Consider the following 144,179-nt stretch of genomic DNA (forward strand, 5'->3'; position numbering starts at 1 on the left):
TTTCTCTGGAGGCAAGAAAGGTCTTTCTTTTCCCTTCTAGGGTTAGTTAGTTCTCCGGCTGGCCGCGAGACGTCTAGAACCAACGTAGGCACGTTCCCCGGCTGCTGCTATTTGTGGTGCTAGGATTAGATATATGGTCAGCTCAGTTACCACTGCCCTATGAGCTGGTTTTTTGTGTTTGCAGACTTAGTAATTATTTCTGAGACCCTCTGCCATTGGGGTCATAACAAGAACCCCCACACCGACTGACGGTGTGGAGGGAGAATATCAGCCCCCTAGAGCTTCCAGCGAGTCAAAAATCAAATGGAAAGCAAGCTGGACAAAAACACTGAATAATGCAAACGATCCAAATTGTACAAAACAGACTTAGCTTTTCTTGCATGAGGCAGACTGAAAGGAATCCGGAGGAGACCAAATAGGTCTGGATACAACGATGCCAGGCAAGAGACTGAGTCCAGAGGAGACTCAAATAGGAAACACCCGCTGCTTAACGACACAGCTGGAGCTCAGGCCTGCAACAAGACATACCTAACACAATACCGTTAGTGACCACCAGAGGGAGCCCAGAAACACAGTTCACAACAGTACCCCCCCCTTGAGGAGGGGTCACCGAACCCTCACCAAGACCCCCAGGGCGATCAGGATGAGCAGCGTGAAAGGCATGAACCAAATCAGCCGCATGAACATCAGAGGCGACAACCCAGGAATTATCCTCCTGACCATAGCCTTTCCACTTAACTAAATACTGGAGTTTCCGTCTAGAGATACGAGAATCCAGAATCTTCTCCACCACGTACTCCAACTCGCCCTCAACCAAAACCGGGGCAGGAGGCTCAACAGCAGGAACCATAGGCACCACGTACCGCCGCAACAAGGACCTATGGAACACATTATGAATAGCAAAAGACGCTGGAAGGTCCAAGCGAAAAGACACCGGGTTAAGGATTTCCAAAATCTTATAAGGACCGATAAAGCGAGGCTTGAACTTAGGAGAGGAGACTTTCAAAGGAACATGCCGAGAAGACAACCAAACCAAATCCCCAACACGAAGTCGGGGACCCACACCGCGGTGGCGGTTGGCAAACCGCTGGGCCTTGTCTTGTGACAATTTCAAATGGTCCACCACATGGTTCCAAATCCGCTGCAACCTATCCACCACAGAATCAACCCCAGGACAGTCAGAAGATTCAACCTGACCCGAGGAGAAACGAGGATGAAAACCAGAGTTGCAGAAAAAGGGTGAAACCAAGGTGGCAGAACTAGCCCGATTATTAAGGGCAAACTCGGCCAGTGGCAAAAAGGTAACCCAGTCGTCCTGATCAGCAGAAACAAAACATCTCAAATAAGTCTCTAACGTCTGATTAGTTCGCTCGGTCTGGCCATTAGTCTGAGGATGAAAAGCCGACGAAAAAGACAAATCAATACCCATCTTAGCACAAAAGGATCGCCAGAATCTGGACACAAACTGGGATCCTCTGTCAGATACAATATTCTCAGGGATGCCATGCAAACAAACCACATTCTGAAAGAACAAAGGAACCAAATCAGAGGAGGAAGGCAACTTAGGCAAGGGCACCAAATGGACCATTTTAGAAAAACGATCGCACACCACCCAGATGACAGACATCTTCCGAGACACCGGAAGATCCGAAATGAAATCCATGGAAATGTGCGTCCAAGGCCTCTTTGGGATAGGCAAGGGCAAAAGCAACCCGCTGGCACGAGAACAGCAAGGCTTAGCCCGAGCACAAATCCCACAGGACTGCACAAAAGAACGCACATCCCGCGACAAGGAAGGCCACCAAAAGGACCTGGCCACCAAATCTCTGGTACCAAAAATCCCAGGATGTCCCGCCAACACCGAAGAATGAACCTCAGAAATAACTCTGTTGGTCCATCCATCAGGGACAAACAATCTCTCTGGTGGACAACGATCAGGCCTATCAGCCTGAAATTTTTGCAGCCCTCGTCGCAAATCTGGGGAAATGGCAGACAAAATTACTCCCTCTCTGAGAATACCAGCCGGCTCAGAGACTCCCGGAGAATCAGGCACAAAACTCCTAGAAAGTGCATCAGCCTTCACGTTCTTCGAACCAGGCAGGTACGAGACCACAAAGTCAAAACGGGAGAAAAACAATGACCAACGGGCCTGTCTAGGATACAGGCGCTTGGCAGACTCGAGGTAAATCAGATTTTTATGATCAGTCAAGACCACCACACGATGTCTAGCTCCCTCGAGCCAATGTCGCCACTCCTCAAATGCCCACTTCATGGCCAACAACTCCCGATTACCAACATCGTAGTTCCGCTCAGCAGGCGAAAATTTCCTTGAAAAGAAGGCGCATGGCTTCATCACGGAGCCATCAGAACTTTTTTGCGACAAAACAGCCCCTGCACCAATTTCAGAAGCATCAACTTCAACCTGGAAGGGAAGAGAGACATCCGGCTGGCACAAGACTGGCGCTGAAGTAAACCGACGCTTCAGCTCCCGAAAGGCCTCCACGGCCGCAGGAGACCAATTCGCAACATCAGAACCCTTCTTGGTCATATCCGTCAAAGGTTTAACCATGCTGGAGAAATTAGCGATAAAACGACGGTAAAAATTAGCAAAGCCCAAGAACTTCTGCAGGCTCTTAACAGACGTGGGCTGAGTCCAGTCATGAATGGCACGGACCTTAACTGGGTCCATCTCCACAGTAGAAGGGGAAAAAATAAAACCCAAAAAAGAAACCTTCTGTACCCCAAAGATACATTTTGAACCCTTCACAAATAGAGCATTCTCCCGCAAAACCTGAAACACCATCCTGACCTGGTTCACATGGGACTCCCAATCATCAGAAAAAAACAAAATATCATCCAGATAAATAATCATAAATATATCCAGATATTTCCGGAAGATGTCATGCATGAAGGACTGAAACACAGAAGGAGCATTAGATAATCCGAAAGGCATCACCAGGTACTCAAAATGACCCTCAGGCGTATTAAATGCCGTGTTCCATTCATCTCCCTGCTTTATGCGCACAAGGTTATACGCACCACGAAGATCTATCTTGGTGAACCAACTGGATCCCTTAATCCGAGCAAACAAATCAGACAACAATGGTAAAGGATACTGAAATTTAACAGTGATCTTATTCAGAAGACGATAATCAATACAAGGTCTCAGAGACCCGTCTTTCTTGCCCACAAAAAAGAATCCTGCACCAAGAGGGGACGAGGATGGGTGAATATGTCCCTTCTCCAAAGACTCCTTTATATAACTCCGCATCGCGGCATGCTCTGGCACAGATAAATTAAAGAGTCGTCCCTTAGGAAACTTACTACCAGGAATCAAATCTATAGCACAATCACAGTCCCTATGAGGAGGAAGGGCACTGGACCTGGCCTCATTAAATACATCCTGAAAGTCTGACAAAAACTCAGGGATCTCAGAAGGAGTAGAAGAAGCAATAGACACCAATGGAGAATGGCCATGAATCCCCTGACACCCCCAACTAGACACAGTCATAGCTTTCCAATCTAAAACTGGATTATGGGCCTGTAACCATGGCAGACCCAAAACGACAACATCATGCATTTTATGCAGTACCAAAAAACGAATCACCTCCTGATGTACAGGAGTCATGCACATGGTCACCTGCGTCCAATACTGAGGTTTATTCTCTGCCAATGGCGTAGAATCAATTCCTCTAAGAGGAATAGGATTTTCCAAAGGCTCCAGGACAAAACCGCAGCGCTTGGCAAACGACAAATCCATCAGACTTAAAGCAGCACCAGAATCCACAAAAGCCATAACTGAGTAAGAAGATAATGAACAAATTAAAGTCACAGACAAAATAAACTTAGGCTGAAAAGTACCAATGGTGACAGGATTAACTTTTTTCTTTAAACGTTTAGAGCATGCTGAGATAACATGTGTTGAATCACCACAGTAGAAACACAACCCATTTTGACGTCTATGATTTTGTCGCTCGGCTCTGGTCAGAATTCTGTCACATTGCATAGAATCAGGTGACCGTTCAGACAGCACCGCCAAAGGATTATCAGATTTGCGCTCCCGCAAACGTCGATCAATTTGAATGGCTAGAGCCATTGAATCATTTAGACCTGTAGGGATAGGAAACCCCACCATCACATCTTTAATGGCTTCAGAAAGACCATTTCTGAAATTTGCGGCCAGTGCACACTCATTCCATTGAGTAAGCACGGACCATTTCCGAAATTTTTGGCAATATACCTCAGCTTCGTCCTGACCCTGAGAGCTAACCAGCAACATTTTTTCAGCCTGATTTTCAAGATTAGGCTCCTCATAAAGCAAACCAAGGGCCAGAAAAAACGCATCAACATTCACCAATGCAGGATCTCCTGGCGCCAGAGAGAAGGCCCAATCCTGAGGGTCGCCGCGCAAGAAGGAAATAACAATCTTAACTTGCTGAGCGGAATCACCAGAGGAACGAGGTTTCAGAGACAGAAACAATTTACAATTATTCCTAAAATTCAGGAATTTAGATCTATCTCCAAAAAACGGCTCAGGAATAGGTATTTTTGGTTCAGACATAGGGCTATGGATAACAAAATCCTGAATGCACAAGGGGGCATTCTTTGCGTCTGGAGGAGAGAAGGTTTTTCCACCAACATAGAAGAGGATTCTTTACTGTTAGGGCAGTGAGAATCTGGAATTGCTTGCCTGAGGAGGTGGTGATGGTGAACTCAGTCGAGGGGTTCAAGAGAGGCCTGGATGTCTTCCTGGAGCAGAACAATATTGTATCATACAATTATTAGGTTCTGTAGAAGGACGTAGATCTGGGGATTTATTATGATGGAATATAGGCTGAACTGGATGGACAAATGTCTTTTTTCGGCCTTACTAACTATGTTACTATGTTACTAATGCTTTGCACCCTAGCAGCAAGCTGATCCACACTAGAAGTCAGAGTCTGGACATTCATATCTGCAGCAGAGTTTCAGCCACTGAGAGAAAAAGGGGATGGAAGAAGCTAGGCAAACTGCAGCAAAAAAAAAAAACAAAAAAAAACCTCAGAACTTCTTTTTAATCCCGCTTCTGCGATGCATTAAACATTTTCTTTTGGCCTGGCATTCTGTTATGATCCCAATGGCAGAGGATCTCTGATATTCCGGCAAGATAGCAAAAATATAAATACTGCTCTACGGAGGTGGAAACTGGACTAACCGCATACCTGATCCTGACACAAACAACTAAAAGTAGCCGGTGAACGTGCCTACGTTGGTTCTAGACGTCTCGAGCCAGCCGGAGAACTGACTACCCCTAGAGGGAAAAACTAAGACCTCGCTTGCCTCCAGAGAAATTGAACCCCAAAGATATAGAAAGCCCCCAACAAATAATAACGGTGAGGCAAGAGGAAAACACAAACGTAGAGATGAACTAGATTCAGCAAAGTGAGGCCCAATAGTCTAGATAGCAGAAAATAGATAGTGGACTATGCGGTTAGCAGAAAACCCTACAAAACATCCACGCTGAACATTCAAGAACCCCCACACCGACTGACGGTGTGGAGGGAGAATATCAGCCCCCTAGAGCTTCCAGCGAGTCAAAAATCAAATGTAAAGCAAGCTGGACAAAAACACTGAATAATGCAAACGATCCAAATTGTACAAAACAGACTTAGCTTTTCTTGCATGAGGCAGACTGAAAGGAATCCGGAGGAGACCAAATAGGTCTGGATACAACGATGCCAGGCAAGAGACTGAGTCCAGAGGAGACTCAAATAGGAAACACCCGCTGCTTAACGACACAGCTGGAGCTCAGGCCTGCAACAAGACATACCTAACACAATACCGTTAGTGACCACCAGAGGGAGCCCAGAAACACAGTTAACAACACTTAATTAACTTTATAATAATAGTTGGGCATTGGAACTTGGGGGTCATTTTGCAAAAGTTGTGGAGGGTAGGGCTGGTTCAAGCTTTTAGTGGGCCCAGGAAACGTGGACTACGTCACGGCGGTGGAGCAGTGAGAGGTAAGTATGTCAAGTTTGCAAGTGCTGTGATCCTAAGCAAGCAGGGAGGCCCCCTCGTTGGCACTGGCACTGGCACAGGGCCCCTCAAAGTACAGCGGTGTGTTTGCATGGCGGGGGCGCCTCCCACCAGCAGCGACACTTTTGCGTACTCTGAGGGGCCCTGTGCCAGTGACGTCGCCAACGAGTATGCCCCCCCACCTGATGAAGGAACCTGCACTTTCATCTGCACCTTCCTCTTTGTCCCTGTGTAAGGTGGTATAACATGCGGGAAGGGGAACCTTACTTTCAGCAGGGTCAGATTCTGGCTGTGTAGAGTGCAAGGGGAATGTAGTGGTCTAGGTCAATGTACCAGCAGACTCATCTAGCAGTGGCTGGGGAATGGGCAGGATGAGGAGGAAACAGATATAGGGCCAAAGAATAAAGTAGGCTAAATGCAGTTCAAACAGGACTAAACAGGCGGCATTGCTTTGTTGAGTGGAGTAGCAAACCCAGGAGCAGCAGACACTGTTTTAAGGGCCCAAACACACTAATAGGCCAAATGCAGTTTAATATTTGCTACTGTAGGCCAAAAGCCAGAAGGTAGAAGCTCAGCTTTATTCAGTTGAGGACAACACCAGGCAGGGGCAGACACCGTTAGTAGGCCGGAACCACCAATCTTTTAAAAAACAGCACTTAATGAGAGCCAGAAGGTAGAAGCTCAGCTTTATTCAGTTGAGGACAACAACAGGCAGGGGCAGACACCGTTAGTAGGCCGGAACCACCAATCTTTTAAAAAACAGCACTTAATGAGAGCCAGAAGGTAGAAGCTCAGCTTTATTCAGTTGAGGACAACACCAGGCAGGGGCAGACACCGTTAGTAGGCCGGAACCACCAATTTTTTAAAAAACAGCACTTAATGAGAGCCAGAAGGTAGAAGCTCAGCTTTATTCAGTTGAGGACAACACCAGGCAGGGGCAGACACCGTTAGTAGGCCGGAACCACCAATCTTTTAAAAAACAGCACTTAATGAGAGCCAGAAGGTAGAAGCTCAGCTTTGTTCAGTTGAGGACAACACCAGGGAGGGGCAGACACCGTTAGTAGGCCGGAACCACCAATTTTTTAAAAAACAGCACTTAATGAGAGCCAGAAGGTAGAAGCTCAGCTTTATTCAGTTGAGGACAAACACCAGGGAGCAGCAAACAGAGGTATTAGGCCCCATCCAGCAATAAAAAAAAAAAAAAAAAAGCTTAATCAGAGCCAGAAGGTAGAAGCTCAGCTTTATTCAGTTGAGGACAACACCAGGCAGGGGCAGACACCGTTAGTAGGCCCATAACCACCTATTTTTAAAAACACAGCACTTAAAGAGAGCCAGAAGGTGGAAGCTCAGCTTTGTTCAGTTGAGGACAACACCAGGGAGGGGCAGACACCGTTAGTAGGCCGGAACCACCAATCTTTTAAAAAACAGCACTTAATGAGAGCCAGAAGGTAGAAGCTCAGCTTTGTTCAGTTGAGGACAACACCAGGCAGGGGCAGACACCGTTAGTATGCCGGAACCACCAATTTTTAAAAAAACAGCACTTAATGAGAGCCAGAAGGTAGAAGCTCAGCTTTATTCAGTTGAGGACAACACCAGGCAGGGGCAGACACCGTTAGTAGGCCGGAACCACCAATCTTTTAAAAAACAGCACTTAATGAGAGCCAGAAGGTAGAAGCTCAGCTTTATTCAGTTGAGGACAACACCAGGCAGGGGCAGACACCGTTAGTAGGCCGGAACCACCAATCTTTTAAAAAACAGCACTTAATGAGAGCCAGAAGGTAGAAGCTCAGCTTTGTTCAGTTGAGGACAACACCAGGGAGGGGCAGACACCGTTAGTAGGCCGAAACCACCAATTTTTTAAAAAACAGCACTTAATGAGAGCCAGAAGGTAGAAGCTCAGCTTTATTCAGTTGAGGACAACACCAGGCAGGGGCAGACACCGTTAGTAGGCCGGAACCACCAATTTTTTAAAAAACAGCACTTAATGAGAGCCAGAAGGTAGAAGCTCAGCTTTATTCAGTTGAGGACAACACCAGGCAGGGGCAGACACCGTTAGTAGGCCGGAACCACCAATTTTTTAAAAAACAGCACTTAATGAGAGCCAGAAGGTAGAAGCTCAGCTTTATTCAGTTGAGGACAACACCAGGCAGGGGCAGACACCGTTAGTAGGCCGGAACCACCAACCTTTTAAAAAACAGCACTTAATGAGAGCCAGAAGGTAGAAGCTCAGCTTTATTCAGTTGAGGACAACACCAGGCAGGGGCAGACACCGTTAGTAGGCCGGAACCACCAATCTTTTAAAAAACAGCACTTAATGAGAGCCAGAAGGTGGAAGCTCAGATTTATTCATTTGAGGACAACTTGAATTGGGGACTGCAGACAGACTTACCAGGCTGTCCCCTGTGTGGACCATGCATCCAATACATTAACCCATTGCGCCACAAAGGACACGTAACATTCCGTGGCCATGCCTACTGCTCCATGTGTCTGTTGTCAGGTGTACCTTTGGACTCACAGATTGACAGAATGAAAGGACAATGTGGTCTTTAACATGCTGGTGGAGGGGTGGGATGGCTTTTCTCGCAAAAGAATTGTCAACTGGGTAGCTCATAGCGTGGTACAGCGTAGTCCATCATGGCTTTATTAATATTAAATAAAATAAAAAAATAGGCTCTATGCACTGTAAAATAGGTTCCAGGGGTACACGGGCAGCAGTGGTCAGGTCAGTGGAGGCCTAGTGGAAGGAGGGACCGCAGACAGGCTTCCAAGGCCTAACATAATAAAATGGGCTGGCTGTAGGCACTTTATAATTGGTTCCAGGGGTACACGGGCAGCAGTGGTCAGGTCAGTGGAGGCCTAGTGGAAGGAGGGACCGCAGACAGGCTTCCAAGGCCTAACATAATAAAATGGGCTGGCTGTAGGCACTTTATAATTGGTTCCAGGGGGAGTCGGGCAGCAGTGGTCTGGTCATTGGAGGCCTAGTGGAAGGAGGGACCGCAGACAGGCTTCCAAGGCCTAACATAATAAAATGGTATGGCTGTAGGCACTTTATAATTGGTTCCAGGGGTACACGGGCAGCAGTGGTCTGGTCAGTGGAGGCCTAGTGGAAGGAGGGACCGCAGACAGGCTTCGAAGGCCTAACATAATAAAATGGGCTGGCTGTAGGCACTGTAAAATAGGTTCCAGGGGTACACGGGCAGCAGTGGTCTGGTCAGTGGAGGCCTAGTGGAAGGAAGGACCGCAGACAGGCTTCGAAGGCCTAACATAATAAAATGGGCTGGCTGTAGGCACTGTAAAATAGGTTCCAGGGGTACACGGGCAGCAGTGGTCTGGTCAACGGAGGCCGATTGTAATGAGTGTCTGCCAGTTAGTAGTCCAAAATAACAAATAAATGTGAATGTCTCGCATTAAAACAAAACAAAAACACTAAAGGGTGCAATCATTAGGTTCAGGGGTGGGATCCTCTGCGTTGTTTCAGACCTACTAATTTAGCGCAAAGTATTTACTGTGGTAAATAGAGGACACTGCCCCTGACTATGTTAAGTACCATCATACATGTCAACACAATGGTATTGTCAGTGGCAGGTATGGCAGGATGTCAGCGCATAGACTAAACATTGGTGGAAGTGTGAGAGATAACTGTGGAAGTGGTAGAGCAATGTTTGACCTGGGGGTGGGTGAACTCTCTTGTGGCCGGCGGTACAGGCCCAGGGCCCCTCATGTTACAACAGTGTGTCTGACGTTGGGTGCGCACCACCACCGCCAGAGACACTTTATTGTACTATGAGGGACCCAGTAGCAATGCCATCGACCAAAAGCGAGCACACCCACCTCTTCAGACAAACAGCAGTCTCACGGGTGCTTGCACCAAGTCGCGATACCACGGCCCCGTGTGGGGAGTTTGGCCATTTAGGGAGGTGTAAACATGTCGTATGCTGGACAATCAGCTGCAGCAAATTAGACATTAGAAAAGTAATTCACAGTAGTCCACAGGCAAGAGCTTTTCATAGGAAAGCTACGTGTCGGCCGGGCAAGGTGGGGCAAAAGATTTCGAAATCCAGTTGTGGTTCATTTTAATGAATGTTAGATCATCAACATTTTGGGTAGCCAGACGAGTCCTTTTTTCGGTTAATATTGAACCTGCAGCACTGAATACTCTTTCTGATAGGACACTAGCTGCCGGGCAAGCAAGCTCCTGCAATGCATATTCTGCCAATTCTGGCCAGGTGTCTAATTTTGATGCCCAGTAATCAAATGGGAATGACGGTTGAGGGAGAACATCGATAAGGGATGAAAAATAGTTAGTAACCATACTGGACAAATGTTGTCTCCTGTCACTTTCAATTGATGCAGCAGTACCTGTCCTGTCTGCGGTCATAGCAAAATCAGTCCACAACCTGGTCAGAAAACCCCTCTGTCCAACGCCACTTCTGATGTGTGCACCCCTAACACTCCTAGTCTGCTGGCCCCTGGAGCTCGTGTGAGAACGATCACGTGCGCTGTGTGCTGGGAATGCCTGAAGCAAACGGTCAACAAGAGTTGATTGGTTGCTAATATTAGTTCCAAGTTCTCATGTGGCATAATATTTTGCAATTTGCCTTTATAGCGTGTATCAAGGAGGCAGGCCAACCAGTAATCGTCATCGTTCATCATTTTCGTAATGCGTGTGTCCCTTTTTAGGATACGTAAGGCATAATCTGCCATGTGGGCCAAAGTTCCAGTTGACAAATCTCCGGTTGTGATTGGTTGAGGGGCAGTTTCAGGCAAATCTACGTCCCTTGTGTCCCTCAAAAAACCAGAACCCGGCCTTGCCACACAACCAATTTCCAGTGCCCCCGGGAAAGCTTCCTCATTAAAAATAAACTCATCCCCATCATCCTCCTCGTCCTCCACCTCCTCTTCGCCCGCTACCTTGTCCTGTACACTGCCCTGACCAGACAATGGCTGACTGTCATCAAGGCTTTCCTCTTCCTCTGGTGCAGACGCCTGATCCTTTATGTGCGTCAAACTTTGCATCAGCAGACACATTAGGGGGATGCTCATGCTTATTATGGCATTGTCTGCACTAACCAGCCGTGTGCATTCCTCAAAACACTGAAGGACTTGACACATGTCTTGTATCTTCGACCACTGCACACCAGACAACTCCATGTCTGCCATCCTACTGCCTGCCCGTGTATGTGTATCCTCCCACAAAAACATAACAGCCCGCCTCTGTTGGCACAGTCTCTGAAGCATGTGCAGTGTTGAGTTCCACCTTGTTGCAACGTCTATGATTAGGGCGATGCTGGGGAAGGTTCAAAGACCGCTGATAGGTCTGCATACGGCTGGAGTGTACAGGCGAACGTCGGATATGTGAGCAAAGTCCACGCACTTTGAGGAGCAGGTCGGAGAACCCAGGATAAGTTTTCAATAAGCACTGCACCACCAGGTTTAAGGTGTGAGCCAGGCAAGGAATGTGTTTCAGTTGGGAAAGGGAGATGGCAGCCATGAAATTCCTTCCGTTATCACTCACTACCTTGCCTGCCTCAAGATCTACTGTGCCCAGCCACGACTGCGTTTCTTGTTGCAAGAACTCGGACAGAACTTCCGCGGTGTGTCTGTTGTCGCCCAAACACTTCATAGCCAATACAGCCTGCTGACGCTTGCCAGTAGCTGGCCCATAATGGGACAACTGGTGTGCAACAGTGTCATCTGCCGATGGAGTGGTTGGCCGACTGCGGTCTGTGGAAGAGCTGTCGCTTCTGCAGGAGGACGAGGAGGGGGGGGTGCGAACGCCTACAGCCAACTGTTTCCTAGACCGTGGGCTAGGCACAACTGTCCCGAAATTGATGTCCCCTGTGGACCCTGCATCCACCACATTCACCCAGTGTGCCGTGATGGACACATAACGTCCCTGGCCATGCCTACTGGTCCATGTATCTGTAGTCAGGTGCACCTTTGTACTCACAGATTGCCTGAGTGCATGGACGATGCGCTGTTTAACATGCTGGTGCAGGGCTGGGATGGCTTTTCTGGAAAAAAAGTGTCGACTGGGTAGCTCGTATCGTGGTTCAGCGTACTCCATCAGGGCTTTGAAAGCTTCGCTTTCAACTAAACGGTAGGGCATCATCTCTAACGAGATTAGTCTAGCTATGTGGGCGTTAAAACCCTGTGTACGCGGATGCGAGGATAAGTACTTCCTTTTTCTAACCAGAGTCTCATGTAGGGTGAGCTGGACTGGAGAGCTGGAGATCTTGGAACTTTCGGGTGTGCCGGTGGACATGGCAGACTGAGAGACGGTTGGAGACGGTATTGTTTCCGCCGGTGCCCTAGATGCAATATTTCCTCCTACAAAACTGGTGATTCCCTGACCCTGACTGCTTTTGGCTGGCAAAGAAACCTGCACAGATACTGCCGGTGGTGCGGAAAATGGTGGCCTTACAGTGACGGAAGGGATGTTGCGTTGCTGACTAGCTTCATTGGCCGAGGGTGCTACAACCTTAAGGGACGTTTGGTAGTTAGTCCAGGCTTGAAAATGCATGGTGGTTAAGTGTCTATGCATGCAACTAGTATTGAGACTTTTCAGATTCTGACCTCTGCTTAAGCTAGTTGAACATTTTTGACAGATGACTTTGCGCTGATCAATTGGATGTTGTTTAAAAAAATGCCAGACTGCACTCTTCCTAGCATCGGATCCCTTTTCAGGGATTGCAGACTGAGCTTTAACCGGATGGCCACGCTGTCCTCCAACAGGTTTTGGCTTTGACACGCGTTTTGGCCCAGATACGGGACCAGCAGATGGAACCTGTTGCGATGTTGATGCCTGCTGCGGCCCCTCCTCCACCTCCGCTTCTGAACTACTGCCGCCTGCACTCTGTTCCCCCAATGGCTGCCAATCGGGGTCAACAACTGGGTCATCTATTACCTCCTCTTCGAGCTCGTGTGCAACTTCGTCTGTGTCACCGTGTCGGTCGGTGGTATAGCGTTCGTGGCGGGGCAACATAGTCTCATCAGGGTCTGATTGTGGATCAGTACCCTGAGAGGGCAATGTTGTGGTCTGAGTCAAAGGAGCAGCATAGTACTCTGGCTGTGGCTGTGCATCAGTGCACTCCATGTCAGAATCTACTTGTAATGGGCATGGCCTGTTAAGTGTTTCACTTTGTAAGCCAGGGACGGTATGTGTAAAGAGCTCCATGGAGTAACCCGTTGTGTCGCCTGCTGCATCCTTCTCTCTTGTTGTTGTTTTTACTGAAGAGGACAAGGAAGCGACTTGTCCCTGACCGTGAACATCCACAAGCGAAGCGCTGTTTTTACAATTACCAGTTTCAGAAGAGGAGGCAAAAGAGCTAGAGGCTGAGTCTGCAAGGTAAGCCAAAACTTGCTGTTGCTGCTCCGGCTTTAAAAGCGGTTTTCCTACTCCCAGAAAAGAGAGTGTTCGAGGCCTTGTGTAGCCAGACAACGAACCTGGCTCCACAGCTCCAGACTTAGGTGGAATATTTTTATCCCCACGACCACCTGATGCTCCACTACCACTACCATCATTACCAGCTGACAATGAACGCCCACGGCCACGACCTCTTGCACAAGACTTCCTCATTGTTTTAAAAACTTAACCAAAGTAACTTTATTTGTTGCTGTCAAACAACTTACACGGTGAGCTATAACTTCAGTCTGATTTCAATATCCCTTTACAGGTTGGTGAGACCACAAGGAAAATCAGGCCCAATGTTACACACTCTGTTTTCTGTGGCACCAAATCACAGAGATGCCACACACGCAGGACTGTCACTCAAGCACAAATGTCAATATTAATCTCCCACCTATTTTATTATTTTTTTTTTTCAGGGAGACTTTAGAAACCAAATAAGATAAAATGATTGTTTCAGGGACAATTTAGAAACCAAATAATAATAATAAAAAAAGGCTTTCTATGGCCCACTGAGTGAGAGATGGCACACACAGGAGTCAGGAGTGGCACACAAGCCCTGAGGCCAATATTTTTCTCCCACTGATTGATGTAGTGATTTTTTTTTCAGGTAGATTTTAGAACCCAAATCAAGCAAAAAAATTTATAGGCTTTCTATGGCCCACAATTTGAGAGAGAGAGATGGCACACCCAGGAGTCAAGACTGGCACACAAGCAGAAAGGGCAATATTAATCTCCCACTGTTTTAATTTTTTTTTTTTTTTTCAGGGAGACTTTAGAAACCAAATAAGATAAAATGATTTTTTCAGGGACAATTTAGAAACCAAATAATAAAAAAAAGGCTTTCTATGGCCCACTGAGTGAGAGATGGCACACACAGGAGTCAGGAGTGGCACACAAGCCCTGAGGCCAATATTTTTCTCCCACTGATTGATGTAGTGATTTTTTTTCAGGTAGATTTTAGAACCCAAATCAAGCAAAAAATTAATAGGCTTTCTATGGCCCACTGAGTGAGAGATGGCACACACAGGAGTCAGGAGTGGCACACAAGCCCTGAGGCCAATATTTTTCTCCCACTGATTGATGTAGTGATTTTTTTTCAGGTAGATTTTAGAACCCAAATCAAGCAAAAAAATTAATAGGCTTTCTATGGCCCACAATTTGAGAGAGAGAGATGGCACACCCAGGAGTCAAGACTGGCACACAAGCAGAAAGGGCAATATTAATCTCCCACTGTTTTAATTTTTTTTTTTCAGGGAGACTTTAGAAACCAAATAAGATAAAATGATTTTTTCAGGGACAATTTAGAAACCAAATAATAATAATAAAAAAGGCTTTCTATAGCCCACTGAGTGAGAGATGGCACACACAGGAGTCAGGAGTGGCACACAAGCCCTGAGGCCAATATTTTTCTCCCACTGATTGATGTAGTGATTTTTTTTCAGGTAGATTTTAGAACCCAAATCAAGCAAAAAAATTTATAGGCTTTCTATGGCCCACAATTTGAGAGAGAGAGATGGCACACCCAGGAGTCAAGACTGGCACACAAGCAGAAAGGGCAATATTAATCTCCCACTGTTTTAATTTTTTTTTTTTTTTCAGGGAGACTTTAGAAACCAAATAAGATAAAATGATTTTTTCAGGGACAATTTAGAAACCAAATAATAAAAAAAAAAAGGCTTTCTATGGCCCACTGAGTGAGAGATGGCACACACAGGAGTCAGGAGTGGCACACAAGCCCTGAGGCCAATATTTTTCTGCCAGTGATTGATGTAGTGATTTTTTTTTCAGGTAGCTTTTAGAACCCAAATCAAGCAAAAAAATTAATAGGCTTTCTATGGCCCACTGAGTGAGAGATGGCACACACAGGGATGGCACTCTAGCAGAAATGCCAATCTTAATCTCCCACAAAAAAAAAACAAAAACAGGGACTGTCCTACAATTACTATCTCCCTGCAGTAATCTCAGCCAGGTATGGCAGGCAGCAATAAGGAGTGGACTGGTGCACAAATTAAATAAAAAGTGTGGACAAACAAAAAAGATAGCTGTGCAGAAAGGAAGGAACAAGAGGATTTGTGCTTTGAAAAAAGCAGTTGGTTTGCATAGTGGCGTACACACAGCAATGCAGCTATCAGGGAGCCTTCTAGGGCAGCCCAATGAGCTACAGCGCTGAGGAAAAAAAAAAAAAAATGTAGCTTCCACTGTCCCTGCACACCGAAGGTGGTGTTGGACAGTGGAAATCGCTACAGCACAAGCGGTTTGGTGGTTAATGGACCCTGCCTAACGCTATCCCTGCTTCTGACGAAGCGGCAGCAACCTCTCCCTAAGCTCAGATCAGCAGCAGTGAGATGGCGGTCGGCGGGAACGCCCCTTTATAGCCCCTGTGACGCCGCAGAAAGCAAGCCAATCACTGCCATGCCCTTCTCTAAGATGGTGGGGACCAGGACCTATGTCATCACGCTGCCCACACTCTGCGTTCACCTTCATTGGCTGAGAAATGGTGCTTTTCGCGTCATTGAAACGCGACTTTGGCGCGAAAGTCGCGTACCGCATGGCCGACCCCGCACAGGGGTCGGATCGGGTTTCATGAAACCCGACTTTGCCAAAAGTCGGCGACTTTTGAAAATGAACGACCCGTTTTGCTCAACCCTATACAGCACTATTTGGCAGACCCCCAAAAAGAACAAGCCACATATTTGGCAGTGTGGTATTTCTGTGACAGGCCTCACATATCTGCGTGCTCCACGTTTGTGCATTTTAGGCCGGTTTTCCACTGTTTTTGCTGTCTGTTATGTTAGAATTTGTTGGGGACATGGTGGGGACCACAGTCTATGGTGGGGACTGTGTTATACCTGAGGGGGTCTCATTATATTTTGAGGGGTGCTGAATTATATTCTATGAGAAGGGACTGCATTATATTTTATGCGGGGCTACATTATATTCTGTGACGGGGCTACCCCAACCCTTGCTACATAATTAAGACTTGAACTACCTTATATCATACACTGATATTAGCGCTTTTTACCACACAATTGGTGGTCTTGTATCTAGTGGGCCCCAAGAATGATTTTCTCTGGTGGGCCCAAGGTGCTCCAGTCCGACGCTGGTAGTGGTTGAAAGCAATGTTAAAGTTGAAAAACACTTAAAAAATGCTGTGTCTGAACTAAGCCCAAGTGGTGGAGGAAATTTTCGGTCTGGGGTTAATTATTTGGCCTTACAGGCAAGTCATTAACCTGCAAAGGATGGGCCTTAACATATTTCCCAGCAAAATCCGTTTTGGTTTCGTTTTAGTGTGTTTTTTTTAGTGGCACCGGGAAAAATGGCATGAATCTTGGAAAAAATTGTTTACAGCTGTGAACTAGGAGTCAGGAATGCTTCCAGGGGCAATACCCATGATGTTCCCATGCCATTTGAGCAGTGTTTCCATCATTTTCAGATGTTTTTAGACCTTAAAAGGACCCCTGGGGGGAATAGCGGTAGACTTGCATTGGGCTCGTTGCTCGGGTTGAGTACCCGAGTATTCCAATCTGCTCAACCTGAGCAACGAGCACCCGAGCATTTTAGTGCTCGCTCATCACTAGTCTTTATATATTTGTCTCAAGTAGGAGAAATGAAAAACTGTGGTATAGGACTGATGGGAGTGATTACATTCTGTGTACAGTGGTAGAGATTATGGTGGTGCCATATTAGCAAATATAAATGCACACAGTACATTAAAAAATGGAATTTTAACTGACACATAGAACCATATAGTGAGCGGCCAGTAAATGTCAGAATGTATAAGACGACGTCTGTGATCTTCACAATGATGTCTCTTAAGGTAAAAAAAAAAATTATATGGTCTTTTACGGCTATGAGAAGTCAGTAAGTCATACAATATTTTACAGGTCCTGCATTCCTAGAAAATGATGATGATATATAACAATTTAGGTACAGTCATTTAAAAGAAATGACAACATGTATTCTAAGTATATATTTACGAGATGTTTCTAAAAATGAGATGGCAATATTCCTTTAGGGTATGTTCCCTTTGAGCATATTGCGGATTTACTGTGGACCTCCAGGAGTGGACCTCCAGTGATATCCGCAGAGTTATCTATGGTGCATACTAAAACCCTATGTGCCAAATTAACCTATACCTATGCCTATGGTAGATATTTTAGTCGTATTCATCTATACCTATGCCTATTTTAGATTTTTTTTACCGTTTCGTTTTCTTAATTTAGTTTTCCTTTCCACTTCACTCTATTTGAAGCAGAGTAACCAATTTATTTACTTATGTATTTATTTTGACATAAAGTTGCTATACATGAATGTAGGGGTTCACTTTTTTGGAAACTGAAAAACGGTTTTAAGCTCCGTTTTTTTTATTGGAATAAGTTCATATTAGTCCAACAAGGTTATCTTCAAAGTTTCGTTAAGATCTTTTTAGGGATTCAGTCTTTATACGCCATATTCTGCCATACCTATGCCTAGTGTGTTATCATGGTTGGAAACGGAATAACGGTTTTAAGCTCCGTTTTTTTTATTGGAATAAGTTCATATTAGTCCAACAAGGTAATCTTCCAAGTTTCATTAAGATCTTTTTAGGGATTCAGTCTTTATGCGCCGCCATATTCTGCCATACCTATGCCTATGGTATTTTTTTTTCTAAAGTTGTATTTTTTTAATGTATTTTTCCTTTCCACTTCACTCTATTTAAAAATAAATTAGCGGAGGTTAAACTTTAATTGTGTTTTCAACAAGGCAAACCCATACATTTCTATATAGTAACTTTAAATTTTAAATCAACACTGAATCCCTAAGAAGATCTTGATGCAACTTTGAAAATAAGTTTGTCATTATTATGAACTTTTTCCAGCAAGAAAAACAGAGCTTAAAAATGGAATTCTGTTTTCAACAATGTTAATTCATACATTCCTATATAATAACTTTACATTTCAAATAAACAGTGAATCCCTAAGTAGATCTTTATCGAAAAATTTTGCCTTAGGCCGGCCTCACACTAGCGTGTTTTACGGACGTATGAGAGGTGCTGAAAATACGGATTGCATATGGTACAATGCTTGTCTATGCCCCAGCTCCTATCAGCCATATTTTACTGATCCGTATATTATACGGTCTTCTACGGCCGTAGAAAATCACAGCATGCTGCGTTTGTCACCGTATTGCGCAAAAAAATACGCCAATGAAAGTCTATGGGGGTGAGAAAAATACGGATTACACACGGACCAGCAGTGTGACTTGCGAGAAATACGCACCGGTGTTCTATAGAAAAGCCGGCAATTCAGTGCGGTGTACAGTAAAATCACACTGACAGGTTACATTAGAATAGCTAAAATAAATGTCTACACATAGTATAGGGGTGTATATATATATATATATATATATATATATATATATATATATATTTATATATACTAGATGGTGGCCCGATTCTAACGCATCGGGTATTCTAGTATATGCATGTCCACGTAGTATATTGCCCAGCCACGTAGTATGCTGCCCAGCCACGCAGTATGCTGCCCAGCCACGTAGTATATTGCCCAGCCACGCAGTATGCTGCCCAGCCACGCAGTATATTGCCCAGCCACGCAGTATGCTGCCCAGCCACGCAGTATATTGCCCAGCCACGCAGTATGCTGCCCAGCCACGCAGTATATTGCCCAGCCACGCAGTATATTGCCCAGCCATGCAGTATATTGCCCAGCCACGTAGTACATTGCCCAGCCACGCAGTATATTGCCCAGCCACGTAGTATATTGCCCAGCCACGTAGTATATTGCCCAGTGACGTAGTATGTTGCCCAGTTACGTAGTATATTGCCCAGTGACGTAGTATATTGCCCAGCCACGTAGTATATTGCCCAGTGACGTAGTATGTTGCCCAGTTACGTAGTATATTGCCTAGTGACGTAGTATATTGCCCAGCCACGCAGTATGCTGCCCAGCCACGCAGTATATTGCCCAGCCACGCAGTATATTGCCCAGCCATGCAGTATATTGCCCAGCCACGTAGTATATTGCCCAGCCACGTAGTATATTGCCCAGCCACGTAGTATATTGCCCAGTGACGTAGTATGTTGCCCAGTTACGTAGTATATTGCCTAGTGACGTAGTATATTGCCCAGTAACGTAGTATATTGCCCAGTGACGTAGTATATTGCCCAGTGACGTAGTATATTGCCCAGTGATATAGTATACAGCACAGAGCCACGTAGTATATTGCCCAGTTACGTAGTATATTGCACAGCGACGTAGTATACAGCACAGAGCCATGTAGTATATTGCCCAGCCACGCAGTATATTGCCCAGCCACGTAGTATATTGCCCAGCCACGCAGTATATTGCCCAGCCACGTAGTATATTGCCCAGCCACGTAGTATATTGCCCAGCCACGTAGTATATTGCCCAGCCACGTAGTATATTGCCCAGCCACGTAGTATATTGCCCAGTGACGTAGTATATTGCCCAGCCATGTAGTATGTTGCCCAGTTACGTAGTATATTGCCTAGTGACGTAGTATATTGCCCAGTGACGTAGTATATTGCCCAGTGACGTAGTATATTGCCCAGTGATGTAGTATACAGCACAGAGCCACGTAGTATATTGCCCAGTTACGTAGTATATTGCACAGCGACGTAGTATACAGCACAGAGCCATGTAGTATATTGGACAGTCACGTAGTATATTGCCCAGCTACGTAGTTTATTGCCCAGCCAGGTTTGTCACAGTTTAAAAAATAAAAAATAAACATATACTCACCTTTCCGAGGGCACCTTGTAGTCCACGGCAGCTTCCGGTCCCAGGGTCACGAAGCTGCTGCGGCAGCGATACGCGTGGGGCCTGCTTCCACCACACTCCTCCATTTCTGGGCTATTCTGCCCGTCTCCCCGGTTCATTCATAGGGAGTTTATTTACTTGCTATTTTTGGACTTCTGCCTCATATTTTTCTGCAGCACATTTCAGGATCCATCTTATCCATGCACAGGTTGTATCCACAGGGTTGATGTATTTCATTGTCACCTTTACTTCAGGGGACTATATATATGGGTCACCCTCTTGGGCTATTTGCTCTTCATACCTGGGATAGTGGATATATACATAGTGCTGTTGTTGTCATATATATGGATTGCCATTCATTTTCAATGCATATGCAGGACAATATTTATAGGTGGTATGAGGAGTTTCTATCGTTTGGAGTGTGGTTTTTTCGTACTAATTCATGTACCATGTTTTAAATGTTTTTATGTGTATATCTTTTGAGGTGCAATAAAGGTGTTATATATATTTTCTATATTGATTGTGGTTGTGCATACTATACTAGTCTACCTTTTTCTCTTTGGTTTCATACGGAAATCCCAACTTGCTGATTGGTCGAGGCCAGCCGGCCTCGACCAATCAGCGACGGGCACAGTCTGCCGCGAATTCTGGAATCATCATTGTCCTCCACTGCTGTCAAGTGCCGCCATTGTGTAGGGTGTGTGCCTGCGTCTCCCTGTATGGGCGGCATCTCCTTGTGTTTCTATCTTAGAATGGGTCATAAACGAAAATACGCCAATGAGGATGACAGAAAAGCAGCAGCATGAAAACGACAACATCGGGAACAGGAGACACCACAACAAACTGCCGCCCGACAAGCCGAGGGTGTGGAATCTCACAGACAACATCGCCAACAGGAGACACCACAACAAACTGCTGCTAGACAAGCCCAGGATGCGGCATCTCACAGACACCTTCGCCAACTGGAGACACCACAACAAACTGTTGTACGACAGGAACAACATGATCGCCAAATTCATAAAAAACGAATGCTCTACCAACTAAGGCACGACCAGGACAATATTCAACAACTTGCACATTACGTAACAGACAATGAATGTACAATTCATGAACACTACTGCGGGAATATGAATGCAGTTTGCTCTAAATGCGACTCTCTGAATTTCATTGATGAAAAACCATCTGACAATCAGTTTACTCAATGCTGCCAAAAAGGAAAAGTTATGCTACCGAGACCTCACTACTCAGATCTGTTTGAGCAGGTCATGTGACCGCGACGTCATCACAGGTCCTGCGCGACAAAGACCTGTCGTGACGTCACGGTCATGTGACCGCGACGTCGTCACGTGACCGCAACGTCATCACACCCTGGGACCGGAAGCTGCCGCCTGCACCCCACACAGGCGACAGAGCTACAACGCGCCTGCGGAAGGTGAGTATATGTTTATTTTTTATTTTTTTAACCTGTGTCATACATGGCTGGGCAATATACTACGTCGCTGGGCAATATACTACATCACTGGGCAATATACTACGTCACTGGGCAATATACTACGTCACAGGGCAATATACTACGTGGGCTGTGCAATATACTACGTGGCTCTGTGCTGTATACTACGTCACTGGACAATATACTACGTAACTGGGCAATATACTATGTAACTGGCCTATATACTATGTAAGTGGCCAATATACTACGTAACTGGGTAATATACTATGTGGCTCTGTGCTGTATACTACATCACTGGGCAATATACTACGTGGCTGGGCAATATACTATGTGGGCTGTGCAATATACTACGTGGACATAAATATTCTAGAATACCCGATGCGTTAGAATCGGCCACCATCTAGTATACTATATAATTGTCTAAGGGTCACTTCCGTCTGTCCTTCTGTCTGTCTGTCTGTCTGTCACGGTTATTCATTTGCTGATTGGTCTCGCAAGCTGCCTGTCATGGCTGCCGCGGGCCTAATCAGCGACGGGCACAGTCCGGAAGAAAATGGCCGCTCCTTACTCCCCGCAATCAGTGCCTGTCGCCCGCATACTCCCCTCCGGTCACCGCTAACACAGAGTTAATGGCGGCGGTAACGGACCGCGTTATGCCGCGGGTAACGCACTCCATTACCGCTGCTATTAACCCTGTGTGTCCCCAACTTTTTACTATTGACGCCGCCTATGCGGCATCAATAGTACAACATGTAATGTTAAAAACAATAATAAAAAAAAAAAATACTATACTCACCCTCCATAGTCGCTCGCGCCGGCCGTCATCTTCCGTTGCAGGTTCCGGTGGCAAAGATGGTATGGGAGGAAGGACCTGGCATGACGTCACGGTCATGTGACTGCGACGTCCTCACAGGCCCTGCGCGCCTGCGCTAGAAAGACCTGCCATGACATCACAGTCATGTGACCGCGACGTCATCACAGGTCCTGCGCTCATACCATCCCTGGGACCGGAAGCTGCCGTGGACTACAAGGGGCCCTCGGAAAGGTGAGTATATGACAGACAAACCTGGCTGGGCAATAAACTACGTAGCTGGGCAATATACTACGTGACTGGCCAATATACTACATGGCTCTGTGCTGTATACTACGTTGCTGAGCAATATACTACGTAACTGGGCAATATACTACGTGGCTCTGTGCTGTATACTACGTCACTGGGCAATATACTACGTGGCTGGGCAATATACTACGTGGCTGGGCAATATACTACGTGGCTGGGCAATATACTATGCGGCTGGGCAGCATACTGCGTGGCTGGGCAGCATACTGCGTGGCTGGGCAATATATTACGTGGCTGGGCAGCATACTGCGTGGCTGGGCAGCATACTACGTGGCTGGGCAATATACTACGTGGCTGGGCAATATACTACGTGGCTGGGCAGCATACTGCGTGGCTGGGCAATATACTACGTGGCTGGGCAGCATACTGCGTGGCTGGGCAATATACTACGTGGACATGCATATTCTAGAATACCCGATGCGTTAGAATCGGGCCACCATCTAGTATATATAAATATATATATATATATATATATATATATATATATATATATATATATATATACACCCCTATACTATGTGTAGACATTTATTTTAGCTATTCTAATGTAACCTGTCAGTGTGATTTTACTGTACACCGCACTGAATTGCCGGCTTTTCTATAGAACACCGGTGCGTATTTCTCGCAAGTCACACTGCTGGTCCGTGTGTAATCCGTATTTTTCTCACCCCCATAGACTTTCATTGGCGTATTTTTTTGAGTAATACGGTGACAAACGCAGCATGCTGTGATTTTCTACGGCCGTAGAAGACCGTATAATGTACGGATCAGTAAAATATGGCTGATAGGAGCTGGGGCATAGACAAGCATTGTACCATATGCAATCCGTATTTTCAGCACCTCTCATACGTCCGTAAAACACGCTAGTGTGAGGCCGGCCTAAGGCAAAATTTTTCGATAAAGATCTACTTAGGGATTCACTGTTTATTTGAAATGTAAAGTTATTATATAGGAATGTATGAATTAACATTGTTGAAAACAGAATTACATTTTTAAGCTCTGTTTTTCTTGCTGGAAAAAGTTCATATTAATGACAAACTTATTTTCAAAGTTGCATCAAGATCTTCTTAGGGATTCAATGTTGATTTAAAATTTAAAGTTACTATATAGAAATGTATGGGTTTGCCTTGTTGAAAACGCAATTAAAGTTTAACCTCCGCTAATTTATTTTTAAATAGAGTGAAGTGGAAAGGAAAAATACATTAAAAAAATACAACTTTAGAAAAAAAAATACCATAGGCATAGGTATGGCAGAATATGGCGGCGCATAAAGACTGAATCCCTAAAAAGATCTTAACGAAACTTGGAAGATAACCTTGTTGGACTAATATGAACTTATTCCAATAAAAAAAACGGAGCTTAAAACCGTTATTCTGTTTCCAACCATGATAACACACTAGGCATAGGTATGGAAGACTATGGCGCATAAAGACTGAATCCCTAAAAAGATCTTAACGAAACTTGGAAGATAACCGTGTTGGACTAATATGAACATATTCCAATAAAAAAAACGGAGCTTAAAACCGTTATTCCGTTTCCAACCATGATAACACACTAGGCATAGGTATGGAAGACTATGGCGGCGCAAAAAGACTGAATCCCTAAAAAGATCTTAACGAAACTTGGAAGATAACCTTGTTGGACTAATATGAACATATTCCAATAAAGAAAACGGAGCTTAAAGCCGTTATTCCGTTTCCAACCATGATAACACACTAGGCATAGGTATGGAAGAATATGGCGGCGCATAAAGACTGAATCCCTAAAAAGATCTTACCGAAACTTGGAAGATAACCTTGTTTTACTAATATGAACTTATTCCAATAAAAAAAACGGAGCTTAAAACCGTTATTCCGTTTCCAACCATGATAACACACTAGGCATAGGTATGGCAGACTATGGCGCATAAAGACTGAATCCCTAAAAAGATCTTAATGAAACTTGGAAGATAACCTTGATGGACTAATATGAACTTATTCCAATAAAAAAAACGGAGCTTAAAACCGTTATTCATTTTCCAACCATGATAACACACTAGGTATAGGTATGGCAGAATATGGAGCATAAAGACTGAATCTCTAAAAAGATCTTAATGAAACTTGGAAGATAACCTTGTTTTACTAATATGAACTTATTCCAATAAAAAAAACGGAGCTTAAAACCGTTATTCCGTTTCCAACCATGATAACACACTAGGCATAGGTATGGCAGAATATGGCGCATAAAGACTGAATCCCTAAAAAGATCTTACCGAAACTTGGAAGATAACCTTGTTTTACTAATATGAACTTATTCCAATAAAAAAAACGGAGCTTAAAACCGTTATTCCGTTTCCAACCATGATAACACACTAGGCATAGGTATGGAAGACTATGGCGGCGCAAAAAGACTGAATCCCTAAAAAGATCTTAACGAAACTTGGAAGATAACCTTGTTGGACTAATATGAACATATTCCAATAAAGAAAACGGAGCTTAAAGCCGTTATTCCGTTTCCAACCATGATAACACACTAGGCATAGGTATGGAAGAATATGGCGGCGCATAAAGACTGAATCCCTAAAAAGATCTTACCGAAACTTGGAAGATAACCTTGTTTTACTAATATGAACTTATTCCAATAAAAAAAACGGAGCTTAAAACCGTTATTCCGTTTCCAACCATGATAACACACTAGGCATAGGTATGGCAGACTATGGCGCATAAAGACTGAATCCCTAAAAAGATCTTAATGAAACTTGGAAGATAACCTTGATGGACTAATATGAACTTATTCCAATAAAAAAAACGGAGCTTAAAACCGTTATTCATTTTCCAACCATGATAACACACTAGGTATAGGTATGGCAGAATATGGAGCATAAAGACTGAATCTCTAAAAAGATCTTAATGAAACTTGGAAGATAACCTTGTTTTACTAATATGAACTTATTCCAATAAAAAAAACGGAGCTTAAAACCGTTATTCCGTTTCCAACCATGATAACACACTAGGCATAGGTATGGCAGAATATGGCGCATAAAGACTGAATCCCTAAAAAGATCTTACCGAAACTTGGAAGATAACCTTGTTTTACTAATATGAACTTATTCCAATAAAAAAAACGGAGCTTAAAACCGTTATTCCGTTTCCAACCATGATAACACACTAGGCATAGGTATGGAAGACTATGGCGGCGCAAAAAGACTGAATCCCTAAAAAGATCTTAACGAAACTTGGAAGATAACCTTGTTGGACTAATATGAACATATTCCAATAAAAAAAACGGAGCTTAAAACCGTTATTCCGTTTCCAACCATGATAACACACTAGGCATAGGTATGGAAGACTATGGCGGCGCATAAAGACTGAATCCCTAAAAAGATCTCAACGAAACTTGGAAGATAACCGTGTTGGACTAATATGAACATATTCCAATAAAAAAAACGGAGCTTAAAACCGTTATTCCGTTTCCAACCATGATAACACACTAGGCATAGGTATGGAAGACTATGGTGGCGCAAAAAGACTGAATCCCTAAAAAGATCTTAACGAAACTTGGAAGATAACCTTGTTGGACTAATATGAACATATTCCAATAAAGAAAACGGAGCTTAAAGCCGTTATTCCGTTTCCAACCATGATAACACACTAGGCATAGGTATGGAAGAATATGGCGGCGCATAAAGACTGAATCCCTAAAAAGATCTTACCGAAACTTGGAAGATAACCTTGTTTTACTAATATGAACTTATTCCAATAAAAAAAAACGGAGCTTAAAACCGTTATTCCGTTTCCAACCATGATAACACACTAGGCATAGGTATGGCAGACTATGGCGCATAAAGACTGAATCCCTAAAAAGATCTTAATGAAACTTGGAAGATAACCTTGATGGACTAATATGAACTTATTCCAATAAAAAAAACGGAGCTTAAAACCGTTATTCATTTTCCAACCATGATAACACACTAGGTATAGGTATGGCAGAATATGGAGCATAAAGACTGAATCTCTAAAAAGATCTTAATGAAACTTGGAAGATAACCTTGTTTTACTAATATGAACTTATTCCAATAAAAAAAACGGAGCTTAAAACCGTTATTCCGTTTCCAACCATGATAACACACTAGGCATAGGTATGGCAGAATATGGCGCATAAAGACTGAATCCCTAAAAAGATCTTACCGAAACTTGGAAGATAACCTTGTTTTACTAATATGAACTTATTCCAATAAAAAAAACGGAGCTTAAAACCGTTATTCCGTTTCCAACCATGATAACACACTAGGCATAGGTACGGCAGAATATGGCGCATAAAGACTGAATCCCTAAAAAGATCTTAATGAAACTTGGAAGATAACCTTGATGGACTAATATGAACATATTCCAATAAAAAAAACGGAGCTTAAAACCGTTATTCATTTTCCAACCATGATAACACACTAGGTATAGGTATGGCAGAATATGGAGCATAAAGACTGAATCTCTAAAAAGATCTTAATGAAACTTGGAAGATAACCTTGTTTTACTAATATGAACTTATTCCAATAAAAAAAACGGAGCTTAAAACCGTTATTCCGTTTCCAACCATGATAACATACTAGGCATAGGTATGGAAGAATATGGCGCATAAAGACTGAATCCCTAAAAAGATCTTAACGAAACTTGGAAGATAACCTTGTTTGACTAATATGAACATATTCCAATAAAAAAAACGGAGCTTCAAATCATTATTCCGTTTCCAACCATGATAACACAGTAGGCATAGGTATGGAAGAATATGGCGCATAAAGACTGAATTCCTAAAAAGATCTTAGCGAAACTTGGAAGATAACCTTGTTTTACTAATATGAACTTATTCCAATAAAAAAAACGGAGCTTAAAACCGTTATTCCGTTTCCAACCATGATAACACACTAGGCATAGGTATGGCAGAATATGGCGCATAAAGACTGAATCCCTAAAAAGATCTTAACGAAACTTGGAAGATAACCGTGTTGGACTAATATGAACATATTCCAATAAAAAAAACGGAGCTTAAAACCGTTATTCCGTTTCCAACCATGATAACATACTAGGCATAGGTATGGAAGAATATGGCGCATAAAGACTGAATCCCTAAAAAGATCTTAACGAAACTTGGAAGATAACCTTGTTGGACTAATATGAACATATTCCAATAAAGAAAACGGAGCTTAAAACCGTTATTCCGTTTCCAACCATGATAACACACTAGGCATAGGTATGGAAGAATATGGCGGCGCATAAAGACTGAATCCCTAAAAAGATCTTACCGAAACTTGGAAGATAACCTTGTTTTACTAATATGAACTTATTCCAATAAAAAAAACGGAGCTTAAAACCGTTATTCCGTTTCCAACCATGATAACACACTAGGCATAGGTATGGCAGAATATGGCGCATAAAGACTGAATCCCTAAAAAGATCTTAATGAAACTTGGAAGATAACCTTGTTGGACTAATATGAACTTATTCCAATAAAAAAAACGGAGCTTAAAACCGTTATTCAGTTTCCAACCATGATAACACACTAGGTATAGGTATGGCAGAATATGGAGCATAAAGACTGAATCCCTAAAAAGATCTTAATGAAACTTGGAAGATAACCTTGTTTTACTAATATGAACTTATTCCAATAAAAAAAACGGAGCTTAAAACCGTTATTCCGTTTCCAACCATGATAACATACTAGGCATAGGTATGGAAGAATATGGCGCATAAAGACTGAATCCCTAAAAAGATCTTAACGAAACTTGGAAGATAACCTTGTTGGACTAATATGAACATATTCCAATAAAAAAAACGGAGCTTAAAATCGTTATTCCGTTTCCAACCATGATAACACAGTAGGCATAGGTATGGAAGAATATGGCGCATAAAGACTGAATCCCTAAAAAGATCTTAACGAAACTTGGAAGATTACCTTGTTGGACTAATATGAACATATTCCAATAAAAAAAACGGAGCTTAAAACTGTTATTCCGTTTCCAACCATGATAACACACTAGGCATAGGTATGGAAGACTATGGCGCATAAAGACTGAATCCCTAAAAAGATCTTCATGAAACTTGGAAGATAACCTTGTTGGACTAATATGAACTTATTCCAATAAAAAAAACGGAGCTTAAAACCGTTATTCAGTTTCCAACCATGATAACACACTAGGCATAGGTATGGAAGAATATGGCGGCGCATAAAGACTGAATCCCTAAAAAGATCTTAATGAAACTGGGAAGATAACCTTGTTTTACTAATATGAACTTATTCCAATAAAAAAAACGGAGCTTAAAACCGTTATTCCGTTTCCAACCATGATAACATACTAGGCATAGGTATGGAAGAATATGGCGCATAAAGACTGAATCCCTAAAAAGATCTTAACGAAACTTGGAAGATAACCTTGTTGGACTAATATGAACATATTCCAATAAAAAAAACGGAGCTTAAAACCGTTATTCCGTTTCCAACCATGATAACACAGTAGGCATAGGTATGGAAGAATATGGCGGCGCATAAAGACTGAATCCCTAAAAAGATCTTAATGAAACTTGGAAGATAACCTTGTTGGACTAATATGAACATATTCCAATAAAAAAAGGGAGCTTAAAACCGTTATTCCGTTTCCAACCATGATAACACACTAGGCATAGGTATGGAAGACTATGGCGCATAAAGACTGAATCCCTAAAAAGATCTTAATGAAACTTGGAAGATAACCTTGTTTTACTAACATGAACTTATTCCAATAAAAAAAACGGAGCTTAAAACCGTTATTTTGTTTCCAACCATGATAACACACTAGGCATAGGTATGGCAGAATACAGCGGTGCATAAAGACTGAATCCCTAAAAAGATCTTAATGAAACTTGGAAGATAACCTTGTTGGACTAATATGAACATATTCCAATAAAAAAAACGGAGCTTAAAACCGTTATTCCGTTTCCAACCATGATAACACAGTAGGCATAGGTATGGCAGAATATGGCGCATAAAGACTGAATCCCTAAAAAGATCTTAACGAATCTTGGAAGATAACCTTGTTTTACTAATATGAACTTATTCCAATAAAAAAAACGGAGCTTAAAATCGTTATTCCGTTTCCAACCATGATAACACACTAGGCATAGGTATGGAAGAATATGGCGCATAAAGACTGAATCCCTAAAAAGATCTTAATGAAATTTGGAAGATAACCTTGTTTTACTAATATGAACTTATTCCAATAAAAAAAACGGAGCTTAAAACCGTTATTCCTTTTCCAACCATGATAACACACTAGGCATAGGTATGGCAGAATATGGCGCATAAAGACTGAATCCCTAAAAAGATCTTAATGAAACTTGGAAGATAACCTTGTTGGACTAATATGAACATATTCCAATAAAAAAAACGGAGCTTAAAACCGTTATTCCGTTTCCAACCATGATATCACACTAGGCATAGGTATGGCAGAATATGGCGGTGCATAAAGACTGAATCCCTAAAAAGATCTTAATGAAACTTGGAAGATAACCTTGTTGGACTAATATGAACTTATTCCAATAAAAAAAACGGAGCTTAAAACCGTTATTCCGTTTCCAACCATGATAACACACTAGGCATAGGTATGGCAGACTATGGCGGCGCATAAAGACTGAATCCCTAAAAAGATCTTAATGAAACTGGGAAAGTAACTTTCTGTCACTAATATGAACTTATTTCAATAAAAAAAACGGAGCTTAAAACGGTTATTCGTAATACTTACCAAAGTGATGATGGGAGAGCCTGGTGTTGCAGCTTGACTTCTGTAAGATATGCCCCAGCTAGCATGTCCACTTACTCTGCATTCTCTGGTTGCTAGGGTACTGGATGTGTGAGAGGAGGGTTTATATACTATCTCAAGGTAGACAATATTAACATTAGCTTCTAGCCTATAGGTACCGTCACATTAAGCGACGCTGCAGCGATATAGACAACAATGCCGATCGCTGCAGCGTCGCTGTTTCGTCGTTGTGTGGTGGCTGGAGAGCTGTCACACAGACAGCTCTCCAGCGACCAACGATGCCGAAGTCCCCAGGTAACCAGGGTAAACATCGGGTTACTAAGCGCAGGGCCGCGCTTAGTAACCCGATGTTTACCCTGGTTACCAGTGTAAATGTAAAAAAACCCAAAACATTACATACTTACATTCTGGTGTCTGTCGCGTCCCCCGGCGTCCGCTTCCCTGCACTGTGTAAGCGCCGGCCCTAAAGCAGAGCGGTGACGTCACCGCTGTGCTCTGCTTTACGGCCGGCGCTGACACAGTGCAGGGAAGCGGACGCCGGGGGACCCGACAGACACCGGAATGTAAGTATGTAGTGTTTGTTTTTTTTTACATTTACATTGTTAACCAGGGTAAATGGCCCTGCTCTTAGTAACCCGATGTTTACCCTGGTTACCAGTGAAGACATCGCTGAATCCGCGTCACACACACCGATCCAGCGATGTCAGCGGGTGATCCAGCGACGAAATAAGGTGATGGCCTTCTAGCTCCGACCAACGATGTCACAGCAGGATCCTGATCGCTGCTGCATGTCAAACACAACGATATCGCTATCTAGGACGCTGCAACATCACGGATCGCTATCGTTGTTGTTCAGTGTGAAGGTGCCTTTATCTCACTCAAAACATCACCCTCCCTCTCTCAGTTCAGGTACACAGAGAAGGGAGTTGTAAGGCTATGTGCACACGTTCAGTATTTATCGCGTTTTTTCGCTATAAAAACGCGATAAAAACGTGAAAAAAACGCTTACATATGGTTCCCAATCGATTCTATGTAATCCGCAAAACTTGTGCAAATGTTGCGATTTTTTCCGCGAAAAAACGAATCGCGGAAAAAAAAGCAACATGTTCATTAATTTTGCGGAATCGCTGATTTCCCGCACACTGTACAAAATCTACCATAGGCATAAGTACAGACAAAAATGACTAAAAAATCTACCATAGGCATAGGTAAAATCTACCATAGGCATAGGTAAAATCTACCATAGGCACAGGTAAAATCTACCATAGGCATAAGTAAAATCTACCATAGGCATAGGTAAAATCTACCATAGGCATAGGTATAGACAAATATGACACATAGGGTTTTAGTATTTTCCGTTATCTACAAAGAGTGAAATTCGCACTGACATCAGCAGCATATATTGACATACAAATCTCAAACCCACAGCTCTTGTCTATATACGCTGTGGTAAAGCAGTGCTATGCCGAGGTGGGAATGTATAGGTAACAGCTTACACACCTTTATAGATAGAACTGCAAACTCCACTACTCCACTTAGAAACATGCTTTAAGGTATAGGAAACTTGAGATAGTTGGATCTTTGAACTCAACTGAAATATTCTGAGCACTATTTTCTCAAGATTATTTCATGTCATGGAAAAACCTCACTGAAATTTTTTAGCTTTAGGTTCAGAAACCTAAGTTGCTCAGAATGTGAGAAATGACTAAATATGATTGCTATGAAAGGTCATAAACCTTTCATTTAGGGCCATGTTCCAACGTGAGAAAACATTGCTTTTTTCTGCATTTTTCCACACCAAAAATGAATGAATCGGTTTTATTAGGAAGAAGCACCACAGCGAACGTTGGCATGAGTTTTCATGAAATCACATCCAATTTGCTTGACCTGTTAGGCCTCATGCAAACGTCCAATTCTTTCATGTACGAGAAGATCGGGACGATTATTCTGATTAGACTTTGATAAGAGTTTGACCAGACTGTGGTACGAGTGTCATCCGATTTTCTCAGACGAGGAAAAAAATTCTCCACCTTCTTCATTTTGAATGTCCGTGAAAATCTGACCCATTGAATTGCATTGGCGATTTTGACCCAACCATTGGATCAAAATTGGACATATGTCCAATATTTTTAGCAGACCACTCAGTCCGAGGAAAATAAATTGAACATGTGACTGGCCCTATTGACTATCACAGGTAAGTGTGTTATCCGTGGAAAACAGGGATAGCACTCGTACGCAAAATCGGATGTCTGCATGAGGCCTTAAACACAGCAGATTTTCCTCACCCCAAAAAAACAAACACAACAAACAAAAAAAATCAGCATTTACTCTACAAGGCAACATGGCCTAAATGTTTTACTGACGTGGCCTGACAGTGACAACAGAGTTTTCAAGCTGGAATATTTTACATTTATATTGATATTGGCAGGAATTTTTCTTTTGGGGATTTTTACATTCTGACTTTATATTTTGATTACCCGATATAGCAAATGCTTTCAATATTTTAAAAAATCAGATTGCACTCGCTCCAATATCTCTCTATGGTGCAGATTACATTTGCGATTATTTTCTCATGCCGATTCGGCATGCAAAAACAATCTCAGCACTCTGCGATAGCACCCGAGAATCGGATCATATGCACCCATATAAGTCTATGGGTGCGTATGAAACATCGCACTGCACTCGGATATCGCCTGATTGAAGTGCAATTCCCACTTACGCTGGCAGCAGAGGAGATGATGGACAAGAGGACCTGACTATGAAAACCCCTGTAAAACCACCCTAAGCATTATCCTTCCTGCCCCAAAACTTTACAGATAGCACAATGGCAAGAGCTCAGTGGCAGCCATCCGAAGCTTGGCGTTTTGCTTGGTTATGAAAATATTGCATTCCACTTTTTGGAAACGAAAACCTATGCCATGAAGCTTCCATGACACAGTTTTTGTGCTGAGGTTAATGCCAAAGGTGGTTTGGCCTCCGCAGTTATTGAGCGAGTAGCATGCTAATTACTTTTATGCACTGTGCACCTCAGTACTAGGTGACCCCACTCTGTACCTTTATGTGGTCTCCACTTTGTGGCTGAGTTGCTGTGTCTCTTCAAAAACTGATTGAATAACATTAACAGTGGAATATTTAGAAAGGAAAAAACTTCACAAACTCATTTTTTACATTATTGACATCTTATTATGGTACCAAACTCGAATTCGGTGAGCTCTATGGAACGAGCCATTCTTTTGCAAATATTTGCAATGGCAAACTGCATGGTGAGAGGTTGGCTTTTATACATCAACGGTCAAAAGTTTGGACATTCCTGTTCATGCAATGGTTTTCTTTGTCCTTGCAGCAAAACTATGAATAGAAACACAATACAGGTTGCACAAGCTTCGTTGCGTATCAGGAGAATAGGGGTCACCTTCTTCTTCATTCAGCACTGTAAAGATGAACAATTAAGGCATAAAGCTTTCTCCAACGTAGAATATGGAAATTGCACAAATAGCCTAGCACATAAACCACAATGTTCTACCTGCTCTGTTAATTTCTGAGGTGTTTTACACAGGTCAAATGATCTCCATCTCTCAACATTGCCACACAGTGGACCATTGGTACTTGCATGTCCCTGTTCCCACGCTGTGTGCCACTCCTCTGACGTGATAGTGTGAGAGCTGCCATCAGGCACAAACAGGCAGGTTGTGGATCCCCTACTCTAATGTCATGTGAAAAGAGCCTGAAGCATACTAAAGACTGTTTCTTACCCTCACTACTTTCAACATGAAGTTGAAGGCCATTACCTTCTAAAAAATACTAAAATAAGTAAAGTAATCTCCTGTGATATTATGTATATTATAAACCATTTCTTAGTTATATCTAATTCTGAGAATAATGGATGTTATCTCCATAAGGGCATTACCCAGACTGACCCCTAATGTCAGATCTGTCATAATTCTGCTCATCTAGGAATTTAATCGTGTTTTTTCATTTTATACAAACAAAATATCAGAAAATGCAATCTCCCCATCCCCCTCTCTCTGCCACCCTAACAAAGCACAATACAACATAACAAAATACAAAAATGTATAGCAAATACTCTGTTCAGCAACAAAGAGGTTGACGTGTTTGATGACTTTCATACAGAATTCTGGAATATATAAAGTACACCAACAACTGCCTATGCAATACAAAAAGAGAGGGAAGAGCATTATGGAAGAGACCACAACCAGTGGAACCAGTAATTGGCGTTTAAAAGGGACCCAGTCATTGTCACTGTAGTTTACATGATGCAAAACCGTAGATGTCAATCCAGAAGGCCCAGAGTTTTTTAAATTTAGTTTTTGTATTTTTTTCAGATAAATGTCTCTTTCTAGGTTGAGCAACCAGTTAATCCCTTAATGACCACGGATAGACATAAATATAGCGGTTGTTAAGATTCCTTATTCCTCATCGCCAAAATGGCATTTGGGAATAAGTCTATAGCACAGCCTGGCAGACAAAATTCCTGCGCGTGACAGCAGTACATGACAACTGGCACTCTGCGGTATCGGCCCTGACCAGTTTTGTAACAGACAGCTTTATTTAAGGGGTTAACTGGCTGCTATCAATCGAGACAGCATTATTTAATTGTTAAGAGGGGGTCAAAAGACCCCCTTTGTAATCATTGGACCCCCACAACGAGAATTGCGGGTGCTGAGAGTTAACATTGTACCCTGAGGCCACGTGATGACTCTAGGGTACAGTGGCCTGTAAGATTCTGCCATAAGCAGGTTCTTAAAAGCACAGTCACTGAGTCATTGGCAGGTCTCATGCAATGCAGTACACAAGTACTGCAGTGTATGAGACCAGAGATCCAAAGTAAAAAAAAAAAGTTACATAAAATATGTAAAAAAGTAAACAAAAATAAGCGCACATGACTCACAGCCGTTTCACCACTCAAAATGCAGAGTTTGTGATAAAACAAAAATTAACAAAAAAAAAGTACACAAATTATATCACTGTGATTGGAATGAACAGATCTATAAAACTGTCACGTTATTTATTCCACATTGCGACCGCCATAAAAAATAGATAAAAAACATGCCAAAAATGTAACTTTTGTATTATACTGACTCACAAAAAGTGAATAAAAACAATCAAAAAGTCATTTGTAAAAAAATGGTATAAATGAAAGCACCAAACCGTCCCACAAAAAAAGCCCTAATATGGCTCAATTGGCAAAAAATTAAAATGTTGCAGTTCTCAAAATATGGAAATGCAAAAACAAATTCATTTTTATAAATTAATGTTTTTAGTGTGTAAAAATACTATATAAAACTATATAAATCTGGTATCGCGGCAATCGAACTGACCCGAAGAAGCAAACTGTCTTATCATTGTTACTGCATGATGAGCGGTGCAAAAAATAAAAAATAAAAACACTAACTGAACAGCTGTTTTTTGTTCATTCTGTGTCTGAAAAATCTGAATAAGAAGCGATAAAAAAACATTATGTTCCCCCAAAGTGGTACCAAAAAATTCTGCAACTCGTCCCACAAAAAATAGGCTTTCATATAGCACTGTTTGCCAAAAATTATAAACGTTACAGCTCTCAGAATATGGCGACGAAAAAACTACTTTTTATAAAAAAAGCATTTTTACGGAGTGATAGCAGCAAAACCTAAAAAATATATACTGCATATAAATCTGGTATTGCTGTAATCACATCGACCCAAAGAATGAATCCGCCTTATCACTTATACTGCACTGTGAACCGTGCAAAAATAAAAATAAGAACTATTCTTATACTGCTGTCTATTTGTTCATTCTACCTCCCAAAAATAGGAATATGGTTCACATTCATCTTGCGCTCTCCGCTGAGCGCATACATCGAGGTTTCTGTGGAACCATTCACTTATCAGGCTGATGGAGCCACTTTTGACTCCGTCTGGTCTCTGTTCATGGCCTTGTCCCATAACTTTAGGTGACTTTTTAGCACACAAGTGTGGTCGACCAAATCGGTTTTTAAAATGGTTTCACTTTTGGATAATTTCCAATATATAGGCCCCTCAAAGTCCATTGAAATCTGAATAGGTCCCTAAAGAAACAGGTTTTGTGAATTTCTTGAGAAAATTAGAAATTCATGCTAAACTTGTAACCCTTCTAACTAAATAAAATTACATTTGATAAATGATGCAGATGTAAAGTAGACATATGGGAAATGTTATTTATTAATTATTTTGTACAGCATGACTAACGGGTTTAAGGATGTAAGGATTAAAAGTTTGAAAATTCAGAAATTTTCAGAAATAAATGCAAAAAATATGGATCTAATTTTACCATTAACATAAAGTACATCATGAGTCGTTCCAAGGCTTCTCCATACTTTCTTCTTCCCATCATTGTAGTACAGTTTAATCTTCATTTCATCTGTCCAAAAAATGCTTTTCCAGAACTGGGCTGACTTCTTATAGATTTTTTTGGTAAAGTCTAATCTGGTCTTTGCATTTTTAAGGCTGATTAATGGTTTACACCTTGTGATGAACGCTCTGCATTTGCTCTCATAAAGTCTTCTCTTTATGGTAGACTTAGGTACTGAACATCCACCATTGTTGTCTTCCATGGACATCCAGGTCTTTTTGAGTTACCAACTTTACCCGTGTGCACTTTTTTTGCAGAATGTACCAAACTGTTGATTTGGCCACTCCTAACATTTCTGCTATCTATCTGATGGATTTCTCCTTTTTTTCAGCCTAATGACAGTCTGTGTCTCTTCCATGAAGAGCTCCTTTGACTGCATGTTGTGGATTAACAGCAACAGCTTCCAAATGCAAATGCCACATCTGGCATCAGCTCCAGACCTTTTACCTGCTTAATTGATGGATTAATGAGGGAATATTCCATGCAGCCCATTAAGGAGCTTGTCAGATAATTTTCCAATTACTTTTAGTCATTTTAAAAAGAGGCAGCTCAATATTAAAGAGTTATAATTCCTAAATCCTTACTACAGGTAGGATGTGAATACCCTCAAATTAAAGCTGAGAGTCTGCACTTTGAGCCCATATTGAATATCTGTATCTTAACCTCTTTCTGACCTCGGACGGGATAGTACATCCAAGGTCAGATACCGCGCTTTGATGCAGGGCTCCGGCGGTGAGCTCGCATCAAAGCCGGGACATGTCAGCTGTATTGAACAGCTGACATGTGCCTGCAATAGCGACGGGTGGAATCGCAATCCACCCGCCGCTGTTAACTAGTTAAATGCCACTGTCAAACGCTGACAGCGGCATTTAACCAGCGCTTCCGGCCGAGCCGGAAATGAGCGTGTCGCCGACCCCGTCACATGATCGGGGGCCAGCGATGCTTCTGCATTGTAACCATAGAGGTCCTTGAGACCTCTATGGTTACTGATGCCGGCCTGCTGTGAGCGCCCCCCTGTGGTCGGCACTCATAGCACACCTGCATTTCTGCTGCATAGCAGCGATCTGATGATTGCTGCTATGTAGCAGAGGCGATCGAGTTGTGCCAGCTTCTAGCCTCCCATGGAGGCTATTGAAGCATGGCAAAAGTAAAAAAAAAGTAAAAAAAAGTGAAAAAAATAAAAAAATATTAAAGTTTAAATCACCCCCCTTTCGCCCCATTCAAAATAAATCAATAAAAAAAATCAAACCTACACATATTTGATATCGCCGCGTTCAGAATCGCCTGATCTATCAATGAAAAAAAGGATTAACCTGATTGCTAAACGGCGTAGCGAGAAAAAAATTTGAAACGCCAGAATTACGATTTTTTTGGTCGCCGCGATATTGCATTAAAATGCAATAACGGGCGATTAAAAGAACGTATCTGCTCCAAAATGCTATCATTAAAAATGACAGCTCAGCACGCAAAAAATTAGCACTCACCCGACCCCAGATCATGAAAAATGGAGACGCTACGGGTATTGGAAAATGGCGCAATTTTTTTATTTTTCGCAAAGTTTGGAATTTTTTTTCACCACTTAGATAAAAGAGAACCTAGACATGTTAGGTGTCTATGAAATCGTACTGACCCGGAGAATCATAATATCGGTCAGTTTTAGCATTTAGTGAACCTAGTAAGAAAAGCCAATCAAAAAACAAGTGTGGGATTGCACTTTTTTGCAATTTCACCGCACTTGGAATTTTTTTCCTGTTTTCTAGTACACGACATGCTAAAATCAATGATGTTGTTCAAGTACAACTTGTTCCGCAAAAAATAAGCCCTCACATGGCCATATTGACGGAAAAGTAAAAAAGTTATGGCTCTGGGAAGAAGGGGAGCAAAAAACGAACACGGAAAAAATGGAAAATCCCAAGGTCATGAAGGGGTTAAATATGTATTGGTAAACAGCTAAAATGTCAAAACTTGTGTCACTGTCCAAATATTTATGGACCTAACTGTATATTGAAAATGGTATGAGCAAGGAAAAACAACCAGCAAAAACAAGTCATGTGGATGTATACAGCTTTTCAACAAAAGTAGCCAGAGGAGGATGTCAAGAATTGTTTTGACCAACAGGGGGTGAAAGGTCAATCAAATTACATTCAGGTTCAATGCTGGTGTCCAACTAACATGGTAAAGTGCATACCACATTGCTCCTTAGCATGCATCTGTAGTAACAGCAAATGAGCATTTAAAGGCGCCATTGGTGTTTAAGGAGAAAAGAAAAAAGCAAAACTCTAGTGAACAAAAATGAGCCGAGCCCACATTTTGGTCAGCAGATGATGGATGCAGTAATCATATGTCATTTTTACTGTTACATGAACACTGTAAATGAAAAACTCAAACCACAATTGAAAAATTGTGTTTTCTTTGCGATTTTGACACCCTCAGATATTTTTTCTTGCTTTCCAATACAACACATGATAAAATGGATGGTGTCATTCAAAAGTACAACTTGTATTGCAAACATCAAGCTATGACTATGGAAAAATAAAAAAGTTATGGCTCTTAGAATAAGGGGAAGAAAAAATGAACAAAAACAAAAAGTGGCCTGGTCCTTAAGAGGATAAGTATCCTTTATGGTAGCTATTTATACTAATACTGAATTAAACTTGCATCAGGGAAATGCACCATCCCAGGAGAATTTATGAAGTCACAGGGTATGTGCACACGATGCAGATTTAGTGCAGAATTGGTGCAGAACTGCACTGTGATTTACAGTACAATGTAAATCAATGTGAAAAAAAAAGCTGTGCACATGGTGCAGAAAAATCTGCGCAGAAACGCTGCAGATTTCAAAGAAGTGCATGTCACTTCTTTTGTGCGTTTCTGCAACGTTTCTGCACCCCTCCATTAATAGAAATCTGCAGTGGTAAAATCTGCACAAAAACTGCACAAAAAACGCACAAAAAACGCACCTGTGGATTCTGCCAGGAGATGCAGATTTAGTGCAGAAAATTCTGCACCACATTTCCTACGTGTGCACATAGACTCAGACTGGTTTCAAGATCATGACAGCAAGTTTTTCTTGCCTTCCCCAGATCTTAGTCCTATAAAGAATGGCAGGGAGGAGGTTGAAGGAGTTGATCAAAGGACATCAGTACCTCCACTTAACCATTTCAAGCCCCAAGCCTGTTTTCACCTTCATGACCAGGCAAATTTTACAATTCTGAGCAGTGTTACTTTATGAGGTAATAACTTTGGAAAGCTTGAACCAGGGCCGGACTGGGACTAAAATTCAGCCCTGGCATTTGAAGTTACACAGGCCCACTTGTCACATGGTGACTGCATAATATCTTTGTACACTTGTAGGTTACAAGAAGTGAGGGGAGTGTAACACGACTATATGGCCGGCGTCACACTGGCGAGTTTTCCGGACGTATGAGCGCAGAAAATACATCCGTAAAATACGCATAACACACGGCCCAATGACTCCCTATGTCCCAGCTCATATCAGCCGTATTTTACTGATCCGTATTATACGGTCCTCTACGGCCGTACAAAATCGCAGCATGCTGCGTTTGTCACCGTATTGCAAATAAATCGCCAATGAAAGTCTATGGGTGCGAGAAAAATACGGATTCCACACGGACCAGCAGTGTGACTTGCGAGAAATACGCCAGACATCTCCAGACATCGCCAGGTGCAAGGAATTGTGACAAACACTCAATCTTGAATCTCAGACATGCTAATTAGCTGAAAACGCCCCACACACATCCCGGAAGTCTGGTTCTCGCCTCCACGGAGTTGCAAGCAGCATGTCCACCATCATAAACGTCGATATGCTCCTCATCCTGGTCCAAGAAAGGCCCGAAATCTGGGACCAGCGGGATGCAAATTATTCCAACAGGGCCAGGAAAGAGGCAGCATGGCGTGCGATATGTGGGATCTTATTCCCTGATTATGCCCAAAGGCCACATGCGGAGCAGACCCAACTTTGTAAGTACAATAATGTCTTAACATTATGTCTCCTTCAAAAATGCTTGACCGGCCTTTTTTAGTTCCAAATTTGACTTTTTAAATTTTTATTCTGATATTATGGCAACTTTTGGGAACAAACCAAAGATGATTAACATGATATAGTGTTAACGGACATAGCTAATATTGATGTTGCGTTGTGTCCTATTTTTGTAAGCACAAAACTCGTACAGAGGGTTGTGGGCCATGTTCTTTGATTCTGTCCTAATTGAGGTCTTACTTTATGAAAATAATTTCATAATGCTTTTGAAGTATTGTCTTTAAAATATCCAGAAATGTAACTCCGCAAGGACAGGGCACGCTCCCCTCAGTACCAGTCTGTCACTGTAAACTTGTTTACTGTAAAGGATATCTAGAACCCTGTATGTAACCCCTTTCACATGTACAGCACCATGGAATTAATGTTGCTATCTAAACAACTAATAATAAGATTATTTATCTATCAATGACAACTGTTTTAAGCAATGTGCAGAATGAGGGCTTGGTAATAACAAAATGTTGGACCATGTCATTGCAGTGGATGATGTTATGAGAAGATGGCGCAGCATCCGGGACCAGTACCGGCGGGAACGTCAGATGCGTGCAAGAAGTGGGTCAGCAGCACCACCAAAAAAAAGAAAATATATCTATTATGACCGTCTTTCGTTTTTGGATAGCAGTATGGATTTAAGGCAGTAAGTCATAACCACACAACACTTTTTTCTATTTTTTTTTTATGGATATTCCATGCCACTTTGGATGTAAGGAGTGGTAAACATATGCCAAATCAAAATGGCTTTAAAAAATTGGAAAAATATGGGCCAGGATGAGAGAGGACCCTGGCCGCCAAGCCTCACAAGCTCCAACAAGGGATGGGTGACAATACAGTAGGCGTGGGTCCAGCTGGTCATTCTGTTTTTTGTTTCATATGTGTTTACTGCAGGTTATGTGATTGTTGTAAGAGGTGGGTCTTCACTCTGTTTGTGTATACTTTTCAATGTTAGGCGACAGTATGATGTGTTGTGGTAGTCTTTTCCTCAGTTTGGGTGACTCACGGGTTAAATCTTGGATCCCATTGTGTGAATAGCATATAACATGGGTTTTTGGAATGAGATCTATTGAGGATCTGATGTTTTGTGGACATATTTTTAATGATATGAGGTCACAGATGTGTGAGCAAATAATGTCTACTAAATATTCACCTATTTCCTGGTTTCTTTTTGTATTTATTGTTTACTAACAGAACACAGTCCAACCTCACAGAGAGGGAGACCGGGTCGGATTCGGAAGCAGTAATAGATCCGGTTGGTGTGGATGAAGAGGTGGCAGGCCCATCTCCTTCATCTGCTCACTCCATCATTCCGAGACCAACTGCTCCAGCATCACAAGACACAGCACCAAGTGTCCAAGATCCTGAACCACCACCCTCAGCAGCACATGAACCTGCAAGCCAGGAGGAGCAAAGCCAGAGCAGCAGTCCTACTGGCCCACCGGTGTCATCCCCACACGCAGCTGTGCCTTTACCCAGAGGGTGCCGAAGGAGAGAGGTGCAAGCGACAAGGAGGGATGTGGACGCAGGTGTCCTCAATTATTTGTCCAGGGTAGCTACGGATGATGGAGAGGAGGCCTTTTCTCGCAGCCTTGCCCGCTACCTTCGCCCCCTTCCCCGTGAGGTGAGGCTACGTGTGAGAGGGTGCATGCAAATCCTGATTGATTTAAGCACCCCTCCAAATAACCCCTATGAGGTATTTGAATTCCTTGAGAGAAGGCAGCTTTCACAAACAAACCTCTTGCGCCTTCAATTTCCTCAACAGGTGCAGGATCAATCAGGATTTGCACCACCTACTCCACGTATGCCTCCACCTCAGCCCATCCCACCCCAAAATATGCAAAGGCCTGCACTGCAACAAATGGCAGCCTATAACCCCCATTCCCAATATGGCCACTTTTCCAGACCCAGTGATGTAGGTGCACCCGCATTCACCACTAGGGACTATGGTTACAGGATATCTAGCCTGTACAGGAACCAGCAGGCTCAGTTGGGATTAACAGGTTAAGCACCAAAAAAACCTGAGAGAGTTGTTACACAGGCATAACGTAAACACTGCCTCTTGCTAATACGAACCATATCAGATGGTGGTGCTGGATGTTGTGACGTGCTAAATAAGGTTTTACACATTTCTGCCATGCTAGAAATCCCTTCCGCGGTGGTGATGGTGCCCCATCTCTGTTGGTGACTTCCTCCTTTGCCTTGTGCTTCCACTGAGCCTCCCCGTCAAGTGAGGACACCTTCAGTAGTGCATCTACTGTATCAGTATGCGCTTGTAGTCCTGCATTTTCCAATCTCGCTCTAGTGACTGAAGAAAGGCTTGTAATGGGGATCCAGCAGGGTGGCCACACAGTAATCAGCATCTGTAACAATCTCGCCAACTCGGTGGTAATTGCGCAGGTACAACAGCATATATTGCCTCATGTGTGCCAGGCTACCCAGAAGCAAGGACAAGCTACACTACTGAAGAGGAATGGATACTCACCACGATCTCTGATGAACACCCGGTGAGTATTCTGGCAGCTGTGCTCTCCTTGTGAGCAGCACATGATGTCCCTGCCATGCGCTGCTTACAAGCAGCTGCTGGCACCAGACCAGGACGCTGCGACTGCGAGGGAGCGGAGGAAGGTAAGAGTAAAGGGGTTTTTTTTAAATCTTTTCTGATGGGGCCATGGATACCAGGACTGGGATGGGGCCAATCATACCAACAAGGGGATGGCAGGAAGAAATGAATATTCATTGCCCTTCATGCCCATGGGCGTGGAATGGAGTGCATATTGATTTCACTTTAGCAGTGGGCACCGGAGTAAGGTAGAGCTGCCGGCTCCTGCCTCTGTGACCCACTGCTCCTCCGATACCGCTCCCCCACCTCAGCCAGAGCCAATATATCCGGACTATAAGACGCACCAATTTTCCTCCAGATTTTGGGAGGAAAAAAGTGCGTCTTATAGTCCGAAGGAAAAAAACTGGATTACTTACTGGTAATACTCTTTTATAGAGCCACGACAGCACCCACTTGAGAGAGGGGATCCGCCCCTAGGAACAGGAAACCCTATGGAGAGATAAAAGGGGCAGTCCCCCTCGCTCCCACAGTTGGGTTACAGAGAATGAGAGAAACCGCCCACCAGTTTTTTGATGATGAAGACAACCTTTTTTGCCCCTGACTTTCCTATTCCTTCATTCCTTTTTGACCAAGTTTTTGATTGCTGTAATTACTGGAAAGGTTGGTCTTTTTTTCTCTAAGCCTGCGAACATGATGTCCTGTGGGGTTTTGGGGTCTTTGGTACCTGTAACACCCATGGTGTCTCGGACAGATTTAATGAGATTATCAATGCTTTCTGTTGGAAAGCATGTGTCTTGTTCACCTTCTGAGTTAAGGTACTCCTGGGAAATATCCATATCCCTATCCTCATTATCAGTGGAATGGTCGGATTTTGGTGAATCATATTTTTTCTTGGGTTTTAATTTCTGGAATACTATCCGAACCTCTTAAAGCTCGTAATTCCTCTCTGATCATTAGTCTAATATCTTCTGACCTTACTGAGGATTCTTCATGTAAGGTGGTCTCAATACATGTATGACACATCCTTTTTGTATAACTATCCGGGAGGGGCTGGAAGCATAAAGCACATTGTTTGTGCTTAGATTTTTCAGCTCTTTTTGCCTAGGGTGCATAGAAGAAAGAGGGAACAACAATCAGCTTAATAGGATGGGAAACACACTCACCCCAGTGAAGCCTTCTGTCAAGGTACCGGTTGAAGTGGAGGAGACAGAGGCACAGGCTGAGAGGTAGATCGATCAGATATCTTTTCTTTAGTATTCCTTGTGGAGGATCTGCTCTGCTTGGAGCCTCCGCTGCTGCTTGTACGGATGCGTGCTGTTACCGCTGTGTCTTCTTAAGAAGGCACCGCTGAGTCCTTAGGAAATTCCATGCTGGACACCGGAGAATCACAGCCGGTGTCTTTTTATAATCGAGGCCGCCATCTTTTTCCTGTTGCAGCCATGTTGTACGCGCCTGCGCAGTACCGCTGTCCCCAGCGCAGGCGCCGTCTCTCTTAATTCACCTCGGAAGCTTTCTCATCACTTCCAGGGGAAAGCACATCGGGCCACACGACCGAGCCTGCGCCCGCTGAGCACGGCGTGGCGACACGCTTACTTGCGTGTTTTTCGCCCTCCGCAGGCCACGAGCATACCCATCCTCCGTGAGCCAGGCGACTCCCCGAACCTGGCCTCACGGTGCCTTGCCAGCAGAGGCGGGAGCTGAAGACAGGACCCCCAATGCTGCTTCCAGCTCTGGAGCCCTTGCCGTCCTCAAGGTAACCGCACAAGCGGCATCCAGGCTAGGCATCCTCTTCTCTCCATGAGTTCCCTTAGGAACAGGAAACCAACTGTGGGAGCAAGGGGGACCGCCCCTTTTATCTCTCCATAGGGTTTCCTGCTCCTAGGGGCGGATCCCCTCTCTCAAGTGGGTACTGTCGTGGTGAGAAGAAAATATGGTATATGATATTGAGCAGTCTTCATTATGAATACCTAATTAGATCACCACGTGAAGACCCCCACAAGCATATCATTAACTCAAAACTTAAAATAAAGATTAAACAATAACCACAAGATGGATTTCATCAACTTAGGTATCCTTGTAATAAATATAACAGCGCCAACCTGACACTGTGTGTAGATTACTGAGAACAATCCTGCTGACAGGTTCCCTTTAAGCATCTTGAATTGGTCTTCATGTTTGCAAGAAAAAAGGCACAAACGGTAACATGACTAAACATTTTATTATTAACAACTCTTCTCAACAATCAGGCAACATACCCCAAAAGTTTTGAAACTTGCAACACTTATTATGCCTATATACATACATACAAAAATACTTTGAGTAGAGGGTGGGGGTAAAAAAAGAACGTATTGCTACATTTCCATATTTACAGAAACAAAATAACACAAAATAAAACATAAGAACGAAATGTTAACATCCAGTCACATTGAAAGTAACAGTTGCCGTAAAAATGTACAAAAATATAACATCTTAAACCATTAAAATAAAAGTGTCAGACTAAGTGCCCCCAAAAGTACCTTTCGTATTAATGGTTTGGTTAACAAGCATATTTTAAGTGATTTGTCCAAAATCATACAGTGGAATTTCTACTTAACCCCTCCCTGAACAGCCACTAGCAAAAGTTCAAAGCACTTAATTTTTTTTTCTTTTAGAAAATATTTAACATTTTAAAAGGTGCAAAAACAGACAAATGCAGTGCAAATACGGGGTGATGTCTCACTCCTTTCTGTATAGAACCAGTATGGAAAGGATATTATTAAAACAGGGAGATGCTATTGACCCAACCAGTTTCTTATGTACAGTGGCTTGAAAAAGTATTTACCCCCTTTGCTTTTTACCTATTTTGTTACCTTACAACCTGTGTTTAAATATTTTTATAATCTTATTTGTGTGTGATGCATCAGCACTAAACAGTCTAAGTTGGTGAAGTGAGAGTTTGCCAAAAGACATATGGGAGACTCCCCAAGTGTATGAAGGAAGGTGCTGTGTTCAGGTGAGACCAAAATTTAACTATTTGGCCACCAAGGAAAACACTATATCTGGTGCCAAACCAACACAGCTCATTACCCCAAGACCACCATCCCCAGAGTGAAACATGTTGGTGGCAGCATTATGCTATGGGGATGATTTTCAGCAGCACAGATAGGGAAAATGGTCCTAGTCATGGGTAAGATGGAGTACAGGGATATTTTGAGCAAAACCGGTTTCAGTCTGTCAGTGATTTGAGACTGGGATGGAGGTTCACCTTCCAACAAGACAATGACCCAAAGCATACTGCTAAAGCAACACTTGAGTGATTTAAGGGGAAACGTAAATATTTTGGAGTGGCTTAGTCAAAGCCCAGAACTTAATCCAATTGAGAATCTGTGGTCAGACCTGAAGATTGCTGTTCACCAGAGGAAACAGTATAACTTGAAGGAGCTGGAGCAGTTTGCCATTGAAAAATGGGCAAAAGTCTCAGTAGCAAGATGTGAAAGCTCAGAGATTTATCTAAAGTGACTTGCAGCTGTAATTGCCGCAAAAAAGTGTTCTACAAAGTACTGACTTTAGGGGGGTAAATAGTTATGGATACTTAAGTTTTTAGTTATTTTGTCCTATTTGTTGTTTGCTTCACAATAAAAATGAAACCAAAATGTTCACAGTTGTAGGCATGTTCTTTGAAATTCCAGGTTATGAGGTAGCAAAACACGAAAAATGCCAAAGGGGGTGAATACTTTCTTAAGCCACTGTATAACAGTTGTAAATCATCCAAAGATGATGGTAGTAGTAACTCCCCAATTTGCCAATGTGTAATTTGTGCTTTGACCCTCTCTGTATCTACACAAGACAAGTACCCGCTGGTACTAAAGATGAAAGTTATATATCCAAATAATTTAACTCTTAACTATATTTGCTGTATCTATCAATGTGAATAAGTGCATGAGAATGGTCAATAAATATAGGCATGAAATATACTGTAGGGGAAAAATGAATCAGTAGCAAGACACTGGAGACGTATGTGTTAGGTCACATAGCAGAAGCGGTTCAGCAGGATTCTGGTTTTGCATTCGTTTTGCAACTGCAGGACTTCAACATTTGTGTGTTTTTCTAATGCTACAATTCAACAACAAGGTTCTTAAGTTTCTTCAACAGTTTCTATATCCGTGATCTCAGCAGGCTGAAAAGCAGGAGCTTAAGTCTTCATTTATAGTCCGTCACTGGTCACGGAGACATGTGACTAACCTTCATGTGGTAGGGCGTTTCTATATCGTCTCCACAAAAGAAACACATGACAATATGTTTGATTACAGACAGAAGTCAGCATAAGACTCGGCCGACGTTTGGATCATCACTGCCGGAGAACACTGTCTTAAAATTCAGCAGCTCAGTAGGATTATGGCAATGTTGTAACAGGTGGAAATGTGTGTGATGATAAAATCCACAAACAGCGAGCGGCAATGTGAAAGGTGCTCAGCGTTCCCCACTTGTCAGTAAGGGCTGAGTAGATGACGTGTTGCTACCCACTGAGTTGATCCTCACAGAATGATCCACGGGAGTATGGTTTGGACATACGGGAAAGGCGTTTGAAATCTTCTGCTTTGTGAAGAAAAAAAAGAAACAATGTTAGCCTAATTGGCAACAAATATAGCACATCCAAACTGTATGCATGTATTATTTATTTTAGTCACTTATTTAGCACCATTATATTCCACAGCGCTTTACAGACATCATCATTGTCCTCACTGGGGCTCACAATCTAATTTCCCTATAAGTATGTTTTTAGAGTGTGGGAGGAAACCTGAGAACCCGGAGGAAACCCACGTAAACACAGGGAGAACATACCAAATCCTTGCAGATGTTGTCCTTGGTGGGATTTGAACCCAGGACCCCAGTGCTGAAAAACAACAGTGCTGCCCCAATATGTGGCCAACTCATGTGCATAGTCATGATACGGTCATGTTCTTGAGCGCTACCGGAAGTCCAAAATGTTCAAAATACGAGAAGCTAACTGCACAGACTACATCCTGGGCTATGAGTATAGCCCCTTACTTATCTAGCCAACTTCGGTGTTGTGCTTAGTCATAATATAATTGTGTTCCCGAGCACTAAAACTAATCGGAATTGTCCCAGCACCTTAAACTACTCATAGGCATGTTGTTCTGGGCAGTGTCAAAGACCAAGACAATGTGCCTACCCCAGTATAACAAATGTGCACAATCTCGGAGTCGGTCCTATACAGTCTGGTAGAGCTTTACTGGCAGCTTAGGAAATTATCATTGTAAAAGCTTCTATGGTTATTTTAACATTTTGGAACATTTCACATTAGCATTAGTGCTTATAAACGCTACAATGTTAGGTCTAGGCGCAAGCTCAGATGTACAGAGCTGTAATGTAGCGCTTATAAAAATCATTGCGACCAACCATGTTCCATCAGATACCACTTTATTAAGTATTCTCCCCTAGAAACATTGCCTTTGGTGGAGAATACCTGTGTCATACAGAGATACCACATGGCAGCAAGTGAAGTCCACGCAAAGTAAGAGGTACAATGCCGGCTCTGGCTACATCGCCCTGCCGAGTCACAGGCTACTCCTATGTAAATAATATGATGTACATAAGTAGATATAGGAGGGAAGTGAACCTGAACCGCTAACTCTCAGTGCTAACATTACAGCCATCACAACTTGTCTGTCTTCATCATCATCTATTATACAATTGAAAGCATTTCAGCAGAAGTTCTATAGCTAATAACATTATACTCACATGCCCTTTGCTGTCTGAAAGCTGCTGTTCCACCATCTGTACAATCTGTTTGAAGGTGGGTCGCTTCACTGGGTCGGAGTTCCAACAGCTCTTCATTATATCATAGCTACAAGTAAAAAAACAACAACAAAAAACTGATTACTAATAAAACCAGATGTATTGATCCTACAAAATATTACATTTTCAACTTCTGCTGCTACTAATAAGTAAAAAGTGATGAGCCCAATGCAGGCATCCTGAGAACCATCCTATGGGCCCAACACACTGGTACAGGGCCATCACACTAGGCTACTTAATGTAGTAAATCAAATGAAATTTTTATGCCTATTTGACATTTTAATGTAATTTGACTACTTTTATGCTGTTTATTTACTTTCATGGTATTTATACTTTTATTTTATCCCTCTATGTAAAGACTTTCTATAGAAAAAAAAATCGTAGTAACTGTAAGTTTACTCACAGCTCATCTGGTGCACATTCTGGGCTCAGCATGCGGTAACCATCCTTTATCATTTTGTAGAACTTGGAGTCCACCGGTATTCGAGGGTAAGGGCTGCTTCCTGTTCATTAATCAAACAATGAAATGTATAAACAGGGTTGGAAATACTGTATAAGAAAACATTAGTATGGTGAGGGTTAGGCTGACAAAAAACACTTTTTTATTTTGTAAATTACAACTTCCTTGAATGCCACTTTTCTTCACAATTCATTTTTTACCACTTTATTCCTTTAAGTTTCAGACCTAACAGCTAAAACTAATTTACTAAGGTTCCAAGTTCTATGAGCAGCCAGTAAAGTAACGGTTGTTATGGGGGCAGTGGAGAAATGTCGCTTTTGTGTTTTTCATATTCTTATGGTGTAGCTAAGAACAATTTAATAAATAATGAACTCAACATACCAAGAGAAAAGATCTCCCAAAGCAGGATCCCGTAAGACCAGACGTCACTTTCAAATGTGTATACGCAATGAAAGATACTTTCAGGAGCCATCCACTTCACTGGGAGTCGAGCCTATAAAAAAACACATTGTTAGAAACTAATTAGAAAACATAGGTTACCGCCAATAATTGATTGAAAAACACTGTAGCTAGAGCTGCAAGGACCCAGCCTCTAGAGCTGCAAGGACCCCCCTGCCTCTAGAGCTGCAAGGACCACCAGCCTCTGGAGATGGAGGGACTCCCTGACTCTAGAGCTGCAAGGACCCCAGCCTCTAGAGCTGCAAGGACCCCCCTGCCTCTAGAGCTGCAAGAACCCCCTGCCTCTAGAGCTGCAAGGACCCCCTGCCTCTAGAGCCGCAAGGACCCCCTGCCTCTAGAGCTGCAAGGACCCCCTGCCTCTAGAGCTGCAAGGACCCCTCTGCCTCTAGAGATGGAGTGACACCTGCCTCTAGAGCTGCAAGGACCCCCTGACTCTAGAGATGGAGGGACCCCCTGCCTCAGCTGCAATGACCCCAGTCTCTAGAGCTGCAAGGACCCCCTGTGTCTCTAGAGATGGAGGGACCCCCTGCCTCTAGAGCTGCAAGGACCCCAGTCTCTAGAGCTGCATCACCACTAAACTGTCTTGAACTGTCTATATTTGTGATCCATTTGCACGCACTGCGATACAGAAATAACACACCTAGGTATAATGTCACAATAGGACCTAATCTGACCTATAAAGTGTACTGACAATATGAATACATTTGTTAGATCTTGTATAGTGACCCAGATAGAGGAGAGGCCACAGCACATCAGTCCCGTGACCTGCTTCATTACCAAGAATGACACTTTTTGTTCTGTGAAGCTTCCTTGCTTAGTCTGAGGAATGGCAGTTCTCGATCTGCTTATGTTACCTTATAAATAAAACAACTTGGTTTCTATCTTGCTGCTAGTAAAAGATGACATTTCATCTGTTATATCTCCATTTACAAGGCCATAATTTCACGACATGTAATATCTCACTCATAGGTGGTACCTTATCATCATTCTAATATTAAATTGTTAAAATGCTTAAAGGGAAAGTCAGGTGTAGAAATCTCCATGTGATATATCCTAGGATGGCATGAAGAGATAACGTAGGAGGAAAAGCCATGTAGCACAGCTCCTTCGTATTAGCGGACAATTCTGGAGAACCTTAGGCGTCGTTTTTTAAAAGGCTCAGACTGCTTAAAAAAAACAAACGATAAAAAGTAGTAATACCCTCAGAGATGCCCCATATCTCGCATTTTGATGGTTACTTGGCCCCTGATGGTCTAAATTTCCTTGTCCTGTCTGAACTGAAAGGACAGCGTCAGACATACCATTGGTGCAACCTGGGGCCCAAGCGATAAGGGGGCCACGTCCATCTCAAGAGCAAGTGGAATTGTGCATTATGATGAGCTATTGGACAGCAAAGAGGCCTCTTCTGTCTGTGTCCATTCCTGGGATAAGAAATTTTGGCAGTGACCCACCTCGGTCAATGACAGGCTGGGCTTTTCCACCCATTCCTGGTCTGTCAAGATGAACTCAGAAAGTAGAGACCAGCTAAGACAGGTTAATTGTGGAAACACAGCTGCTGTGGATTGGCAATGGTGAGTATGAGCGGTTTTATTTTAATTTTTTTAGGCTGTTGAAGCCATTAGCTTTTTGTTTCCTTAAAAAAAATCTTTAATCCATGCTATGGCTGGAAGTAATGTACAATAATAGTGTAAGCATATAAGGAGAAATGTCCGAGGAGCCCAGTCTTTCTGCCGCTATTGAGAAGTAACACATTCCAACATTATAATTTTCTTAATGGGGATGATAATAGTAAAGTATAGACCTCAGCTTGCGATTTCCTGATATATTAATAAGTCATGGCCAAACTATATTACCTTTTCTGTCAATTGCTAACCAGGTTAAAAAGATCAATACATTTTATTTATTTTTCTCCAAAAACTGCATTATGTCCATGGCTTCCATTATTCCAGTAAAATGTGCCTAATAGATCTAGTGAAGTGTCATTTTTGCATGAAATTTTACATTATATCACCAAATTATTATGTTCTCTCTAAGAGATAGTGCCCTGATGTGATTTGCCATCTTCTCAGGGTTTTCTAAGGGAATTTGAGAACGCTGAGTAGCACTAACTGAATTACACCTGCCATGACTTACATTTCCTTTAACCACATAATTTGAGTCATTCTTTATGTCTCTAGCAAGGCCAAAGTCACAGATTTTTGTTATTCGACCATGAGTGAGGAGAATATTTCTTGCTGCGAGATCTCGGTGAATGCACTAAAACACAAAAATACATATATTACTAAATAGTACAACAGGACGAGTACAACACATTATTTGCTTAATTTGATTGTGTACGGGCGACTTCATGAACACATCTCCATCCTTAAACCTAGAAATGGTAGCCTAGAGGACAAGATTAGGAAGGAATTGAGATTCCAATTTCTGGACAAAAGGAAGTTCTGAATCTTTGGTTGGAGACCAATTTTAAAGGGGATCCAACCAAGGAATCAGAGAACCTATTGTTAGGATAGGTAATGAATATGAGACCGGCGGGTGTCCAACACCTGGCACCTCCACCAGTCAGCTGAAAACTGCTTTAATAGCACTCAGAACTATGAGATATATGGGCAGAACATAGCAGCCATGGACATTATTTTGTTGCCGCTGCCGAGTACTGCATCATATCGCCCATATATTTGAATAGGAGATAAAGTGTAGTACTTGGAAGCCACAACTAAGCAATGCATGGGGCTGAGGTGCTCTGTCCCAAACATCACAAAGTTCTGGCCACTGCCAGGGGAAGTTTTCAGCTAATCAGTGGGGGTGTTATATGTCAGGCCCCCTAACAATCTCATTTTTTTTTACTTTGGGGGTATGTCTTCAGGCTACTCTGCATAAATACCCTGCGAGCACCACCCACTTAGTAAAGACTATAAGAATTACAACAAAATAAAAAGACCAATATCTGCCGGGACTGTATGGTGGATTTAAGAAAAACGAAAACAAAATACTAAGGGGAGCAGTAGGAATACGATAAAAGCAACAATTGGCCACTTCTGACCTGGTGACAAGTCCTCTGTAAAAAAACGGATTTTAACATAATTGTTGAGAATATACAATGTCATGCCAGGACTGTTGCACTGAACCTTGCTCATGGACATAGATCAGAAACTGGATCTTTGCCTTGCGTGTCTGTCAAGTACAAATGTGTGTGAGCATCTGTGTATTAACTCACATTTTTAGACGCCAGGAAGTTCATGCCCTGTGCAACCTGATATGAAAAGCTAATCAGATCTTCTGTATCTAGGGCTAAATCATCCTCTTCGGGCATTGCGATGGTGACATCCTGATCAACATAGGAACCTATTGAAGATAAATCGTTTAAACAATTAGAAGGAAATTTCAAACAACCAAATCAAGATCCTGAGAAATTACCACTTTATTCTTCCATGCAAGCAAACAAAATCCTCGCCAGAGAAATAAATCTATGTGAAATTTAAACAAAACAAAAAAAAGTTTGTTTTAAAGAAATATGGTATTTTAGAAAAACTTCACACAAGCTTTCACTTTGCTGTAAATTGTACTTATTGACGCAGTTATGACGGCTCAAGCTACTTGGAATTGAAATTTTGGAAAAACTGAATTCATCTTACCAGATTTTCTTTTGTCTGCCTTGGTTGGCACCACGTAAGATACTCCTGGCTTCATATCCATGTACTCACTCAATCCTTCACTGTAAAACAAGAGGAAGGATTGCTTTTGAAAAACATTGCCACTATTTACGGCTCCTCGAATGATGGATCCAAGAACAAAAGACAAGGATATCAATGTTTTACTTGGCAGGAGAACAAGCATAACAACTCCTGACATCCATGTACTGGAGGAATTGTAGCACAGGATGCACGTCTAATTACTGAAGAGACGACCACTGGTGGCAACAACAAAAATTGTTGGATACATAGAAATAAAAATGATAAATTCATACATAAAATCCCACCTGTGCATCATCTCCTTACGAGCCATGTGATGCTTATTTATACAAAATAGCAAGATCAGGTGCACCGCCATCTCTTAACGTGATTACTCATGCTAGGAGCAGAAGTTATACCCATTACATTGTATCAGGAGGGAAGACAGCAAGTGATGAACAATAGAACAGTCCCCAGGGATGTTTTAAGTTGCTGTGGTTTACATGAAACAAGACCTTGCACAAATGCTGTTCAGGGGTCAAGGAGAACACTGATTAAGACTTCTGCTGCTGCTGTAGTAGGTGGTGCGTCTGTGAATATTCGTTTTTATTTGTAGACCGGCTAAACCTGCACTTTTACTTAAGCCTAATGTCCTGGTCTGCATTAGTGCAATTAATTACTGTGGTAGAGTGAGTCGTGTAATTTCGTTCTTAGAAGTTTCTCAACTTTTATGGCTGATATGTTTAGCCAAAGAGCTAGGTTTTTTTTTGTTTAAAAGGGAAATCAGAAAATGACCTATTGTTTAAATCTGGATTTTATACCAAAGTATAACTTAACTTTGGAATTTTTTTATATTAAATTATTCTGCAAATCAGTGGGGGCTTAGGGACCCGTACCCCACAAGTCTGGAGGAAATTTAAGAGCCTACAAAAAAATTAATAAAATACTCCAAAATTCAGTCACACTTGAACATATATACTTTATTATTTATGATTATTTTTCATACATCATAGAAAAAAAGTGATTTTCACACTAATGACTAGGCCTAATATTTCACTCTTAAGGTACCTTCACACTGAACAACTTAACAACGATATCGCTAGCGATCCGTGACATTGCAGCGTCCTGGATAGCGATATCGTTGTGTTTGACACGCAGCAGCGATCTGGATCCTGCTGTGATATCGCTGGTCGGAGCTAGAAGGCCAGCACCTTATTTCGTCGCTGGATCTGCTGCAGACATCGCTGAATCGGTGTGTGTGACACCGATCCAGTGATGTCTTCACTGGTAACCAGGGTAAACATCGGGTTACTAAGCGCAGGGCCGCGCTTAGTAACCCGATATTTACCCTGGTTACCAGTGTAAATGTAAAAAAAACCAAACACTACATACTCCCCTTCTGATGTCTGTCGCGTCCCCCTGCGTTCTGCTTCCCTGCACTGTGTCAGGACCGGCTGGCCGTAAAGCAGGGCACAGTGGTGACGTCACCGCTCTGCTTTAGGGCCGGCGCTTACAGTGCATGGAAGCAGAACGCCGGGGGACGCGACAGACATCGGAATGTAAGTATGTAGTGTTTGTTTTTTTTACATTTACACTGGTAACCAGGGTAAACATGTTTACCCTGGTTACCCGGGGACTTCGGCATCGTTGGTCGCTGGAGAGCTGTCTGTGTGACAGCTCTCCAGTGACCACAGAGCGACGCTGCAGCGATCGGCATCATTGTCTAGATCGCTGCAGCGTCGCTAAATGTGACGTTACCTTTACGTTCTGTTGGCCACATACACATTATCAGCAATATACTGATTAAGACCCTACAAAGTGTGTATGTAATGAGTTCGCTATCATCAGGGCAAAGATCATTGTGAAGGCAGTGGGTGGTGAGGGACCTTTACCTATGGTAAAAGATGGATCCTGTGTTATCTACTTTACATAGATTACAAGATTTTTTTATTTAAACAATAGGTAGAGATGGGCAGACAACCTGGATGTTCGGGTCCAGCCGAACAGTTACAAAAAGTTTGGGTTCTGGTACTCGAACCCAGACTCCATTCACTTGAATACGGGCCTGAACATCCAGTGTTTGCTGCGCTGTAATGTGCATAACAGCACGGCAAACACTGCTTCTGATCGGTGGTGAAATCATCCCCGCTGGTCAGAGAGCTTCGGTTCCCATGCTCTCAGAAGATGGCGGGAGCGCTCAACTGTGATCGGAGGTGTAAAGTTTACCTTCGGTCACTGGTGTCAGCTGATGGGACAACTGCTCCCATAATCCGACACCTGCTGCTGCTAATAGGAGCATGACAGCGCGGCAAACACCCGGTGTTCGGGCAGCCGAACCCAAACAGTAACACGGACTTCCTGGTGAAGTCCGTGTTCGGTGTCCGTGCCCGAACAGTAGGTGTTCGGTACGGACGCCAAACTTTACTGTTCGGGTTCACCCATCTCTAACAATAGGTCATTTTATGATGACACACTCCCTTTTTGAAAGCGTCCCCAGTTATTATCAGGGCAGCTGGAAATGCTTGTTTTTCTTGTAGCGTCATCTACAATGGTTATTATGAGTCATGATGCAACACCAAGTTATATATTAGATGGAGAAGCTTATAAGGAGGTATACCCTCCATTATCTCAAGATCCTTAAAAGGGGTTGTAAGGAGAATACAAGTTATCACCTAACCAGGTAATGACTGGATGACTAGATCACATGAATTATTCATCCCCGTCTGCAACTCCTTGGTCAGGCCTCATCTGGAATACTGTGTCCAGTTCTGGGCACCACATTCTAAAAAAGACATGAACAAACTGGAGCAAGTTCAGAGAACAGCTACCAGGATGGTGAGCGGACTGCAAACTATGTCCTACGAGGAACGGTTAAAGGATCTGGGAATGTTTAGCTTGCAAAAAAGAAGAATAAGACGAGACTTAATAGCTGTCTACAAATATCTAAAGGGATGTCACAGTGTAGAGGAATCATCATTATTCTCATTTGCACATGGAAACACAAGAAGCAATGGGATGAAACTGAAAGGAAGAAGATACAGATTAGATATTAGAAAAACACTTTTTAACGGTGAGGGTGATCAATGAGTAACAGGCTGCCACGAGAGGTGGTGAGATCTCCTTCAATGGAAGTCTTCAAACAGAGGCTGGGCAGACATCTGTCTGAGGTGGTTTAGTGAATCCTGCATTGAGCAGGGGCTTGGACACGATGACCCAGGAGGTCCCTTCCAACTCTACCATTCTATGATGCTATGACTGATCGGTGTTTCAGAATAGTAAATTTTAATCTCTAACAGGGACTATTATCCTTATCCCAAACTGTAGTAGTGGGTCGGACTCGACAGCTGCTCCATTCATTCTCTATAGGGCTGGCGTAAACAGCTAAGCACAGTGCTCAATGACCACATACGGAATTAATCCTAATGAGGAAAAAAGTGTCAACTTCTGACGATCGCTGCGGGTTCTAGTAGTTAGGCTCCCAGCGATTAATAACTTGTTTTCACTGGACAATCCCTTTAAATAGGACAAATGATGACATGGTTTTAATAGATACTACTTTGGAAAGGACATTGAGGACAAGAATAACTTTCTGGAATTCAATATTTCAATATTTTCTTTATTATGTGTGATTTCCACACTTTGAGCACTATTTCATCATAGCACCTCATGTTGTCCTAGTTAATCATGAAAAATTTTTTTTTTAATTAATGTGACACACTATATAAGACAAGATAATACGCTGCTCACCAAACATTTTCCCTTGAGTTAAGAAGGTTCTTGTAAAGGGCACTTTCGGAATGGTCTTCAAACTTTTGGCAGATGAAGGCATCACGTTTTCTCCTTAAATAATTAAGAAGATCTCCGTAACAACAATACTCTGTGATGACAAGAGTTGGACCTGGGAATGAAATTTTAAAGCCCATTTGAAAGGAGTACTATAAATCAGGAGCCAATGTGATAAAATAATGAATGACATCAGCCTGGGGTCACAACAAGATCACAACACTACGTAGATGTGCTTTACTGATGCCACTCTAAGAGTATGGCATCACAGTATAATAGGCAGTCATTTCGCTGCACATGACGGCTCCAAGTGCAAATCAAATTAACTTCTCATTTCAGATTTCCCAGCCACGTTTTACAATATTAGCATGCGGCTCTAAATACAAAGGTTTTGCTTTCAAATGAAGTAATAACTTATATTTCCTATTTAATTAAATAATGCAAAGATATGACAAACAATTGTATGTCCGATGAATTCAGCATCAATAAAGAAATCTAAATATCAAATGCTCCTAAATAATAAATTTTAATATCCAGATCCAAAAAAAAGCTATGCAGACGTTGTTATTATGTACCCGAAAAGTTTTCTATTGAATCAATCATTGCAAGTAAGGAAACAACTAATTTCTAAAGAATGCAAATTACAACAAGCACCAGAATGCAGCCGGAGACCACGTAACATGTTTCTATTTGGAGAAGTGATCCACTTAAAGAGGCTGTCAACAGCGTAAGGACGACCTGTCGGGTCACTGCACGAGATTGTACAATGCCATTTCTACAGTCATCTCAATGATAAAGTCAAAATGTCTGCATGTTTTGTGCACACAAAAATTTGCTACTTCTTTTATGAGAAAGATCCCCCTATATCATAATTTTTTTCCCTTTCCTAAAGTGCCTTTTGCAAATGGTAATAAAACCTAGGTGCACAAGTTTAAACAACACCAGGTCAGACTGGAGCTGTATTCCTACACTTTTCACAAACAGAAAAGTTTGATAAGTGAGTACACGGAAAATGACTAAAAACCACCGCATTTTTCTGACACGTTCAGACAGGTCAGAAAACGTGGTGCAGGGGTCTCTGATAAAACAACATATTTTCAACGTATTTATGTCAGAACCCAGTACTAGTTGCTTTAATAAATGTGCACTATTGTCTGCAAACTGGATAGACACAAATTACAAGCTTAAGCATGACTTGTAGATACTTAAGAGAAATATTATTTTTTATTTAAAGGATATAATACCATAATTATCTTTTATGACATTTCAATCATTTGCCTGCAACTCCACCTTACCTGAAAATGAACAGCTCAAAGTCCCAGATTTCCGTGGAGAGGAGTCTGTCCATGAACGCTTTTTCTCCATTGAAATCTGGAGTCAATCACTTCTTTTATACCAGATTAACAGGGCACCAATAAATTTTGTGAAACTCTCCACAAAGAGAGTAATTGTTATCCAGAGAGTTTTTCAGAATAAACTGTCATGTACATGAGGAATAACACTATTTTTTTTACAGTATCCGCCTTGTATCCTGCATTTTTCCCCAATGCACTCTATCTCTCATTTCCAGCTGTCTCTAAACTAGTGGGTGAAAACTAGCTACAGTGTCTCCTATACACAGCACAAAAACAGGAACCACAAAAAGCGGTACTGAGAAGTGTAGTTATGAATCCAGCTCAAGGTGGAGATAAAACTCTTAATAGAAAGGAACACTGTCTGCTTGTGTCTCTGCTTTTCTCACTTTGCTCTGCTTTTCATAGACGTCAATAGGCAGCTGTAATCAGTGTGTTGACAGTCCGTCTTATTTTGAGCAAGACAGATTTTAACTTTATTTCTAAATGAATGAGAAGTTATGGATGCAGAGTGGAAAAGTGGCTTGTAGGTGGAGAAAGACTCACATGTTTCTGATAAGCTATATTACAAAGTTTCTTGCATTTGCCTTACGACTGATTTAAACAAAATTTGTTGAACTTGACAGTGACAAAAGTATTTATTTAGAATTATTATTGATTCTTGATTATCCTGGAATATGTAAAAGCTCAATTAACGAATAGGAAGATGTTTTCATTTGCATGTGTCTGTTCCATTCGTAGGATACATTTAACATGGGCTGCCGGTGAATCTTCCTGCCACCTCACTACTAAAAAGATATGAGCAAGTTCTACTAAATCCAAAATCAGAGACTGGTGGTGGCTCCTCTTAAAGGGGCTTAAAGATGAAATTAAAGAACCCTTTCCCCATGTGCAAATTGTTTTGTTTGTTTTTTTTTTTTTTTTAAACTTTACTCACCCTCCCCGTGTCCAGCACTAAGTTTACGCTTCTACTCCTGAAGTCAGTTACTGTCAAAAGTGCTCCAGGCAGAGAGCTCATCACACGAGTTGGTGAGCTTAGTGGTTGGCTGCCCTGTAGACAATAACAAGCACCGGGATCGGGAGCAGCGGCAGAGACTTAACACTGGACCTGGGGAGGGTGAGTAATGTGCAGTTTGTTTCTTTAAAACAAATTGTGCCTGGGGACAGGCGTTTTCTGACAATAGAAAACACATTTAAAATAAAATGTTCAGAATAGTTAATATTTTGGGGCAGAATCAAATCAATTTTCACACACATTGTAGCAAGTTGTACTTATGAAAACTTGCTTTCTTGTCTCGTAATGAGCTCCCTCCCTATAGAAAGAGTGAGATGTTGGAGAGTTTCCTTTGTGCCCATGCACATTTGCTCAGCACATAATCTGCCAGGTAGAGATGGCAAATTAAAGTGTATTGCTGCCTGAACTCCACTGAATAGATGATGTGTTTCTGTCTGATGAAGGATGATTGATGATGCATTTACTATGCTCAACCTACGACGGCACAAGTCCATATGAACAGCTTTTCAGTTGTCGCTGGCTCCATAAAGGCTTAGTCACACATCGAGACTTAAGCTGAACTCACAATTAAGCGATTATCATTAACCCCTTAGGCAACCAGGTGGCCGTTGTATTATAAGCACGCTGAGTCAGTACACAACAACACATAAAATTATGCAAAATACAACAGAATAATTTATAATATCCCGCTGTAATCCTGTACGAGGAATTAGTCCATACAACCTATGTCACAAACAGCAGAAGACGTATTGTTTGTGACTCCAACTTCCTCAGTTGCTACCATGTTAGGGGCTATGTTTATTGCACATGTAAAAAAAAGCATAAATGATACAACCAATTTCATCATACAGGAAGCTAAGCGATGAAACTGAAGGCTACTTCGCCGTGCTGACATTGTGCTTAATTGTAAAATATGAAAGCAAATCTTCTGAACTTCAAAGAACATCAATGGGTATTGGGAATGTTACTTAATAAATATATGTGGTGGATTATCTCTCCTTAAGTCATATGGCAGCAGTGACACGACTCAGATTAAACCTCGTTATTTGGTACAACAAGGAAAGGCATTATGCCCCACAATCCTTCTGGACTGTGAGGGTGATCAATGAGTGGAACAGGCTGCCACAAGAGGTGGTGAGTTCTCTTTCAATGGAAGTCTTCAAACAGAGGCTGGACAGACATCTGTCTGAGATGTTTAGTGACTCCTGCATTGAGCAGGGTTTGGACAAAATGACCCTGGAGGTCCCTTCCAACTCTGGAAGAGGGTGGCACAATTCGCTCCAATTCATGAGCATTCTAGAATTTGTTACATATAGTCTCAGTGCTAGATACTAACTTCCAAAACCAGGCATTTAGTTACCTCCCACAGTGCAGGCTCCCAGCAGATTTACAATGTTTTTGTGATGGCCAAGATAGCTCAAGACCTTCAGCTCAGACATAAGGGCTTCCCTCTCCGTAGCATGGGCACTTGCTGAAAATTAAGAAATTTCATGTCAGGTACACACAGTGTTAATAATTCTTGGAAATTAAACCTAAGTAAGAATAATACTTACGTTTCAGCATTTTAACTGCAACTGTGAGTGCATTATCTTCCTTAAATAAGCCATATGCCGTGGCTTCAACCACTTTACCAAAGGCACCAGCACCCAAAATCTTACCTATTAGGAAATGAAAGATAATTGATTGAATGTTAAAAAAATTCAGAATAGATTATTAAATACAGTAGTTTAGGGTATGATAAAACACAGATTGTTATTAACATGGGACTGAATAACAGGGATATTAACGAGTCTGCAGAGCGCCATAATAAGAGCTGTAGCCAAAGCCAATGTGTCCCCCTCAATGGAACCTGGTGGGATGGGTTATTACCCGTCTATTTTCCCCTAGAAGTAAGTCAAACAGAACAAGACATGAATTTTGCTCTGTCGGGTTCATATAAAAGGTAGTAACAACAGAAAATGACCTATTGCTTAAATCAGGTTTTGCATTAAATGTAATTTTTAACGTTTTTGACAAAAACACACATTAGAAATCCTGCAAGTTTCATATCAGCCACTGAAGCCATTTTAGACTCATATTTCCTGGTCTTTATAGAAGGCTTTTCAGAAGTCTCATTATCATAGTTACATAGTTACATAGTTATTAAGGTTGAATAAAGACTTTAAGTCCATCTAGTTCAACCCACAGCCTAACCTAACATGCCCTAACATGTTGATCCAGAGGAAGGCAAAAAAAAAAACATGTGGCAAAGAGTAAGCTCCACCTTGGGGAAAAAAATTCCTTCCCAACTCCACATACGGCAGTCAGACTAGTTCCCTTGATCAACGCCCTATCAAGGAATCTAGTGTATATACCCTGTAACGTTATACTTTTCCAGAAAGGTATCCAGTCCCCTCTTAAATTTAAGTAATGAATCACTCATTACAACATCATACGGCAGAGAGTTCCATAGTCTCACTGCTCTTACAGTAAAGAACCCGCGTCTGTTATTATGCTTAAACCTTCTTTCCTCCAGACGTAGAGGATGCCCCCTTGTCCCTGTCACCGGTCTATGATTAAAAAGATCATCAGAAAGGTCTTTGTACTGTCCCCTCGTATATTTATACATTAACATAAGATCACCCCTTAGTCTTCGTTTTTCCAAACTAAATAGCCCCAAGTGTAATAACCTATCTTGGTATTGCAGATGTATACTCTTTTGCTTTCTCCCCTGCCCAGGAGCTGTGGTATGATCAGACCATGTTCTTGTACAGTCAGACACAGCCATTACACAGTACACAGCAGGGGCACATTTATAAGATTATCTCAGCACAGGAAGATTTTTGTTAACACATCCAATTGTGGAAATTATTTTTATCCCAAGATCTAGTGAATAAAATGTACTTTTGTTTGTGGGAAAACCGCTCTAAGTCTCAGATGTTGCACAGCACGATAAAATCAGCAAAGTGCATTATCAGCAGAGAAATGTACGTTGTTGTCACGTTGAGTATACTAAAATGCGAGAAAGAATTGTACAATATAGTAGTGAAATAACACAATATACAAACCAAAACACAGCCGGTCTCTAGGGAACTCCCACTTGTTATCATAAGGAAGTTGGGTTGGATCAATATACACATAATTATTTCCATTGATTTCTTCTACTACCTTCCACTGAATTTCATACTTTGGTTTCTGTATTAAGTAAAGAGCATAAACTAAGTAAAAGGAAAACAAACCCACGTAAAACACTGGAAGGAGCACAACGTAAGCGTCTGCCGTACCTGCAAGTATTTGTACATGAGGACTGACATGGCGACACACAACACAGCGGCAGCTACTATGAATCCGATTAGCAAGGGCGTAAAGAGTTTGTGGGAGTTCCTTTCTGCTGGAGACAGAAATGTTTTCTTACAAGAGGAAGGCAAAGTAAAACATATCAGTGTTTATTCTATAGATGGACTAATTTCGGCAAAACAGAGAGAACAAACAGGAGGATCTGCTCGTGAAACGACCACTGTTTGTTAGGTCGGTCAGCAGTCTGAGGCCACTGTGTGACTAAAGTATACAAGCGGTATATATATACCATGTCTGTACATTTGTGAAATGTGTCAGCCATTTTATGAGGTTCTACTTAATTCCTTAAAGTTGGCTTAGAACAACAAAATGAACAATTAAATTTACCTCTAACGGCAAAACTGAAAACAGACATAATCCTCTCCACCCCATTGTATGCGAAGCACTGCACGGTGCCGTTCCTTTCCTTAATAGAGCTCACATCAATGATGCTTTCTACAACTGTGCGCCCAAGAGAGGAGTTTTCCATGCTCTGTTTTGTATCAATTGGCATAATTTCTGCACACCTGCAATAACAAAGTCGGGTCACATATGTTTCTTTAGGGAGACTCGGTGTGAAATGCAAATGGAAACTTCAGATAAAGCTACAGACATCAATAATAGAAGTACAAAAATGAAGTCACTTGTGTTGATACACGAGACACTTGCAGAGTAGAGTACAGTGTCACTCCCATAGAGTTGGATGACCTGTAAGTAATTGTGCTAATGTCTCAGAGCAGTACTTAAATAGCACCTATGTCAGCAATGCACAGGAACGTAAGTCAGCAGCGAGGTCTGGCTATCTACAGTCAGCACTCAGGACATCAGTCTATGTCTAAGATTTAAAAAAATTGGTGTTCCTGCTTCAAAATTGGGTTGAGATATCAAAGGAGGACTAGTGTAGATGCCCTTACTTTCGGTCCGAGTGCAATCTGACAAACATTGGATAGCGCTCGGACCAATGTTATTCTATGGGGCTGTGCACATGTCCGATTTTTTTTCCTCAGACAGAGATGATCCAGGGGAAAAAAAAAATCAATCGTTGCATGCCCAACTTTGATCCGATATTCAGATTGCACTCAGCCATGCATGTCAATGAGGGCATGGAAGACATGGGACTGCACTCGGATAACATCTAAGTGAAGTCCGATCTCCACAGACTGATACAATGGAGAAGATGGAAACATTTTTTTTCTCCATCTTCTCCTCATCCAAGATAATCAGATCACACTCTGATCAGAGTTTGATAAATCGACCAGATTCTCTCGAATATAGGCTTGTGTGACCCTAGCCTGAAACTAAAAGGACAGTAAAAACATACAAATATTGATTACTAATGAGCCATGTGTAGCGCTGATACCTGGATTCGAATCCTGAACAGAATAACCAGTCAATAGACGGCACAGGGTATCCCGCGGCCACGCACTGGAGCATGTCATGACTAAGCTGATCAATAAATAGGATTTCTGGTTTGGCTGCAGAAATACAAAAGAAGCCCATTAGTATAAATACTTCTGAAATTCTCCACATTGTAACCCAGGTAAAAGTTTGCACTTACTCTTCACCGATACGTTGAAGCTGACGGATGAGTTGGCATCAGAATTCGAGGCATAAAATGTATAGATTCCCTTCTCATTCCCTTTAAGACGGATCAGATGTAGCTCACTAGCATACCTATCAGGAGTAGAATAGCAAATTCAATGAAGGGGGATACATATACATATAGATTTGTAAGTATAAGCATATTTTAGATTAATTCTAACATCTACATTTTCCATATGAACAGGGTCAAAAATTGTTCTTTTCGGGAACGTTCCTGTATTTGCTGAATGACCTCATATAATTATGAATATATGACTGACGTACCTATTGTTGCCTTCATCTCTTGGCTGTACAAAATGGTCAGAGGTATTGAGAACAGTCTCATTCATAAAGGTCCATAACTCTTCATCTGGTCGGGGATATGCATCAATGTAGACCTCCAGCACAATGTTCTCCCCGGCATTAATAGACACATCAAGTGTGGTGTTGTCCATCACAGTCAGACTGATGTATCCAGTTTCTGAAATAAAATACAAATATAATAATAATAATAATAATAAAAATATATATGGCAGGAGAACACAGGTATCTTCTCACAGCTTACACATTTAATGGGAAAAAATGTGAAATAAATGGAATAAATGTGGATAAAATTGAGAACAAAGTAAAAACTACTGGGATGGTTATAAGAGATGTGAATGGAAAGAACACTGTAAATAGTTGCTGCTTTACTATGTACTGCTCAAAGCAACATTTAGATTTCAGCTGACAAATACAGATATAAAGAAATTGAATATGCCTATGTATACACAGAGGGGGCTGGCTTAGCTATTGAAATGAGAACTCAGTCACTGAACCCCCTTAACAAACAGCATTGATGATGATGATGTCCTCGACACAGGCAATGCTCTACTCTCAGGCACAAACTGTAAAATGACATGCCAGGACCCAAGATTATGTCGGAGAATGGCCACTTTTGGCACATGAATCATTAATAAATTGCAAAATGTATTAATTTAAGAAAATTTTAGTAAATTGCTTTTTTTTTTACAAGTGGAAAACCCCTTTAAACCAAAGATTTTACAACCTAATTGAAAGTTTAGGTGTCAATTGTCATCTATAGCAACCAGCTTGTCTCAAATGTCTGAGAGCTGCATTGGCACTGAGCAGCCTGCGGAGACCAGCTTAATTAGCTGTCAAACCTCCTGTGTTGTTTATTCAGTACTTCTTATATAGTTATATACTGTAAGTTTAAAAAAAGACCTAAGTCCATAACAATATGTTTAAAAGGGTTTTGCAGGCTGAACTCTAATGAGACTATAGACTGACAAATCTTGACAGTGAACAACATGCACACTGTCACGATTCCACCACTAACGCTGTCCTATGGACGCTGTGACTGACAGCTCTACAATACTATGAGATCTAGGTCTTGTTGAGCTGTCAGGATTCTAAGTGACCGCCCAATCTGAGGTAGAGGTTTAGGATTGATGGACGGATCAGCCGTCCTGCCTGGCTGGGTCTGTGGATCTCCTTCACGTGTCATCTGTTCTGGGTGATTAGAGGGGTATTTAGCACTCTATTGTCAGACTTTTGCCAATTGTAGATTTGCTCAAGTGGTGTGTTTGCTCTGTCCTCTGAGTTTTATTCTGATCTCCGCTGCTGACCTAGGATTTACATTTTTGACCATCCATATGACTTACCCCTTTGTCTTGATTCGCTACCTTCTTGATTCTCTGACCTCGGACTGTGACCTGACTATGCTTTTGTCTCACCCTTCTGTTAATTATGAGCCTTCTTGGTACTGACCCCGGACCTCCTGACTATCTTGCCTCATGGTGAATCCATGAGTAATTACTAGCTAGCGCCACACACCTTATTAGGATTCCTCTCTATTGCCAGCTCCAGTGGTCATCATGTGACCGGCAGCCAGAATGCTTTTTGCACAGTTGCAGTCATGTGCCAACTAGCTTCTCATCTGCCGCTCAAAAAAATACTGTGAGCAGCAGAAAGAAAAGCTAGTTGGCAAGTGACCGCCACAGGGGAATCCTAATAGCGTGCATATTGCACACCGTCAAGACTCATCAAACTGCAGTAATGTATGCTCTGCCTAGAAAATCCATTTAAATGGAAATCTCATGAACTCTATATTTAGCTGTGAAGGCGTGTAGAGACTTACCAACAACATCTAATGTGAACGTGGCATTGACAACTCCAACATTGTTCTTGGCTTGACAGGTGTATATTCCAGACTCATTAAGTTGAACAGAACGACTGCTCAGAGTGTTGTTCCTCTGAAATACAGTTTCGGATAGGTACTTGCTATTTAAAGTCGACTTCTGTAAAGAAATTATTAAATTAATGACATATTAGCCAGATTTGCCCTTATTTCCATTCCTTAAGTCATATTAATAAGTGCCTAAAGAATCCAAATTACGGTAACCACCTGTCATACCGTCTAGAAAAACTATATTTTATTGTAATGACAGTTAAATGGATATTAACAATAGAAATCCTGAGTACCGGGACAGTACAAGATTGTGATGTCCCCGATTGGAAAATCACCTTTCCCGCTTCATTAAAATATGCTAATGACAGAATAGCGGCCGGCTGAATCTCTACGTGCAGACAAAAGAAATATAATGAAATGACAGATAGGAAATGGTGGATGAGGAGCGAGGACTACGAAAGGAGAGGAAGGAAGGAAGAGGGGGGCTTCAAGATTCCACAAACACAGCTTCATTATTTTTTTTATAAGATGTCGAATGAAAAAATGCAAATGATTGGTGAGGAAGATGAAGATTGTGTGAAAAATGAGCCATTGTGATGTCCATATGTATTACATTTTCTGAATATACACCATAACGAATTTATATCTTTCTTTTAGCTACTTGCAAAGGATGGCAGAGTACTTATTTTCACACAACCGTCATGTTTACACTGAACTTCCAACCAAACAATACATTGACATCACAAACTCGGAGACTGCTTCCCGTATAGTTCAACCTCTGCTTGAAAAATAAATTCAGTCACCTGTGTTTATACTACAGGATGTCTTAGCAATCTTATCTTTTATGTTTAGTATGTTTAGAATAAAAATGTAAAAAACAAAAAAACCCTGCATTTTGAGGTGTCTAAGTTGTAAATGTTAAGTATGACGTCTTTTTCAGGTGGTTTTCGACTTAACATTTATACCCCTGACTAGTGATGAGAGAACGTGCGAGGATAAGGTGTTATCAGAGCATGCTCGTGTGCTATCCGAGTGTCTTTGTCATGCTTGAAAAATATGTTCGAGTCCCCGTGGCTGCATGTCTCGTGGCTGTTAGACAGCTGCAACACAAGCAGGGATTCCCTGTTTGTTAGTCAATCCCTTTATATGTTGTGGCTGTCTAAGGGTATGTGCACACGTTGCAGATTCGTGTGCGGATTTTTCCACACAGAATCTGAAAAATCCGCAGTTAAAAACTGTGTGTTTTACCTGCGGATTACCTGTGGATTTACCGCGTTTTTTGTGCGGTTTTGTTTTCACCTGCGTTTTTATACCTGCGGATTCCTATTGAGGAGCAGGTGTAAAACGCTGTGGAATCCGCACAAAGAGTTGACATACTGCGAAAAATAAACCGCAGCGTTTCCGCGCGGTATTTTCCGCAACATGTGAACTGCGGATTTTGTTTTCCATACGTTTACATGGTACTGTACAACGCATGGAAAACTGCTGCGGATCCGCAGCGTCAAATCTGCAATGTGTGCACATACCCTAACAGTCGCGAGTCATGCAGCTGCTGGGACTCGAACATACTTTTTGAGCACGCCGAAGACCTTATCCGAGCACATTCGCTCATCACTACCCCCGATTCATCATTCACATTTCTTTTTTTATTAATCTTGCCTCTTTTTTTGTTGCTTACAGATTTTGTGCCAAATTCAGCAAAATGGCGTGCAATGTTTTACAGGACTAGTTAGAGAATTTAGTCCTACATGGGTGATTGCTGCTGGGTTGGAGGGTATGGGGATTTGACAGGTTCCCTTTAAGTCTTCAACCGCAAAGAAGAAAAAAACAATTCCCAGATTTCATACTCCACTAGGATACTGCACAAGAATTGCTCTACAATTTTACAACATTTTTAAAAAGTTCCAAGTGACGAATTAGGCTAAAACATCTGGATACATATATCACACCCATAAGACCCCAAACTGTTAAACAGTTTGCGAAAAGAAAATTGTCATAAAACTGTTACAAACATCACAACATTTTTGTGCAACAAATTTTCACACAAATTTTTTTTACAACTTTTGATGTGTTTAGGTCAGCTCCGCTAACTTTTTGATAAATGGGCGGTGCATAGCGGGAGGAGTGTGGCCTAGCACCACGGAGCAAATTCATTTTAAATTTATACCATATAAATTTTTGCTGAAAAGTGAATTCCTTTTCCTGAATGTAGAGAATCTTAATTCAGAGGACTCTTCCTTAAGACTGCCCTACAAAATGCCATTATCAATCGGCTCATATGCCAAATTGAAAAAAAAAGGCACAAATGAAATGATGAATAAGATCGCTCTGTGTTGCTAGTATCGCAATTATGGAGGTGAATGGGATCACTTACGGTATGGCATCCATAACAAGCAAGTCATAAATTCTAAACCAATTCTGACTTTTTGCGACTTCCTTAGCACAGCATCCTATTGGTCGCAAGGTGATCCCATTCACCTGCATTATACCACGTCACAGCCAAAGTCGCCACATGGCCCCAGCCTTACTGTATTCAAGAAAAAAAGCACAGGAACAATGATGAATCACCCAGCTTTCCTAGTTTCTCAAAAAGCAAATATGCCTAACTACACAGAAATATTTCAGTGAGAGATGTTTAAATAGCAATGTAAGTTGAAAGGATCTTGAAAAAATGTGGTGTAATATTATATCTATGGATCTAGAATTTTCGTTTTCGGGCAGATATTGTAATTCTTTTTGATGTCAGGCATAAGTAAGTGTGGGTTGTTATAAATTGTTTTTATTATTAGACAGCTGTCAGTAACCCGAGCTGTGAACCTCCCTCTGTATCTGCTCACAATGCCTTGATGACCCCTGGGTAGGTGAGGAGTGATAGACCGCCAGGACAATGGAATGAAGATCGCACAGAATATTCAATAGGACAACGTGTCATGAGCATGGCTACCACAAAGCTGTAAACAGAGATGTCCATAGCAACATGTACATAGAAGAGACGTTCACTTGCTTTTCTTGGAATGCCCTGGGCTAAACAGCAATAGAAAGGTCTGAAGCAAGGTAGATAAATACAATGAAGATGTTTCAGAGTGGCCATGACACCTTGACAACCCATTTCAGCTCTTCACAGACCCTGAGGCAAGGAGCTGCTGGCTGGATGTCTACTTACCTAGCTAGGTCATCTGCGTCTACCATATATTGATTCTCTCTGCTGGTCAGGGTCTCGATGGCTGCTACATGGACATTCAGCCCATCAGCTGACTAGTCATAACTTGGATGTTCAGCCCACAATCTCATGGACACATTAATCATTGTAGAACATAACAAGGGGCATGCTTATTACCACCGCAGTTGTTTAGTATCTACTCAAACAATTCAGCTCTAGAGCCGGATTCAGATCTGTAATGGCATTACACTATCTAAATTCTAAAAATTGCCATAAAGCTAAAGATAACTTGACAAATATAAAGTGATCTGTTCATCCAAGCTTCTTTACATTTACAAGTCAAGGAGATCTATCCGTACTGTTGATAAAATTTGTCAAAATTTGCCAATTTTAGTTAGATAGACTTTTCATGAGGAACTCCAACCCCAACCACTTTGGATTTCGACTATTTGTGCCGAAAGTAGATAAGTCACAACTAGAGGTATCTGACAGCAGAGTGTTCATTTTTTCCCCATTGAAAAATGAGAGTGAAGTCTACAGGAATAGCTGGGTGGCATTATAATTTGCAATGCTACATATAAAAAATGTAAAAACTTGAGTGATAAAATCTGTAAAGGCAGTTTTCTTCTCATCAGCGTTGAAAGGTCATGTAGGGTAGAGCAGAAGACTATCCTACTTTCTTCCAGTAAAGTCGTGCAGCTTTGTGAAATGTGTACAAATATTCATTTGCGGACAATCCCACATTTTTCTATTTCGCACTGATATATTTGCTGAGATTGGCTGGCTCTAAGCGGACGTTTCAGAAATACACTCCAGGGCGCCTGCCACTAGATCTACAGACCTCTGATTATAGTGCACTGAGAATTCAAGACACCGACCAGCTGTCATCACCGAGCAATCCTTCCCTTCATTAAAGGAGCCTTTGAAATCACAAAAGCTTTTATGTGGCCAAAACAGCAAATTAATACGTAAGCGGCACAACCACGCTTTAATAATTCAGCAATGTTTGCAGCCATTATTCAGAGACGTGTTTTCATTTTGCAGATACAGCGAGGGACGTTGTTGAAAAATAAAGTGATTGATATCTTGTGGGAAATGTCACGTTGGGTTCTCATATGATGCGCCTCTAGACATTAGGAAACGAAGTCTTTGCTTACCATGGTCGGTGCATCTATCCAGTTGACCTCCACAATGTTAACATCCTTCACCACACAGGTCACCTCAAACGGTTCCCCTGCTTTCACAACCAGCCTGGATTTTGTTAGGGAAAGCAATGGTAATAGTTTTTGAACTTAAGAAATAAAAAAAAACAAAATTACTACAAGTGAATGCTCAATTCGGCCATCATGTAAATACACCTCTTAAGTAAACATTAGGCTTTATTCACATGTTGTGTTTTTTCTGCAAATTGAAAACTGCTGTTTATAATACCAGCAAAAGCTATGAGGTTTTGAAATATGCAGCATGTCAATTCTTTTAGCGCTTTTACATCCATAAAAAGCAATGAAAACATGAAAAAACAATACAATAAAACCCCAAAACATCTTGTTTGCTGTGCTTTTCGCTGCTTTTTTAAAGCGTTTGTGGTGAATAAAAAAACTACTATTAGGGTATGTGTCCACGTTCAGGAAACGCTGCGTTTTTGACGCTGCGTTTTTCCGCAGCGTCAAAAACGCAGCGTCCAGATGTTACAGCATAGTGGAGGGGATTTCATGAAATCCCGACTCCACTATGCGTTAAAAAACGCATGCGTTTTTGCCGCGAAAACGCACATGCGGTGCGTTTTTTCAAAACGCAGCATGTTGCTACAATGAGCAGAACACGCAGGAACACCGCAGGTGACCTGCCAGTGACCTCAGGTGCAGTTTTGGTCAGGATTTTACTTGCATAAAATCCTGACCAAAGCCTGAAGCAAAACTGAACGTGGACACATACCCTCAGGGTATGTTTCCACTGTCAGGATGGCCGGCGGTATCGCCGCAGCGGCGAAGCCGCTCGGCACTAAGCCCCGCCCCCTTTCTGGGACGCGATCATGCCGGATGTGTTAACTCTTCACATCCGGGATGATCGCTCTCTCCCATAGCGCCCTGTGATATGCCTTGCGGGGACGCTGCGTCCCCGCAAGGTGTACGGACATGCTGCGATCTGAAAAGACGCGCAGCATGTCCGGAGTCGCAGGGCCGCCGCGTGCGGGTTTCCACGCATAGTGGAGACGGGATTTCATAAAATCCCCTCCACTATGCTGGAACATCTGGACGCTGCTTGTTTGACGCTGCAGCTCTGCGCAGCGTCAAACAAGCAGCGTTTCCTGACCGTGGAAACATACCCTTACAGGGAATCTGTCACCATGAAAATGCAGGCTAATCTGCAGGCATCAGGTTATAGAGCATGGGGAGTGGAGTAGGTCGATAAATTGTTTTGTGGGAAGTTTCAGTATAAGGCCACGTTCACACTAGCAGTATTTGGTCAGTATTTTACCTCAGTATTTGTAAGCCAAAACCAGGAGAGGAACAATCTGAGGTAAAGTATAATAGAAACACGTCACCACTTCTGTATTTATCATCCACTCCTGGTTTTGGCTTACAAATACTGAGGTAAAATACTGACCAAATACTGAACATGTGACCCGTGTTTTCCTTATTTAAATCTCTGCTCTTTCAGGGATTTTTGGTCCAGTACACGGCGCTACAGTGACTGTCAGTGCTCCGATCCTAACACATGACAAAATCGCAGCCCAGCTGCGGAGGAGATGGAGAAATTAATTTCTCCATCTCCTCTGCTGCCGGAGTCGGTGGGAATGGCACTCCCCTCGGGTGATAGAGTGCAGTGTGATGTTTCACACGCACCCACAGACTTATATGGGTGAGTGCGATCCGAATTCAGCATGCAATCACTTCATGCTGCAAATTTTTTTTCCTGTCCGATCGCAATCAGATCGGAGCAGGAAAACAAAATGCCATTCAGGCCTGAACAATAGGATTGAATTGAAACGAACCGATTTTTAATCTGATTGCATTCGTCCGATTTAATCGCAAGTGGGAGCGAGCGATGAAACACCAGTTATACTAAATCTTTTTCTCTTTTATTACATGATGGCTGTAGGCTGGACTGCATTTGCATGGTGACAGGTTTCCACTAAACAATGTAGACAGAGAACACATGTAATTCGTACCCCAAAAATGTGTCAAACCAGTGAAAAACACTAAAACTGGGCCGATGTGAACACAGCATTGTTTCTGCCAAAAGAGCAAGTTTTGGCTGCTGAAAACCACAGCAAAATCGCTGCATGTAACCATAGCATTACTGCAGGTACAGTCTAGTGACAAAATCTAAATGTCCTCTTAATGTGGACATTCACAGAAATAAGTAAAAACATATTTTTTCACCACTGGCTTCAATCTGATTTTTCGCATAGATGTATATGAGCCTAGAAAGAGAACTTTATCTTAATATGCCTATTATATGATGAGGGAGAGTGCACGATACTCCAGGGAAGAATGGAAGATCATTAGTAGCCGGGGTCACGTGTTAATGGATGAGACAGTGAAGCTCCAGCTGAAGCTCAGCATCATGACTTCATTCAGTGAATTAGAAGAAAAGTCATTTTGCAGGCGGCTTGGGAGAGACTTTTAGCAGAACGCTACCATACAAATGTCGTATCGTTCTTTATGCAATGGGAAGCAGAAAAATTTGCACGATATACAAATTGGTCTAATGTTCTCCAGCATAGCTGAAAATGTAAAAATTGGCAAATTCCTAATTTACCGCTGTCTTTAAGAAAAATTTAATAAGGCAAATGCATGTGTGAGATTTTTTTCTAACAGCAATTTTCACAGCAAAGGTTTTTATTTACAAACATTTTCTTTTCCACTATACAAAATATTCCAATTTCTATACACCACAGATTAGGATTCAAAATTTCTCCTAAGGCTATGTGCACACGTATTTGCAGCAGATTTTTACCATTTATTTGAACGGTTGAAAAATGCTGCAGATTTGCAAAAAAAAAACAAAAAACCTTTGAGGCCATGTTCACACGTTCAGGATTTGGTCAGTATTTTACACCAGTATTTCTAAGCCAAAACCAGGAGTGGGTGATAAATACAGAAGTGGTGACGTGTTTCTATTATGCTTTTCCTCTGATTGTTCCTCTCCTGGTTGTGGCTTACAGATACTGAGGTAAAATACTGACCAAATACTGACTGTAGGCTTTTACATGTTGTGTGTTTCTTTTTTTTCCTGAACTTAGTATACTCTAGCCTTTTCTTTTTAATGTATTTTCCCATAGGCCTCTCTATAGAAAAAGTTTATGCAATGACCCATCTTTAAAAAAAAAAAAGCCTGCCCTCAAAAAAAGTTACAGAATAGTGCAAGAAACATGGCTTTTTTCAGGCTAGAAAACTTGCTCTTCAGATACAGGTTATCAGCATTACTAATTTTAGGCCTATCTATGCCACTGGATACAGGATCATTTTTGGAATATTTCGATTTAATTCATGTGAACGTGTTTACAGTGCAGCAAGCTAAGGTTATGTGCACACGTCGCCTTTTTCAGGTGGATTCCACTCACAAAGTGCTGTAAAACCGCTCGTGACCCGTCTTACATCACTTCTTAGAACAGCTTCAGGGTTAAGAAACCTCCTACTCTCATTACTTCACAGAGATACGGCTGAGTCTCGCAGGTGAAAAACCAGCTCTGGCGCCGGCACTCCGGAGCGGAGCGTGCAGCCGCACAGCAATACATGGAGCCGCACGCTCCGCTCTGGAGTGCCAGCGCCAGAGCTGGGTTTTCACCTGCGAGACTCAGCCGTATCTCGCGTATGTGTGATCCCGGCCTTAGGGCTCATTTCCACATGCGAGTCACACGTCCGTATCTCGCATGTGGAAACCAAGCTGTGGAGCCGGCACTGAGGAGCGGAGCGTGCGGCCGCATAGGAACACATGGAGCTGCACAGCTCCACTCCTGAGTGCCGGCACCAGGGCTTGGTTTCCACATGCGAGATACGGACGTGTGACTCGCATGTGGAAATGAGCCCTTAAAGTGACTTTGCTTGGGAAAATTCAGCCCAACACTGCTCAGATTCCTGCAGCTAACTAAAGCCAATCCATTTATGACACTTGTCACAAACAGCCGTTGTAATGGGAGTGAAAAATGAAATCTTCATTGCACTTCATTAGCTGGGGGTCCAACTGCTGTGATCCCCACTCCCCCTGAGAACTGAGGCTTCAGTGTGAATGGAGTGGTGGCCGATCAGGTGCACAGCTACTTCTAACTATTGCTACCTCTAGTAGTCCCATTAAGGACCACTCCGTTCCATTATTCAAAAACCCAGTTTCCATCATCAGTGGAGGTCCCAGATGTCAGACCCTCAGAGATCTGGTGGTCATACCTTATCCAAGAATTAGGAAATAACTTTCAAAACTTGAGAATACCCCTTTAAAGTAAAATCAACAGACAGTAAAAAGGTCAGCTATCAATCCAACTCACCTGGAGTCACCACCAATCTGAAAGTCTGTGAGGTCTTCAAAACTCCAGCGTGATTCACAGAACACATATAGCAATCAATGAAATTCCGCTGGACGTTTTTTATGGTAATGCCAGTCTCAATGTTACTTTCATAGACAAAACCTTCTGGTAAGGAGGATTTGTCACATTTTCTTATAGAATAATCTGAAACTTCCGAGTCAGAGACAAAACATATTCCAGAAATATCTGAACCTTCTTTCACATCATAATATCCCCGTATGTCAAAGAATGGATTACTTGAATCTATATGAAAAAAAACAACAACAAAAAAAAATAAAACAACTGTGACTTTTTGAATATCAACAATTTTAGCTCCATTTATTTTATTTTCAGTATTTTTCTTAAAGGTTTGAAGAAATCGGTACTGGGCAAAACATAACGGACTTACCTTTAACGAAGAGATAGAAGGTTTGGTTATCTGTAGGGGCAATCCCTTTATTGAAGCAGCTATATTTCCCAACATGTCTTCGTTCAGCCTGGGAGATTAGGAGGTTGACACCGTCACTGAATGATTGCAGTTGTGAACGGGAAACAGGTCGTGCTTTCGAATGCCCCAGCTTTTGATGATACCATTCTACTGGGGTAGAATCTCTGCAAGACACTATGAATTTGCTTCCAGCATTCACAAGTTGTCTCTTTCCAGAAACAGATAATGTTGGATATGTATATACTGTAAAACGAAAAAACAAATATTCAACTTAGCAGAACATAACTGTAGATACATAAAAAATGATATGATGAATCATTTATATCAGAGCTGGAGTATCACGCTAGAAAACTGAAAAATGGTCATTATCAAGGCCAAGGTGCCATGTATTTATCCAAAGTAACCAGTGCTAAGCAAATATTTCAAAGCATTTTTTCACAATACAAACAGCACATATTCACACCTGATTATGCTGGTGTACTTACTTTGAAAATCCATTTCAATAGAGCTGTATAATTCACTGGTGCCCGATATTGATATTATTTTATTGACTTTAGCTCTATATTCAAAAAGTATTATACGACCATTCCGATGTAGATTTGTAAAATAACTACACCTGTTTCATCAGGTCTAGGAGAGCATGTATGCTTTTAGTGGGGAGAGGAAAAATTAGCTACTGCCAATCACCTCTGGCTGGGATGTATCTGTAAGGCTAGGATCATATTTGCAAGAAACTCCCACGAGTCTCGCATCTCAGTACCCGGTACTGCTGCCGGCACACGGGACCGGAATGTGCGGCTGAATGTATTTCTATGCAGCTGAGCGCAAGTGTGATCCCGGCCTTAGGAGAGCAAAGATGAGTAGCTAAAATCAATGTCAGGGGAGAGTCAGGAGGCCCTCATAAAAATACGAGAGTCACCCTATTCCACCAAGTTCCGGCAACTTTGAGAGGCTTGTAGTTAAAGTGTTTATGTAACAAGACCATAAACTGACATTTATCGGGAGTAAAAGGGTCTGTTGCTGAAGAATAACCAGCATATCCAGCATTATCAGACTAAGGCCGGGGTCACACTTGCGAGTTCAATGCAAGAAACTTGCGTAAGTCTCTTGCATCAATTCTGGCACTGCCGCCAACACTTGGGACCAGAGCATGTGGCTGCATAGAAATACTGTACATGCAGCCGCATGCTCCGGTCCCAAGTGCTGGCGGTAGTGCCAGGACTTGATGCGAGAGACTCTCGCAAGTTTCTCGCATTGAACTCACATGTGTGACCCCGGCCTAATGAAAAATATTCATATTCCACAATGCTTCTGGTTAACTATCAATTCACATGTATTTTTACATGGATCAATTTGGCCAGTATATGTTTGGCCATCAAAGCGACTCCACAAAATGGCATGAGCACATGTGGACATTTAGTGCAACATAAGAATGGAGAGGAATTTTAGTAATGTTGTAACACTGCACTTTGTATCTCAAAATACTGAACACAGACTATTCCCAGGGCCTGAGGACTACTGGTGGTATGCTGACAGTAGCCATGACTGGTGGAGTTAGTCCCCATGTGCTAGAGAAATTAATCCTACATAAAGTAGAGGGTCAATTAAACGTCATGCTTCTTTAGGGCTCACTCACACTAGCGTATAACTAGACGGATGATATACCATGTTTTATCAGATAGCACTCAGCCCAATGTTATACTATGGAGCAGTGCAGATGAGCAATTTTTTTCTCCTGCTGTTTTGTACAGTGCACACCCATACAAGTAAATGGGTGCGTGTGAAACATCGACCTGCACTCTGATGTCATCCAAGTGCAGTCCAATGTACGCACACAGAGGCTATGGATAAGGTGGAGAAATTAAGTTTTCAGTCTTTTCCGCATTTGTGCTCATTTGAGAAAATCGGATCACACGAAGGTGATCTGTAAGAGTTTGAGCCAAGTGTAATTATCATAATCGGCCCGATTCTCCGATGAGAGAATATGCACAAGTGTGAATGTATGTCTTCTAAATATAATTTGCCATGTTAGGATTGAATTAAGTGGTGTTATTGGGCTAAAATAAAGTTGTAAGGATGCGGTTACATTTGGCTATTTTGGCTTTAATCTACAACCGATCGGTAAATATTTGCTGATCAGTTATGGTTTAAAAGCCTATGTACACTTTAGATGTGCACTGACCAATCAGCAACAGAGCATTCAGTGAGCACAGGCTGCAATTATTCTTGGCAGCGCAGGTTCAGTTTACACACGATGTGATGATGAGAATAATATTTTTGGGGTAAGTCAAAATATAGTTTCACACAAAGAGCAAGCTTTTGGCTCATTCATCAGGTGATCTGCAATGTCCCCTTAAGGCTGGGTTCACATTGCGTTAACAGCAGCCCGTTCAACACATGCGTTAAATGGGCTGCGTTAACGCAAGTGCCGACATGCCAAATCGCTAGCGCAGATAGAGCTAGCAGATGCTCTATCTGCGCTAGCGGTGACGGACCGGGAAATGCTGCAACCCGCGTCCCAGGGTCCGTCACTCAATGTGGGGGTGCGCTAGCGATGCATCCGACATAGGGCTTACTGGCGGCGTTAACGGGCTGCGTTACACCGCGTTATGCCACGGTGTAACGTAGTCCGTCTAACGGACTGCAAAAACGTAATGTGAACCCAGCCTAAGGGCTCGCTCACACTGCCATATAACACGGCCGAGTGCTGTATAAACGGCCCAGTGTTATACTATCGGGCAGTGCAGATCTCAGAACATGTAGTATTTGCCATTTGGTATAGGCAACGATTATGAGGCAGGACAAGAGCATGACAAGCTTCCATAATGATTAGAACTTAGTTTTTTATGGCTACTCAACTGCAAATCCAGCTGGGTATCCAAACTTCTGAAGTTAGACATGTTTCAATGTATACTAAGTCCAATTTCCAATTCACAAGTCCTACTTAGCCAAGTAATAACCAGTCGTGATATAATGGGCATATAGATTGTCACCACCTCTCGAAAATGTATCCAAACAACAAAGCAGAGAAATAGTACGTCTGATCGAGGAGGATGAATGAAGGACATATAGTTACTGCTAACTTATTCTCTTTAAATGGAAATTGCACTCAGTTCTAGTTTTCAGAATTCAGCTTTGACTAAAATGACATTTTTATAGTCAATTTGCTATATGTTTACTTATCTTCAATATTTTCACATCCAAAATCAGATATGGGTTAAGGACAACACCCCAGAAATTGAAGCTGAAGACAGATTTATAGCACTTTACCCTCAACCACCAGGAAACTACCGTCTAGCATCTGTATGACTGTTTTCCTGTAGGGCACATGCCAATTGCTAGTACAGAAGTTGACTTGTGCGAAGAACAAAACGACAGCTAAGAAAACTTTTAAAATCGCAATGTATCAACCTTGCACTTTTATGTGTCCCTGGAGATGGTTCACATCCCGACACAATGCCCACATTTACATCTAGGAATTACATAAAATCATGCATACACCAATCACATGTCAAATAAGATACAGAATTCTATACAAAAGATATCTTTAATACACTAGTAAAGCTAAAGGTTCTGGAATGAACTTTGGTACTGTCTCTAGTATGAAGCATGGAGGGGAGTCCCAGGTTGAGCTGAGTAACTAAATTTGCTAGTATGTTAGGTAATGAATGAGGTAACTGCAGTTCTCCTGAAACTAAGCTAATGATCAATTGTTTCTATGATCTGAGGAACCATACAGCAAGGTAAAATGTCAACATATCAATATTCATGATTAGAGATGAGCGAATTTGATCGGGTCCCTGCTTATTCGGCAAGCTATAGCGCTTACCGAATAAGCTGATTCCTGGATCGTGATGGCTGATCAACTGTTCAGCTCCGCAGCAGCATGTGTCACGGCTGTGTGACAGTCATGACACCTTCATGGAGAGCCAAACAAACAGTCTATTCATGATAACACCTCTAAAACGCACTGGCGGACATATCGCCGGTGTAGCTGTACCAGGGCCCCGAGTTGGAGGGGATCCACCAAAACTGGCATCTATTTCAGCTGGATGTGCGTCCAGGGCTACACATCCAGCTACAACGTATTACAGTGCAGAGCTCCCACCGGCTCCCTGGACAGCAATACTTGCCACCAGCAAATCAAAGGACGGCAGCTGATGTTGGCATGCATGTGATAGGCGGCGAATGGTGGTGACAGCATGCACCATGGTGGGTAAGTCATGGTAGTGACAGCATGCACCATGGTGGGTAAGTCAAAGTCAGCTGCTGGCTCCTGCGTTGGTTATAGAAGAGGGCAACATGTGTCGTGGGACTGGGGAAAGGTAAGATTTTTTTTCTTTTAATGTGGTAGATCATCTCACTCGGTGGTACAAGGAGGTAGACATGGAAACACTGTGAAGTAAAAATAAACACGGCGCTTTGGGCAAAACAAGAAAACAAAATGGTATCTCACAATCCACATGTCGCGGGGATCCACCCGCTTAGAGTTAGCAAAAACACATGGCTCAGTTTAGCACTAGCACAAGCATTTATCAGGGAGTTAAGCTACTTTCACACGTCTTTAGGGATACGTCGCAATGCGTTGTTTTGGAGAAAAAATGCATCCTGCAAAGTTGCCCGCAGGATGCGTTTTTTCTCCATAGACTTGCATTAGCGACGCATTGCGACGTATGGCCACACGTCGCATCCGTCGTGCAACGGATGCGTCGTGTTTTGGCGGCCGCGATGCACAAAAATGTTCAATGTAACGTTTTTTGTGCGTCGGGTCTGCCATTTTCGACCGCGCATGCGAGGCCGAAACTCCGCCCCCTCCTCCACGGAACTCACAATGGGCAGCGGATGCGTTGTAAAACTGCATCCGCTGCCCACGTTGTGCTACATTTAGCACGTCCGTTGGTATGTTGGGCCGACGATTTGCGATGGCCCCGTACCGACGGATGTGTGAAAGTAGCCTAAAGGTACCTTCACACTAAACGACTTTGCAACGATAACGATAGCGATCCGTGACGTTGCAGCGTCCTGGATAGCGATATCGTTGTGTTTGACACGCAGCAGCGATCTGGATCCTGCTGTGATATCGCTGGTCGTTGCTGAAAGTTCAGAACTTTATTTGGTCGTCAGATCGGCGTGTATCGTCGTGTTTGACAGCAAAAGCAACGATGCCAGCAATGTTTTACAATGGTAACCAGGGCCGCGCTTAGTAACCCGATATTTACCCTGGTTACCATTGTAAAAGTAAAAAAAAAAACACTACATACTCACCCTCTGATGTCTGTCACGTCCCCGGCGTCCACGCTGCTGCTCAGAGCTTCCTGCACTGACTGTGTCAGTGCCGGCCGTAAAACAAAGCACAGCGGTGCTCTGCCGGCCCTGACACATTCAGTGCAGGGAAGCGGACGCCGGGGGACGCGACAGACACCGAAATGTAAGTATGTAGTGTTTGTTTTTTTACATTTACGCTGGTAACCAGGGTAAACATCGGGTTACTAAGCGCGGCCCTGCGCTTAGTAACCCGATGTTTACCCTGGTTACCCGGGGACCTCGGCATCGTTGGTCGCTGGAGAGCTGTCTGTGTGACAGCTCTCCAGCGACCACACAGCGACGCTGCAGCGATCGGCATCGTTGTCGATATCGCTGCAGCGTCGCTTAGGCTGGGTTCACATTGCGTTAATGGGTGATCGCTAACGGACAGCGTTGCACGGCGAAAATGTCGCAATTAACGCCGTGCAACGGGTCCGTTAGCGCACCCATTGACAGCAATGTTTAATTTCGCCAGCAGCGCATCACTAGCGCGTGCCTTTTTCGGCTCGCGCTAGTGATGTGCCGTTCTTCTGTGACGCGCCTCGGACGCTGCTTGCAGCGTCCGCGGCGCGCCCGAGGTCCGTTCCCCGCTCTCGCAGATCGGGGATCTGCGAGAGCGGGGACGTTAGCGCGACCCCTAAATGCGGCCCCTACAAAAACATTGCGTTAGCGCAATCCGCAAGCGCTAGCGCTAAACGGATTGCCCTAACGCAATGTGAACCTAGCCTTAATGTGAAGGTACCTTAAGTCTTTCCAAACACACTGAACCCTGAATGACTGAAAGGGCTGGCTATTTACATCCCAGACAACACCATGAGGAGGAGATAAGGTGGACAACCTCCCACCTGCTCTATGTTTGTCTACAAAAACCCAGCCCTTAAAATGGCCGATTAACCCCTCTCAACTCTTTATTCTGGAGCAAAATTCCGGGTTTCAAATCACTGAAGCTAATAGCCTTAGTGAAACATATCTACATTCCATCAGTTTCTCATTGATTTTGTCACAATGTGTTAAAAAAGAACAGGCAACATTATTATTGGAAGGTGCCTAGAATTGGGGACATTATACCATAAAGGAGCCCAGGATGAGGATATTATTAATGGAAGCGGTCCAGGATGGGGATAATTATACCGAGAAGGAGCCCAGGAAGGGAAATATTATGGTTTATCAGGAAGGGGGACAGAATGGGGGAAATTATATCAGGAAGGGAGACAGAATGGGGGAAATTATATCAATAAGGGGGGGACATTATACCATGAAGGGGCACATGAATGAACTCATGATAACTTGTTTAACAATCCTCTTTTTCTTTTTAAAGATCTTAGGATAGTTCCCAATGCTGAAACCAACACAGACTTCCCAAAAGACAACAAATGTGTTTGCATGAAGACAAATTTCATTTCTCGTGTTCTGTGTTAATTCTATGTCTCACACTAGTAACTCCTCCTTATAGTTAAAATACCGGTAATCTCTAGAGGCAGAGATATCTTCCAGGCAGAGTCCTCCCCACAGCCTGGAAGAGGTAATTTATATAAAGTGATAAAAGATGATTTCTCAACAACAAGCATTCTGATCTGAGACATACAGGTTTCACTCTCCTCAGCACTCTATAATTTGTATGCTCAAAGTTTAGATGTAGCGACAGATTCCCATTAAATACATGGACATTTAACCCTCTCCCTGTCCTGTGACTATTACACAGTAGCAAATATACACTTCTCTGGTGAAAACAAGTAATCATCTATTCTTAGGCCATGTGGCCTAAGGATCAGTTATTGATTAGTGAGGTCGGACTGCTGGGACCCGCACCGACTGGCAGAATGTGCAGCTTTTATCCCAATTATTATGGAGCGGCATGTATGACTCGACCACTGATCCATTCATTCGTGAAGTGCCTGCATGCTGTACTTGGCTTTTTCTGGAAGACCAAAAGAGGATGAATGGAGCTGCAGTCAGACATCTGTGGAGTTGGAGTCGTGGAGTCAGTGTCCTTTAGGTGGATTTGGAGTCTGAGTTGGAGTCGGTATAATATGAAACGACTCAGACAATATATAATAAATTGAGTACAGTAGTTCAACGCAGTGCTATGCATTTTTTCATAAGAATTTTGGAAAGCTATGAAAGGTCCTATAAATGTATGCTCTGTTCCTGATCTAAAGGTACCTTCACACTAAACGATATCGCTAGCGATCCGTGACGTTGCAGCGTCCTGGCTAGCGATATCGTTTAGTTTGACACGCAGCAGCGATCAGGATCCTGCTGTGATATCGCTGGTCGTTGAACAAAGTTCAGAACTTTATTTGGTCGTCAGACCAGCGTGTATCGTCATGTTTGACACCAAAAGCAACGATACCAGCGATGTTTTACACTGGTAACCAGGGTAAACATCGGGTTACTAAGCGCAGGGCCGCGCTTAGTAACCCGATGTTTACCCTGGTTACCAGTGTAAAATGTAAAAAAAACAAACAGTACATACTCACCTTCGCATCCCCCGGCGTCCGCTTCCCACACTGACTGAGCGCCGTAAAGTGAAAGTGAAAGTACAGCACAGCGGTGACGTCACCGATCTGCTGTTAGGGTCGGCGCTCAGTCAGTGCAGGAAGCGGACGCCGGGGGACGCGAATGTAAGTATGTACTGTTTGTTTTTTTACATTTTACGCTGGTAACCAGGTTAAACATCGGGTTAATAAGCGCGGCCCTGCGCTTAGTAACCCGATGTTTACCCTGGTTACCCGGGGACCTCGGCATCGTTGGTCGCTGGAGAGCGGTCTGTGTGACAGCTCTCCAGCGATCAAACAGCGACGCTGCAGCGATCGGCATCGTTGTCGCTATCGCTGCAGCGTCGCTTAATGTGAAAGTACCTTAAGCTTTTAGTTGAGATGAATCTGTGCTGCACTTTATGTACATGCTCAGTAGTGAGCCAGAGCTGTAGAGTTGGAGTCGTGGAGTCAAATTTGGGGTTAGGGAAACTGAGGAGTTGGGAGTTAGAGTCTAAATCGGATTTTTGGCTTACCGACTCCACAGCCCTGCCTGTCAGAGATAAAAATTCCTCATTCTTCCGATCGGTGCGGTTACCGAATGGTCAGATTTCACCGATTAATAAGTCATCACTTACCTAACCTGTGGATCAGTAATAACTTGTTTTCATCAAAGAACCCCTTTAATGCAAACTACAGTAATTGTACATCCTAGTTATGGTGGCATACAGTAGATGTGCAGGAGCCGCCTGTGTTTTACAGCCAACACTCCACTATAACAGGGATAATGGCTTACAGGTATTTACATATAGCTGTAGGGTGGGCCCCTAGATACCCCAGTTCAACCCTGGTCAGAGGCCATTCACTGAGCCAAATCAGATCTCCTGCTCTGCACTGATGAGGGGCTAAAAGCACGAAACATATGTCTGCAAATGGATTGTTTGGTTTGGCTTCTTAGCTAGTAAAGGCAACTATAAGCTGTGTGCACACGTAGCAGATTTTTTGCGTTTTTTTCGCTATAAAAACGCTATAAAACCGCGAAAAAAACGCTAACATTAAGCATCCTATGTAACAGAATGCAATCCGCATTTTTTGTGCACATGCTGCATTTTTTTCCTGAGCGGAATCGCAATCCAGAAAAAAACGCAGCATGTTCATTAAAATTGCGGAATCGCGGCGATTCTGCACACATAGGAGTGCATTGATCTGCTTACTTCCCGCACGGGGCTGTGCACACCATGCGGGAAGTAAGCAGATCAAGTGCGGTTGGTACCCAGGGTGGAGGAGAGGAGACTCTCCTCCACGGACTGGGCACCATATAAGTGGTAAAAAAAAAAGAATTAAAATAAAAAATAGTGATATACTCACTTTCTGGCGGCCCGACCTTCTCAGCGGCTTCCGAGGTGTGTGTGAAGGACCTGCGATGACGTCGCGGTCACATGACCCGCGGTCACGTGACCGCTACGTCAATGGAAGGTCCTGAACACACAGCATTAGGAACGGACGCCGCTGAGGTGAGTATAACCTTTTTTTTTATTTTTTTTATTATTTTTAAACATTCTATCTTTTACTATAGATGCTGCATAGGCTGCATCTATAGTAAAAAGTTGGTCACACTTGTCAAACACTATGTTTGACAAGTGTGACCAACCTGTCAGTCAGTTTTCCAAGCGATGCTACAGATCGCTTGGAAAACGCTAGCATTCTGCAAGCTAATTATGCTTGCAAAACGCTAGTTTTCTGCGGGTATATGCATGCTAATTCTGCATGCGATATACCCGCGGCAGGAGGCGCAGAATTGCCGCGGATATTTCCGTGGCAATTCTGCTACGTGTGAACTCAGCCTCAAGCTGGTTTACTTTCATCATTCATCTCCAGGATAATGCTCTTTTAAAGTCAGGTTAGCCCCTCAATTGCCCGTTTTCATACCTCAGATAATTTTAATAAAATAATATGGTGTAAATTTATGCTTTTAAAGAAAAAAATAAGAAATATATTGTGAAAATTTTATGTTGTTTAATTATATTTCCTGCGCTTACAAATTAACTACGGTAACTTAATTGACTTCCTCATTTAACTTCCATAATGTTACTTCCATGAAATTCAACAAAAGACTACTTAAATAATATGAAAAAAAAAAACACCAGTAACACATGTTGAAATACAGTAGCAATAAAGCTTAGTTCTTTTTATTACCCTATGTAGTTGGTCTGTCTCAATCATGATCATTCCAATGACTGTTAAATGTCGCCCCAGTCCTAAAAATAATCATCTTTTATCAATAAAACACTGTTCCCACGAGCTGGCTCTCCCGATGATTTATTAGCCCTGCATAGTAATTCCCCATATTATGTTGCATTGTAAATACTTTTACTGAAAGCACTGAAAAACTAAACTTTACGGATTATCAAAATCAGAACACACGTATATAACATTTGTATACTAGACATAGTGGTATCTGTATGTACGGCATATAACTGGATAACCTGAGAACGTGCAGTAGGGTTCAGTCTTGGTTAGGTCGTATGTAAATATCATAATGTTATATCTCTATAGAGATATAAAATCACCCAGGTATTGTATAGCTAAGCAGCAGACAATACTTATGGTATTTTACAAAATACAAAAATGTCTCTTCTGGCAACTTGTTAACTTTACAACCATTCAGGATTTCCACACTGCATTCACAATGCTCTCAGAAAACCTGGAAAGACCTGAAAAGCCCCATCTATTGGTCTGGCCCGCTGCCCACTCCTCAAACATGCAAACAATAGAATAAGTGGGTGGCAGTCAGCGAGTAGGGATGTTACTAAAATTACAACAGGAAACGTATTTGCCTTTTTAAATTAATAGATGTTCATTTCCGGGACATAATAACACCAGGCGTCTGAATCACTCAATAATAACCGTAAAAGCAAACAAGTAATAGAAATGAACATAAGACTTTTAATTATTCTTTCCATGTGGCAGCCACGTCCCAAAACATTGGGGGTCATGTTGAAGTCGGTTGTCCACTATTAGGACAATCCTTTCTTGGGGTAAATGGCTCCGCTAAAATAAACAAGCTTATGCTCGCTTACCGTGCCGGCGCTGTTTCAGCGGTGTCGGCAATCGTGGTCCCGGGTTTCTCGTGCAGTTATTGTGACACATGAGCCTGGCGCCCAATCAACGCAGGAGTCACTGGCCCTGCCTTCGCACATATTGAACATGAAGAGGAAGTCAGGGCTTCGGCTACTCTCTGACTTGATGGGCCAGTGAAGTGCTGATTGGGTGCCAAGCTCATGTGTCACAATAACAGCATGAGAGCCCCGGGACCACGAGTGCCGTCACCGCTGCAACGGCATCGGCATGGGAGGCGAGTATAGGCTTTTCTATTTTATCAGGGCCAAACATTTAGATCAAGAAGGTGTTGTCCAGGGCTAATACATTGAGATCTAGCCATAGGGCTTGTGCATATGACAGCATTTTCATCCATGTGCGATCCAAAAAAATATCGGTTCAGACTCGGACCAATGTCATTCTATGGGGCTGTGCAACATGCCCGAGTTTGGTACAATATTTGGATCGCACTCAGCCATGCTAGTCAATGAGTACATGGAAAACATCGGACTGCACTCGGATCACATCTGAGTGTAGTCCGATTTTCATGGACTGACAGAATGGAGAAAATGGGAGAAATTATTTCCTTCATCTCATCTGAGAAAATGGGATCACACTCTGAACAAACTCTAGGTTTGATCAAAGTGTGATTACCATTATTAGCCCGATTCTCTCCGATGAGAGAAAATACGGTCGTGTGACCCCAGCCTTAGGATAGGTCATCAAAGTACATTGGGCAGGGATCACAAACCCATCAGCCCCACCAATCAGATCAGCATTGCTCTGGGGCGTCCAGAACTAAGCAATGTATGGGGGGGAGCAGATTACAACCCATTTAACTTCCAGCATGCCCTGAAAGAATATGAATGTTAGGGCACAATGGGAGTTTTAGTTTCCTAAAGAACTTGAGATTTACATTTTTTTTTAGACTTGATATGAGGAGTTAAAAAACCCCGATATTTTTCTGTGACTATGGCGGTGTCTTAATTGCCTAATTTCCTAAAAGCAGATAAAAGTGCTATGTCCAAAATACACATCTCATAATAAACGATCATCTTCAAAAAATATTTAAGGGACCATAACTAATTATTTAAAAACACACACAAACAAGAATGCAGAACAAATAAAGGCCTTTACGAACTGTAAAATTTCTCATAATTGAAAAGTCACACACTCGACAGGTGCTTTAATCCAGCAATAAATTCCCAGCCCTGCACAGGCCACCTTTTGCCATTTAATATTATGTAATTCAATCTACGACAAGCCTTTCAATTTCACATTAAAAATTAGTCTTCTCAAATAGAATGAAAGTGCCCACACATGTGGGAAACTGCTTATTGTGCTTCTCTTTTACCTTTTTTTTTTACTCAAAGTGGGAGGTCAGCTTGTATCCAGAGATTATCTAACACACTTAAAGATCTCTAAACTCACCTGAAATGTTTGTATTCCACATGAACTAACAATTCTATGGAATAGTTTCTCCTCCGTTATTCCTCCTACATTTTTATGACCAATTTGACAACTGGTTTGCCATACCCCTCGTCACAGGATGGTGTTCCTGCACTGTCAACGTGGATTGAACTGTATCAAACTAAATGACTAGTAATACACATTTGTCCATGTACTCAATCATTTCTAGGCAGAACAGAGGATTGGTACACTACAGAGTTGTGAGATAAAAAATTGCGTTATTTCTGTAAAGAATAAAAGTATTCTTTAAACATGTGAGAATGCTAGAAAGTCCTCTTTAATTCCTTCACGACATGGGATATACTGGTAAATCCTATCCTAGGTGGAGGTGTAGAGTGGGCACAGGTGTTAAGCCTGCTCCATTCATGGGAGGATGCCAACTGTGCCCTACAGCCGGCACCTGGCTCTAACAATTGTTGTTAACAACTTAAATGCCTCTTTCAATCACTGACCATGGCATTTAAGCAAGATGTTGATTCAGACACCAATCACACTTCCCCCTGCGTCGCAATTATGATCTTCATACTCCCAAGAAACCCATCTATAGGTCGTCCCTTATAGAAGGTCATCATTTCTTCCATACATTGCAATACGATCGCAGATTCAAGTCCCTAAGAAAACTTCAAATTAATGTGGTGTATATATAGTATGTACACATACACACATGTGTACACACACACTTGTGAAAGTATTCACCTCCTTGGCTTTTTACGTGTTTTGTAACATTGCAATCTGTGTTTAAATGTTTTTTGCAATCAGATTTGTTTGTAATGCATCAGCACTATATAGTCTAAGTTGGTAAAGGGAGAAAATATAAGCCTAAATTAAATGTATGGGTTCAAATAACTAAAAAATTGACATGCACATATGTATTCACCCCTTTTGCAATGAAGCCCCTAAAAATTTCTAGTGCAAGCAATTACATTCATAAGTCACATACTTAGTGAAAGGAATTCCACCTGTGTGCAATCTAAGTGTCACATGGTCTGTCAATATATATACACACCTTTTTCTGAAAACCCACAGAGGCTGCAACCTAATTAAGAGGCACCACTAGCCAAACAACACCATAAAGACAAAGGAGATGTCTAAACAAGTCGGGGACAAATGCTCAGAAGTACAAGTCAGGGTTGATTATAAAAAATATCCCAATATTGGAGGATTCCCGAAGCACCATCAAATCCATTATAATCAAAAGGAAAGAACATGGTACCACAACAAATATGCCAAGAGGGCCGCCCACCAAAACTCTCAACCTGGACAAGGAGGGCTTTAATCAGAAAGCTAACCCTGAAGGAGCTGCAGAGTTCCCAAGCAGAGACTGAAGTACAGTCCATAGAGGTGGCCTTTATGAAAGAGTTGGCAGAAAAAAAGCCTCTGTTTACACACAAAAAAATCGTAAGGCTCGTTTTGAGTTTGCCAAAAGACATATGGGAGACTTCCCAAATGTATGGAGGAAGGTGATGTGGTCAGATGAGACCAAAATTGAACTTTCTGGCCACAAAGGTAAACACTATGTCAGCACAGCTCATATCTCAAGAACACCATACCCACAGTGAAACATGGTAGCACCATCATGCTGTGGGTATGTGTTTCCACAGCAGGGACAGGGAAAATGATCTGAGACAAGGGGAAGTTGGATAGTGCGAAATACAGGGAATACCTGTTTCAGTCTGTCAGTGATTTGAGGCTGGGATGGATGTTCACAACCAAAAAGACAATGACCGAAAGTATACTGCTAAAGCAACACTCAAGTGTTTTAAGGGGAAACGTGTAAATGTTTTGGAGTGGCTTAGTTAAAGTGCAAACCTTAATCTAATTGAGAGTTTGAGGTCAGACTTGAAGATTGCTGTTCAGCAGAGAAAAAAAAACAGTGAAATTCCAGGTTGTGAGGTAGCAAAACACAAAACATGTCAAGGTGTGGTGGGGGGAATACTTTCGCAAGCCACTATGTATATATATATATTTTATATTACCACCATTTTTCCAGATGAAAAGTAAAAACAAATAAAAACAAAGTCCAATCTATGAAAATATCAAATTAAATTTGTATTGTTAGACGGTAAGCAAAAAAAAAAATTAAAATAACTAAACTGTCACACAGGTCCTTCAACAGAAAAAAAAAATTATGGCTTTCAGAAAATGGAGCACAAAAAACATTTTTTGTCTACCAAGATATGAAAAAAACTAAACAAGATTGGTATTGCCATAATCATTTTGACCTAAATAATCACGTCTCCAAATCATTTTTACCTCACAATGAATGCCATAAAAACTAAACCTAAAAAACAAAAAGGTAGAATTGTGTTTTATTTTTAACCAATTCACCCCACTTGGTGTCCTTTAAAATGACAACTCAACCTGCAAAAATAAAAAAAAGACCTAACATGGCTATGTTAGTGGAAAAATAAAAAATTGCTATACCCCCCACTCCTCGAAGGAGAGGAGGAAAAATGAAAAACTTGGACCCGAAAAATGAAAAACTTGGACCCATTTTGAGATATTTATAAAGGTCACCTACCTTGCATTAATTGCAAGGGTTGCCCTGAAAAGTACAAAAGTAGAGATAGATCAGAGAAAATGGCTTGTGTTATCATCTTGTAATTTTGTAACTTTTATTGACTTACATGAAACATGTCCACAAGCAGGCACGTCTCCATAGACGTTGGCAGCAGAACCGGCCTATTCTCCAACTTGGAGTTGAGTACTGCTGTACTGTACTGTACACAAACCAAATAGTAATAGAAACGGATCTGATGAAAAGTCATTATTGATCTCACCATTAGCAATATGATTAGGAACAGTGGCTCCTGACTATATACATAGAAGTCTATATTCCAGAACATATGCTGTTGCATCAAAATATCATGGACCCTTCTATAAATGTTGGATGACCCTTGAACACAGGAGTGCATCCATTTGCATTCCCATCTGAATATGCAACATCCCTGTAGAACTGTAATGAACAGCAGTGTGATGGAATGCATCTCCATATTACAGTAGTGTCACACTACCACCTCCACTATTGATTGGCATTGCTGAAAACAGAGGTTCCCAGGATCATCAAGAGGAAAGCGTAATGTATAACTCTGACAGAAGATGATGAAGGACAATGCTGAATGACAAGTCCACATATTGAATAGCGTGCAAACATATAACGGCTAGTAGCACGGCCTAAAGGTCATTAAGGGTACAGTGATTGTTAGGCTATGTGCACACGTCAGGATTTTCTGCAGAATTTTCCTGAACAAAACCAGACTTTTTCTGCAGGAAATCCACATGCATTTATTTAGCGGGTTTTTCGCATTTTTCTCGCGTTTTTTTCCGGAGCTTCCCAATGCAGTAAATAGCGGCAAAAATGCGAACAATCCGCAAAATTAATGAACATGCTGAGTTTTTTACAGCGATGCGTTTTTTCGCGGAAAAAAACGCATCATGTGCACAAAAATTGCAGAATGCATTAAAAATGATGGGATGCTTATGTATGCATTTTTTAAGCGTTTTTTTCTGCGGAAAACAGCCGAAAAAAACGCAAAAAATCCAGAACATGTGCACATAGCCTTAGAGTCACTACATTTCTTACATTCAAGAGATGGGCTGTTTTAATAAATAATAATAAAAGGACCTTTAGGGTACATTCCCACTATGAGTATTTGGTGAATTTTTGATGTTGCAGATTTTCTAAAAAAAAAAATACAAGTACCATATTTTTCAGATCATACTTTTCCCAAAAACATTTGGAAGGAAAATGTGGGTGCGTCTTATAATCCCAATGTACCTGATCAAGAGATGACATCTTGGGAGCCAATTTCCCAGAGCCCTGCTCTATTGCTTCCGCCCCCCTCCCTCCCAGTAGGCTATTGTAAAATCAGACTATACGATGCACCACCATTTTATAAATAAATAAATAAATAAATAAAAAATCCCATTTTCATCCATAACGTTTTGGGTGCATATTATGGTCCGGTGTCTCGTATAGTTCGCAAAATATAGTAACCTAGATCTGCAACATCAAAATCTCACGAATCACTTAATGTGGGAACTTAGCCTTAAAGAAGCTGTCCTGTCCGTAAGATAGACGATAACTTACTGATTAGTAAGAGTCCGACTGATAGGATCGGCGCCGATTGGCAGTACAGGGAAGTTTTAAAATAAAAAAGGGGAGAAGCCAGCGTTGCTTATGGTCAGAAGACCACTATATAAAGTGCACATGCACATATTGATTTTTAACTGTTTTTCAAAATGAGACATTTAGTAAACAATTGATCAATGGAGCCACCCCGCCACGCCAAGGCATTCTCATAATGGGGCAGTCCTACTCTACGTTTTTTATATTCACTGTGCCATTAAGGCCTCCCAAATGTCCAGGTTACAAAATGGAGCGCCCTTTCTCCTCGAGTGAAGATGGCCGGTGGGACTCTGTACACGTACCCTGATAACTGGAGGGCATACAAGCCCCTCATCGCTGCTCAGTATTCGGGGTTTCCCATCACCGTTGCTTCCTCTGCCCCAGAATTCCAGTTCGGTGTCACTAATAAAACGCCTGAATTCTTGAAGAAGTTCCCTCTGGGGAAGGTTCCAGCGTTTGAGGGTAATGATGGCTTCTGTCTGTTTGAGAGCAGCGCCATCGCTCACTATGTGGGTAACGATGATCTCCGTGGAGCATCTCGTATAGACCAGGCCCAGGTCCTCCAATGGGTCAGTTTTGCAGACAACCACATTGTCCCTCCGGCCAGTGCCTGAGTTTTCCCAACTCTGGGGATCATGCAGTTCAACAAGCAGGCTACAGAACAAGCTAAGGAGGAGGTGAAGCTCATCTTGGCCACCTTAGATGCTCATCTTCGGACTCGGACTTTCTTGGTTGGGGAGAGGATCACGCTGGTTGACGTCGCAGTTACGTGCTCCCTCTTGTGGCTTTACAAACAGGTCTTGTATCCTTCGTTCCGCCAGCCTTTCGGTAATGTCACAAGATGGTTTATAACCTGTGTGAACCAGCCCCAGTTCCATGCAGTGTTGGGAGAAGTGAAGCTGTGCGACAAGATGGCTCAGTTTGATGCTAAGAAGTTTGCAGAACTGCAGCCTAAGAAAGAGACCCCCAAGGAAAAGAAGCCTGTACCTCCCCCAGCACCGGCCGCAGAGGAGGACCTGGATGAATCTGAAAAGGCTCTAGCAGCGGAGCCCAAGTCAAAGGACCCCTATGCTCACCTCCCGAAGAGCTCCTTCATTATGGATGAATTTAAAAGAAAATATTCCAATGAAGACACGCTATCGGTGGCTCTGCCTTATTTCTGGGAGCATTTTGACAAAGAAGGCTGGTCCATCTGGTACTCCGAGTACAATTTCCCTAGTTAACTCACTCAGAGCTTCATGAGCTGCAACCTGATTACCGGTATGTTCCAGCGTCTGGACAAACTGCGTAAAACTGGCTTTGCCAGCGTTATTCTGTTCGGCACCAACAACGACAGCTCAATCTCCAGCGTGTGGGTGTTCAGAGGCCAGGATTTGGCATTCACGCTGTCCGAGGATTGGCAAATAGGCTATGAATCGTACAACTGGCGGAAGCTGGATCCGGACAGCGAGGAGTGCAAAACCCTCGTGAAAGAGTATTTCTGCTGGGAAGGAGAATTCAAGCATGTGGGCAAACCCTTCAACCAGGGCAAAATTTTCAAGTGAGGACCCTGGGGAGGGAGAGAGGAGCTGTATGAGCACGGAGGAGCTGGGGACTGTTCACCGCACTCGTCCAATGAAACAATCTTGCCTTTTAACTTAAGACGGCAAACCCAAAAAATAAAAAGTCTAACAAAATGGAGCAATAGGTCAGACACCTGACAGCCACTCAATTCATCCTATAAGGGCCCCTGAAAGAAAATGAGAACAGCACTCGGCAGCCCATAAGGAATTAATGTCGAACACACACATTGCCGCTCCATTCTAACAAGGATAAAGTGCCCCTGGCTCACCCTAACGATGCGAGTCCCAGTGGGGGACCCCGATCGATCAAAAAGTTATTGCCAATCCTGTTGAGAGATGATAGTACTGCGGCCGGACATAACGCTATTAACGATATATCTGCAGGGTAATAACATTATTGATCCGACAGGTTTCTTTTAAGGCTCCCATACATATTAGATTGAAATTTGTCAAACCAGTCATTTTTTAACCTCCCATCTTTATCCTGACAGAAGAAGATCAGCAGTTTGATTTTTTTTTCCTTCCTCTAAATAAGCTACTGTGAGGTGTCTGGCTGTCGATTATTCCACTCTGCCCATAGAGAACACATGAACGCTCAGCCGAGTCGAGCGTTCATGTGTATGGGGAAATCGTTTATATTGTAATCTAGTCCTAACCTTGTGACTGTACTATGGCTGCTGTATACACAAGCAATCATGTGAAAACTGCACATTGCTAATGAGCAAACAGCAGGCGACTGTGACTGTCACTCTATTTGGACAACATGGAAACAGTATTAGGAATTACACTTTACACACGAAACCCTTCACACTGTAAAATAATCAGTTACATTCTGTGTACCCAACTGCTCCGGAATAAAACTCTTGGCAGATAGTCTATACATAGGAGCACAGTAATGAAGAACACGTCTGCCAGGGAGGCAAATTGAGAAGCCAGAAGAAGCTGTTAACTACATACCAAGGTACTAGTCCGAGACCCTTAATCAGTATACCGGCTCCAATCTTACACTGTAGGTTACTTTGCACAATCCTGCTGACAGATTCCCTTTACGATGTGTGTTGGGTAAAATTAGAGGGCACATGGATGGTGGGTGTATGACTACTTGAGCAGGAACTGTAGCCACCAGTGGAAAAGTTGCTTTTTTTACTTTAGTACTACATTTATGGAGCCCGTAAATAAATTTGTTGCACTGTACGAAGCATTACATATGAAATAATAGCATAAGTGTTTACTTAAAACTGACACAAGATCACAAGTTTCCTTCCCGCAGATAATCAAATGTTAATGGTGATCGCGCCCAGTGAACATGCCTTTTGTTCTTGTGTGAGTGCCCCTTTCATAAACCTTTATAAAGAATTCCATTTCAATCAATTTATATGAAGTGTAGAAAGCTCCATGACAAACAAGCCCTGGTTTGTCAGCCGCTGTGGACAAGACTTCAGATTGTTTTCTGTGCGCGATAATGTGCCAACTCGATACGCACATGTCATGGGATGAAGGTAGAAAACACTGCATGGGTCTGAGAGCTAGGACAAAACATATTTCCATCGATTCTTAAACAAATGTCGTTTCATATACCAGTTTTGCTATGAGTAGAACTCAAATAAGACTACAGGATTTCTATTTTAAGGTTACGCACAAGGTGGCTGATCCGTAAAGGCAAGAGCTTTGTAAGGTTTTACCACACCTGAAAAATCTTATTCTCATGTTTTACAGCTCTTTCAGGGCCAAAAACCCTGAATGTGTAATCCTGTGTTTATTTTATAATCTGTCTGTGAAATTCTTCCTAACCTTTTACAAGAGACAATGATGCACAATAAGACTTACAATAAGCAAGGAAATTACAAATACAAGAATACACCAATCAGACAAAACATTAAAACACGTGATGTGAAGAACAAGAATTATCTTGTGACAATGACTCGTCAAGGCACCATTAGGCACCAAATGTACATTCAGTTCTTAAAGTTGTTGTGCTGTTGATGCTTGAAAAATAGGCAAAATGTACACTTCTGAAGAGTCTGACAGAGGCCAAATTCTGATGGCTAAAGGCCCACATAAAATTAGACTGAAGTCAGCAGAAGCCGTTAATATCAGCAGGACCCTCCAACAGCCTAATGTGTTTTTGGCCCTCCTTATTGTCCCCCAACTGATGATGTCAGGGGAAAGATTTGGCCTGCTGAACTGATCTATGAGATCTGCCAATGCCAGAGAAGTCTCCTCCTGTGTATGGAGAAATCTGGACAGAAAGCTATCTGACAGACATCTAATGTCTATGAGTCAAAGACTTTCTGAGGAGGCAAGTCGTGTAAGATTCTCTTGGATTTCAGTGACTAGCATCTATCAAATATGTATCAAGAAAAGAAAACTGGTGAACTGGCGAAAAGCTCTTCAATGTGCATGGGGAATGAAGAATAGATTGTTATTTCTTGTACAAAATTGCTACTGTAACTCAAATTTCTAAAGAATTATATGGTAGAAAGATTTCAGAACATACAACGCAGATGGTGTAGAAAACTGATGAAGGAGTTTAAGCTACACTGACACACGTGTCAGTAAACATTCTTTTAACTGCTCTCCAATCCTCGATGTTACCAGATATCAGTAGTACCTAAAAACTGTATTTTTTGTGTTTTTCTCCATCATCCATACTCTGAGCTTGGAATCATTCCAGTTCAGCGGGCTGATCCCAATAGCTTCCATGCTTGTACCAGCATTGTGCCTGTAGCATGCACAACCAGCTCAGCTGAGTAAACACATTCTAAGATCTCAACTTCTTTCTTAACGAATCACACTTTTTTCTTCATAATAGAACATACAATGCATCACTGCTTGCTTCATAAAGGGGCTGCATATTTGCAGTGCAGGTAACGCGAAACGGAGAAATGATCTGGCTTGATACTTTGGTTCAGAAAGGTCCAGCCTGTCTGACATATTTTATAAGGAAAACGCTTAAAACAAGAAATATAACTTTTTTTTTTAAATTTACAGATGAGTAGAAGTCATATGGACATATAAATATTAGACCACTTTTAAAAAAAAGTCTTTGTTACTTACTGGTAACGGGATTTTTCGAAACCCATTACAGCACCACGAGAGAAGGGATCCACCTTTCAAGGACAGGAAACCTACAAGCCAACAAGGGTGGCATCTCTCGCATCAGTTGGATTACTGCGCACAAGAGGATTTCCAATAATTACTACAAATTTACCAACACCACATATCACAATCAAAACGTGAACTTAAAACACTAGTAAAAGTGCTCTCCCACACGTGAAGGGAGGGAATAAAAGGGTGCTGTCATGGGTTCCAAAAATCCCGTTCCCGGTAAGTAACCAAGACTCTACCGATCACCCATGAAAGCACCACAAAAGAATTACAGAGAAAAATAAGAATACAGGGAGGGACCACAACCTTCTTGCAAAGGTAAGGTCAAAAGAGAAATCCATATTAAATCTATAATGCTTATAGAAAGTGGAAGGAGAAGACCAGGTCGCCGCATTACAAATCTACTCGATTGAGACATCCGATCTCCCCACCCTGGAGGTTGCTACGGCCCTTGTGGAGTGAGCCTCCAGACCTTCTGGGACGGCTTTGCTACTTGCAAAATAAAATAAAGAAATGGCCTCCCTGATCCACCTTACTATTGCACGTCTTCAAAACTTAGGTCCCTTCCTGGGAAAGTATAATGATTAACTATTTCACCTTCAGGTCTCCGTAACAGACAAGTACTTAACTAGACATATCTTAACACCCAGAGTATGAAGCTTCTCCTCTTGATTTTTAGACTAGAGCAAAAAGTAGTAAGAACTATCTCCTGTAACATTTGATACTGGGATGCTACTTTAGGTAGGTTGAATGGATTGGGTTTCAAAATCACCCTGTGTTCTAGTGTCTTTGTAAATAGTGGAACCCTGGAAAGGGCCTGAATGTCAATGACCCGGAGAGCAGATGTTAAGGCTACCAGAAGGGCTTTTTTAAGAGAATGAACCTTAAGAGATGCCAATTCTGTTGGCTTAAATGGGAACTCCATCATGGCTGACGTGCCTAGATTTAAATCCCATGCCACCAATTTATCTCTTAAAATGGGCCTGGATCTAGATGAAGCTCTAATAAATCTTGACACCCAGTAATTTACTTTTAAATCACAGTTATACAGAGTCCCTAGACCTGACACCTGGATTTTGAGGGTACCGGTGGATAGGCCTAGTTCGAGACCTTTTTGCAGGCACTCCAGAATAGGACCCACGGGCGCCCCATCCTCTATTTTAAATCCTGAAGAGGTTTGAAAATTCCTTTCTCTGTCTTCCCTGATCTTCCTCACTACCAATGGGATTAGGGCTATCAGTGGAAATGCATAAGCCAGGTCAAAATCCCATGGAACTAAGAAGACATCTACCCCGAGTACCTTCTCTGGGATTCAGGGAACAGAATTTTTTCACCTTCCTGTTCAACCTGGTGGCAAAGAAGGTCTACTTCCAGACGGCCCCACATCTATGCTTTTTGATCACAGATGGACTGATTTAGCTCCCATTCTCCTTGTGATCTGTTACCACCAAAGGACCTGGATCGGGCTCACCTGATGGTTTACCTGACTGTCAGGATTCTGACATGATGACCCTGTAAGGATACAAGGAGTCTTCTTACATGCTTCTTGCCAGCTCTACTACAAGTAACTCAACTTTAAGTTTGAGGAAAGTGCTATCTCATCCCCTGTCCAGACCCCAGGGACTAGTACATTTTCCAGATGACCCCCCCCCCCCCATTTTGGGACTTGCATCCGTGGTGACCAGGCGTGTTTAGCTTAATTATCCATGAAGTCCCCCTGGACAGATTAGATGCATTCAGCCGCCAATGGAGGGACTGCATTGACCTCAGGGCTAACGTCATCCTCCCTTTCAAGTGTCCTTTTAGGTGAAATATCATTTTCTAACACATCCCACTGCAAGGCTTTAGAATGAAACGGGGCACACAGGACTGCCAGAATGCACACAGTTAGAGAACCTAGGAGGCAAAAAGCAATCCTAAGGGATATGGTTTGGAACTTCAGTGCAACACCTGACCTTGAATCTTCTCTATTTCATCGCCTGTGAGATGACTCTCCTGCACCTCTGAATCTAGCAGGAGCCCTAAAAATGTTGTATTTTAGGGGCTCTAGTCTTGATTTTTTAAGATTCAACATCCATCCTAAACTCTTTAAGGTGGACATCACTTCCACTAGCTGAACAATGCAATGATGGGCCGAATTCATTACCACCAGAAAGTCATACAAATATGGAACAATCAGTACATCCTTCTCCCGAAGATGGGCCATCACCTCTGCAATCACCTTGGTGAAGACACGAGAAGCAATTGTGAGGCAAAATGGAAGGGCTCTAAACTGGAAGTGCTTTACTACACCCCCCAATGGCTACTGCAACCCTGAGGTATTGCTAGTGTTTTATGTATGGGCCCATGGTGCTAAGCATCCTTCAGATCTAAAACTGCCATGAAACAATTAGAGAAGAGCAATTTTATTGTTGACCTTATAGAGTCCATTTTAAACTGTTGAATTCTCGAGAATTTATTTAGGCCCTTCAGATTTATTATCGTCCCAAAAGAACAGTCCGCTTTTTTTTTACTATGGAGGGGTAAAATTCCTTTTCCCTTTCCAATGCGGGAACTTCTAGTAGGACAGCCTTCTGCATTAGATCTGAGACTTCAAACTCTAGGGGCCCGTTGCTCTCCTAAAGAAGGCAGAAGGGGAGTCACCACAAACCTCTTGTGCGGGATTGAATGGCACTCTAATTTTAAACCAGATCTTATTAGGCCAAGAATCCAACCGCTTCCTGATATTATTTCCCAGGCAGAGAAGAAGGAGGAGAGACTACCCCAACATGGGCTGGGAGTCATTGACCTGGCTTTTTGGTATCTTGGGAGGACGTTCCAAACATGAAGCCTCTACCTTTCCTTCTTTGGTCCATCCATCTATCTCGCTCTTGGGAGGGTAAACCTTCTGTTTCGGAAAGATCGCTTGTAGGCTGGGATGGATAAGTTTGGAAATTCCTTTTTGGCATCATTAGCCTCCTCCAAAAGCTCATCCAAAGTTGTGTCAAACAGGCATTCCCCTCACAAGGAATGGCACACACCTTTGTTCTGGCCTGAATGTCCCTTGGTTAGCATTTTAACCACGGGGCCCTATGGGCTGCATTCGAAAGGGCTGTTGAACTTACTGAATCAACTGATAGAAATTCTGCTGCCCCTCAGATATGTGTGATAGTGGGCAAAATATTGTCTCTTGACAACTTATCTTTTAATTGGGTCTCTAGAAAATCCACCAAATCATTAAGGATCTGGCCATACAGGTTGCAGCCACTGTTATGATCCTGGTGGTTAGAACACATGAACTGACCTGATAAGTAAACCCAAAAATAAGGACAAGCTCTGGGAATGTGGGAACTTTACTGACCGCAATCCTGATCCTATCAACACACACTATAGGCAGCCGTGGAGCGTTCCTAACTAGGCCTAGACGCCTCGTTCACAGCCTGAGAAACTAGCTACCCCTAGAGAGAAATAAAGCCTCAAGAGAAATTTTCCCCAAAGTGTAGGCAGCCCCCCACAAATAATAACGGTGAGTTAAGGGGAAAATACAAACATAGAAATGAAAATAGGTTTTAGCAAATGAGGCCCGCTAACAACTAAATAGTCAGAAGATAGCAAGGAATCTGTGCGGTCAGTATAAAATACTACAAAAGTTATCCACGCAGAGAATACAAAAAGACCCCCACACCGACTCACGATGTGAGGGGCGCAACTCCGCACCCCAGAGCTTCCAACTAGCAATCAAATAGCATATAAGCAAGCTGGACAGAACTCATAACATACTGAGAAACATTTTCAAATAGCAATGAGCAAAATGGACTATCATGAACTTAGCTTCTCCACGAGGAGACAGGTCACAAGGGAAGTCCCAGAGAGATCTGAACCAGTACTGAATACAACAGCAGGCAACAAGTAAAAGTCCAGATGGAGTTAAATAGGCAGCAAGCCTAGCAGGAAACGAGGCAGCTGGAGTCCAGCTACAGACCAGCCGTAACACTAAAAGCCACCAGAGGGAGCCCATGAACAGAACTCACAAAGTACCACTCATGACCACAGGAGGGAGCCTGAGAACGGAATTCACAACAGTACCCCCCCCTTGAGGAGGGGTCACCGAACCCTCACCAGAGCCCCCAGGCCGATCAGGACGAGCCAAATGAAAGGCACGAACCAAATCGGCAGCATGGACATCAGAGGCAACAACCCAGGAATTATCCTCCTGACCATAGCCCTTCCATTTAACCAAGTACTGAAGCTTCCGTCTCGAAATACGAGAATCCAAGATCTTCTCCACCACATACTCCAATTCTCCCTCGACCAACACCGGAGCAGGAGGATCAACAGAAGGAACCACAGGCACCACATACCTCCGCAACAATGACCTATGGAACACATTATGAATGGTAAAAGATGCTGGGAGGTCCAAACGAAATGACACAGGATTGAGGATTTCTGAAATCTTATAAGGACCGATGAAACGAGGTTTGAACTTAGGAGAGGAAACCTTCATAGGAACATAACGAGATGACAACCATACCAAATCCCCCACACGAAGTCGGGGACCCACACAGCGACGGCGATTAGCAAAGCGCTGAGCCTTCTCCTGTGACGTCAAATTGTCCACCAAGTGGTTCCAAATCTGCTGCAACCTATCCACCACAGAATCCACCCCAGGACAGTCAGAAGGTTCAACCTGACCTGAGGAAAAACGAGGATGAAAACCAGAATTACAAAAAAAAGGCGAAACCAAAGTAGCGGAACTAGCCCGATTATTGAGGGCGAACTCAGCCAATGACAAAAAAGTCACCCAATCATCCTGATCAGCAGAAACAAAACATCTCAGATAAGTTTCCAAGGTCTGATTAGTATGTTCGGTTTGGCCATTCGTCTGAGGATGGAAGGCCGAAGAAAAAGACAAATCAATGCCCATCTTAGCACAAAAGGACCGCCAAAATCTGGACACAAACTGGGACCCTCTGTCAGACACAATGTTCTCTGGAATACCTTGTAAACGAACCACATTCTGAAAAAACAGCGGAACCAAATCAGAGGAGGAGGGTAACTTAGGCAAGGGCACCAAATGGACCATTTTAGAAAAACGATCACAAACCACCCAGATGACAGACATCCTCTGAGAGACTGGAAGATCCGAAATAAAATCCATGGAAATATGCGTCCAAGGCCTCTTCGGGACAGGCAAAGGCAAAAGCAATCCAGTGGCATGAGAACAGCAAGGCTTGGCCCGAGCACAAATCCCACAGGACTGCACAAAGGAACGCACATCCCGCGACAAAGAAGGCCACCAAAAGGACCTAGCCACCAAATCCCTGGTACCAAGGATCCCAGGATGACCCGCTAACACCGAAGAATGAACCTCGGAAATAACTCTACTGGTCCATCTATCCGGGATAAACAGTCTCTCCGGTGGACAACGGTCAGGTCTATCGGCCTGAAATTCCTGCAGCACCCTTCGCAAATCAGGGGAGATGGCAGACAAGATCACCCCATCTCTGAGGATACCAGCCGGTTCAGAAACTCCCGGAGAGTCAGGCACAAAACTCCTAGAAAGGGCATCAGCCTTCACATTCTTTGAGCCCGGAAGGTATGAAACCACGAAATCAAAATGGGAGAAAAACAGCGACCATCGAGCTTGTCTAGGATTTAACCGCTTGGCAGACTCGAGAAAAATCAAATTCTTGTGATCCGTCAAGACCACCACGCGATGCTTGGCTCCCTCAAGCCAATGTCACCACTCCTCGAATGCCCACTTCATTGCCAACAACTCCCGATTACCAACATCATAATTCCGCTCGGCAGGCGAAAACTTTCTAGAAATGAAAGCACATGGTCTCATCACTGAGCCATTAGAGCTTCTCTGTGACAAGACAGCCCCTGCTCCAATCTCAGAAGCATCAACCTCGACCTGAAAGGGAAGAGAGACATCAGGCTGACGCAAGACAGGAGCCGAAGAAAAACAACGTTTCAGCTCCTGAAAGGCCTCAACGGCCGCAGAAGACCAATTAGTCACATCAGCACCCTTTCTAGTCAAATCCGTCAAAGGCTTAACCACACTAGAAAAATTAGTGATGAAGCGACGGTAAAAATTAGCAAAGCCCAAGAACTTCTGAAGGCTCTTCACCGATGTAGATTGAGTCCAGTCATAGATGGCCTGGACTTTAACTGGATCCATCTCGATAGTAGAAGGGGAAAAAATAAAGCCCAAAAAGGAAACCTTCTGGACTCCAAAGAGACATTTAGGGCCCTTCACAAACAAGGCATTGGCACGCAGGACCTGAAACACCATCCTGACCTGCTTCACATGAGACTCCCAATCATCAGAAAAGACCAAAATATCATCCAGGTACACAATCATGAATCTATCCAGATACTCTCGGAAGATGTTGTGCATGAAGGACTGAAACACGGAAGGGGCATTAGAAAGCCCAAAAGGCATCACCAAATACTCAAAATGACCTTCGGGCGTATTAAATGCTGTCTTCCATTCATCGCCCTGCTTTATACGCAAAAGATTATAAGCTCCTCGAAGATCTATCTTGGTGAACCAACTAGCCCCCCTAATCCGAGCAAACAGATCGGACAGCAGAGGCAAAGGGTACTGAAATTTGACCGTGATTTTATTTAGAAGGCGATAATCTATACAGGGTCTCAGAGAACCAATCCTTCTTGGCCACAAAAAAGAACCCTGCACCCAAAGGTGACGAGGACGGACGAATATGCCCTTTCTCCAAAGACTCCTTTATATAGCTCCGCATAGTGGTATGTTCTGGTACAGATAAATTAAAAAGTCGACCCTTAGGGAACTTACTACCAGGAATCAAATTTATGGCACAATCACAATCCCTATGAGGAGGTAGGGCACTGGATTTGGGCTCATCAAATACATCCTGGTAATCCGACAAAAATTCAGGGACTTCAGAAGGAGTAGAAGAAGCAATTGACACCAAAGGAACATCGCCATGTACCCCTTGACAACCCCAACTTGACACAGACATTGCTTTCCAATCCAGGACTGGATTATGAACCTGCAGCCATGGCAGACCCAACACGACAACATCATGCAAATTATGTAACACCAGAAAGCGAATAACCTCCTGATGTGCAGGAGTCATGCACATAGTCACTTGAGTCCAGTACTGAGGCTTATTCTTGGCCAATGGCGTAGCATCAATTCCCTTTAGTGGAATAGGGAATTGCAATGGCTCCAAGATAAAACCACAGCGCCTGGCAAATGACAAATCCATCAAATTCAGGGCAGCGCCTGAATCCACAAAAGCCATAACAGAGTAGGATGACAGAGAGCAAATCAAAGTAACAGACAAAATGAATTTAGGCTGTACAGTACCAATGGTGACAGACTTGGCGAACCTCTTTGTGCGCTTAGAACAATCAGAGATAACATGAGTGGAGTCACCACAGTAAAAGCACAACCCATTCTGACGTCTGTGATTTTGCCATTCAATTCTGGTCAGAATCCTGTCACATTGCATAGACTCAGGCTTCTGTTCAGAAAACACCGCCAGATGGTGCACAGGTTTGCGCTCCCGCAAACGCCGATCAATCTGAATGGCCAAAGACATTGACTCATTCAGACTCGCAGGCGTGGGGAACCCCACCATAACATCCTTAAGGGCTTCAGAAAGACCCTTTCTGAAAATCGCTGCCAGGGCACACTCATTCCATTGAGTGAGCACAGACCACTTCCTAAACTTCTGACAGTAAACCTCTGCTTCATCCTGACCCTGAGAGAGAGCCAGCAAAATCTTTTCTGCCTGGTCTACTAGATTAGGTTCCTCATAAAGCAATCCAAGCGCCAGAAAAAACGCATCCACATTTAGCAATGCAGGATCTCCTGGCGCCAGGGAGAATGCCCAATCTTGAGGGTCACCACGTAACAAAGAAATAATAATTTTAACTTGCTGAGCAGGGTTACCAGAGGAATGAGGTCTCAGAGAAAGAAACAATTTGCAATTATTTTTGAAATTCAAAAACCTAGATCTATCTCCAGAGAACAGCTCAGGAATTGGTATTTTAGGTTCTGACATAGGACTGCGAACTACATAATCCTGAATGCTTTGTATCCTTGTAGCGAGCTGATCCACACAAGAGGACAGACCTTGAATGTCCATATCTGCAGCTGAGTCCTGAACCACCCAGAGATTAAGGGGAGGAGAGAGGCTAAACACACTGCAGAGAAAAAAAACAAACCTCAGAGCTTCTCTTATCCCTCTTTTGCGATGCATTAACACTTTACGGTCCTGCTGTACTGTTATGATCCTGGTGGTTAGAACACATGAACTGACCTGATAAGTAAACCCAAAAATAAGGACAAGCTCTGGGAATGTGGGAACTTTACTGACCGCAATCCTGATCCTATCAACACACACTATAGGCAGCCGTGGAGCGTTCCTAACTAGGCCTAGACGCCTCGTTCACAGCCTGAGAAACTAGCTACCCCTAGAGAGAAATAAAGCCTCACTTGCCTCAGAGAAATTTTCCCCAAAGTGTAGGCAGCCCCCCACAAATAATAACGGTGAGTTAAGGGGAAAATACAAACATAGAATGAAAATAGGTTTTAGCAAATGAGGCCCGCTAACAACTAAATAGTCAGAAGATAGCAAGGAATCTGTGCGGTCAGTATAAAATACTACAAAAGTTATCCACGCAGAGAATACAAAAAGACCCCCACACCGACTCACGATGTGAGGGGCGCAACTCCGCACCCCAGAGCTTTCAGCTAGCAATCAAATTGCATATAAGCAAGCTGGACAGAACTCTTAACATACTGAGAAACATTTTCAAATAGCAATGAGCAAAATGGACTATCATGAACTTAGCTTCTCCACGAGGAGACAGGTCACAAGGGAAGTCCCAGAGAGATCTGAACCAGTACTGAATACAACGACAGCAGGCAACAAGTAAAGGTCCAGATGGAGTTAAATAGGCAGCAAGCCTAGCAGGAAACGAGGCAGCTGGAGTCCAGCTACAGACCAGCCGTAACACTAAAAGCCACCAGAGGGAGCCCATGAACAGAACTCACAAAGTACCACTCATGACCACAGGAGGGAGCCCAAGAACGGAATTCACAACAAGCCACTGCTGGTTTTAGGGCCCCTGGCCGACTTCTCCCATTTACCTCTAAGGAAAATGTATTTTATCTTATTGAGAGGATCCTTCAAATTTCCTACATCCTCAAAGGGGAGCGACGTTTATCTAGCAGCTCTTGCTACTGCCGCATCAAGCTTTGTCTTAGGTAGACCAGGAAGGCTCAACCAAAGGATATCTTCTCTTAAATGATGGGGGAAGGGAACCTCCCTTTTCGAGCCTTTTCCATTCCCTCTGAATTAGGGCATGTGTCTTGTTATTCAGGGGAAATAACCTACGCCTCTTCTGATCTGTACAGGACATTATGTATCGAGGTTTAGATTTTTCGGATTTGGAGTCTACTATTCCCATTGTGACCCTAACCGCCTTTATGAGTTTGTCCATCTGCTATATAGAAAAAAAAACAACCCGTGTTACTGTATGAAGAGAAGGCCAGCGAGGAGGAATCAGAGTTGTCATCATTATCTGAATTACTATACATGTCTTTTCACAGGGGACAACTGGCTAACCCTTTTACCCTTCTTCCCTCTAAAACTTTTCCTGGTAGAGGGATGATAGGAATTATTTAACTTCTGCCCTATTGATAAGACTTAAATCAGTGGCAAAGTCAGGGGTCTCTTCGGTTACTGTCTACGCTATACCAGACTTGCAAAGACTTTTTGGGTAGGAATCAGGCAATAGATTTCTGCAAAGCGTAGACTCCTTGTGCTTAGACTTTGCCACACACTCCTTTCCCTGGCAAATAAACCACAAGAAAGAAAAAAAGCCACATCACCAAATGAACTTTCACGAACATCACTTTCCAGTGCAAGGCAATCAAATGGTATTGGCTGCATTAGCGACACGCCCCCAGGCCCGCGTCATCCTGACCTGCCTCCATGCACATGTCAACCAGGCGTGCCTCTGGACCTCTGAATAGGCAAGCCAGCGTGCATCCACCATACCTCCTGGTGCATGCCAGCACCCAATGAGCTGTGTCAAAACAGGCTATTCCTGCCCAGGATGCCGCTCACCTGCATCCACACGCAATGTCAAAGTCCCACTGGACCAACTGTGGCACTTCCAGGGCTCCCGCACCGGCCGAGGCAGGGAAAATATCACTGCCTGAGCCAAACAGGTCAGACCTGGGAAAGATAATCTTCGGTTCTTTAGTCTTCAGGTACGTCTGTAAGAGGTTCCCCCATCAAGGACAAGGAACCAAATGATACGAGGGAGAGGTGCTGCCCTTTTTAGCCTGTAGGTTTCCTGTCCTTGAAGGGCGGATCCCCTCTCTCAAGGTGCTGTCATGGGAAATCAATAAAAATTATATATATATAAATAATTGATTCTAAATTACGCAGGAAATGTTATTGGTGAGTAGAACACAAGGTTCTATAAATTACCATTTCTATATTTATCCTATTAATGTGACGGAATTGCAGCTTACAGATATCATTAGGCTAAATATCTCTAATGAAAGGATAACAATTGAAATTACTTATTTTCTGCTTCCTAAAATGACTATGGTATACGCCAAAGTTACTTAAGATTCAACTAACTGAAAGACATTTCCCTGCTAATGTGCACAAGTTTTTACTTTAATAGTGAGGGAAGGACCACTCATCAAGGATGTTATGAATGCTTTGCTTCCTGTTGTCTTTTTTGTTTAATAAAGTTGGGGGAAATTACTCAAATTCCTGAAATCTGCCATGTGGGCAAATGGAAAAATGCAAAGTTTAAAAATAATGGCATAAAATGTACCAGCTGTGGTTTGTGGGTAAAACTGAGTTTACGGTAAAATAAACCAGTCTCAGATGCTCCACCTTTTACAAGATGTTTTCTTTAAAAGTTTTACCATCTTTTATCCTAAAATGAAAATTAGAAATCCATTGTAATGGTTTTAGTATTGCAACTTTTTTCCTTCTAATACGTTAGAGTACTAAAATCAATCTTGTGGTTGCCATGCGCCCTGTAGTTGTTTGGCAGTTATGCAGTTTGACTCCATCTTCCAGACCACATAGTTTCACACTTTAAGTGTACCTTGAATTAAAGGTACCGTCACACTAAACGATATCGCTAGCGATCCGTGACGTTGCAGCGTCCTGGCTAGCGATATCGTTTAGTTTGACACGCAGCAGCGATCAGGATCCTGCTGTGATGTCGCTGGTCGCTGAATAAAGTTCAGAACTTTATTTGGTCGTCCGATCGCCGTGTATCGTTGTGTTTGACAGCAAAAGCAACGATACCAGCGATATTTTACACTGGTAACCAGGGTAAACATCGGGTTACTAAGCGCAGGGCCGCGCTTAGTAACCCGATGTTTACCCTGGTTACCAGCGTAAAATGTAAAAAAAACAAACAGTACATACTCACATGCGTCCCCCGGCGTCCGCTTCCCACACTGACTGAGCGCCGCAAAGTGAAAGTGAAACCACAGCACAGCGGTGACGTCACCGCTGTGCCCTGCTACTGCCGGCGCTCAGTCATTGCAGGAAGCGGACGCCAGGGGACGCATGTAAGTATGTACTGTTTGTTTTTTTTACATTTTACTCTGGTAACCAGGGTAAACATCGGGTTACTAAGCGGGGCCCTGCGCTTAGCAACCCGATGTTTACCCTGGTTACCCAGGGACCTCGGCATCGTTGGTCGCTGGAGAGCGGTCTGTGTGACAGCTCTCCAGCGATCAAATAGCGACGCTGCAGCGATCGGCATCGTTGTCGCTATCGCTGCAGCGTCGCTTAGTGTGACGGTACCTTTAAGTCCAATATTTCCAAATGTTATTGTATGGCATTAAAATAGGTAGGAGACATCTGGAGGGCTGCACTAGTGAGGTCCAGTACAGTTTTTAAAAGACCGCTTTTTGGGCCGAATCATAGCTATGTATCATGACCTTAGAGTTTTAGCTCACAACTGCTTTATTGTAAGCAAAGCTAAGTAGGCTGACTTGAGGTCACACAGTTTTTGGAAACTTTAGTGCAATCCATCCTAAGAGCACTGTAATCCATGCCAACCCTTCGGGCAAATGCCAGACTTGCCAAGTTTCAAGTCTCAAGCTCTGTTCATATAGTGTAAAGAGCCTACACTGGAGGTATATATCAGGAGAAGATCTCAACCTACTTAAACAGAAGACTGCAAAGTCTCATACATACACTGTGATATCTTACTAATAGGCTCCAATTGTAAAAAAAATAATCTATGCTGCGTTATGTATTTTTTTTACTTATACCCTACTATCCTTTTAAATGCCACAAAAATGGTATACTTTCCAAACAAAGGCCTACATGATGCTTTTTTAGACTGTCAAGAAAAGGAAGCATTATGCATGTGCTTGCTGTACATTTTGGGAGCTTTCATAGTGTTATAGACCAAATGTAAGCTCTAAATAAAATGTGAACAGAGCCTAAACTTGATTAACATCTTGTACAAATCTCCTTTCCTTCAAAGGTAGGAAAAATACTACAGAATAGCTCATATAAAGAAAATAAATCAACCGACTCTTCTAAAAAAATGTAGTATTTAAACAAGTTAGTTAAGCTTTGAGAACACTCAATGCAACACATTGTCAAATGCTTTGGAATATTACAGTAAATCCTGCGTTCATTTCTTTACAAAGCAGAATAGCCAATATGAAGGCATTACTCAGTTCACAATTCTGGAGCACCCAGGGCAGGCATGTAAGTAGATATGGTCAGAGTAGACATTACTGATAACGAGAAGATTTCAAGGACCAATTAACATTTACTGTCCACTTAACTCTCTCTTCATTGCAAAGCAAAATGCTTAGTGGTTTCAAGCCGAGGCCAGCTCCCCTAAAGTCAAATTATGTCATTAAACCAGTGCTCAATTACTACCCATAATAGCATCCAAGAGGCATCTTGTAGACGGAGATGGTGGCATAAAAATAAAATTGCATCACGTTTATGACCAAAGGTAATCATTCTTATACGTAACGAGGGTCATGGTTCCAGAGAAACTGCCAAAGTAAAAGCAGCCATTTACACCGCATACGATTACAAGCTGGAAATCAAGCTCCTTGTCTCACATGCTGTTAAAACACTGCCATAAATATGTACCTGTTGTCTTCAACAGAAATCATGTAATCAAGGGCTATACAGATATTATAAAGATATGTAAATATCCATTTCTTGCGGTGGGTGGGCACATGAAGCAAAAGCGAAGGTAACTATGCCATGTACAATGCCTGGCACACCTGACTGATAGGCAGCGTTATCCACAAGAAAATAGAAAGAAACAAGTGGATGAGATTTTCAGAGTTGAAAATAGTAGAAATCTGCATTCATTAGAACATTATTCTGATCTAAACAAGATCCCTTTTTCACAGAAAGGCAAAGCACAGATGAAAGGGAAAGCAGACAAAAAAAGAAGAAGAAACATGATTGCTTTTTGCTGCAAGACGAAATTCAGCTGCAACAGGAGAAACTTTAAATTTACAAAAATTGTGGTTTACAAGTATAACTAAAGAGAGTAGATGGAATGATTGATAAACCTGCATAGCTTTGGAGACGTCTCACAGACAAAGGGTATGTAAGGCTATTGTACTGCACCTAAAGCTCCAGCACAGGGTCAGTGCAGTTTGGTTAACTGTTTTTGATAATGAGTTGACTGCACATAAAAGCTTTATGGTATGTGCACACGTCAGGATTTCTTGCAGAAAATTCCTGAAGAAAACCGGACATTTTCTGCAAGAAATCCGCATGCGTTTTTTTTGCGTTTTTTGTGCGTTTTTTTCCGGAGCTTCCCAATGCATTAAATAGCGGGAAAAAAGTGAAAAATACGCATAGGTAATGAACGTGCTGTGTTTTTTACCGCGATGCGTTTTTTTTGCGGAAAAAACACATCATGTGCACAAAAATTGCAGAATGCATTATAATTGATGGGATGCATATGTATGCGTTTTTAATGCATTTTTATAGAAAATGCAAAAAAAACGCAACGTGTGCACATAGCCTCAGGCTGAATTTACACTGACAGATAATTGTGAACAAGTGAGCTTAACTGAGCGATTATCTATCAGTGTAAACAGGCCGCTAATCGCATGATGAATGTGCGAAATACCAGTTCATATGTCTAAATAAGTTTATGTGCCGCTCAAAAAAATCATTCATCATTCTCGATTGTGTACCATCCTGTGTAACCAGGACTGGCAGTGCCAAAAACTATAGCATTAAGCGATCTATTACCGATTACACAGGCAGTAAAGGATGTGCACTGAACAAACAGGCTATTAAACGACCTCTGATCGCTAAAGGTTTAACGATCGGCTGACATTTAGTTCCACCGGTTAGTCTGTATAAATGGACCCTAAATGTCCCAACAGGGGCCTCACAGAAATACTGAGACTGAGAAAGGATGAAGGGAGTAAGTTAGATGTACTATCCTTTTAATAACTAATGGTTGTTACACCTGTGCATTTAATGTTTTTGTTTCCCCACAATTAACATTTGCTACCCATCCACAGTACAAGTGAATAATGTCTTAGGCTATGTGCACACGTTGCAGATGTTGCTGTGGATCCGCAGCGGTTTTGACGCTGCAGATTCGCAGCTGTTTTCCATGAGTTTACAGTACCATGTAAACCTATGGAAAACAAAATCCGCAGTGCCCATGCTGGGGAAAAAAACGAGCGGAAACACTGCATTGTTTATTCCGCAGCATGTTCATTCTTTGTGCGGATTCCGCAGCGGTTTACACCGGCTCCATTATAGGAATCCGCAGGTGTAAAACCGCAGGTGGAATCCGCACAAAAAACACATAAAATCCGCAGTAAATCCGCAGGTAAAACGCAGTGCTTTTTACATGCGGATTTCTCAAAACAGGTGCGAAAAAATCCCCAGAGGTTCCATCTACATGTGCACATATGCTTATAGCTGAGGCTCCACTGATCACTCGACTGGAGGTCCTGAGGAATTTAAATGGAGTGCTGTTGACCTATGCCTCTTGCTCCACATATAGGTAAGCAGCTAAGTTCAATGCTTCACAGTCAAATTAAATCGATGTACAGTTAGGTCCATATATATTTGGACAGAGACAACATTTTTCTAATTTTGGTTACAGACATTACCACAATGAATTTTAAACAAAACAATTCAGATGCAGTTGAAGTTCAGACTTTCAGCTTTCATTTGAGGGTATCCACATTAAAATTGGATGAAGAGTTTAGGAGTCTCAGCTCCTTAACATGTGCCACCCTGTTTTTAAAGGGACCAAAAGTAATTGGACAGATTCAATAATTTTAAATAAAATGTTCATTTTTAGTTCTTGGTTGAAAACCCTTTGTTGGCAATGACTGCCTGAAGCCTTGAACTCATGGATATCACCAGACACTGTTTCCTCCTTTTTGATGCTCTGCCAGGCCTTCACTGCGGTGGTTTTCAGTTGCTGTTTGTTTGTGGGCCTTTCTGTCTGAAGTTTAGTCTTTAACAAGTGAAATGCATGCTCAATTGGGTTGAGATCAGGTGGCTGACTTGGCCATTCAAGAATATTCAACTTCTTTGCTTTAATAAACTCCTGGGTTGCTTTGGCTTTATGTTTTGGGTCATTGTCCATCTGTAGTATGACACGACGACCAATCAGTTTGGCTGCATTTGGCTGGATCTGAGCACACAGTATGTCTCTGAATACTTCAGAATTCATTCAGCCGCTTCTGTCCTGTGTCACATCATCAATGAACACTAGTGACCCAGTGCCACTGGCAGCCATGCATGCCCAAGCCATCACACTGCCTCCGCCGTGTTTTACAGATGATGTGGTATGCTTTGGATCATGGGCTGTACCACACCTTAGCCATACTTTTCTCTTTCCATCATTCTGTTAGAGTTTGATCTTGGTTTCATCTGTCCAAAGAATGTTCTTCCAGAACTGTGCTGGCTTTTTTAGATGTTTTTTAGCAAAGGCCAGTCTAGCCTTTTTATTCTTGATGCTTATGAGTGGCTTGCACCGTGCAGTGAACCCTCTGTATTTACTTTCATGCAGTCTTCTCTTTATGGTAGATTTGGATATTGATACGCCTACCTCCTCGATAGTGTTGTTCACTTGGTTGGCTGTTGTGAAGGGGTTTATCTTCACCATGGAGATTATTCTGCGATCATCCACCACTGTTGTCTTCCGTGGGCGCCCAGGTCTGTTTGCATTGATGAGTTCACCAGTGCTTTCTTTCTTTCTCAGGATACACCAAACTGTAGATTTTGCCACTCCTATTACTGTAGCAATTTCTCGGAAGGGTTTTTTCTGTTTTCGCAGCTTAAGGATGGCTTGTTTCACCTGCATGGAGAGCTCCTTTGACCGCATGTTTACTTCACAGCAAAACCTTCCAAATGCAAGCACCACACCTCAAATCAACTCCAGGCCTTTTATCTGCTTAATTGAGAATTACATATCAAAGGGATTGTCTACATATGTCTATGAAATAGCCTTGGAGTCAATTGTCCAATTACTTTTGGTCCCTTTAAAAACAGGGTGGCACATGTTAAGGAGCTGAAACTCCTAAACTCTTCATCCAATTTTGATGTGGATATCCTCAAATGAAAGCTGAAAGTCTGAACTTCAACTGCATCTGAATTGTTTTGTTTAAAATTCATTGTGGTAATGTCTATAACCAAAATTAGAAAAATGTTGTCTCTGTCCAAATATATATGGACCTAACTGTATCTACCAATTCCCAAAAGCAGAATTTTGCTGAATGCCACAGGGAAGATGATCAGAGGAATCACTTGAATATGTTAAACATACCTCATTAAGGCAGATAACAAAAGATTGCATAACCCAGACAAATCTAACAGATAAGAGCCTGGCAGACAGGTTAAAGATTAAGAAGAAAGTTTTGCTGAGTGTTGAACATTTCCACAAGAGCAAATATGTCAACTAAAATATTTTCAATTCGTCAACAAACACTAAATCTGTACACACTTCATACTGCATTTGCTTTTTTGCAATCCCAAGTGTCATACGCTGCAGTAAATATATTACAGATTTTGGAACTGCAAATAAAAGGGATATCATAAGTAGAAAGGTCGACTTTTTCAAATCACCTATGAACGAATAGTGGTTGGTATGTCATCCAACATAGAAATGCCCACCAGAATTTTTGTATCAGATTTTTTCCAGGTTGTGAATAGGCACAATGTGCATGCACTAGGGGGGAATACCTACAGTAATTGGTACAATGACCTATTCGACATTACATCAGCATTACCAAAGAAGATCATCGACAAATTATAGTTTTCTAACCTTTTTCTCCATTTAGGCTACGTTCACATTTGCGTTGCGTCGGGCGCAGGTTCGGCGACGCATAGCGGCGCATGCGTCATGCGCATCTATATTTAACATGGGGGCGCATGGACATGCGTTGTCTTGCGTTTTGTAATGCATGCATCATTTTTGGCGCAAGCGTCAGGGCGCACAGGACGCTGCAAGATGCATTTTTTTTTGCGCCGAAAATCATGCCAAAATTGGACGCATGCGTCACAAAAAGCTGCCTTTTGCATGCGTTTTGCGTTGCGTCGCCGACGCTGCGCCGCACAACGCAAATGTGAACATAGCCTTACAATGACTAATTACAGTTACCAATAATAAAATGGTTTGGATGATCACGGATAACACGTCTACCAAAACAATTCACGTGCCACGGGTTTTTAATGGATTTAAGGTATTTTGAGGCTGCTGAATACAAATGTCCCATTACTTTTGCTGAGTTGGTTCTAATTTTTGAGATAATTCATCCATGAAAATAATGCAATCCCCCAATGCGACTTGTGTGTGATAACAAATGTAATAGCTTTTGGTCTTTTCACTCTAACAGTGTCTTAGGTAATGAAATATCTCATATAGTCATTTTGTATTTCAATATGTAGACTTACAGTGCTATAAGGGACTTTTTGAAGCCAGAAGACTACTGTAATTAATCCTTAAATATCTCATATATAGAGCCAATCTGGCAAAACCAAAGTCATATTCCTAATCAGCACCATAAACTTATAAAAAAATGTTTAGACATCGTTGGCACCAAAATCGCTGCATATTTAATCTTTACATCCGCACTCATTCTTCTCCCGAATATCCCCCAATCTGTGGAATTCTTTGCCCCAACACATCCGACTATCAACCACATTTGCATCCTTCAGACAGAACCTGAAAACTCACCTCTTCAGGAAAGCCTACAGCCTCTGACCCCGCTGCCTCCTCACCACTACCGGAGATACTGCCTCACCAACACCGGAGCTCCTGCAACCGTCAACCTATTGTCTCCTTCCCCATAATCCTGTAGTATGTAAGGGCAGGGTCCTCTCCCCTCTGTATCAGTCTGTAAGCAATATCTGTAATTTGTTTGTAACCCCTTCTCATGTACAGCATTATGGAATCAATGGTGCTATATAAATAAATAATTCTTACGTTTAAATTTGTCCAAAACTAATTTCACCACTGAACTGTCATATTATGTAAACCTCTAATAATATATTCAGTATGCACTAAGAGTTGAAGCAAACTAATAAACCAGTGGTCTGCAATCTGGAGCTCTCCAGCAGCAGGGATGTTGGGCATGCTGGAGGTTGTAGTTTTACAACTGGAGCGCTGCAGGTTGCAGGCCATTAATTCAAACATTACAAAATCTTATTAGACCACACTTGGCTCTATGTCAACTCCTCACTTTGTAGTTGAGTCATTACAGGACTGTCATGTGGTTCCTGTTTACATCTGCTAACATATTCCACACACAAGAAAACCCTTTGGGGTCTAAATAGTATTAATTTTCATGTGCGAACTAAATGCACTCTACCTGAGTGAGTACAAGGTATGTGGACTTTAGGTCTAGACTCTGACAATGATCAGAGTTGCTTGTAAATTCCTATCCATATTTGGTTTTTTAGCAGTTTGTAACATGCAAGCATACATTTCCCTTTGAAGTCCCCAATAGCTGACCCCCTATTCAGGTTTTAATCTGTATTTTATGCCTTCATAAACCTGAACCCTATAATAAAAATGGGAAATGTTAAAATGAAGGCAATGAAGTTACTTAATCCTACTAGTATGTATTTTCCTCACCAGCTTTGCAGACCTGGTTCACTGAATTTACAGATCACATAAGAAAAAGTATCAACATGAAAGTGTTACATTAAGAACCAATTTAAATATTGCAAACAATAATAGATCTAATGTGAGAAATATATAATGATTTATATCCATTTTATTTGGCTGTTTAGCAGATGTGTAAATAGGAAATGTACTCGAGTTCTTAAAAAGATCAGGTTTAAACACTGTCTGAAAGGTAATCATGTAAAAGGTCATTATTAGTAATTATCCTAGGCTGGCAAAATTCCAGGAGTCAGGTAGCCAATGTTCCTAGATATCTGTTGTTGGTGCCAAACTTTCTTTTGAGGTCTACAATGTATGTGTTAGAAGTATTGAATGCAGATTCTATAACGATTATGACTGGTATGATGTATAGTTGTAGCTTATAGTGTATTTTTCTACATGCAGAGAAAAAATGGATACTTTACAAAACAGTTGTTCCAAAGCAAAGCAGAACACCAATAAATGCAAAGTTGTTACATAAAAACACAACATGGGGTAAACAGTGTAATCCCTATGCTACTGTTACTTGCTGCTTCCAAATGAACAATATGTTTACTTTACAGGCCACTAATCCAGAAACCCTCCAGTGATTAATAATGAAGGATCCAAAAAAGGACAAAAGGTAGAGATGTCATAAGAGCCCCTAGAATAAAGTAGCCTATGGTAAATATTGGGTCACTGGTTCACCTTCTCCTATGGTAGCTTGCACAGTAATGCACCAAAAAGATCTATAGAAGGTGATTAGGGAAGGGGCAGGTTGTGTTATTGTCCCAGTCTCTTATCTCCAGTCTGGTCACCGTAACAACATAAGGAAGGTAGTCATTTTCTAGCACCTTGTATATGTCTAAGGTTTCACTAAGTTTTCATTCACTTCCAAGGCAACAGATCAGACACAAAATGACCCATGGACCACCTGTGCGCACATTCCAATATATTGTATTCCCCTGCTCTTCAGGTCCTGGTCAACCTTATACCTCAATTACTTGTACTTTTAAGCCTCAGTTGCGCTCCATAGATGAAGTGGTGTCACTATGTCAAGTGACATGAGTTCATCTCAGCTGATTAATGAATAATGAAGGCAGTAGATTGCTAATTCATTGCGTTTAGACAAGGTGACATCTATGTTTTGATGGCTGGAGAACAGAGTAGTTTAATGAAACACACAGTTTTCCTGGCACGTAATGGAAGGTCGTTAGGTGATGCAAATGACGAGGTGACTGGCAAGCATGTATTCAGCAGGATATGGGGAATGATGGCACTGGCAAACACAAAAATCAGTCTGCCCCCTGGCACTGTGAGCGCTTACTATAAGGCTGGGATTACACACAATCACAACTATCTACCAATGTGGTATATATATTAAAATATGGCGTGTGTAGGCATCAGCCATTAGGAGTCTAATTTGCCAATTCACAATTTGATCGTAGCATCTAGGATCAGACCATTAGGGTATGTGAACACGCTGCGGATTTTGCTGCAGATCCGCAGCGTTTCTGCAGCTGCGGATCCACAGCAGTTTCCCATGAGTTTACAGTACAATGTAAACCTATGGGAAACAAAATCCGCAGTGCACATGCTGGGGAAAAAAACGTGCGGAAACGCCGCGGTTTATTTTAAGCAGCATGTCAATTCTTTTTGCGGATTCCGCTGCGGGTTTCCACCTGGGCCAATAGAAATCTGCAGGTGAAAACCTGCAGAGGAAACCGCAAAAGAATCAGCGATAAATCCGCAGTGAAAACCGCTGCGGTTTTTCACTGCGGATTTAGCAAATCCGCTGCGGAAAATTCCGCATTGGAATCCGCAGCGTGTGCACTTAGCCTTAGGGTACGTGCACACTAAGTACATGGTGCAGAAATGTCTACATGTCTTGGATAGAAAAACGCAGAGTAAAATAGGAGCATTTTTTCAGGTTTTTTGTTGCAGATTTTTCCCCACTCATTAGTATCGGTGAAATCTGCAGCAAAAACGCTGAAAGAATTGACATGCTGAAGACTTACCAGTAGGTAAAAAATAAGCAACCTGTGCCCGAAACGTCAGGACTCTCATCCACATAAGGAAACCCTTCAGTTTTGTGACAGATCTGCAACGTCTGCACAGCAGAGAAGTAAGCAGAAAGCCTGCATTTTCTGTCCGTTTTAGCCATTAAATTCACAGAGCAGGATTTACAATATGCCAACTTGGTGACACTACAGTTGGTCTCAACAAAAAGAGGGATCATTGAAAAGATGTCTTGAGTCACAAGATCACTTTTGTTTCTTGTTGTTTTGATAATGGGGTACAATGAATATTTGGATTCCCCCATTAGCTTTCCCAACGTCTATATTGGTCCATAATATGCTGGATCTCTTTGACAACTTTATTTTGGTTCTGCATCTTTAATGGCAAAAATAGTGTTACAGACTTCTCTGTTCCCACCATCAAAAATGCCAGGAAGGTTCAGCACATGGACACAGAACCTAATGGTACAGTGACAGCGCGTACCAAGAAAATCTGGGGGTACAACACACCAAAATCATAATAGATAAGGGTTAATGGATGAAGCTGATTGTAGCCACAAAACAAAGAAGATGCTCATCACATTGTAGGGTTCACTCCAGCAATAAGTCACCTGCATCACTGATACCATTACACCACACTAGTAACATGTCCATGCCACTAATCGCTGTCTATATAGAAAAACACTATTCCACAGTTGTAGTTGTCACCATGCACTAAGGTCTGCTGCTGTAGCACTACAAGTGCCAGACCTCCCAGTAGGAGCCGCAGACACCAGTAATCCTCCAGGTCTGCCCGTCAGCCTGGTAGCAGCGGTAGGTTAATAATTACACGCCGGCACAAACAGCCGAGATAAGGCGATCGGTACACCGGGTTAACCCTCTGCCTGCCAGGGAGGATGCGCCACTTTCTATGCGCAGCTCAGTGCCTGCAGCCAGCAGTGCGATCTCTAGTTTGCACTTTTGCTGGTTTTCTCTCAGTCCCAAAGTTTGCAAAGAGCAGTAAGTTCCCAGGACAAGACATCGCCATACAGCGCATCAGTGACCGCTGCCAAGTGCCTGGAAGCTCCAGAGCATCGTGCACGGAACATCCCATCCGATCCCGGGCTGACCTGTGTGAAGGGCGACCAGCAGCAGACAGCACAGCACATCCCAGCCCATGGCGGTGCCCAGGAGGTGGCTGCTCACACACCGGCACTGGCTGCTCCTCAGACGGCTCCTAGGATTCTCCTCCAGCCGCAGATACTACAAGTGACCTCGTCACCAGGAGCAGCAGCAAGGTAGTAAGTGCAGACTCCGGCCACGCCCCCCACCGGGGACTCCGCCCACGGCCCGCCCCCTGCCATGCTGCTCCTGCGGGGAACACAACACTGGTCACCCTGTATGACTGCGGAGAGATGAGAACTCATAGCCGGACACTGAACAGAGAGCACAGAGCTGTGCACTGACCACTATACAGAGAGCACAGCGCTGTGCACTGATCACTATACAGAGAGCACAGCGCTGTGCACTGATCACTATACAGAGAGCACAGAGCTGTGCACTGATCACTATACAGAGAGCACAGAGCTGTGCACTGACCACTATACAGAGAGCAGAGCTGTGCACTGACCACTATACAGAGAGCACAGAGCTGTGCACTGACCACTATACAGAGAGCACAGAGCTGTGCACTGACCACTATACAGAGAGCACAGAGCTGTGCACTGATCACTATACAGAGAGCACAGAGCTGTGCACTGACCACTATACACAGAGCACAGAGCTGTGCACTGATCACTATACACAGAGCACAGAGCTGGGCACTGATCACTATACAGAGAGCACAGAGCTGTGCACTGATCACTATACAGAGAGCACAGAGCTGTGCACTGATCACTATACAGTGAGCACAGAGCTGTGCACTGACCACTATACACAGAGCACAGAGCTGGGCACTGATCACTATACAGAGAGCACAGAGCTGTGCACTGACCACTATACAGAGAGCACAGAGCTGTGCACTGATCACTATACAGTGAGCACAGAGCTGTGCACTGACCACTATACACAGAGCACAGAGCTGTGCACTGACCACTATACAGTGAGCACAGAGCTGTGCACTGACCACTATACACAGAGCACAGAGCTGTGCACTGATCACTATACAGTGAGCACAGAGCTGTGCACTGACCACTATACACAGAGCACAGAGCTGGGCACTGATCACTATACAGAGAGCACAGAGCTGTGCACTGACCACTATACAGAGAGCACAGAGCTGTGCACTGATCACTATACAGTGAGCACAGAGCTGTGCACTGACCACTATACACAGAGCACAGAGCTGTGCACTGACCACTATACAGAGAGCACAGAGCTGTGCACTGACCACTATACAGAGAGCACAGAGCTGTGCACTGACCACTATACAGAGAGCACAGAGCTGTGCACTGATCACTATACAGTGAGCACAGAGCTGGGCACTGATCACTATACAGAGAGCACAGAGCTGTGCACTGATCACTATACAGAGAGCACAGAGCTGTGCACTGATCACTATACAGAGAGCACAGAGCTGTGCACTGACCACTATACAGAGAGCACAGAGCTGTGCACTGACCACTATACAGAGAGCACAGAGCTGTGCACTGACCACTATACAGAGAGCACAGAGCTGTGCACTGACCACTATACAGAGAGCACAGAGCTGTGCACTGACCACTATACAGAGAGCACAGAGCTGTGCACTGATCACTATACAGAGAGCACAGCACTGTGCACTGATCACTACACAGATAGCACAGAGCTGTGCACCGATCACTATACAGAGAGCACAGAGCTGTGCACTGATTACTATACAGAGCACAGAGCTGTGCACTGATCACTATACAGAGAGCACAGAGCTGTGCACTGATCACTATACAGAGAGCACAGCGCTGTGCACTGATCACTACACAGATAGCACAGAGCTGTGCACCGATCACTATACAGAGAGCACAGAGCTGTGCACTGATTACTATACAGAGCACAGAGCTGTGCACTGATCACTATACAGAGAGCACAGAGCTGTGCACTGATCACTATACAGAGAGCACAGAGCTGTGCACTGATCACTATACAGAGAGCACAGAGCTGTACACTGATCACTATACAGAGAGCACAGACCTGTACACCAATCACCGGCCACTATAAAAAGAGCCACAGAGCTGTACACCGATCACCGGCCAATATACAGAGAGCACAGAGCTGTACACTGATCACCGGCCACTATACAGAGAGCACAGAGCTGTACACTGATCACTATACAGAGAGCACAGAGCTGTGCACTGATCACTATACAGGGAGCACAGAGCTGTGCACTGATCACTATACAGGAAGCACAGAGCTGTGCACTGATCACTATACAGAGAGCACAGAGCTGTGCACTGATCACTATACAGAGAGCACAGAGCTGTGCACTGATCACTATACAGAGAGCACAGAGCTGTGCACTGATCACTATACAGAGAGCAAAGCTGTGCACTGATCACTATACAGAGAACACAGAGCTGTGCACTGATCACTATACAGAGAGCACAGAGCTGTGCACTGATTACTATACAGAGAGCACAGAGCTGTGCACTGACCACTATACAGAGAGCACAGAGCTGGGCACTGATCACTATACAGAGAGCACAGAGCTGTGCACTGATCACTATACAGAGAGCACAGAGCTGTACACTGATCACTATACAGAGAGCACAGAGCTGTACACCAATCACCGGCCACTATACAAAGAGCCACAGAGCTGTACACCGATCACCGGCCACTATACAGAGAGCACAGAGCTGTACACTGATCACCGGCCACTATACAGAGAGCACAGAGCTGTACACTGATCACTATACAGAGAGCACAGAGCTGTGCACTGATCACTATACAGGGAGCACAGAGCTGTGCACTGATCACTATACAGGAAGCACAGAGCTGTGCACTGATCACTATACAGAGAGCACAGAGCTGTGCACTGATCACTATACAGAGAGCACAGAGCTGTGCACTGATCACTATACAGAGAGCACAGAGCTGTGCACTGATCACTATACAGAGAGCAGAGCTGTGCACTGATCACTATACAGAGAGCACAGAGCTGTGCACTGATCACTATACAGAGAGCACAGAGCTGTGCACTGACCACTATACAGGGAGCACAGAGCTGTGCACTGATCACTATACAGAGAGCACACAGCTGTGCACTGATCACTATACAGAGAGCACAGAGCTGGCAACTGATCACTATACAGAGAGCACAGAGCTGTGCACTGATCACTATACAGAGAGCACAGAGCTGTGCACTGATCACTATACAGAGAGCAGAGCTGTGCACTGATCACTATATAGAGAGCACACAGCTGTGCACTGATCACTATACAGAGAGCACAGAGCTGTACACTGACCACTATACAGAGAGCACAGAGCTGTGCACTGATCACTATACAGGGAGCACAGAGCTGTGCACTGATTACTATACAGAGAGCAGAGCTGTGCACTGGTCACTATAAAGAGAGTACAGAGCTGTGTACTGACACTATACAGAGAGCAAAGAGCTGTGCACTGATCACTATACAGAGAGCACAGAGCTGTGCACTGATCACTATACAGAGAACACAGAGCTGTGCAGTGATCACTATAAAGAGAGCACAGAGCTGTGCACTGACCACTATACAGAGAGCACAGAGCTGTGCACTGATCACTATACAGAGAGCACAGAGCTGTGCACTGATCACTATACAGAGAGCACAGAGCTGTGCACTGATCACTATACAGAGAGCAGAGCTGTGCACTGATCACTATACAGAGAACACAGAGCTGTGCACTGATCACTATACAGAGAGCACAGAGCTGTGCACTGATTACTATACAGAGAGCACAGAGCTGTGCACTGACCACTATACAGAGAGCACAGAGCTGGGCACTGATCACTATACAGAGAGCACAGAGCTGTGCACTGATCACTATACAGAGAGCACAGAGCTGTACACTGATCACTATACAGAGAGCACAGAGCTGTACACCAATCACCGGCCACTATACAAAGAGCCACAGAGCTGTACACCGATCACCGGCCACTATACAGAGAGCACAGAGCTGTACACTGATCACCGGCCACTATACAGAGAGCACAGAGCTGTACACTGATCACTATACAGAGAGCACAGAGCTGTGCACTGATCACTATACAGGGAGCACAGAGCTGTGCACTGATCACTATACAGGAAGCACAGAGCTGTGCACTGATCACTATACAGAGAGCACAGAGCTGTGCACTGATCACTATACAGAGAGCACAGAGCTGTGCACTGATCACTATACAGAGAGCACAGAGCTGTGCACTGATCACTATACAGAGATCACAGAGCTGTGCACTGACCACTATACAGGGAGCACAGAGCTGTGCACTGATCACTATACAGAGAGCACACAGCTGTGCACTGATCACTATACAGAGAGCACAGAGCTGGCAACTGATCACTATACAGAGAGCACAGAGCTGTGCACTGATCACTATACAGAGAGCACAGAGCTGTGCACTGATCACTATACAGAGAGCAGAGCTGTGCACTGATCACTATATAGAGAGCACACAGCTGTGCACTGATCACTATACAGAGAGCACAGAGCTGTACACTGACCACTATACAGAGAGCACAGAGCTGTGCACTGATCACTATACAGGGAGCACAGAGCTGTGCACTGATTACTATACAGAGAGCAGAGCTGTGCACTGGTCACTATACAGAGAGTACAGAGCTGTGTACTGACACTATACAGAGAGCACAGAGCTGTGCACTGATCACTATACAGAGAGCACAGAGCTGTGCACTGATCACTATACAGAGAACACAGAGCTGTGCAGTGATCACTATAAAGAGAGCACAGAGCTGTGCACTGACCACTATACAGAGAGCACAGAGCTGTGCACTGATCACTATACAGAGAGCACAGAGCTGTGCACTGATCACTATACAGAGAGCACAGAGCTGTGCACTGATCACTATACAGAGAGCAGAGCTGTGCACTGATCACTATACAGAGAGCACAGAGCTGTGCACTGATGACTATACAGAGAGCACAGAGCTGTGCACTGACCACTATACAGGGAGCAGAGCTGTGCACTGATCACTATACAGAGAGCACAGAGCTGTGCACTGATCACTATACAGAGAGCACAGAGCTGTGCACTGATCACTATACAGAGAGCACAGAGCTGTGCACTGATCACTATACAGAGAGCACAGAGCTGTGCACTGATCACTATACAGAGAGCAGAGCTGTGCACTGATCACTATACAGAGAGCACAGAGCTGTGCACTGATCACTATACAGAGAGCAGAGCTGTGCACTGATCACTATACAGAGAGCACAGAGCTGTGCACTGATCACTATACAGAGAGCACAGAGCTGTACACTGACCACTATACAGGGAGCACAGAGCTGTGCACTGATCACTATACAGAGAGCACAGAGCTGTGCACTGATCACTATACAGAGAGCACAGAGCTGTGCACTGATCACTATACAGAGAGCACAGAGCTGTGCACTGATCACTATACAGAGAATACAGAGCTGTGCACTGATCACTATACAGAGAGCACAGAGCTGTGCACTGACCACTATACAGAGAGTACAGAGCTGTGTACTGACACTATACAGAGAGCACAGAGCTGTGCACTGATCACTATACAGAGAGCACAGAGCTGGGCACTGATCACTATACAGAGAGCACAGAGCTGTGCACTGATCACTATACAGAGAGCACAGAGCTGTGCACTGATCACTATACAGAGAGCACAGAGCTGTGCACTGATCACTATACAGAGAGCAGAGCTGTGCACTGATCACTATACAGAGAGCACAGAGCTGTGCACTGATCACTATACAGAGAGCACAGAGCTGTGCACTGACCACTATACAGGGAGCACAGAGCTGTGCACTGATCACTATACAGAGAGCACAGAGCTGTGCACTGATCACTATACAGAGAGCACAGAGCTGTGCACTGATCACTATACAGAGAGCACAGAGCTGTGCACTGATCACTATACAGAGAGCACAGAGCTGTGCACTGATCACTATACAGAGAGCAGAGCTGTGCACTGATCACTATATAGAGAGCACAGAGCTGTGCACTGATCACTACACAGAGAGCAGAGCTGTGCACTGATCACTATACAGAGAGCACAGAGCTGTGCACTGATCACTATACAGAGAGCACAGAGCTGTACACTGACCACTATACAGGGAGCACAGAGCTGTGCACTGATCACTATACAGAGAGCACAGAGCTGTGCACTGATCACTATACAGAGAGCACAGAACTGTGCACTGATCACTATACAGAGAGCACAGAGCTGTGCACTGATCACTATACAGAGAATACAGAGCTGTGCACTGATCACTATACAGAGAGCACAGAGCTGTGCACTGACCACTATACAGAGAGCACAGAGCTGTGCACTGATCACTATACAGGGAGCACAGAGCTGTGCACTGATTACTATACAGAGAGCAGAGCTGTGCACTGGTCACTATACAGAGAGCACAGAGCTGTGCACTGATCACTATACAGAGAGCACAGAGCTGGGCACTGATCACTATACAGAGAGCACAGAGCTGTGCACTGATCACTATACAGAGAGCCCAGAGCTATGCACTGATCACTATAAAGAGAGCACAGAGCTGTGCACTGATCTGTATACAGGGAGCACAGAGCTGTACACTGATCACTATACAGAGAGCACAGAGCTGTGCACTGATCACTATACAGAGAGCAGAGCTGGACACTGATCACTATACAGAGAGCACAGAGCTGTGCACTGATCACTATACAGAGAGCACAGAGCTGTGCACTGATCACTATACAGAGAGCACAGAGCTGGGCACTGATCACAATACAGAGAGCACAGAGCTGGGCACTGATCCCTATACAGAGAGCACAGAGCTGGGCACTGATCACTATACAGAGAGCACAGAGCTGTACACTGATCACCGGCCACTATACAGAGAGCACAGAGCTGTACACTGATCACTATACAGAGAGCACAGAGCTGTGCACTGATCACTATACAGGGAGCACAGAGCTGTGCACTGATCACTATACAGAGAGCACAGAGCTGTGCACTGACCACTATACAGAGAGCACAGAGCTGTGCACTGATCACTATACAGAGAGCACAGAGCTGTGCACTGATCACTATACAGAGCACAGAGCTGTGCACTGATCACTATACAGAGAGCAGAGCTGTGCACTGATCACTATACAGAGAGCACAGAGCTGTGCACTGATGACTATACAGAGAGCACAGAGCTGTGCACTGACCACTATACAGGGAGCACAGAGCTGTGCACTGATCACTATACAGAGAGCACAGAGCTGTGCACTGATCACTATACAGAGAGCACAGAGCTGTGCACTGATCACTATACAGAGAGCACAGAGCTGTGCACTGATCACTATACAGAGAGCACAGAGCTGTGCACTGATCACTATACAGAGAGCAGAGCTGTGCACTGATCACTAAATAGAGAGCACAGAGCTGTGCACTGATCACTATACAGAGAGCAGAGCTGTGCACTGATCACTATACAGAGAGCACAGAGCTGTGCACTGATCACTATACAGAGAGCACAGAGCTGTACACTGACCACTATACAGGGAGCACAGAGCTGTGCACTGATCACTATACAGAGAGCACAGAGCTGTGCACTGATCACTATACAGAGAGCACAGAGCTGTGCACTGATCACTATACAGAGTACAGAGCTGTGTATTGACACTATACAGAGAGCACAGAGCTGTGCTCTGATCACTATACAGAGAGTACAGAGCTGTGTATTGACACTATACAGAGAGCACAGAGCTGTGCACTGATCACTATACAGAGAGCACAGAGCTGGGCACTGATCACTATACAGAGAGCACAGAGCTGTGCACTGATCACTATACAGAGAGCACAGAGCTGTGCACTGATCACTATACAGAGAGCACAGAGGTGTGCACTGATCACTATACAGAGAGCAGAGCTGTGCACTGATCACTATACAGAGAGCACAGAGCTGTGCACTGATCACTATACAGAGAGCACAGAGCTGTGCACTGACCACTATACAGGGAGCACAGAGCTGTGCACTGATCACTATACAGAGAGCACAGAGCTGTGCACTGATCACTATACAGAGAGCACAGAGCTGTGCACTGATCACTATACAGAGAGCACAGAGCTGTGCACTGATCACTATACAGAGGGCACAGAGCTGTGCACTGATCACTATACAGAGAGCAGAGCTGTGCACTGATCACTATATAGAGAGCACAGAGCTGTGCACTGATCACTATACAGAGAGCAGAGCTGTGCACTGATCATTATACAGAGAGCACAGAGCTGTGCACTGATCACTATACAGAGAGCACAGAGCTGTACACTGACCACTATACAGGGAGCACAGAGCTGTGCACTGATCACTATACAGAGAGCACAGAGCTGTGCACTGATCACTATACAGAGAGCACAGAGCTGTGCACTGATCACTATACAGAGAGCACAGAGCTGTGCACTGATCACTATACAGAGAATACAGAGCTGTGCACTGATCACTATACAGAGAGCACAGAGCTGTGCACTGACCACTATACAGAGAGCACAGAGCTGTGCACTGACCACTATACAGAGAGCACAGAGCTGTGCACTGATCACTATACAAAGAGCACAGAGCTGTGCACTGATTACTATACAGAGAGCAGAGCTGTGCACTGGTCACTATACAGAGAGTACAGAGCTGTGTACTGACACTATACAGAGAGCACAGAGCTGTGCACTGATCACTATACAGAGAGCACAGAGCTGGGCACTGATCACTATACAGAGAGCACAGAGCTGTGCACTGATCACTATACAGAGAGCCCAGAGCTATGCACTGATCACTATAAAGAGAGCACAGAGCTGTGCACTGATCTGTATACAGGGAGCACAGAGCTGTACACTGATCACTATACAGAGAGCACAGAGCTGTGCACTGATCACTATACAGAGAGCAGAGCTGGACACTGATCACTATACAGAGAGCACAGAGCTGTGCACTGATCACTATACAGAGAGCACAGAGCTGTGCACTGATCACAATACAGAGAGCACAGAGCTGGGCACTGATCACTATACAGAGAGCACAGAGCTGGGCACTGATCACTATACAGAGAGCACAGAGCTGGGCACTGATCACTATACAGAGAGCACAGAGCTGTGCACTGATCACTATACAGAGAGCACAGAGCTGTGTACTGATCACTATACAGAGAGCACAGAGCTGTGCACTGATCACTATACAGAGAACACAGAGCTGTGCACTGATCACTATACAGAGAGCACAGAGCTGTGCGCTGACCACTATACAGAAAGCACAGAGCTGTGCACTGACCACTATACAGAGAGCACAGAGCTGTTGTCTAATAGCCGGCCACTATACAGAGAGCTATGCACTGATCACTACACAGAGAGCACAGAGCTGTGCGCTGACCACTATACAGAGAGCACAGAGCTAAGCACTGATCATTATACAGAGAGCACAGAGCTGTGGTCTAATAGCCGGCCACTATACCGAGAGCACAGAGCTGTGGTTTAATAACCGTCCACTATACAGAGAGCACAGAGCTATGCAGTGATCACTATACAGAGAGCACAGAGCTGTGGTCTAATAGCCCGCCACTATACAGAGAGCACAGAGCTGTACACCAATCACCGGCCACTATACAAAGAGCCACAGAGCTGTACACCGATCACCGGCCACTATACAGAGAGCACAGAGCTGTACACTGATCACCGGCCACTATACAGAGAGCACAGAGCTGTGCACTGATCACTATACAGAGAGCACAGAGCTATGCACTGATCACTATACACAGAGCACAGAGCTATGCACTGATCACTATACACAGAGCACAGAGCTATGCACTGATCACTATACACAGAGCACAGAGCTGTGGTCTAATAGCCGTCCACTATACAGAGAGCACAGAGCTGTGCACTGATTACTATACAGAGAGCACAGAGCTATGCACTGATCACTATACAGAGAGCACAAAGCTGTACACCGATCACCGGCCATTATACAGAGAGCACAGAGCTGTACACCGATCACCGGCCACTATACAGAGAGCACAGAGGTGTACACCGATCACCGGCCACTATACAGAGAGCACAGAGCTGTACACCGATCACGGGCCACTATACAGATAGCACAGAGCTGTACACCGATCACCAGCCACTATACAGAGAGCACAGAGCTGTACACCGATCACCGGCCACTATACAGAGAGCACAGAACTGTGCACCGATCACCGGCCACTATACAGAGAGCACAGAGCTGTACACTGATCACCGGCCACAATACAGAGAGCACAGAGCTGTACACTGATCACCGGCCACTATACAGAGAGCACAGAGCTGTGCACTGATCACTGGCCACTATACAGAGAGCACAGAGCTGTACACTGATCACCGGCCACAATACAGAGAGCACAGAGCTGTACACTGATCACCGGCCAGTATACAGAGAGCACAGAGCTGTGCACTGATCACCGGCCACTATACAGAGAGCACAGAGCTGTACACTGATCACCGGCCACAATACAGAGAGCACAGAGCTGTACACTGATCACCGGCCAGTATACAGAGAGCACAGAGCTGTGCACTGATCACTATACAGAGAGCACAGAGCTGTGTACTGATCACTATACAGAGAGCACAGAGCTGTGTACTGATCACTATACAGAGAACACAGAGCTGTGCACTGATCACTATACAGAGAGCACAGAGCTGTGCACTGATCACTATACAGAGAGCACAGAGCTGTACACTGATCACCATACAGAGAGCACAGAGCTGTGCGCTGACCACTATACAGAAAGCACAGAGCTGTGCACTGACCACTATACAGAGAGCACAGAGCTGTTGTCTAATAGCCGGCCACTATACAGAGAGCTATGCACTGATCACTATACAGAGAGCACGGACCTGTACACTGATCACCGGCCACTATACAGAGAGCACAGAGCTAAGCACTGATCACTATACAGAGAGCACAGAGCTTTGGTCTAATAGCCGGCCACTATACCGAGAGCACAGAGCTGTGGTTTAATAACCGTCCACTATACAGAGAGCACAGAGCTATGCAGTGATCACTATACAGAGAGCACAGAGCTGTGGTCTAATAGCCCGCCACTATACAGAGAGCACAGAGCTGTACACCAATCACCGGCCACTATACAAAGAGCCACAGAGCTGTACACCGATCACCGGCCACTATACAGAGAGCACAGAGCTGTACACTGATCACCGGCCACTATACAGAGAGCACAGAGCTATGCACTGATCACTATACACAGAGCACAGAGCTGTGGTCTAATAGCCATCCACTATACAGAGAGCACAGAGCTGTGCACTGATTACTATACAGAGAGCACAGAGCTATGCACTGATCACTATACAGAGAGCACAGAGCTGTACACCGATCACCGGCCACTATACAGAGAGCACAGAGCTGTACACCGATCACCGGCCACTCTACAGAGAGCACAGAGCTGTACACCGATCACCGGCCACTATACAGAGAGCACAGAGCTGTACACCGATCACCAGCCACTATACAGAGAGCACAGAGCTGTACACCGATCACCGGCCACTATACAGAGAGCACAGACCTGTGCACTGATCACCGGCCACTATACAGAGAGCACAGAGCTGTACACTGATCACCGGCCACTATACAGAGAGCACAGAGCTGTGCACTGATCACTGGCCACTATACAGAGAGCACAGAGCTGTACACTGATCACCGGCCACAATACAGAGAGCACAGAGCTGTACACTGATCACCGGCCACTATACAGAGAGCACAGAGCTGTACACCGATCACCGGCCACTATACAGAGAGCACAGAGCTGTACACCGATCACCAGCCACTATACAGAGAGCACAGACCTGTGCACTGATCACCGGCCACTATACAGAGAGCACAGAGCTGTACACTGATCACCGGCCACTATACAGAGAGCACAGAGCTGTACACAGATCACCGGCCACTATACAGAGAGCACAGAGCTGTACACCGATCACCGGCCACTATACAGAGAGCACAGAGCTGTACACCGATCACCAGCCACTATACAGAGAGCACAGAGCTGTACACCGATCACCGGCCACTATACAGAGAGCACAGAGCTGTACACCGATCACCAGCCACTATACATAGAGCACAGACCTGTGCACTGATCACCGGCCACTATACAGAGAGCACAGAGCTGTACACCGATCACCGGCCACTATACAGAGAGCACAGAGCTGTACACCGATCACCAGCCACTATACAGAGAGCACAGACCTGTGCACTGATCACCGGCCACTATACAGAGAGCACAGAGCTGTACACTGATCACCGGCCAGTATACAGAGAGCACAGACCTGTGCACTGATCACCGGCCACAATACAGAGAGCACATAGCTGTACACTGATCACCGGCCACTATACAGAGAGCACAAAGCTGTGCACTGATCACTGGCCACTATACAGAGAGCACAGAGCTGTACACTGATCACCGGCCACAATACAGAGAGCACAGAGCTGTACACTGATCACCGGCCAGTATACAGAGAGCACAGAGCTGTGCACTGATCACCGGCCACTATACAGAGAGCACAGAGCTGTACACCGATCACCAGCCACTATACAGAGAGCACAGAGCTGTACACCGATCACCGGCCACTATACAGAGAGCACAGACCTGTGCACTGATCACCGGCCACTATACAGAGAGCACAGAGCTGTACACTGATCACCGGCCACTATACAGAGAGCACAGAGCTGTGCACTGATCACTGGCCACTATACAGAGAGCACAGAGCTGTACACTGATCACCGGCCACAATACAGAGAGCACAGAGCTGTACACTGATCACCGGCCACTATACAGAAAGCACAGAGCTGTACACCGATCACCGGCCACTATACAGAGAGCACAGAGCTGTACACCGATCACCAGCCACTATACAGAGAGCACAGACCTGTGCACTGATCACCGGCCACTATACAGAGAGCACAGAGCTGTACACTGATCACCGGCCACTATACAGAGAGCACAGAGCTGTACACTGATCACCGGCCACTATACAGAGAGCACAGAGCTGTACACCGATCACCGGCCACTATACAGAGAGCACAGAGCTGTACACCGATCACCAGCCACTATACAGAGAGCACAGAGCTGTACACCGATCACCGGCCACTATACAGAGAGCACAGAGCTGTACACCGATCACCAGCCACTATACATAGAGCACAGAGCTGTGCACTGATCACCGGCCACTATACAGAGAGCACAGAGCTGTACACCGATCACCGGTCACTATACAGAGAGCACAGAGCTGTACACCGATCACCAGCCACTATACAGAGAGCACAGACCTGTGCACTGATCACCGGCCACTATACAGAGAGCACAGAGCTGTACACTGATCACCGGCCAGTATACAGAGAGCACAGACCTGTGCACTGATCACCGGCCACAATACAGAGAGCACATAGCTGTACACTGATCACCGGCCACTATACAGAGAGCACAAAGCTGTGCACTGATCACTGGCCACTATACAGAGAGCACAGAGCTGTACACTGATCACCGGCCACAATACAGAGAGCACAGAGCTGTACACTGATCACCGGCCAGTATACAGAGAGCACAGAGCTGTGCACTGATCACCGGCCACTATACAGAGAGCACAGAGCTGTACACTGATCACCGGCCACAATACAGAGAGCACAGAGCTGTACACTGATCACCGGCCAGTATACAGAGAGCACAGAGCTGTGATTTGATCACTGACCGCTATACAGAGAGCACAGAGCTGTGTACTAATCACTTTACACTGAGCACTTACATCGAGGTTTCCCTTTAAATCTCGGAGTGACGTGATTTACATGAAAATCCCAAGGGAGGCATTCACTATAATGAGGAAGCAGAGTTATTCTGGACTCCGTCTGGCCTCTGTTTAGCGAGGTCCTTTTATTCAGAGGTGCAGAAAGCTGTGGTGGACCACACTTTACGCACGCCTAAAAAGACGGACACCGCCCGATCATTGGCCAGACAGCAACCACAGGGTCTCCATCTGCCTCATTATAAGGAATCTTCCGCCGGGGGTTCCATCTGAATCACATATTTAAGAGCTTTACACAGAAATCTGGTGTAAGCGCTCAGCATACAGCACAGGATAAATGTGTGCTGAGCCTTACTACGAGCTTTGGGCGGCAGAATAAACAAATCAACAGCAGGTGAAGAATTAGTTTTATTTATTTTTTACGCTGTTCCTCGTCCTTTATAAGTGATTACACGACTTTATTCTTCGAGTCGGTGCGTTTACAGTGATACAAGGTTAATATCGGGTTATTATGTTTGGCTACTGTCTCACACTAAAAGACGCTTTTTTTAAAAAAAAAACTAATTTTTTCATCACCATATTTTGAGAGCTATAATTTTTTTTACAGTGTTCACTAAAGGGTTAACTAATGGGACAGTTTTATAGGTCAGGTCATTCGGGAGGCGACAATACCAAATATGTGTACTTTTATTGTTTAATTTCTTTTTTTCATAATAATATTAATTTATGTATACAATATATTTTTTAATTATTATTTTGTGATTTTTTTTAGAAGTTTAAAATTTTTTTTTTACTTATTTCCATGATGGCACTTTCACTTTCTGCAGTCTGATCGCCGTTATAAGGTATAACAATGCAGGAGCATTGCTATTAGACCTTAAAGGGAATCTGTCACCTCAAATTGGCGGGCTATGTAAATGCCCTGTGTCCGGTCCGATGGGCGGTGTTTCGTCTTCTTTTTTCCACCTCATTCTTCCCCGCTGTCTGCAATATTTTTGTGAATTTGAGTAGGTGTCCTCCATAGTTCGCGCGTGCACAATGCAATCTTGCCTCGCGCACGCGCAATATGCTTTGCCCAACTGCGGGCAAAGCCGAAAAGCATTACTGTGCATGCGCCGGTGCACTATGTCCCGGAACACAGCTAAATACTCCCGGGACATAGCACGCTGGCGCATTTGCAGTAATGCTTTTCAGCTTTGCCCCCAGTTGGGCAAAGCATACTGCGGGTGCGAGAGGCAAGATTGCATTGAGCAAACTATGGAGGACACCTACTCAAATTCACGAAAATATTGCGGACAGCGGGGAAGGATGGAGTGGAGAAAAGAAGTCAAAACACCGCCCATCGGACCGGACACAGGGCATTTACATAGCCCGCCAATTTGAGGTGACAGATTCCCTTTAAAGCCTATCATCCCTGCAGACACAAGTTAGCCTACTTTCACACTAGCGTCGTGCACTGCTCGTCGCTATGCGACGTTGCGGCGCACTGACGCTAGCTGTGAAAGCGCCGCACAACGGGGGCAGCGGATGCAGTTTTCCAACGCATCCGCTGCCCCATTGTGAGGTGCGGGGAGGCGGGGGCAGAGTTCCGGCCGCGCATGCGCGGTCGGAAATGCTGCAGACGACGCACCAAAAAACGTTACAAGCAACGTTTTTTGGTGGCGACGGTCCGACGCAACCGTCGCACGACAGTTGCGACGTGTGGCAATGCGTCGCTAATAAAAGTCTATGGAGAAAAAACGCATCCTGCAAGCACTTTTGCAGGATGCGTTTTTTCTGCAAAACGACGCATAGCGACGTGTAGTGCACGATGCTAGTGTGAAAGTAGCCTTAGATAGATCATGCACTGCGCAGGATACTTCCTGGTACTCGGCTTTGATAAAACTTTATTGATATAATCATGTGCGGATTTTATGTATTTAGTCTGCGGAAACACACTAAAAACGCATATGAGTTTTTTTCTGTTAATTTTCTGCATCTAATGCAAGTCTATGGGAAAAATCTGTACATAAGACTCAGTGTACCCACAAGAGAAGGTGAAATGTTACAGATTTCAAACACGCAACGCGGGTCAGTTTTTCTACGAAATCCCATCCACTTTGATGGAGTTATAAAACAAAAATTCAAGAAAGAAAACAAGTGAGCATATACATGACAGCAACTAAATCAGTAAATGTATATATTTATACATATATACAGTATATATACAGTATATATGTATATATAAATAACATAGGGTACTAAGATAACACTATTTTGATCAAAAAAGCCTTCCTACCACATCAAGGTGTACCCATTGTGACGGTCCTAACCTGTCTAGTATTTAAACCTTTCTATGTGTCAAACGACATCAATGTGCATAAGGATGGAGAACAGGGTCAGACTAAGACACCCATCCCTGAGAAGCTATACAGATTAACTACTTACTGTATTTTGCTGATTATAAGATGCACACCGGATGCACCCTTTTGGAAGGAAAATAGGAAAAACATTTTTTTAAATAATTTTTTTTTAAATAATAATCCTTATTAATTGTAGCTTACCTGAGAGGTGGTGGCAGTGGAGCAGGGTCAGAGGAGGTAGGGTCGCTGCTTTATCAGGCCGGCGGTGGAGGAAGTAGTCTCCCGGTGGGCATTTTCCCGAAGCCTACCTCAGGGAACTGAATGGGAAAGGGGAAGCTGCTCACCAGGGCCAACATCTAATGAGCACCCAGGCACTTTGATGTAGACGGGAGGACCAGGCTGCTGCAGCTGATGAAGCATCAGGTCTGGAACTGCTAGGGCCGAACCTCCTCTTTCTGGGGGAAACAAGATTGCAGCCGGAGTGAGCCAGTAACCAGGGTGAAGGGGGCGTGGCCAGTCAGTGTGAGGTAAAATGCGTTGTGAGGCAAGTGGGGTGTCGTTCCCACCAAAACTCAGATGAGGGGCAAACCACAACCGCTGTGAGGGGATCGACAGGCCGCGGAGTGAACAGAAAGGGTGGCATAGTGAGGGGCTCACCGAAACCGGCAGGTGCGCAGGAGAGCGTGCAAATGATGGAGTATCGCAGTATGAACATCCAGGTGTTGGCTGATATCTACAGAGGCGCACGCCGGGTAAAGCATTGTAGCGCAGCCCTTCAGGTCACGGTGGCTGCTCAAGAGGACCCGCTCTAAGAGGAATATTGTGGTGAGCTCTACTCTCTTACTCCACAGATATATGGACTAGGGGCTCTGTGGGCAAAATCGGAGACCGCCTGCTGCCGCCAGAAGGACCGTGTGCTAGGCGAGAATGCCAACAGACATTACACAGAACACCACCGGCATTCTGCTACCCACGAAGTCTTCAGAGAGTGACAGGCTGCGGAGTCACATAGTAACATAGTTAGCAAGGCCGAAAAAACACATTTGTCCATCCAGTTCAGCCTATATTCCATCAGAATAAATCCCCAGATCTACGTCCTTCTAAAGAACATAATAACTGTAAGATACAATATTGTTACGCTCCAGGAAGACGTCCAGACCTCTCTTGAACCCCTCGACTGAGTTCTCCATCACCACTTCCTCAGGCAAGGAATTCCAGATTCTCACTGCCCTAACAGTAAAGAATCCTCTTCTATGTTGGTGGAAAAACCTTCTCTCCTCCAGACGCAGAGAATACCCCCTTGTGACTGTCACCTTTCTTGGTATAAACAGATCCTCGGAGAGATATTTGTATTGTCCCCTTATATACTGATACATGGTTATTAGATCGACCCCTCAGTCTTCATTTTTCTAGACTAAATAATACTAATTTTGCTAATCACTCTGGGTATTGTAGTTCCCCCATCCCCTTTATTAATTTTGTTGCCCTCCTCTGTACTTGCTCTAGTTCCATTATATCCGGTGCCCAAAACTGTACACAGTACTCCATATGCGGTCTAACCAGGGATTTGTACAGAGGCAGTATAATGCTCTCATCATGTGTATCCAGACCTCTTTTAATGCACCCCATGATCCGGTTTGCCTTGGCAGCCACTGCCTGGCACTGGCTGCTCCAGGTAAGTTTATCATTAACTAGGATCTCCAAGTCCTTCTCCATGTCAGATTTACCCAGTGGTTTCCCATTCGGTGTGTAATGGTGATATTGATTCCTTCTTCCCATGTGTATAACCTTACAATTATCATTGTTAAACCGTATCTGCCACCTTTCGGCCCAAGTTTCCAACTTATTCAGATCCATCTGTAGCAGAATATTATCTTCTCTTGTATTGACTGCTTTACATAGTTTTGTATCATCTTCAAATATTGATAATTTACTGTGTAAACCTTCTACCAGATCGTTATTAAATATGTTGAATAGAATAGGTCACAACACCGACCCCTGTGGTACCCCACTGGTCACAGAGACCCAGTTAGAGAATATACCATTTATAACCATCCTCTGCTTTCTATCACTAAGACAGTTACTTACCCATTTACACACATTTCCCCCCAGACCCAGCATTCTCATTTTGTGTACCAACCTCTTGTGTGGCACGATATCAAACGCTTTGGCAAAATCAAGATATACCACGTCCAATGACTCACCTTGGTCCAGTCTATAGCTTCCCTCTTCATAAAAACTGATTAGATTGGTTTTACAGGAGCGATTCCTCATAAACCCATGCTATTATGGAGTTAAACAATTATTCTCATTGAGATAATCCAGAATAACATCCCTCAGAAACCCTTCAAATATTTTACCAACAATAGCGGTTAGACTTACTGGCCTATAATTTCCAGGTTCACTTTTAAAGCCCTTTTTGAATATTGGTACAACATTTGCTATGCGCCAGTCCTGTGGAACAGACCCTGTCACTATAGAGTCCCTGAATATAAGAAATAACGGCTTGTCTATTACATTACTTAGTTCTCTTAGTACTCGTGGGTGTATGTCATCCGGTCCCGGAGATTTATCTATTTTAATCTTATTTAGCCGGTTTCGCACCTCTTCTTGGGTTAGATTGGTGACCCTTAATATAGGGTTTTCTGTGCCTCTCGGCATTTCACCTAGGATTTTATTTTCCACCGTGAATACCGTGGAGAAGAAGGTGTTTAATATATTAGCTTCTTCTTCGTCATCTACAACCATTCTTTCCTCACAATTTTTTAAGGGGCCTACACTTTCACTTTTGATTCTTTTACTATTGATATAGTTGAAGAACAGTTTGGGATTAGTTTTACTCTCCTTAGCAATGTGCTTCTGTTTCCTTTTTGGAAGCTTTAATTAGTTTTTTAGAAAAAGTATTTTTCTCCCTATAGTTTTTTAGAGCTTCAACAGTGCTTTAGTAGTTTAAATGCTTTCTTTTTACTGTTAATTGCCCCTCTTAGGCTTCTTTCACATTTTGCGTCGGTACAGGGCCATCCCGAAGCGTCGGCGCGACGTACCGACGGAAGTGTGTGTTTTCACATTTCCGTCAGACTGCAGGGTGAGGAAAGATCGTGAGAGCGATATTTCCTGCTGGGCATGCACAGTCTGAAACACTGGATGCGATGTACAGAAAAACGTTTCCTTGAATGTTTTTCTGTGACGACGGTCTGCTAAAACCCAACACAACCAGTGCACGACGGACGCAACGTGTGGCCATATGTCGTGATCCGTCGGCATTACAAGTCTATGGGAAAAAACGTATCCTGCGGGCAAATTTGCAGGATGCATTTTTTTCCCAAAATGACGCATTGTGACAAATTTAAAAAAATGGAAATGTGAAAGTAGCCTTACTTCTTTGTTTAGCCACATTGGGTTTTTCCTATTTCTTGTCCTTTTATTCCCACAAGGTATAAACCGCTTACAGTGCCTATTTAGGATGTTCTTAAACATTTCCCATTTATTATTTGTATTCTTATTTCTGAGGACATTGTCAAAGTCAACCAGATTAAGGGCATCTCTAAGCTGGTCAAACTTTGCCTTCCAAAAGTTCAGTGTTTTTGTGACTCTGTGACAAGTCCCCCTAGCGAAAGACAACTGAAACTGTACAATATTGTGGTCGCTATTTCCTAGATGCCCGGCGACCTGCAGATTTGTTATTCAGTCAGGTGTATTAGATAGTATTAGGTCTAAAAGTGCTGCTCCTCTGGTTGGATTCTGCACCAATTGTGAAAGATAATTTTTCTTGTTTATTAGCAGAAACCTGTTGCCTTTATGGGTTTCGCAGGTCTCTGTTTCCCAGTTAATATCCGGGTAGTTAAAGTCCCCCATAACCAGGACCTCATTATGGGTTGCAGCTTCATCTATCTGCCTTAGCAATTGACTTTCCATGATTTCTGTTATATTTGGGGGTTTGTAACAGACCCTAATGAGAATTTTGTTGCTATTTTTCCCTCCATGTATTTCGACCCATATGGACTCGACATCCTCATTCCCTTCGCTAATATCGTCCCTTAAAGTGGACTTAAGACAAGACTTTACATAAAGACAAATCCCTCCTCCTCTCCGATTTTTATGATCCTTTCTAAACAGACTGCAACCCTGTAAATTAACTGCCCAGTCATAGCTTTCATCTAACCATGTCTCAGTTATTCCCACTGTGTCATAGTTACCTGTAGATATTTCTGCTTCTAGTTTTTCCATCTTGTTTGTCAGGCTTCTGGCATTTGCGAGCATGCAGTTCAGAGGATTTTGTTTTGTTCTAATCTCCTCCCTGTGGAATTTTTAGAAATTTTCTTACCTCCCTTCCAAGTATGTTGTCTTCGGTCTTCTTTGCTGCACCTACTATCCTTCATCAGTATATTTTCTGGCTTCAAGTTCGTGTCTAACCTTCTTCCCGCCCCCTCCTCTTCTAGTTTAACGCCCTCCGATTGTAGCGAGTCTTCTGGCAAATGTGTGTTTCCCAAGGTTGTTGAGGTGTAGTCCCTCTCTGGCAAGGAGTCCGTTGTACAGATAATTTACACCGTGGTCCAGGAATCCGAATCCTTGTTGTCTGCACCATCGTCTTAGCCAGTTGTTCACATCAAGGATCATGTTCCTTCTCCTGGTGCCATGCTCGTCTACTGGAAGGATAGAAGAAAAAACTACCTGTGCATCCAGTTCCTTTACTTTCTTTCCCAGCTCTTCAAAGTCCCTGCAGATTATCGGTAGGTACTTCCTTGCCATGTCATAGGTGCCATGGCCATCCTTGGAACGAATGAGCTTTGGTATCCTATTGGTCACATCCTTGATCTTAGCACCTGGGAGGCAGCACACTTCTCTTGCGGTTATGTCTTCTTCGCTTCTAGGCTGTACTTTTTGTTGTCACTTCTGGGTGTTGCTAACAAAAAGTACAGCCAAGAAGCGAAGAAGAGTGGTATTGGTGGGACATTCACTACTGAGAGGCAGAGAAGTCACGATAAGTGAAACCGTTAACAAGAGACTGCTTAGTTAACCAACTTTTATTTAGTTTTACCTTTGTACTCTTTGTTTACCCTGCTATCTCCCTGCGAGTACTCCCACCATTAAATATAGTTGATCCCTGCTCTGCAGCATTTTTATTTCTGCATCCCATTACCTGCTTATTATATTAGCATCGCCTAACTCCTGCAAATGCCGTCCTCCTGAAGCAGCGACCCTGCCTCCTGTGACCCCACTCCGCTGCCGCCACCCCCCGGTAAGCTCACTTTGGATTATAAGACCCCCATTTTCATCCCAAATTTGGAGGAAAATAAGTGCGTCTTATAATCCAAAAAAAAATGGTAGATCATAAAGGGAAGCTCTCTGTTTGTACAAAATATGAGATATTACATCAAAACCAAAAACTGAGCTGGACTATAAGCTGTGGAACATTGCTTCTCACTTGGGAGTGAACTGAGGTATCACAGGAACCGTTTCTATTTACAGTCCAGCTAATTTATTTCAGTCCTCATAAACCACATCACAGGAACACTTCAATACAGCCTTTGTCCAGCTCAAAGTGAAACATAAAGTAAACAGTTCATATAAGTGTATACAGTCCAGCTTCTCAGTCCCTTTGAAAAACCAAACAATCCAGGTCTACCCACCTCCATACACAGAACCATGTGTCAGATATACAGGTCCCATTTTACAAAGTGAACCAAACCCAAAGGTGGTGATAATGGTGAGCAGCCTACACATCCTAACTTTTCAGCTGCTCACAATTAGAGCTGGCCTTAACATGGCCGATTAACTCCTCTTAGCACTCTGTGTACTAGAGCATTACTCATGGTTTATGTCACAGAGGACATGCACGTCTGTGATACATATCTCCCATCCACTATGTGTCCAGCAACCACCTTAAAGCTGGCATACATGCAAGGTATTCAGCTCTTACACTTTGTAGGTATACCAGCTTTTAGTCTAGCTCAGTTTTTTGGTTTTGGAATTATAAGAAGCTGCATTTTTGACGCAGCGAAAATACACAGCGTCAAAACTCACCAAAAACTCATTGCGAACACACAGCCTAAGAGTATGTGCACACAAGTATTTGCAGACATTTCTGCATTGAAAACATGGGTCTTTGCAGGAAAAATGCTGCATATACAATGCGCATTTAATGCATTTTTTATGTATTTTTCATTAGAATGCATGAAAAACACTGAAATAATGCCAAAACAATTGAAAGGAAAAGATACAAGCAGCATGTGCATGAGCTTTCAGAAATCTCATTAACTTTGCTGGAACAGTAGCTGTGTTTTTCATGACAAAAAATGCACAGAAAAAAAACGCGGCATAAACACAATGTGTGACCATACCCTAAGGCTAGAGCTACACAGTGACGTGTTGCAAAACAATTCCAGCGCCACATTACAACATAACATTCAATAACTTCCTATATTGTCGCCCTGTAACATACAGTCACAGATATTTTCAAATGTGTTTAATTCCCTGTCACTGGTCACAAGTCGATTAACTTTTCATAGACTTAAAGGGAACCTGTCAGCAGGATTGTGCAGAGTAACTTACAGAAAGTGTCCAGTTGGCGCCGTTAAACTGATTAAAATGATACCTGGTGATGAAATCTGGTTGTTTAATATTTATTTTCAGTTTTGCTCTGGGGCGGCCTGTGGGGGAGGGCTTCATGTGGTGCTCTGATTAGGTATTCATAATGCAGACTGCTGACAGGTCACTGATCCCCTAGTTTACATAATGGATAGTGTTGAGCATTCCGATACTGCAAATATCGGGTATCGGCCGATATTCGCTGTATCGGAATTCCGATACCGAGTTCCGATATTTTTGCGATATCGGATACCGGAATCGGAAGTTCCCACAGTGCAAAAATGCAGTATAATTGAGTGTGGGCAGTGCGTGGGCGGAGACTGCATGTCTCTGTGCGGGCGGGGTCTATGCGGGACCGTGGGTGGTCTGTGCGTGCCTGCCGGGGGGTCTGTGCGTGCCTGCCGGGGGGTCTGTTCGGCCTGCCGGGGGTCTGTGCGGCCTCTCCGGGGTCTGTACGGCCTCTCCGGGGTCTGTGCATGCCTGCCGGGGGGTCTGTGCGGCCTCTCCGGGGTCTGTACGGCCTGCCGAGGGGTCTATGCGGCCTGCCGGGGGGGTCTGTGCGACTTGCCGGGGGGTCTGTACGGCCTGCCGGGGGTCTTTGTGTCTGTGCATGCATTGTCCAATGGGACTACAAGTCCCATCGGGCTATGCCTGCTACAATGACAGTGATTGACACATTAGCCAATGATGGGACAGTAGTAGTCCCATCATCCGGCTAATGTGTTGAATGTAAAAAAAAAAAATACTCCATACATGCTACATACATGCTACATACATACATGCTACATACACGCTACATCCATGCTACATACTACATGCATGCTGCATACATGCTACATACATACTACATACATGCTACATACATGCTACATACATACTACATACATGCTACATAGATGCTGCATACATACATACATGCTACATACATACATGCTACATACATGCTACATACATACTCCATACATGCTACATACATGCTACATACATGCTACATACATACATGCTATATACATGCTACATACATACTACATACATGCTACATACATGCTACATACTACATACTATATACATGCTACATACATACTACATACATGCTACATACATGCTACATACATACTACATACATACTGCATACATACTACATACATACATACTACATACATACTCCATACAGTACATTCATACATGACATACATATAGACATACAGTACATTAAACATAGATTACAGACTCACCATTACTTGTCATTTTGATCCCCAAAGCCAGTGTCAACCTGTAAAAAATATGAAAAAAACAAACAACCAATATACTCCCTGTCTGCAGAAATCCACGAGTGTCCCACGACGATCTCCCGTGGAGAATGGCAGCAACAGCTGTTGCGACCGCTCTCTAGGGGCCCCAGAAACACAATGACAGGAGGAAGGTATTCCTCTGCCGCTGTAAAAAAAAAGTCCCTAGTCTGACTTATGGCATTGCTGTATGAGAAATTTTCCCAGGCAGCAATTGCCATAAAGTAAGACTTTGAACTTAGTAACCTCAGTGATACACTGCAGGAGCCATTGTCTCCTGTCAGTGTGTCACTGAGGGTCCTATAGAGCAGTGACATCACCCGATGTCACTGTTCTATAGGGGAGATCGTCATGGAACACTCGTTATTAATTGGACTACGGCGGACAGGTAGTATACGGTTTATTATCTTACGTTTTTTGCAGGCGC

The 144,179-nt window shown here is 43.2% G+C and overlaps 1 protein-coding gene and 1 pseudogene across 4 annotated transcripts; one reads left to right on the forward strand and one right to left on the reverse strand.

The window, feature by feature from the left end:
- Positions 1–45,741: 45,741 nt before the first annotated feature.
- On the reverse strand, positions 45,742–119,846 carry KIT (KIT proto-oncogene, receptor tyrosine kinase). Of its 4 annotated transcripts, none has more exons than XM_077279752.1 (21): positions 119,701–119,846; positions 76,243–76,524; positions 75,816–76,097; positions 71,485–71,618; positions 67,117–67,276; positions 65,262–65,457; positions 64,954–65,069; positions 64,756–64,870; positions 63,744–63,922; positions 63,344–63,447; positions 63,128–63,254; positions 61,634–61,738; positions 61,441–61,551; positions 57,678–57,828; positions 53,895–53,974; positions 53,477–53,604; positions 52,393–52,515; positions 50,182–50,293; positions 49,744–49,843; positions 49,284–49,389; positions 45,742–48,113 (listed from the first exon to the last, which is right to left on the reverse strand). In XM_077279752.1, exons 1-21 carry the CDS (start codon positions 119,747–119,749, stop codon positions 47,991–47,993), a joined length of 2,883 nt encoding a protein of 960 aa, XP_077135867.1. In that variant the 5' UTR covers positions 119,750–119,846; the 3' UTR covers positions 45,742–47,990. The 4 variants fall into 4 exon arrangements, with proteins under 4 accessions (XP_077135867.1, XP_077135866.1, XP_077135865.1 ...); XM_077279751.1 differs by having other exon boundaries at positions 47,849–48,116; XM_077279750.1 differs by having other exon boundaries at positions 47,849–48,113; positions 63,344–63,450.
- Positions 93,022–94,433, forward strand: LOC143793106 (elongation factor 1-gamma-A pseudogene; annotated as a pseudogene).
- Positions 119,847–144,179: the final 24,333 nt, after the last annotated feature.

Source organism: Ranitomeya variabilis, chromosome 1 (assembly GCF_051348905.1).
Source record: "Ranitomeya variabilis isolate aRanVar5 chromosome 1, aRanVar5.hap1, whole genome shotgun sequence".
Classification (NCBI taxonomy): domain Eukaryota; kingdom Metazoa; phylum Chordata; class Amphibia; order Anura; family Dendrobatidae; genus Ranitomeya; species Ranitomeya variabilis.

Coding starts and splice junctions, on each gene's coding strand:
- KIT (XM_077279749.1), bottom strand. CDS start 119,749: ATGGGCTGGGATGTGCTGTGCTGTCTGCTGCTGGTCGCCCTTCACACA. Junction 76,525..119,700: donor GCTGGTCGCCCTTCACACAG/GTCAGCCCGGGA, acceptor TTCGTTTTACAG/TATATACATATCCAACATTA. Junction 61,739..63,127: donor TAGAGACCGGCTGTGTTTTG/GTTTGTATATTG, acceptor ATTTCCTAATAG/GTAAGATTTTGGGTGCTGGT.